A 144,179-nucleotide genomic window follows, 5' to 3' on the forward strand; every position below is an offset into this window, starting at 1 on the left:
AGGTAATTCGCAATATCAGCAAACCAATGTAAATCCTTATGAGAAACCTCAAACAGTTGTTCATCCGGGAAGGAATCACAAACTGGAAGTGAAGTTGAGGTATCCTTAATTAGAATTCTAGAAAGATGGTTAGCTACAACATTCTCTGACCCTTTCTTATCCCGAATTTCGTAATCAAACTCTTGAAGCAAGTGGATCCATCGAATCAAACGGGGTTTGGTTTCCTTTTTGGAAAGAAAATGGTTCAAAGCAGAATGATCAGAATAGACTACAACTTTGGAACCTAATAGATATGATCTAAATTTATCCAAAGCAAAGACAACTGCAAGTAACTCTTTTTCAGTAGTGGTATAATTCAACTGTGCATTTGAAAGAGTTTTGTTATCATAGTAGATAACATGAGGAAGCTTATCCACTCGTTGTCCCAAGATAGCACCCATAGCATAATCAGATGCATCACATATAATCTCAAATGGAAGAGCCCAATCAGAAGGATTCATGATAGGAGCTGATGAAAGAAGAGAGCGAAGCTTTTAGAAATCTTCAAGGCATGATTCATCAAAAACAAAAGGAGCATCCTTGCAAATAGATTACATAAAGGACGGGAAATTTTGCTGAAATCTTTAATGAAGCGTTGATAGAACCCGGCGTGCCCAAGAAATGATCGCACTCCCCTCATGGATGTAGGGGGAGGTAATTTGGAGATCAAATATACTTTAGCTCTATCAACTTCAATACCTCTCTTTGAAATGATATGTCCTAAAACAATATCCTCTTGAACCATAAAATGGCTCTTCTCCCGATTAAGAATAAGATTCATTTCCCTATAATGCTGAAGCACTACGGAAAGATTTTGAAGACAGTTTTTGAATGTAGACCCGAAAATAGAGAAGTCATCCATAAAGACCTCGAGAAAATTTTCAACCATATCTGAAAAGATAGACATCATACACCTCTGGAATGTTGCTGGAGCATTACATAATCCAAAAGGCATCCACCTACATGCAAACGTACCGAATGGACAAGTGAAGGTAGTTTTCTCTTGATCCGTATGATCGATGGCCACTTGATTATAACCGGTATAACTATCTAAAAAGCAATAATAGCTCTAGACAGCCAATCGCTCTAGAATCTGATCAATGAATGGAAGTGGAAAATGATCTTTTCTAGTAGCGGAGTTGAATTTTCGGTAATCAATACACACACGTCATCCAGTGGTGGTGCGCTGTGGAACTAATTCACCCTCGGAATTCTCAACTACTGTAATACCTGTGTTTTTAGGTACTACTTGAGTAAGACTCACCCACTTACTATCTGAGATGGGGTAGATTATTCCCGCATCTAGCAACTTCACAACTTCCTTCAACACTACCTCCTTCATATTAGGATTTAATCTTTATTAGAGTTCCCGAGATGTTCGAGAATCCTCCTCCAAATGAATCTGATGCATGCAAATTGTAGGACTAATTCCTTTCAAATCAGCCACACTCTACCCAATAGCCTCTTTATTTTGCTCAAGAACTTTCAAGAGACTACTTTCTTGGGAACTTGCAAGATTGGAAGCAATAATCACCTGGAGGGTGTCATTTAAACCGAAGAAAGCATACTTGAGCTTTTCCAGTAGTGGCTTAAGCTCAAGTTTAGGTGGAGACTCTAAAGAAGGAATAGGCAGAGTACTAGAAAGTGGTGGAAGCGGCTCTAACCTAGATTTCTATGGAGGAAAATCTGTGATAGGAGTGGAATCTAGCAAAGAATTCACCTCAGGTATTGAAGCATCGATATCAAAATCTTCATAATTGAAGTGATTCAGACATGCTTCTAAAGGATCCTTGGATAAAATAGTTAGGAGTGATTCCTCAACCAACTCATCAAAAACATCAAGGAAGAAGCATTCACTATCATTGTGGGGATGATGAATAGCATTGAAGATGTTTAGCTTGACTTTCATGTTTCCAAAAGATAGATCTGTGGCTCCAGTCCTACAGTTAATGCAAGCATTTGCTGTGGCTAGAAAAGGTCACCGAAGAATGACTGGAATACACTTTTTGGAATCGTGGACCGATTCTATATCAAGAACTAGAAAATTGACCGCAAAATAGAACTTGTCCACTTTTATAAGTACATCTTCAACAATACCTCGTGGTTGTCTGACAGAACGGTCAGCAAGTTGTAGAACAACCGACATAGGTTTTAATTCTCCCAAACCTAACTTCTCATACACCGAGTAAAGAATAAGATTAACACTTGCTCCAAGGTCAAGAAGTGCTCACTCTATCATATTGTTTCCAATGGTGCAAAAATTGTTGGAGCTCCAGGATCTTTAACCTTTAGAGGAGTGTTATACTTAAGAATAGCACTGACATGCTCGGTGAGACAAACTTTCTTAGGAACTTAGCTTTTGGATTTTCTCTTTAGAGTGCACAAGTCCTTTAGAAATTTGGAATAGGCTGGAATCTGCTTTATAGCATCAAGTAGAGGAAGATTGATTTTGAACTGTTTAAAGACCTCCATCATATCTTGAATTTTCTCCCCTTGTTTACCAAAGTGGGAGGGTTCCTTGAGACGTTCAGGATAAGGCGCTTTTGGCTCATAAACTGTCTCAGGGTTAGGAACAGATGAAGAAGTGACTCCATCTTCAACTCCTTTTGTGGATTGTGGAATAGCACGTGAGGAAATATCCTTGGGATGTGGATTTTGAATGATAGGAATAATGGGAATCCTAAGCCTTTCTTTTTCCTCCTGTCCTTTCTCAACTTGGTTATCAACCACTCTACCACTCCTTAATGTAGTAATAGCCTAAACTTGCTCATGATGAATACCTGAGGAATTGGTTTCATCAATCATGTAAGTCTGCCCTTTCGGGTTGACTATTGGCTGACTAGGTAGCTTTCCATCCTCTCTTCGAGATAGAGTACTCGCTATTTTCCCAACTTGTGCCTATAACTTTGCTATGGCTTGAGAATGAGAATTAAGAAGTTGGGTGTTGGCTTTAATTTCACCAAGAGCATTGAGTACTTGTTCCTCAAAAGCAGAATTTCTAGGAGGAGGTGGAAGATTAGGAGCTTGAGTAGATTGATTCCTAAATTGAGGTGGACAGTAAATACCAGATTGGTTGAAAGAATTATTTTGTGGCATAGGATTGGATGAATTTTGATACTGCCCCTGAGATTGGGAAACAGTATTCCCTTGATTTGGATTATGCCATGACAAATTGGGATGATCTCTCCAGCTAGGATTATATGCAGAAGAATAAGGATTATAAGATGGCCTAGAGAATACAGCATTCACTTGCTCCTGTGGGATCTCAGATGATTGTCCCAGCATAGGGCAAGCATCAACAAAATGGTTAGAATTAACAATGATAGAACAAACATCCTTTGGTAAGGCAGTTTGTGGATTAGCAACAAGAGCAAAGCCAGATGATAGAATTTGATCGAACCTACGATTCAAGGCTTCTATTTGAGTGGCTAACTCACTAGATTTATCTACCTCATAAAGTTTTTTAACCTTATGCATTCCAGGTGAATGCCTAGACCTAGAGGAAGAAGCATGTTGCACTGAGTTTTCACTTAGGGCCTCAAACAGTTCCCAAGAATCAGCCGGACTCTTACGCAGAAAAGCTCCATTGCTGGAAACATCAACCATGTTTCTATACGAGTCTGTAAGACTATCATAAAAGATCTGTATTAAGTGTCATTGAGCAATATCATGGTGTGGACACTTTCTTAGAAGATTATTATATCTCTCCCATGCATCATGAAGCTGTTCTCCCAGGATTTGGGAAAATGCCATGATTTCTCTTCTCATTTGTGTGGTTTTACCTACAGTGTAATATTTCTTCAAGAAATCCTGTTGCAACATGTCCCATGAAGATATGGAATTTGTTGGAAGGGACTGCAACCAAGTTTTTGCTTTATCTTTGAGGGAGAACTGGAAAAGACGCATTCTGAATGAATCATTGGATAGAGTGGTTGACTTGGTAGTTGAACACAATTCCAAAAACACATCCAAGTGCTTATAAGGATCCTCGGTTTCATACCCATGGAAGGTAGGAAGCATTTGGATCATAGCAGGCTTGATTTCAAAATGGGTTGCATCAGCATCCGAAAAAACAAAGCACGAAGGGGAAGTACATGTGGTAGGAATGAAATGATCCCTCAATTGTGATTGTTGTGGAGGAACAGGTGGAACCCGTTCTCCATTACCATTACCATTATTACCCGATGCGTTATGTTGCTCAGCCATGTTATTAGAGGAACTATAAATATTATTCAAATGTTTTTTAAGCTTTCTTAATTGACTTAAAGTTCTCTCTATTTCAGGATCATGCACTAAAAGTTTTGACCTAGTTTGGCGAGTGAACATGCACTGGTTCCACTAATCCTAACAATAACAAAAAGAAAATATTCCAAGTAACAGAAAAATAATAAGAACTCACAAAAGGTTTAATAAACCGAAGCTTTTCTCCCTTAAGCGTCTTCATCCTCACTGCTAATTTGTACCTGAAAAAGAAAAAGAATTAAGATGAGATATTGGAAAGTCCGTAGATTGGTAAACCAAAATAACTAATTAAAAACAAAAACAAAAACAATCTCCCCAGCAATGGCGCCAAAAATTGATGTGTCTCTCGCAATCGTACGATATCGTGTAAGATATAGCTCTATGCAAAAAGGATGTCGATCCCACAGGGAGAAGAGATTTGTAGTTTAGTTTTCAACTTTGTTCTATGGTTTACGAGTAACTCAACTGGGAAGTTTGTTGGTTGTCACGATTTAACAAACTTAAACTATAAAATAATCAACTAAAACAACTTAAACTAAATTAAACGATCAGAGAGGGAAGATCTTAGGGCTTTGACTTCACCACAATCATTATACTATGGTAAATTGAATCAACTCTGGCATTTTAACAAATTCTGTTTTCAAATGAACTGAACTCAATAACATTCGTTCAGTTCGGAGTTTAAAGAAAGATGTTTTACAAATTTAGCTAACTATAACCTATCTGCGGTTAGCGTGGAGTATTCACCTACCTACTCTACCTACTCTAACTACTGTGTGAATGAACCACCTTTCCTAATCATAGATTATGAAAACATTTGTTTGTAAAATTCATTGGAACACCATTATATGACCTCTATCCTTGTGTCCGGCAGGGCTCCGCCAGATATCGTATAACAAGGTAGGTTGAGAATAGAACATAAATTAGTATATCTAAGACAATGTAATAACAATTTATATTCTACTGAAGCATGAAAAACCACTTGAGTTGTCTCAAGTGCTCATAGTCATATAATCAAGAAAACATAATATATTGAAATAAACCCAGAGTCAAAACAATCAAATCATAATACGATGTTGGGTTACATCAGTGCCCTAAAAAAGGGATTAGCTACTCATGACAAGGTTGGATAGCATCTATGTTGAGTTCATCTCCATCGTCACGGACGGCACCTCTCTTCTCAGGATCTGCACTTTCAAGGTTGTAGAAACCCTAAAAGCCACCACACCTTCAGCCTTCTGAATAATACGTAAAAGAGATTGGAATTTCTGACCTCTTCTATCAAGGCTTACGCCTTCTTTTATAGAAGAAAATATGTATTTGGTAGGCTTTTAGGTCTTCTGGCCCAACTGGGATGAGATACGGTTGAAAAGATAGAAATCCCACAGCTTCTAATCTGACATGTCATACAATGCTCGAGCTTCAAGAACGGATGCTCAACCTTTAGGGATCATGCTCGAGTATCAGGAACCAATGCTCCAGCAATACTAGGTGGACGCTCGAGCTTCAGTGAATGGTGCTCGATCATCACATTAACACTTAGCCAATTTTTTTCAACTATTTTCCGAAGCATCTTTTCCTTTTAACATTGCTCGATCCAAGCTTCTTGGGCTCGATCACTAGGTACCATGCTCGAGCATCTGGGGCTCATTTCTCGAGCATCAAAGGATGATGTTAGATCCTCTATTGATAGTGCTCGAACATGGAAGTGATGCACGAGACCTGGGACCATAGCCTTCAATTCAAAATCAACTCATTAATTTCTGACGCCTCATATTCGAGCTTCAGGGTCAAGGTTCGAGCACCTTTGGTTACGGCTCGAGCACCCTTGCAGTAAGGCTCGAGCATCTTTGCAGTAAGGCTCGAGCATCAAGGTACTGATGCTCGAGTATTTGGCCTTGTTGACTTTTCTTCTTTTCTTTGTTGTAATGCTCAAACCTCAACACCTGGGCTCGAGCTCTAAAGCTTCAATTGCTTCAAACTACACCAATTTAACTCTCGGCTTGCTCTAAATAACCGGCAACGACTTGGCAAGCTTTGATATCAGCATAAAATCCCGGTTTTAATCATTTATCTAGGAAAGTACCTGAAACACACATTAAGCATAAATTAGACTAATAATAGATAGAAGTATCACTTTTAGGCCCTAACATATATGTACTTATATGCATATATTCAGCGTTCATTAAAGATTCAAAACATTCCTTAGTCTCATGCAAGCATCTAAAACATGTTAAATCCAAATGAAGCTTAAAATGGTACCCCAATGCATGAATTTTGCTTAAATTCTCATAAATCATCCAAAAACAGTTCAAAAGTTGGAACTTAAGAGTTTTATGAAATGTAAACATGCACGCATACGTAAAATGATAAAGTAGGCGCGCTACAATGGCATACGGCCTCATGGCATGTCATATGCAAAATATGACCCTTCAATGTATGAAATCCCTTATAATCCATAAACAAGCTATAAAGTTAAACTTAGCATACATGTCATATAAGTGTCTTTGGCCTTTGGCCTCATTACATATACATCCAAAGAGTGGCAAAAGGTGCACTTAAGTGCACATTACATAGCTTAGACAATAAATACAAGTTCTTATACAATACACCAAAAAGGATCATGATATGTTAACAAGTACATTTTCTATGTCACCAAAAGTACTCTAAGAATTCTAACAAGTCTAAGAGTGTTATGCATCCCATAATAAATCTTCTTCACCTGAAAAACACCTGGTAACTTTGGGGTGAGTAAACAAGTTTACTCGTAGGGAATGAGCCTGCATAAGTTTAACTTATTACAAAGTTTGCAATTCAATAGAATTTAGTCCATGCTATTAAAATGACATTGGAACTTTTAACATGGCACAATGAGATGCAATATCATGTGGTTATCAAGTTTGGAATTTAAATGCAAAATCAAACCAAAGTGGATACTTGGACATCACGCCGAATCAAACCGACACCATAGTTACTTTAGTGTCACTAGCCCATGGATAACCTCCCTACGTGCGCACTAGACTTGTAGAGGGACAATCCCCCGTACTAGAACTATGCCCTACCCTTAGTCATAACAACGACATCCCAAGTTTCCAAAATCAACAAATTGTGCAACAACATATATGTATTAACATAACATATATATACAATGTAAAGCCATCTACCATGCATAAACCAATTTTAGAAACACAATACATGCCCTAAGTTCACAACTACAATGGCATAAAGAATGTTGAATAATCATTATGCAACTTGTTACTCTTTATAACAATGTCCTCCAATATTAAGATTACAATTCCACAATTATAGTACAAGTCTAGAATCATGATTTAAACATGCAATTGACATAAAATACATACTCAAATCATTAATACAACAAGGATAGAAATTAATTAAACAAAACAATTAATTTCTCTAGATTTCATTTCTCATCCGAACATGCTCAATTTAATATATGTTCAAGAACCTATCATGATTATTACATATATCACTTCAAAACTTGATTTAAGTCATAAGAACATATAAGTGAAAATTAATTCAATTAATTAATTAATTCCTCTAGATTTAAAAGCTCATTTAAATTATACCAAATTAATACACAACAAAGATCAAGTCATGGGCATGCTATATATCAAGTCTAAAGTGAGTTATATATAAGACAAAAAATAATTACTTTGCATAATTACACTAAAATCCCAAAAGTCAATAATATTACCAAAAAATTACGCATCCATGCCCTTTACAAGAAAAGTAAACATCTAGCATGCCTTTCTACAAAAGTAAAAATGTATATATCATGGGAATTAAAAATCATAGATACATGCAAAGCCGGAATCAAATCCGAGCACAAAAAGTGAGGTTGTGCGCCAAAAGGGAAATCGGAAAAAGACAAAATAGGGAAAAAGAAGAAAAAAAAAAAAAAAAAAAAAAAAAGTACCGAAAAAGAAAAGACGAAAATGACCGAGTCCTTACATCCTCCCCATCTTAAAGGGATTTCATCCCCGAAATCAAGCCGTACCCGAAAGAGAGAATAAATGGGGATACCGGGAGCGAACCTCTTGCTCGAGCTCCTAGGTAGCCTCCTTAATGTCGTAGTGTCTCCACAAGACCTTGACCAATGGAATGGTCTTGGTCCACAAGACTTGCTCTCGTGAATCAAGAATCTGAATCGGACCTTCCTCGTAGGTCACATCCTCATCAACATCCACATCAGTCCACTACAGAACAGATGTCATGAACCTTATCCAGGTCTGGCAGTAACGCCAAATGATAAGCAACCACATCGACGAGCTCCAAAATCTCAAATGGTCCAATGAACCTAGGAGACAACTTGCCAGTTTGTCGAAATCTCAGAAGCCCCCTGCGCAGAGAAATCTTAAGAAAAACATAGTCCCTTACATCAAAAGACAAGGATTGTCTCCTCCTGTCAGCGTAACTCTTTTGTCTGCTTTGTACGGTAGCTAGCTGCTGCCGAATCAACTTGATTTTCTCTATAGTCTCAATAACAATGTCAGGACCCAGTGCAACAGTATCACCGACCTCGGTCCAACAAACTGGAGATCTGCAAGGTCTGCCATACAATGCCTCAAAAGGTGCCATGCCAATACTGGCCTGGTAATTGTTATTGTAGGCAAACTCAACCAAAGGTAAGAAATCCTTCCAACTACCCCCGAAATCCAAAATATAAGCCCGTAACATATCCTCCAATATCTGAATGGTGCGCTTCGACTGACCATCAGTCTGAGGATGGAATGCCATGCTAAAATGAAGCCCTGTATCAAGAGCCTCCTGAAAGCCCTGCCAAAAGTGAGATGTGAACCGCGGATCCCTATCCGAAACAATGGATATAGGAACCTCGTGAAGCCTGACGATCTGTCTCATATACAATCCACTTAGTCTCTCTGCACTATCTGTCACTGCCATGGGCAAGAAGTGAGCCATCTTAGTCAACCAGTCAATTATGACCCAAATGGCATCATTCCTGCTTGAGACCTCGGAAGTGCCATTACGAAATCCATAGTGATATACTCCTATTTCCACTTAGCTACTGGTAATAGTTATAACAATCATGTCGGTCGCTGATGCTCTGCCTTCACTTGCTGACAAGTAAGGCATCGAGCCACAAACTGTGAAACATCCCGTTTCATGCCCTGCCACCAAAACTGTCGTCGCAGATTGTGATACATCTTTGTACCACCAGGATGAACTGCGAGCCGAGAGTGGTGAAAATCCCAAAGAACGTCTTCACTACAAGACAAAGGAACAAACATCATCCCCTTGTACCTGAGACCACCGTCTAAATGTAAGGTCTAACCCTCTACATTCTCACCTCCTAAAATCTGAACATGGATGGCCTTCATCTCCCCATCCTCCAACTGTGCCTCAATAACTCTGCTAACAAGTACCGGTTGAACCACAAGGCAAAACAAAATAACTAGCGAAGCATCCTCCTAACACTATAAACCAAGATCTACAAGCTCTTCTAGCATCCTCCATCTATGAATGGAAATGCTAGCAAGAGTTCCCCGCGACTTCCTACTCAATGCATCAACCACTACATTGGCCTTACCCGGATGGTACTGTAACTTAAAGTCATAATCTTCCATAAACTCAACCCATCTGTGATGTCTCAAGTTCAAATTCTTCTGAGAGAAGAGATACTTAAGACTCTTGTGATCAGAGAAAACCTCAAACTTCTCCCCATACAACTAGTGTCTCCACCCTTTCAGGGCAAAAATAACTATTGCTAACTTCAAATCATATGTCGGATAGTTCAACTCGTGAGTCTTTAACTGTCGAGACCCATAAGCAACCACCCGTTTTATCTGCATCAAGACACAACCCAAACCTTCCCGCGAAGTATCACAAAAGATCACATAACCTAACCCACGTCCAGAAATGCTCAAAATTGGAGCTGATGTCAACCTGACCTTCAACTCCTGAGAAGCAAACTCACATGCCTCATTCCATACGAACTTGACCCCCTTACGGGTAAGTCAAGTCATAGGTGCCGCTAAACGAGAGAAATCCCAAACAAATCTCCGGTAGTAGCAAGTTAAGCGAAGAAAACTCCGAATCTCAAACACTGTCTTCAGACACTCCCAATCCATCATCGACTCAATCTTTGACAGATCCACTGCAACATCGCTCTTTGACACAACATGTCCAAGGAACTTCACTTTCGGTAACCAAAATTCGCATTTCTCGAACTTGTGTACAACCGATTATCCCTAAGGATCTGTAACACTATCCTCAAATGATACTCATGCTCTTCCACCGAAGCTGAGTTTACGAGAATGTCATCAACAAAGACCACAATGAACTGATCTAGATGGTCACTGAATACACGGTTCATCAAGTCCATAAAAGCTGTTGGAGCATTGATCAAACCAAATGGCATCACCAGAAACTCGTAATGGCCATACCGTGTGCAGAAAACGGTTTTTAATATATCCTCATCTTTAACCCTCAACTGGTAGTAACCCGATCTCAAATCAATCTTCAAAAAACAAGTGGCTCCCTTTAACTGATCAAACAAGTCATCAATCATAGGCAAAGGATACCTATTCTTAATCGTAACATGGTTCAGCTTGCGATAATCAATGCAAAGTCTTAAAGACCCATCTTTCTTCTTCGCAAAAAGAACCAGTGCTCCCTAGGGTGAAGCACTAAGATGAACAAAGCCCTTAGCTTTCAAATCATCCAATTGAGCTTTCAGCTCATCCAACTCTGCCGGTGCCATCCGATATGGTGCCATTGAGATCGGCGCAGTACAGGGAATGACATCGATGGCAAAGATAACTTCCCGAAGAGGAGGAAGCTCCGTTAACTCCTCTGGAAAAAATCCAAAAACTCCACTACAACTGTTGGATAAATGTGGCCCAAACTGCTATCCTCATCGGCTAATAGGCTAGCCAAGTAGGACCTGTGGTGACTCCAGTCACCGATACTGAAAATCATTGTCGAGTGGGAATCGCTCCGATCTCCCACAACGTGAAAACAATCTCTCGTGGGAGTGCAAAAAGACACTCGCCGCGGAAGCAATCGATTGTGGCATGAAAGAAAGACAACCAGTCCATCCCAAGAATGACGTCAAAGCCCGTCATGTTGAAAATGACGAAATCAAACTCTAAAGTCCACCCAACTATCTCGATAGCACAACCCCGACAAACATGGTCTAAAAATACTGGACCCCAACTGGTGTGTCAACACAAAAAGAAACCATCCCGCTATGTGACCTCCAGACCCAAAGAATGTGCAAATGAAGCAGATATAAATGAATGTGATGCACCCATGTCAACAAGAACTCTAGCCCAAGAACTGAAAACTGAAAAGATACCTCAAACTGTAGAAGTCCCTGCGGAGGTATTGTAGTAACCCGAGTTTTTATTCAACCCAGTGCGTGAGTTATGACCCAAAAGTTGACCCGATAACAGATCTAAAGTGCAGAAGTAAAAGATAAACTAATGGTCTCAAGAGACATAACACGTCCCTAAGACACCAATGTGACCCTCAATGAGGTCACTGAACCCAAAAAAAACAAATGCGGAAGCGACGTTTCAAAAAGGGGCAAGAATGAACCTTGGGGTAAAATGGTCATTTCCAAGGTGAAAGTGGGTGCTACTGAGCACACCATTGGAAAGACAATGAAAAATCAATCAAGATGGACTCAAGAATCGCATGATTCGGAGTCTGAACGAAGGAGAAACGGTAAGACGAAGAAAAACGAGCACTTAAGGCTAAAAAGGTAAATTGGTAATTTTCCAGGAATATCCGGGTGCAACCAAGCACACCATTAGATAGACGATGAAAAATTAGTCAAGTTCAAAAAAAAAAAAAATTCACTTGATTTGGAGTCCGGACGAAGGAGATATGGCTAACGGAAGAAGAAGGGACAAAAAGGTCAAAATGGTCAACCCAATGCCATCTAACCGGTTAGGAAGCCAAAAATGAAGACCACAACACTGCCCATGCTCATGTAACCGGTTACGAGGAAGCCACTACTCAATCACTTGTGCTATAACTCAGCATAAACCTGGTAGTAGGGTTTTTTTGGGGAAAAAATAAAATAAAATTTTTGAGGGCCAAGATGACATTTTTTGGAAAAATACAAAGAAGAAACCACTCTCAAAATTGAGTTTTCTACATGACAATGTGAGAGAAAATGAAAAAAAAAAAAAAAAAACTCGCTGTGAAATGCCCAAAATGCCCCTCTATGAAATCAGGTTATGAGGGTCCAGAAAACTGCTATATGAAAAACAGAAAGCTGAACTTTGTGGTGGGTTTCCGGTACCAAGACGACATTTTCTGGAAAAACACGAAAAAGAAACCCCCCCTAAAATCATGTTTTCTAAGTGACCATGTCAAGAACGGAATTTATTTCCAGAGGAAAACCCCAGAATGCCCTTAAACCGGATTATACAATAAAAATGCAAAATAAGTCCATAGGGAGGCTCAAATCACCAAGGATGGGGTTTTTCTTGAAAACGATCATGCATGCAAACGTAACTTACCTATTTGGACGTGCTATAATGGTCCATGGCTTAAAAATATAGCCGATGCAAAATCCGACCCCCCAATGGCTAAAAAGGCGAAAATGAACTTGAAATGGAAAACATGAAATCCAAAAATATAAAATGGAGTCAAATGACCGTTTGGCCCTTGGCCACACTTCATACACGATTAATGAGACCATATGAAAGAATAAAAATGGAATTCCCACACCCGATACAACCATGGTGAGACAATGACTTGGCATTTTTCAACATTTTCACAATATTCCATGAAGTCAAAAATTACATAAGATGCAAAATGATGATCATTGGCCACCGGCCTCATCTCATACATGTCAAATACATTGTAAAAGGTGTACTCATGTACACATTACATATATGGAATCAAATATACAGATTTTGACATAAAGGCTATAAGTGTCATTTCAAGCCAACTTTTACAAGAATTAAGACCTTCAAATCTACAATCATCCAAGCAATGATGAACATCACGAACCAAGTCTTCGTACCAAAACAAAACCCCCAGTAACTTCAGGGTGAGTTAACAAGTTTACTCGTAGAGAATGAGCATGCATAGACTCGATTTCTTTGCAGATTTTTACATTAACTTGAAACAATTCAAAAAGGGTATGCTACCTAATGTCTATGTCAAAGTGAGACTCAGGGATCATCTTAAGCTACTCATGTAATTGAAAGGGAATACACGACATGCAAGCATACCAGTTACAAGTTTACTAAACGAAGATGAAAACATGCGAGGTAAGTATACTAAACACACAAGACAGGTATACAAGACACGAATATACTAAATGGAATCTAGATACAAGAAGCAAGTGCATAGTTTCAAGTATGGTGAATGAGGTCTAGATACACGAAGTAAGCATAATGTCTGTACAATTTAAACAAGGTAGGAAACACTCTATATACACGATAAGGTTCTTAGATCTTCGAGAGATAATACTTGAAATCTAAGGGTTTAAAGATTTTGCACGTTGATATAACCCATTACATATGGTTCATGCCACCTAGAATCTAAGTCAAGTTACATGTATAGGATCGTTCCTAAGTCACATTAGCATAAAGTAACATGAAACAAGATAACTAAGAAAATTAACAAGATTGAAGCAATTCAATTAACACGACAAGGACAAGACGTGAAATCAAGGATAATGCATAATATCTATACAATTGAACAAGAATGGAATATTCCACACAACACGACAAGTTTAATACATGAAATCAAGAACAAGGCATAATATCTATGCAAGTAAACAAGATTGGAACATTCCAGTTAACACGATAAGGTTTATACATGAAATCAAGAATAAGGCATAATATCTCTGTAAGTAAACAAGATTGGAACATTCCAATTAACACGAAAAGGTCTTAAATCTTCAAGAAATATAACACTTGAAATTTAAGGAGTGAAATCACGGATGAAGCATAAAATCTATGCAATGAAATAAGATTGGCGCATTTCACATAACACGAAAAGTTTTAAATTTTCAAGGAATAGCAACTTGAAATTTAAAGAGTGAAATCAACCAATGTGGAAACTCGGATATCACCCGAATTAAAATCGTACTCTTGGGATCACTTTAGGGCTACTAACCCATGGGTACCTTCTCCTAGTGCACACTATAGTATAGGGAGCTCTCTGTCTCCCATACTAGAATCAAGTCCTAGCCATATCAATTCTTGATTGATATCACAAGTTCCAAAATCAACAAGTTGTGCAAGTCAAGATAGTATCAAGATACAAGAAATGCATTAACCACGTTTCATGTACAACCAAGATTTTGGAACACACAAGTCATGCCCTAAGTTTCAACTATAATGGCATGTGAAATGTCAAGAAATCATAGAGTACATCTATATAGACCACAAACTAGGATTTAAAACACAAAGAACCCATTGATGTGAATATACCACAAGTATAAGACTAATGATTCGATTATTTGTTTAACAACTCTTGAATAAGTAAATCATTCCAATGTAAGAGTGCAAGTTCATTAACTACATTAATGGAGCTAAGTTGCAACAAGTCATGATACACGATAAAAAGACAAAAGCCCCATGAAATACAAGTCCAATTCATTAGAACACCAAGTAGAAATTAATTAACCTAATTAATTAATTTCTCTAGAAATCAAGGTTGTCCAAAAATTCTCAAAATAATATATATGAATGTCCATTCCATGGTGATTGTAAATATCACAAAGTGAGCAAGATATCATCATGTATAATTTAATTAATTTAAAATTAATTAAATCTCTAGATTTCAAAGGTTATTCAAATGATCCCAAATTAATATATGTCAAGGATTAAGTCATAACCATGCCTATATCAAGTCAAAAATGGAAAACAAGCAAGGTATAATTAAGTAGAATTTAAATCAACTTTAAATCAATTTCTAGAACTTGAACAAAACATGTATACAAGTTGTATAAGCATCAATAACATGCAAGACAACAAGAATATAAACTATAACACCCCCTACCTCAATTTGAGATGATATCTCAAATCCCCATCGAAAGAAAAGTGCTCCGAATCCGACGATACTCCTAGGTTATGTCGGGGACAACGAGGGAAGCAACTTCAACCTTTGAGGTACCATGAAAATCCAAACTTGAACTTGAAACCCGAACTCAAAATTGTCAGAAATGGACTCTAATAAGGGGGAAAGGTAGAACACGATGAGGCCTACGATAAACGTTAAGGCGGAAGACTTTTCACCAAGGAAATCAAATGGAGGAAAAGAAGAAAAGGTGGCAGCCCAAGGAGCTCCCATGACTGCCGGCCAAAGAGGGAGGAATATGATGGAAAATCTAATTTTTGTCTTTAAGACATTCTATTTATAGTAAAACCCTAAAAAAACCCCGAAAGGGCCCTACCAGGTTTGAAAAAGTAGAATTTGAGCAAACGTGCTCAAACGGCAAAACTCCATGTACAAAAAAGAACCAAAATGAGAAAATATGAACAACGGAAGAAACGGCGTCAAAAACTGAGTTCCGAGCAGAAAGATATGCCCCGAACAAGTTCGCGGCAACTGGGGCCAAAAACCCTGAAACTAAAGAAAAACGATCAGAAGGAAATTCTAAGAGTACACGACTTAAGGAAATGTGAAAATGAATCCAGTACGAGGATCCAGACTCAAAACAAAAATTTTTTGCAATAACTTTGGTTAATTGCACAATGGCCCCTCCAAAAAGGGTTAACTGCACTAATAACCCAAAATGAAAATATCTTCCAAAAATATTTTCTTAAAAACCCCTAAAATAAAATATCTTCAAAAGATATTTATGAAAAACACCCCAAGAAAAGAAAAAGATCCTGAAGAACTGTGCATCCATGCCTCTATGGATACCGAGAGCAACCAGACAAATCGGGTGAACAACGATCTAACAGGGTTTTATTGACCATGAAAGTCTGGCGAAGGTACCATGCTTTAGTTACCATGAATTTATGCGAAAGTACACAGATGAGAGAAAGATGGTTGATGGTGATAATCTTGGCTTGGTGGAGAGTGGTGGTTGGCATTTCTGATGTCGGGTGTGGGGGTTAGTAGGTGGATCTCACCACCGCCGTTGATCACACGAAGCTTTGTTTCCGGCAGTGGCGTCACTGTGGGCGATGGCTGTCATGGTCACCATCAACCGGTGGTTGAAGAAGAAGAGAAAGAAGGATGGGTATTTTTGGAAGACTAAAAGGATAAAATGAGTATTGCAGTAATAATTTAGGGATGTTTATTGCACACAGGGATAATTTTGCACAATTTCAAAAGATTAGGGGTGTTTATTGCACATTTTTTCAAATAGAGTATAAAAGTGCTACTAAAAGTATACTTGAAGGGTGTTTTCTGCACTATATCCTTTTTTAGTATAATATTCTTATGCTAACACGACCTAATTACGACTCGCGAATACGAATTGCCACCCCAATGTGATGGTATTTGTAATACTCCCATGTAATTATTACATTTTAGGCCATACAAAAAAGTGAAACACGGAAAAATAATAAAGTTAGAGCGAGAAGGTTGTCACCGCAATTAACCGATGAGGAGAAAGTAACCAACCCTAGTTAGCAACGCACCACAACGAGCGTGCGGTAGCAACTGCCACTCCGTGGTTGCCGTAGCCTCCGGTTACCGCCACCGTATCTCCTCTTCGCCGTCGCAGGTAACCCTTTTCTTTCTGTTAATAACTAACAAGCTCACTCTTTTCTAATTTTAATTTTAATAATTTTTACTTCTTTCTTGGTTTGATTGATAAATAATTTTGTTCGATTAAATTAATTGCTTTCTGAATAATGAAGTTCCTGATTTGGTTGATTGATTGACAACGAGGCCTGTTTGGTTCCTGTAATGTAGGAATTTAAAGAAATCAATATTTATTATCTTAGTGCTTTCTTGCTCAACTGAACCCATTAGGCTAAATTGCGGTGAGCTTTTCATGTTTGCGAAACGAAGGCAACATAAAATCATATTTATTTACAACACTTCTATGCACAACGTGAGTGTTGAAGTAGATACAGTATGAACTTGTATGCTTTATTTCTTCAATTACTAGTTCTCACGTGAATATGGTATTTCTTTGTCTGATCGGTTCTCTGATTGCTACATATTTTTAATGAAATAGCTAGCAATTAGGTGGTATGAAGTATTGATATTTTGTAAGAATTAGATAAAATTTTGTTTCGTTATGCATCTGACTTCTCTTTGATATAGTTGTCTTATTCTTCTTCTTCTTCTTCTTTTTATTTATTTATTTTTACTTATATATGATATAGTATTGGATTAGTGAAAGTCCTAATATACAAGCACCTTACTATTGTGAAAATTGACATATAATTGTATATTACCAAACAATTTCTGGCATGAAAGACTTTTAAGGCTAAATTGTTGGCACCAGTACTACATTTTGCCTCTGTGGACTAACGAGAAAGGTGGGGCTTAATAGGAAGAGAATTGTACCATGAGAGAAGCAAGGAGGACACCTCCTTAAAATGTACAACATGGATTTTGGCAATGCAATGTGGTTGGACTGTCATGTTGATCCGAAAAGGTAAAAGACCCTTATTTTATTCCTTGTCAAGATTAGCCGGTCTTAGGATAGCGCGAACTTGCCTTTTAGAATCCAATAAGTACTCTATATGATATTTAAACAATAGTTATAAGAAGCCTTGCTACCACCCCCACCCCCCAACAGTTAGGGTGTAATTGTGATGAATTTTGTTCCGGGTCACAACGACGTGACCACCCGATGATTGAGCTTTGTATGGACCATTTTTTGCTTGCGGGTCATGGATCCTATTTAGTACTCTCTTGTAGCTCGGTATATAAGGGTGCTTAGGGTTTGCAATGGGAGGAGAGAAAACACTGAAAATTGTAGAATGAGAGTGAGAGCAAGAGCGAGAGCAAGGGTTTGGGGTTGGAACTTGTGATCTCCTGATTTTTGCAGTGGAATTTTTTTGCCGGATCTTCACTGTGGATGCATGCACAGCTTGTGTCGAATCACGCTAAATTTGTGTCTTGTGTGGTGCTTGTTTTTGTCGTGTTTCATAATTGTATGTTGGTTCGTGGCTGTTTGTTGCAACAATAGTTTTAACAGCCTTTTTGGTAAAATAAAAGTAGCCATATAAATTGTTTCTATCATTGAAGGAAAGGTCTGCTACCTTCCAAGTACCCCTTGAGGGTGGAGGGGGGATTGTAATATCCTGAGTATTAATGAATTTATTTATTTAGCAACATGGGCTAAGGTTCACTTAAATTGACATTGGCTTAGACCTAATGAGATGAGTACATTGAGAATGTAATAAATGTTATGGTGCATTTTGATGCTCTAATGGAATAATTTTAATAAAATCGATTGACGAAAGTAGACTTGTGAGTCCAACTCGTTATGTTCTTAGATAAAAGATATTAGTTGGGATTGGAATGTGACAATATATGAAATTACGATAGAAAGTGAAAATATTGGAAGAGGAAGAACTTGAGATAATAATGGATTTAAGGACTCAAAAGAAAAATTGGTTTTAGGTAGTGGAGAAAAGTAGAAATTAAAATAAGTTAAGGGGTAAAAAGAAAAATTAGAATATTATATATGAAATATTAAGTAGCACATGGGTACTATAATTCTCCACACGCACACGCACACACACACACACACATATATATTCTATATATATTCATGTGGTGCAAAGCCTTTTGGGTAAGCTTGTAACAATGAAAGAAAAAAGAAGAAGAGATGAATAAGCATGGTGACTAGTGTCAATAGAAAAAAAAAAAGGTGGCAAAACATACATGGCACATGGTAACATGATGAGTAGTCTTAGAGACAAATAAGGCTAAGTGTATATAATGTCTCCTACAAATTTTGGGAATGGGTATATATATAATACATATGTAATGGAAAGAAAAAAAATCGAGAACTTGGAATGGAGGAAGAATGAGCTTTTTTGGAGATAGCAAATATTAACCGTATAGAGGGGTTGGGTAATATTATGGAGGCTTTGAGAAGTAAGATGGTGGATTGTCAAGCGGAGATTTCGTGGAGGTAGAATCTTCAGCACTGGGCCTAAAGGAGGGGTAATGTAATGTTCTTTCATAGACTTGCTAATGCCCATCGAAGGGGTAATCATATTGGGAGGATTTGATTGGATGGGGAGTTGTGCAAGAATGAGGATGTTTGTTGAGGAATAACCTATTTTTATCAGAAGTTGTTTACTTAGACTTCTAGTTGGGGACCTTTGCTTGGGGGGATTCATTCGATTCGATTTATGGTGAGGATGTTGGGATAAAAAGCCCTTTTCTTGAAGAGGAAGTGCTAAAGGCACTGAAGAGCTGTAATGGGGACAAAGCCCTGGGTCCTGACTCTCCATAATATCCCTTTTAGAGAGGTGAGAGGTGGTTAAGGGGAAGGTGATGGGAACTTTTCATGCTTTTCATTCCCAGAGTTGCTTCGAGAAAAGTCGAATGTCACATTCATTGCCCTTCCCAAGAAAGGGGGCGCTGGATTTTAGACCTAATAATTTGGTGAGGTTTATTTACAAATTAATCGCTAAAGTTCTTGCGTTGAGATTAAGGGAGGTTTTGGATGGGTCATCTCGGATTCTCAAAGCGCTTTTGTGGGAGGTCATCAGATTCTTGATTTAGTCTTATTGCTGGCGAGTGTGTGGACTCTAGACTGTGTAGTGGGGTTCCTGGGGTTTTATGCAAGCTTTGAAAGGCTTATGATCATGTGGTTTTGGGGAGAGATGGAGGAGCTGAATTGAGTTTTGCATTTCAAGCATTCAATTCTCGATCCTCATGAATGGAGCCCCAACGGGTTTCTTTTGTAGTTCGAGGGGTTTGAGGTAGGGAGATTCGCTCTATCCTTCTTTTTCCTCATTGTGATGGAGGCTTTTAGCAGAATGTTGAGGGCGGCGGTGCATGTGGGTTTGTTGGGGGGCTTTCGGGTGGGGAGAGATGCTCCTAGTTACACTTTGTTTGGAATGTTGGATTTAATGGGATTTGGATTTGAAAACAGGATTTGCCTTGTTTGGAACCACGGAATTACAAAAGGGATTTGATAATTGTAGGATTTCAAATACCGTTTCAATTGCGTTTCAAATCCAGTCTAAAAAGCCAGGATTTGACGGGATATATATTCTTTAATTAAACATTTCCTTAATTAACCTTCCAACTTCTTCTCGTTATTAAACAAGTCTTCTTATTAAACCCTATCCTAAATATCTACTACCATATCTCAATCTCTAACGTTTTCCTTTCTATTCTTTTATTTAACTAAATCCTTCCTATTCTCTTATTTAACCGAATCCATTCTATTTCGTTCTCTATATAATAATACCGTTGTTTTTTATCTATATATATATATATTTTTCCTCTGAGTGTTGAGCATATATTTTTTTCTCTGAGTGTTGAGCATATCCTGGTTAGTCAAGTCTTCTGTGTATTTTGATTTTAATTTTTTTTATATTTATTTGTCTTCATCTGGAATTTTATTTAGATACGTATGGAGGAGAATTTTATAACCAAAAGTCATGGAATCCAATACTTTAGTATCCACCACCACTTTTTTATTTTTTGTACTTAAAAATTTATCCTCAAATCTCAGAGTTATGGAGAAAGATATCGATTTCTCAAAATTACCAAAAGTCTGTGTTTAACAGATTGATCCACCACCGCTTTTGTATTCTTGTATTTGAAAAATCTATAATACAGAATTGTATAACCAAAATCATGCTCCAATCCTCCATAATTCACGCCATTTTGTTTGAGTACTCTAATATCTTAAACTGCATTTAACAGATTGATCAACCACCACTTTTGTATTTTTGTACTTTGAAAAATTTACATTTGTATATTTGTACTTCAAAATTTTACATGAATGTAGCATAATTTTATAACCAAAAATCATGGAATCCAATACTTTAGTATCCACCACCACTTTTGTATTTTGTGTACTTAAAAATTTAAACGAAGAGTCATAGAGCATAATTTATATTTTTACAATTTACATTTTTGTATTCTTGTATTTTTGTTTTTTTTTTTTTTTATATATATAAAAATAATAAATAATTGTTTTTTTTTTTTTTCTTTTTTTTTACAATAAATTTCATGTTTCAGAGTTCTATCACGTAATCATTCCTGTTGTTTGTCTTATTGATGTAACTTTGGAGTATATTTTACAATAAATAAAATAAATAGTCTTATTTTCCAATTCAGATTCCTTTTCCAAATCCTAAAATAATCGATTCCAAACAAAGCGTTAGTTGAAGATTTCCCATTTGATGTTTGCTAATGAAACTTTGGTTCTTTGTGATGCGGACATGTCTCAAATGAGGTATTTGAGATGCGTTCTTATTTGGTTTCAAGTTGTCTCTGGATTGAAATTGAACGTTAGGAAAAGTGTTTTGGTTCTGGTTGGGGAGGTTCCTCGGATCTTCGTTCTCGCCGACACCTTGGGTTGTTGAATTTGCTCCTTCGTATTTTCTTATATGGGGTTACCTCTTGAGGCACTGTCGAAGAGAGTGGGAAATTGGGATACTGTGGTGGAGAGGTTTGAGAGAAGTTTGGCAGGTTAGAAGAAGCAGTATCTCTCAAAGGGTTGAAGATCACTTTGATGAAGAGCACTTTGTAGAGCTTTCCTACATATTTCTTCTCTCTTTTTCATATTCTCTCTTCTGTAGCTGAGAGGATTGAGAGGTTACAACGGAATTTTCGGTTTTGGGGGGGGGGGGGGGGGGGGGGGGTGTTAAAATATCATTTGGTTAATAGGGAGCGGGTGTGTAGTCCGATCCGGTAGGGTGGTTTAGGTATTAGAACACTCATGCCTTTCAATAAGGCCCTCTTGGGGAAGTGGTTATAGAGGTTTGGGGTGGAGAGGTATAGACTATGGAGGAGGGTGATTGTGAGTAGATTCGGGGAGGATAGAGGTGGTTGGTTTTCACTTGAGGTGAGAATTCCTAGTGTAGTTGGGGTTTGGATATATTCATCAGGAAGGGATGGGATGAATTTTCTAAACACATCAGATTTCAAGTCAGGGATGGTAGCAAGATTTTTTTTGGGAGGATATTTGGGTGGGGAGCGGTCTCTTGCACTCTCGTTTTCTAGACTCTTTAGGATTGCCATAGACAGACACGCTTTGGTTGTTGACTGCTATCGTCTTGATAGAGTGGAAGATTTCTTGGGATGTAAGTTTTTCGAGGCATTTTCAAGATTGTGAGGTTGAGGAAACCATTGGTCTTTTGGTTACTGTATCATTAGGAGATTGTGATCGGTGTCCTTGACTCTGTGGTGTGGGTTCCCTCTTTACTAGGGTCACTTGAGGACTGGTTACTCTATAGGTGTCTTACGGATTCTCCGGGGGATGCATTCTTGTGGAAGGCTATCTAGCATTCTAAGGTTCCCCTCAAGGTGGCTTTCTTTGCATGGACCTTTGTGTTGGGGAAGATCTTGACCCTTAAAAAGGAGGGGACATGTTTTGGTCAATTATTGTAGCATGTGCAAGAGAGATGAGGAAACGGTTAACTTGACCACCACCTTTTACATTGCCCTTGGGATTGCTGATTTTTTATGTTGGGTTTGTTTGGGGTTTGGTGGGTTATGCCCAGGTCTTTCAGAGTCTTGGTTGTGGCTTGGAGAGGTTGTATAGTGGGGCCCAAGCTTGTGATTTCTGGACACGCCTTTGCGCATCTCATGGTGTTTATGGCTCCAAAGAAATAGGAGATCCTTTGAAGGGAAGGAGACTCCTATTGGTGCTTTGAAGTTCTCCATTATTAGTACTCTTTTTTGTTGAGTTTCAGGGAGAAATTGTAAATCTGTGGATGAGATGGTTGACTTTTTGGACTCTTTGAGAGTTTAGAGGCCCTATTTTGGCTTGTGTAGCTTTTGAGGGATACGTTCCCCTTTTGAACGTTTCTCAATACAATCTTATTTATCAAAAAAAGAAAAAGAAAAAAGAAGAGCATGAAGGAGACACGACTAGAGAGAGAGAGAGAGAGGGAGAAAGAAAGAAGAAGAGAGAGAGAGAGAGAGAGAGAAACTTGGAGAAGAGCATTATTAAAATTAGAAAATTTTCCTAAATGTTTATTTTATTTTTAATTTTATAAGTAAATATTCATAAAAGGCACTCGAAAGGGGAGCGCTCTCAAGAGAACAAAAAGCCGCGTATAACAATATTACAACTTTAAGCTATTCACAAAATCCAAAAGACTATCTATAGATTTACAATTTCGCCCATTAACCCAAAAGAATAAAGACGACAATATATTGTATTTGAGAGACCGAATAGGAGACTCCTCCCCATCAAAGGATCTCCTATTTCTCTTGCGTCACAAGCCCCACCAAAGACAAAGGGGAGTGACCCTCTAAGCATCTCTGACTCGGCTCTCCACTATACACCCTTTCCAAGCCTCTAACAAATCAACTGTGGACTCAGGAAACACCCAAGCCACACCCAAGCCAAACCAAAGGCAACGAAGAACATAACCCAAATATCCTTCACCACAGGGCAATGAATCAGAAGGTGGTTCATAGATTCCCCCGACGACTTACACATGCAACACCAGTCCACCACAACCTGGCGTCTTCTTCTGAGGTTGTCGAGAGTGAGGATGCTTCCAAGGGTAGCAGACCATGCAAAGAAAGCCACCTTCAAGGGGGCTTTTGTCCTCTAAATAGCTCTCCAAGGGAAAGAAGGGCCAGAGATCTCCATAAGACTTTGGTAAAAATATGTAACCTCAAACACCCCTCTCAATAACCACACCATCTCATCCACAGCCACACCCTCCACTACCTGGTTGTAGATCAGAGTAAGGAAATCTGAGACCTCCAAAAGCTCCCAATCATGAAACTCTTTGCGAAACTGCACATCGCAATTCGCAATTCGCAATTCGCAAGTCACCCTTTCCATTATCAAGCTGATAACAATCATCAACTGTAACATGTTTATTCACAGCAGTCCTAAAAAGACAAGGAAATCTACGAGCCAACACAAAGTCCCCATACCATCGATCCCCCCAAAATCTGACGTTTCTCCCGCTCCTAACTTCGAACTGGATGCGGTTGGAAAACTCATCCCAACCCTTATGAATGAGTTTCCAAGATCCCATACCCATTGGAGCTCTCACTTCCCTAGAGAACCACCCTCTTATCTCCTTTCCCGAATTGATAAGAGATTACTCACCTCCATAATTTTGTCCTCTCGCCCCCAAATCTCCATAGCCATTAACCCAACAAGGCCTTATTAAACATATCTAGCCTTCGGATCCCCAAACCTCCCTTTGAAATAGGGGTACAAACTCTCTCCCAGTTCACTAAATGGTATTTGAACTCATCTCCCTAGCCTCCTCACAGAAAGTTTCTTTGAATTGCATCAAGCCTTCAGACCACTGTCACAGGCATCGGAAAAAGTAACAGAAAATAAGTAGGGAGTTTCGGAAGGGTGCTTTTCATAAGCATGGGCCTCCCCCCTTTCGACAAGTAGTGTTTCTTCCAACTCGCAAGCCTCCTTTCAAATCTCTCGACAACTTGGTCCCAGACTAAAATCCTCCTTGACGAGGCACCCAAGGGGAATTCATGTAAGAAATCGGGAAAGAACCAACCCCACACCCCAGAATTCCTTGGATGAAACCAAGCTCTTCTGTCCTCGCCATCAATATACTAAAAGTCTCCATAACAATGATGAACATAATGCGAGAGAGGATCCCCCTGGTGTAATCCACGAGAACTAGCGAAAAAGCCTGCTCCAGAACACCGCTTCTGGCTCTAGCCTCAATACACTCGCTATCAATCAATACTGAGACCAGAATTTGTCTCCCACCAACAAATGCATTCTGAGACTTTGAGATCACCCCATCCAAGACTTCCTTAACCGGATTGCTAAGACTTTCGCAAAGATCTTATAAACAACCCCCACTAAGCTAATGAGTTTGAAATCCTTGGCCTCCAATGCTCCACCCTTTTTAGGAACAAGGGTAATAAAAGATGCATTAAGGCTCTTTTCAAAAACTCCATCAGAAAAGAAAGACCTAAAGGCTGCCATCACTTCATTCTTCACCAGCTCCCAGTTCTGTTGAAAGAAAGCAAGGGTAAACCCATTTGGTCCTAGCGCTTTGTTCATGGCCTCCAACACCTCCTCCCTGAACAGCCTCTCAAGCCAAACTCTATCATCATTTGAAATTTTTGCAATTCGAGCCCATCCAACAATTGTCTCCAACTAGCAATCTCTGTGAAGAGCTGCTCACAAGACGACACGAACCTATTCCGGATGTCTTCTTCCCTGGTAACCATGTTCCCACCAAAGCGCATTCTTCCAATGTGATTTCCTCTTCTATGAGCATTAGCCAAGCAAGGGAAGAATTTTGTATTCCTATCCCCTTCTTTAAGCCAAAGCACCCTAGACTTCTGTCTCCAAGAAAATTCCTCCATCTGCACAATTTCTTCAAACTCGGTTTTACATTCTTCCCTCCTACTCACCTCCCTATCACTATCACTGAGACCCTGCTCCCCCTCCTCCTTATCCAACTCAGAAATCTAAAGGAGGAGCTTGTTCTTCCGCCATTCAAGATTACCAAACACGTCTTTGTTCCAGGTCTTGATTTCTTCCTTCAAACGCCCAAATTTGGATGCAAGTTGGAAACTCGGGATACTCCTAACCTCGTACCCATCCACCACTCCCGGATCCTGTCTTTGAAATCCCCTACTCTAAGCCACATATTTTCAAACCGTAACGGGTTTCTCCCTCTCCTCATCCCTTCACAATCAAGAATAATAGGAATATGATCTAAAACTGCACGCGCCAACGCCACCTGAGACACATCTGGGAACTTCTCCTCCAAATCACCAGAAATTAAAGATCTGTCCAACCTTGGCCATGTAGGGGACTCTCGCCCGCTAGACCATGTGAACTGGCTTCCCTCCATTGGGAGGTCGAGAAGAAGCTGAGAGTCACTGAAACCTGAAAATTCTGTCCTTGCTAGGGTCCAAATGCCCCCCGTGGAACTCTTACTAGGCATCCGGACAACATTTAAATCCCCCACCCCACATACACCCACCACGGAACTGCCCATCTGCTTCTAATGATCCCCGACTCCTCCCATAACCCTGTCCTCTCCACATCCCCTCCCAGCCCATACACTCAAGAAAGCATCCACTGCATACCATCTTCCTCCAGTGCAAAAAGCAGAGAAATGGTGAACCTTCCTTTCCACACATCCACCTTAGACACCCACCTTTTGTCCCAAAGAACCACAATACCCCCCGCTGTCCCCTTCGCATTAATCACCTCCCAATCCATTAAGCTACCACCCCCATCGACTTTTCATAACTCTAGCTGTGGAGTCGGCTAACTTAGATTCTTGTAAACACACCACCTGGGACCCCCATTTTCGAATCAAAGCCTTCACCACCTTCCTTTTGCTTGGGTCATTGAGGCCCCGAACATTCCAAGACAGTACTTTGAGCTTCATAGACACACAATTTCTTTCCCCCCTCCCCTCCTGCCCCCACTTCTCTTATCACTTCCTTCTCCACTCCTCCCTTCATAATTTACATAGGATATGAGATTTTTTAGCTCCCTCTCCCCGTTCTAGCAGGGACTTTTCTTTTGCTTCATCAAAGCCCAATCATCATCCACCTCTTGGAACATGTCATGAATATTATCAACCTCCCCAGTACACGACATTCCCAGAAGCTTGCTAGTGCCCTCTATGCATTCCATGAACCACCCCTCATTCCTGCCTTCCAGATTAGCATCCCTTTGCACTTCCCTGATTGCAGCCAATGGAGTGACAATTCCTATGGTACCACAATTTTCCTACACTGGAGGTGGAAAGATCCAAGGCATGAATGCAATCAACAACAGCCCAATTGTCACCTTTAGAGAGGTGTGACAGATCACCAAAACAGTGGTCATTGCCATCCCCATGGTCCAACAAATTTGGCATATCAGCTCCACCCTTGACCCCAGCACATTGAAGTTCAGTCACTCAATCAATCAACAAATGGGTCTCATGACCAACACACAGAAATACACTCCCATCATCCTTCTCGCTTGGGATGAGCTTCAACAGCCCACAATGGTCCGTGACAACACTTGGGTCATAACATGAAAGAGCCCCAGTAAAGTCTGAAGACTCGGACAGATCCTCACTTTCATCTTCACGCCTACCTTCTGTTTCAACTTCAGACACCGGTGAGAGCCTCTGTAATTCTGGACATACATCCCTGTCCACACTTCCACCAACCCTCCTCAACACCCCACGAGGAGGAGTAGAAGAAGTAGAGAGAGGAGGCTTTGAGTTCAGGGCAGAGCACATACCAGGATTGATAGGGAAGCTGTTGCTTTTCTTATTCTTTTAATCTGTTGCAACAATGTATATGTGGATGTTCTTCATTGTGCTACCTGTTTTTTCTTTTATCATTTTGGTAACTGAAGTTACTGAACGTGGCATTAACTTTTTGGTTTGGAAGCCATATTTTTCCTAATTGCTGTTTAAACATGTGGCATCAATTAAGTGAGGATGTTTTAATGAATGTTTAACATGTCGTGTAAATTGTACTTGTTCATATTTACATTGGAACTATGGCCTTTGGAACCCACATCAGTTGTATTTTATTCATAAAATCGTAATCATGTTGGAAATAGATAGCCCGTGGAGCTCCTGTAGATGCTTAGTTTACTAATGAAACCATTTCTCATGACTTCCTGTTTAATTCACTTCTTACTTTTATATCTTAAATAGAGGTTGGAAGTTATACTTGGTCTTTAGTTTGGTTGACCTCTTACTATTTAGAATTTAGGGAATAAGTGGCTCTCTTTAAAACCAGAGTTGCTGCTTACAGTTGCTGTGGAAGATGATATCTGGAATGGGTTCGTGTCTTTTTTCAAGCGCTCTTTGAGGAGACTGCTTCTTGGAGGCCTTTTCTTGATGGGCTTGAGTTTGCGGTTGTCTCGAATGGTGATAGATACTGGTTTGAGATGCCGTTTGGGGAGGAGGAGCTGTGATGGGGATAAAGCTTTGAGGAGCCGTGATGGGGATAAAGCTCCTAGACTGGATGGTTTTACTTTAGCTTTCTTTCAGCATAATTGGGTGGTGGTGAAGGTTGAGGTGATGGGGGCAATTGGCTCCTTTTTCTTGCATGGATTGTTTGAGAAGAGTCTCAATGCTTCCTTTATTACTCTTGTCCCAAAAAAGGGTGGAGCAATTGAGGCATAGGATTTCAGACCCATTAGCCTTGTTGGGGTTGTGTATAAGATTATTGCAAAAGTGCTAGCCATTCTATTGAGGAGAGTGCTTGATGGGGTAATCTCGGATTCTCATAATGCTTTTGTTGGAGAGCGTCAAATTCTGGATTTAGTGTTGATTGTTGGTGAGTGTATTGAGGCTAGGGTGAGAAGTGGAATTTTGGGGGTTGTGTGCAAATTGGATATTGAAAAGGCTTATGATCATGTCTGCTGGGATTTTTTGATGTATATGATGAAGAGAATGGGCTTTAGTCAAAAGTGGAGGGCGTGGATTTTTTTCTACATTTCAACAGCACGGTTCTCTGTTTTAGTGAATGGATCTTCAGCTGAATTATTTGCTAGTTCTCGAGGCTTGAGGTAGGGGGACCCTCTCTCCCCATTCTTGCTTATTATTGTTATGGAGGCTTTTAGTCGTTTGATGGGCAGGGCGGGGAAGCTTGGGTTTATTTAGGGATTCTCAGTGGGTAGAGTTCCCAATCAGTTTGCGGATGATACCATTGTCTTTTGTGATGCTAATCTTCGTTAGCTGAGGTTTTTAAGGTGCGTGTTGGCATGTTTCCAAGTTGTTTCTGGTTTGAAAATAAATATTGGAAAAAGTGAGATTGTCCCAGTTGGGGTGGTGGAAGATATTCAAGTTTTGGCTAATACGCTGGGATGTGGTGTTGGCTCTTTTCCGATCTCTTACTTGGGACTCCCTTTGGGAGCCTTGTCAAGGAAATTTTTTGTTTGGGATCCAATTGTTGAAAGATTTGAGAAGAGACTTGCAGGTTAGAAGAAACAATACTTGTCAAAAGTGGGGAGGGTTACTCTTATGAAAAGCACACTTTCAAGCCTCCCGACCTATTTTTTATTACTTTTTAAGATGCCTAAGACAATTGTTAGAAGAGTAGATGCTATTCAGAAGAAGTTTTTGTGGGGCGGTTTAGGCGATGAGTTCAAGTATCACTTGGTTGACTGGAATAAAGTGTGTTCCCTATTAAAATGGTTGTTTGGGCATTTGAAGGCTGGATGTGTTTAATAAGGTGCTATTGGGCAAGTGGTTGTGGAGATTTGGGAGAGAGAGGACCAAGCTTTGGAGGCGTGTCATCGCTTGTCGTTATGGGGAGGGTGATGGTGGGTGGCAGCCTAGGGAGGTTAGATTCCCAGCGGGTATGGGCTCTTGGAAACTTATCCGTAGAGGTTGGGATGAATTTTCTAAAAGGATTCGGTTCAAGGTTCAAAGTGGAAGAAATGTCAGGTTTTGGGAAGACATATGGTGTGGGGATTCGGCTTAGGCCCGTAGGTTCCTTAAATTTACCAAATTGTTGTGAATAGAGATGCTATAGTTGCTGATTATTATCGCCTTGATAATGGAAGGGTGACTTAGGATATGCGGTTCCGTAAACAGTTCCATGATTGGGAACATTGGAGGTTACAGATCTTCTGACTTTCATACATAGCCAAGTGGTGGTCGGGGTGGGCATGGATGAGATGGTGTGGGTGGGTTCCTCAAGAGGGGTGTTTGAGGTCAAGTCCTATTTTAGTATGGTGGAGCTTCCTGGCCCCACTTTTCCTTGGAAAGCTATTTGGAGGACAAAAGCACCACTCAAGGTAGCTTTTTTCTCGTGGACAACTGCTTTGGGAAGCATCCTCACTACTGATAATCTTAGAAGAAGTCAAGTTGTGGTTAACGGGTGTTACATGTGTAAGAAGACGGGGGAATCTGTCAACCATCTTCTTATTCATTGCTTGGTGGCAAGGGATGTGTTTTTGGTTGCGTTAGGTATTCCATGGGTGTTCTCAGAATCTATGGTCGACTTGCTTGAGTCTTGGAGAGGGTGTACAGTAGAGAGCCGAGTCAGAGATGCTTGGAGGGCTACGCCCCTGTGTATATGGTGGGGTTTGTGGCGAGAGAGAAATAGGAGATACTTTGAGGGTGTGGAGTCTCCTATTTGGGCTATTAAGTATAGTATACTTTCTTCTTTATTCTTTTGGGTAAATGGGCGGGATTGTATGTCAGTGGATTGTCTTTTGGATTTTGTTGATAGCTTAAAGCTATAGTGTCGTCATGGACGGTGCTTGTCTGTTTTGGGAGCGCTCCCCTTTTGAGCGTTTTTGTGAAATCTTTCTTATCTATCAAAAAAAAAAAAAAAAAAAAAAAAATAGTGGATATTTTCATGACTTTTTAGCTTGTCTATTTGTTCATATTTAATTTGGAAACAGATAGTGTTTGATCTTCTGAAAATGTTTAGTTCACTAATGATTTCTTTACTTACTGGAAACATTTCAATATGTTTATTGTTAGGAGTTATACTCGGTCGTTACGCTGGCTAAGCTCTGACTGTTTAGATTTCAGAGACTCAATGGCGGCTTAGAAATCAGAGACATTGCTAGACAAAATCGAATTTTGTACATGCCTTCAAATTTTTGTTTGGCAATATTGCGAAAACATTCTCAATTTCTTCTTACTTGCATATCATGCCCCATTATAATGAACCCAAGAAAAAAGGGTTAAACGCAAATGATAATTCCAGCTTTTGGTTTGCCTTCAACGGTTAGCCACTTTTGTGCCTGACCTGAATTTTGGTTTCACTAGGCACTTATACTCTATGAATCAATGTCTTCTTGGACTCTAGTGATCTTATTAATGTGCTGTCCTTGTTGGTTTAATGCTCAGATGTTTGATTGTCAGGAATGTATCGTAAGGTATACCTGACGCGGAGTGTCAATGCTAAAGAAAAGGTTAGGCACATGGTATGGACGAATGAAATGGACCGTTGTTTCTCTAAGATCCTTGCAGAGCATGTTTCAAAGGGAAATAAATTAGATAAAGTTATAAAGCCTGCAACATATGCAGCAGTAGTGGCAGAGTTAAATGAAAATTTTGGGCTCGACTTGACCAAAGACCATCTTAAGAATCGGCTGAAAACGTGGAGGAAACAGTATGGTGTACTGAAGGAGATCCTTGCTCAAAAAGGATTTAAGTGGGACAAGGCACGGAAGATCATTGTTGCAGATGATGCTGTGTGGAATGACTACATAAAGGTATATGTGCATGAATTTGACAAGTTCTACAATTTTTGTTACACTTCGCTTTCTTTATTTGATCTGATTGGGTATAACTGGAAAATATTATAATAATCAATGAATTTCATATTCTATTTATTTGTAAATTTCTTGAATAGATCTACATGCCAACTTAGGTTTCTTGTCTTATATGTATGCTTTCATATTAAAGCTTTTTCTCGATTATTTTTTCAAAATTGTTAATTTATTGCTATCTATTTGCGGGCTACTGTAGTCACTATTTTCACAATATTTCTCAAACAATCTGTTTTAATATTCTGTTGGCACTATATCATACTGGAATTTGCAGCTATGATGTTAAATTTTCAAATTGTTGTTACCATACTGAATTATAATTTGTTTATTGATATGTAAACCTATGCCCTACCAGGCACATCCTGAAGCTAAACATTTTCGTGCAAAGTTCATTGAAAATTATGAAGAGTTATGTATTATTGTTGGCAATGATCAATCAGCAGCAAGTTCTTCTGATAATGGTGCTGAAGTTGATGTTGACTTGCTGTCTGATAACGAGGGCATGGATACTGCTGTAATGTCTGTGGTTCAGAGTGATGATAAGAAGACAAAAATCTTGAGATGGACAGAAGAAATGGATCGCTGCCTGAGTAAGATTTTAGTTGAAGAAGTGCAAAAGGGGCATAAAGTGAACAATATTATACAGACCGAGGCATATATTACAGCTGTTAGTGCTTTAAATGAAATATTTGGGCCTGATGTAACCAAAGACCATATTAAGAATCGGCTTAAAACTTGGAAGAAACAGTATGGGGTTTTGAAGGAACTCCTTTCTCATAATGGATTCAGATGGGATGAAACAGAAAAGATGGTTATTGGCGATGATTCAGTCTGGAATGACTACATCAAGGTACTTAACATGATTGATTTCATTTTTGTTCTTTTTGCTAGGTAGCTTCTGGGACTTGAGATACCACATGAAAATGGAATTGACAAATTAAATTTTTTTTTTTTTCATACTAAATAAGCAGACAACATTAGATGCAAAGTATGCTACTATATAGTTGATATTTTCGAAGGAATAATTCCCAAGATTATCATTTTCATGTAGCCAACTAGGTGCCATGAGTTATGACTAAAATCCTCTAATCTTTATGAACTAACGATATTGATTGGATTCTATTTTGTATTTTTTTGCATGACAAGTTTCTTTTAAATTACAAGTTTTTTTATTTTTATTTTTTATTGTGCCTATTCAGCACATAGTCAAATTTGTGGTAACCAACTGTCTAAAGGGCAAACCCAGTGCACGAGGCTCCTGCCATTGTTGGGTCTGGGAAGGGTTAGATGTACGCAGCCTTAGCTCTGCATGCGGAAAGGCTGTTTCCATGTTTCAATCCCTTGACGTCCAACTGCCTATGAGATACAATCCTTGAAACCTTAAAAATAAAGGCAAAACGATCACTACTGCTGGAACTATTACCACTAAAAATATTAACTCTCAGTTACTACTTTCTAATGGATCACTGTTTTTGGAGGGAAACGGGTGGTGTCCACTATCATGGTCTCTTTTCTTCTTTCGGGGAACATTAGTACCTGTTTATCAATATGATCCTGAACAGAGTTACGAAAAACAACACAATTGTTAGTAGAAGAATGCTCGTCGGAGTCATGATATTTGCAGTATAGTTTTCCTTTGAGCTCTTCTGTCCTGGGGACGACATGACCGTTGACCATTCACTATTTCTTGAAGCTCAATCCTCAATTTCGGAATCAAAGTCAAGATTTGAAGGGATTTCAAGCGCTGAACTTTGTAAGAAGTTCAGGAATGGTAGGGCTTGGCTTGATAAGCCAAGGTCTGAAGGCACTTCACTTAAGAAGCGAAGGAATGTTTACGGCCGAGCAACTAAAAAGTTAGGGAATTTGGGGGAATTACCAAACAGAGGATACCGCCACTTGAGCTCTTTCTTTTTATGATTATTCTTGTCGAAGATTTGGACACTGCTCACTTTATTTGTTCTATGTGGAGTCTTGACTAGATCCGTTGTAAAAAAGTTGTCTTCTAGACACTATTCTTGCTTTGTACCGGAATAGTACTGTACTTTCGCCAATTGGATAGATTTTTATTAAAACAGTATGAGTAATATAAGATATTGCTTTTATTTTGAATCAGCATACTGGGGGGTGCCTTTAAATGTATGCAACTCTTGCTTCTTCTATCATGCTATTGTTTACTAAAAACAAGGTACAACACAAACCTTAACTCCTGCGCTTTATCATAACCAATAAGTAGCACTCAAAGAAAGAGCAAGGGGAAGATGGTGTACTTCTCACGTATTTTGCATATTGAAATGATATATATAGAGACCTTGCTATTTTCAAATCTGCAACAAGCAATATTAGCGGCGATACCATGCTAGTGGATTAGTAGGTGAGGGCATTGCTCGTATTTTTTGATCTCTTATGGCCTATACCCTTTTCTTTTGCGTTTAGATTCATAGGTATAGCTTATATAATTGTCTTCCTCATACATATTTTGCTAAACTACTTTGAAAAATCTATCCTACTTTGAGGAAAGACGGAACTACAGTGGTGAAGAAAGATTTGAGTTTCTCATATACCTTCTACTTCATTTACACCTTGATTTCATACTGCGAATCTAACCCAGTCTAGAGTTTAGTTTCTTTTTGGAACTATTATCATTAATTTCAACTTTTTCTTTCATATAAATTCTTGTGGTGGCAAAGGAATGGATCAACTAAGTGAGCCTCTTTGTCCCTACTCTAATGGAACAGGAACAAGACTGCCATAATGAGGGTAGGGTCTAAGTCACACAATCCTTCTTAACAGGTGTCACTCTCATGTTTCGAGCGCGCTCCTGCTCTTATGCTCCGCACACGCTCTCGCTCAAATTCTCACTGCTTATGACTTAATTTTGCCACTCTCACGCTCCCGTTCTCGAATTCGCTCCCGCTCCCGCTTTATGTGACTTAGGGTAGGGCAGGGTAGACCCATGCGATTGAAATTGTCAGCTAGATTTGAAACAGTTGGCGGTTAGTTTGTCCCTCCTCATTCTACTTCTGTTAGAGCTGCAAATGAAGGCATCTCCTGTTCATGAACACCTAGGCCTGGCTCGGTGACTTCTTCATTTAAACTCAGATCACTTAGTATACAAGCTGAGCTGATAGTTGACAGGAACTTGAAAATGCATAGAAGGGCTACTCCTACAAAGAAGAACAAACAGAGGGGGAAATGAACGAGAGGCAATGATGCAGGATAGTGGATATGAAGATGAAAGGAGGTATGAAGCTGTCAAATTACCAGTTTTTTTTTGGATAAGTACCAGTGGACTAGGTTTTCAATGGGGGAAGATTCTGGCTTGGTGGATAGAGAGGACATATTAATTTTTTTTGAATTTTGGGGGATGGGGTTCGAATCGAACTCCCTAAAATTTTGGGATATGGTATCGTCCTTTAAGAGCCATGAGGGTTTGATGGGAGATTAGGTGAAAAAGCTTTAAGTTTATGGGGTAGGGGGCTCCCCGGATGAAGGAAGGAACAATCTAGAAGGAAGGGTTTTAATTATAGATCGGATAATGAGGACTACGCATTCTTAGTAGCAATGAGGGGTATTAAGAGATGGATGGGTACAGATTTTCTTGATTCAGAAAATATTGGGAATGGTTCTATTCTATTGGAGTTGGGTTCACAGATAGAAGAGGACCTAGGAAGCACGGACACTCCAAAATGGACGAAGAATCCGTGTCCGATACGTGTTCGACACGGACACGGACACGCGTCGGACACGCCCCGACACGTGTCGGATACACCAAAAAATGTGTCTGGAATTTTTTATTTTTTATTAATTTTCGGACACGGCACGGACACTCCGCGGACGCGGACACGGACACGGCACGGACACTCCGCGTGTCTGGAATTTTTTTTTTTTAAATGCTGATGTGTTATGTTTTTTGTTTTGTACTACCCTTTTGGTATTGTAAATGGTAAAAGTCCTAGGTCAAATGATGGATGGCAATAGATGATAGTACATTGACTTGTTTTTGTATCTTTTTTGGGGACTAGCCTTTAGGTTTTTGTGAATGTTAAGTGCTAACAGTAAAGTCCTGAATGTTAAACAGTCATAAATGTTAATAGTCCTTTCTGTCTATGCTTTTGTATTTGGAGTAAAGTTGCAATGATGATTAAATGATAATAGTTATTATTCTAATGTCTTGTTTTTTTATTTGGTTTTATAACTCTACAACACTGTTCTTTTATAGTTTATTAGTTATGAGTTATGATTTGTGTTTTTTTTTTCATTGTGAGGTTGATGAAAAATAGTAACACAGTAATTTTTAAAGTACTACATCATATATACATATATATATATATATACTATTTGCCGTGTCCTCGCTGTGTTCGTGCCCTGATTTTTTTGGATTTGCCGTGTCGCCGTATCCGTGTCCGTGCTTCTTAGGCAGAGGTGAATGGTAAGGATGTGGTGGTCCCTGTGGAATGTTAAATCATGAGCTCTTTTTAGTCTAGGGTTTACATGTTAGAGGAGCTCCTCCTAAGAGGTGAAGTACAAGAATCTAATGAGGCATTGATGCAAATAATTGTGGCCCAGTGAATTTCTTGGGCTTTTGTAAGTGCTTCAAGAAGGATAGAGCTATGATGTTTGAATATATTGATATAGGTGGAGCTTAAAGGGGACACAAGGATTGACATTAAGTGTAGGTGGGTCAAGTAGGCTTCGTAATGGAGTGGATCCGTAGTGGATCCATGTAAATCCAAGTCATATCCATATTATAATATTAGGATCCATGTCTAGATCCACAATATCTGAGTAGGATCCTTTGGACAGAATTCATATCCTACCCCTATAATCCATGTGTATTCCAAACAAGCCATACTAAAATGAGCTTAGTTTGGATGAGATCAGGTAAAACCTGATCAATTTTATCCCCAGTCACACACACAATATCTCCGATCTGTAATGTAATTGTTTTGTTCTTTTTACATTGGGGTAGTCAAGATTTTATGTCTGAAGTTAGCCTATTAATTCTTCTACTTTAATCTTATCAACATCTTTTTTTATTTATTTAATTTAATTTTATATATTTATTTTTATTACAGTGACTTTAGGTTGAAATCTAATAGGCAAAGATCTCAAAACTTTTTTAGCCACTTTGTGCTCTAAAATTCTCTCACGTAGGTTAAAGTTACTCCTAACATTTTTTTTTTTTTTTTTGATAAGTTACTCTTAACAATTTCTTTGAGTCTCAAGAATTTTCAAGCATTTCATCTTCTTCCACCCTAATAGTTTTAGTAGTAAGCATTTCTAATTTTGAGAATTGACAGTTGAGGTCCTTTTGTATGTAACCTTTCAAATACCCCATGCTTCTTTCATGTAGCACTCATCGAAATTCTAGCTAATTTAGACGACGTAAGTGAATTAAAATTGGTATTAATACTTTTAGAGTTGGCGTTGCTTATCTCTTATTTGTTTTGGACCGTTATAGCTTAGGTTTAGCCAAAGTCTTGCTCTTTAAGTTCCGGCGTTTTCACAGTTGGATTCAGCCAGTTTTAAGTAATGGCCAAACTTTTTCATCAGTGGATCTTAAGAACACTCTCACCCTAGCCTGCTAGTATGTTTTTTTTGTATTAGAAAGCTTTCAAAAGAGAAACACATCCCAAAAGCTACACATAGGCCAAAGGCCGAGGAGGCCCTAAGGACACAAAGAACCTAAAAAATCAACTAATTCCTCTATAGATTTACAATATCTCCCAGAATTAGTTACATTAATAGGTTCTATTTACCTAACTCAACCCCCTCAAACAATCATTAAAGCACCCCCTATGTGATGTTCGTTATTTACAACTTCTCTAGTATATTTCTCATTTAGTAATTGTTCCATCGTTTTAATATATTTTTATCTTTTACTAATATTGTTTGATCCATATACTTAATACACATAACTTGATCCATGTATTTCCTCATCCTCTTTCTATTCTTTGCCAACTTGTAAATAGCTATTTCACCTTCTTTTGCTTCTAACTTTTCATATATGTTATTTAGTGCATCTTGTTTAGCTTTGGCTACCATCTTTTTAACTTCAATTCCCACCCCCCCTTTCTAAATCCTCTTGTGTTTTTTTTTTTTTTTTTAAGACTCTTGTTTTATTTTTTATTGCTTGTTGTATTTCATAATTCCACCACCATATTTCTTTTTTAATAAATTTCTTTCCTTTAGTTTCTCCTACATTCTTGATACAACCCGCCATGTTGGACCCCAAGTTATTTTTATTTTCCTTTCAATCCCATTGCATTTTCTTGTAAATTTTTTTCTCTAAAAGTCGTTCCTTTATTACCTTCCAACTCTTTCCACGTTATATTCTCCTTTCATTATGTTTGGACTTTTTTGATGCTTTGACTAAGAGATCTAATACTAAGAGTCTTGGTTTGTCAAACTTTATTTATTTATTTATTATTCTTAATAACTGTTATATAACTTTCACTGTTATCGAAGTTCACTATTAGTAAACTCTCACTTGTATAGAATTTCACTATTAGTAAACTGACACTGATATAGAATAACACTACTAGAAAACTTTTACTGTTATAGAATTTCACTCATAGGAGACAATACACAAGCATGAAACAAGTAGGTAGGGAAATTGAAAAAACAGATGACACTTAAATCAGGCGCACGCGCGCCCCTTGTTGAAGTCGAACTACTTGGGCTATGCCCAAGCACAAAGGGTGTGCCATGATGTGCCTCGCACCTTAGACGCGCCTTTAACAACTATGCGGAAGTGTGCTCTTCAAAAGGGTAAGCTTCCCACCCTTTGAGAGATGCTGCTGCTTACACCCTGCCAGCCTCCTCTCAACCCTCTCAACTACTGGGGCTCAAACACCTATGGAAAGTGATCAACACCACACCCAGAGTATCAGTCAAGAGAGAGAGATCCACCACCTCTCCCACTGGAACCAACACTCTGTTCCCGACATTAACTTTCAGACCAGAAACAACATGAAAGCAAACTATGACACATCGTAAATGCCTCATCGGAGCCTCATCCGCATCATAGATCACTAAGGTGTCATCAACAAACAGTACATGGGAAACCTCCAGCTAAATAGCCAGGTCTCTATCCACCCTAAAACATCTAATGAAGTCCAGTCCACAAAGCGTATAACTCAACATTCAGAACATACAATCATGCTTGATAAAATAAACATACTCATCATTATAAAATAGGATAAAGTGCAATAAACCCCCCTAATCATTATAAAATAGGATAAAGTGCAATAAACCCCCCTAATCATTACTCTCTCTCTCAAGAAACCCCCTCGAACTAAGTAGTGCCCCCTGAACTATTTAAAAAGTGCAATTTAAGGACAAAATCAAAATTTTCCATCACCGGAGGTCACCAAAGATATTAGATTACCAAATTACCCTTCAGTAAAATGACCTCATTTGATTGCAAAAAATCCCCTTGAACTATTGCCCTTTTGCAAAAAAACCCCCCCTAAACTACAAGCAACCCCTTTTAAACTAGGATATACCCATCACAAAAAATAATTTTACCCATTCTTATTAAATTGGTCATTTCTTATTAAATTATCTTTATTATCCTTTCCTTATCTAATTATTAATTATACCATTTATCTTATAAAAAAAATAAATAAATAAATTTACCTTAATTTTATTATTTATATCAATTTATCATAATAATGGGAAAAAATAAAATAAAATAAAATACATTGTTGTAACTTCCATCTAATTTAGCCATTTTCTAAAATGATTAATTCATTGTTAAAACTTTACTATTTAAAGTAAAATTTAGTATACTCAATTTAAACTTCTTTGCAGAGAAAAAAATTCTTTTTTTTAAATACAATATATTAATAAAAAAGTAAGAAATTACTTAAATTAAAAATACCTTGTTTTCATACCGTATATTCATGAAAAATAAAAAATTTCTACTTAAGCTTTTTATTAAAAAAAGTTAATTTCAACAATTAATGGTAAATTTATGCACATTTGATGGGAAATATGTCATTAAAATAGTATAATTTTGTTTGTATTTACCAACGGGCCAGTGGCCTAGCGGTATCACCTCTTACCTCCCAAAAGGAGGTCAGGGATTCAAGTCTCAAAAGAGACAAGTGTGTGTGAGTACCAACCAACTAGGAAAAAAAAATTTTGTTTGTATTTATTTTATGAAAAAAAATATTAAGTGTAATTCAATAAGGAAGGGCATTATGGTCATTTGACAAGAAATGTGATAATTCATGGGGCGTTATGACAAAATATAGCTCCGGGGGGTTATTTGTAAATTTGGACATAGTTCAGGGGGTTATTTGCACTTTACCCTTGTATATTCTAATGGTAAATGAGGGTAAAATTGTCAAGTTTAACCGGAAAAACCAAACGGAATAGTGACGCGAGTGTTTTTTGCAAAAAATCGAATAGTTTAAAGGGTTTACTGTAAAAATAGAAGTTCAGGGGGGTTTCTTGGGAAAGAGAGTAAAGATTGGGGGGGGGGGGGGGTTTATTGCACTTTACCCTTATAAATAAACAAAGCAATATAAAGTGCGATGAGTAAAGTTAGAATGCAAATCATATTTTATGTGGAAAGACCTACCCAATTGGTAGATAAAAAATCACGGAGGACCAAGTCCAACAAATCATTCCATTATGAAGAAAGAGATACAACCTTAGATCCGATCAACCCTATGAACTCTAGTTCAATCTCCAGACTCGGCAAAACACCAAATCGTCAATGCTTGTTTCAACCCAATTGTTTGCTACACAAACCAATTGCTTTACTCCAACACACTCCAAAAGATCTCTTCAGGTCACATTTCAGCCAATCTATCTTACAGCGATTCAGTACAATCAAACCTTGCTTCTTCATAGAACAATCTTTGACAAGTCGTCCAACCTGTACATCTTTTTTTTTGATAAATAAGATTTTATTAAAAAGCGCTCAAAAGGGAAGCGAATCCCAAAGAAACAAAAGGCCACAAAAAGCCTCAAGCCTTTAAAGAGGCCAAAAAAATAACAATCTATCAATAGAACGATAATATCTCCCTGAAACCGAACAAAAGAGAATAGAAATAATGGAGAATTTGAGCACAGACATAGGCCTCTCCTTTCCCTCGAAGTATCTCCGATTCCTCTCGAGCCAAATGCACCACCAAAGGTCCTCCCAAAATCTGATCCTCCTACCATCTCTGATCCGAAAACGAACATGTTTGCTAAAGGTGTCCCACCCCTTTCGGATGCAAGTCCAAACCCCCACCCCCCTAGGACCACGCACCTCAAGGGAACTCCACCGTCCACTGCTCTCCCCAAATTTGCTAGCAATAACTCTCCTCCAGAGTCAATGCCTCTCCACCCCAAATCTCCAAAGCCATTTCCCAAGAAGGGCCCTATTGAAAGGCAACAACCTTCTAATCCCTAGACCTCCATTCCGTAAAGGACAGCACACTTGCTCCCAGCGAACCAAATGATACTTGAACTCCCCCCCCCCCCCCCCCCCCCAAAAAAAAGAAAATTACGCTGCAAACTCTCAATTCTCTCAGCCACAGACGAAGGAATCTGAAAGAGATGAAATAAGTTGGGAGGCAAAAAAGGGTGCTCTTAATCAGAGTGACCCGTCCCCCCTTGGAGAGGTACTGTTTCTTCTAACCCGCTAGTCTCTTCTCAAATCTATCCACCACCGGATCCCAGGTCCTCACACATCTCGAAGAGGCTCCCAGAGGTAAACCTAAGTAAGAGATGGGGAAAGAACCAGTGCGACATCCAAGGATCTGAGCAAACATCTCTATATCAGGAACATCCCCAACCGACACTAAAACACTCTTTCCGACATTCACCTTAAGCCCAGAGACAACTTGGAACCAAACTAAAACGCATCTCAAATGTCTTTGCTTGGACGCATCGGCATCACAAAGAACTAAGGTATCATCTGCAAACATCAAGTGAGAGATCTCCAATTGACTAGCAACATCTCTGCCCACCCAAAAACCTCTTAGAAAGCCAAGCTCAACAGCCTTTTTCAGTGATCTGCTGAGAGCCTCCATCACAAAAAGGAAAAGGAAAGGGGAAAGTGGATCCCCCTGTCTCAAACCCCTTGAACTAGAGAAAAACCTCGTCGGAGCTCCATTCACAAGGATAGAGAAGCGAGCACTAGAGATACAAAAAAGAATCCATCTCCTCCACCGACTCTTGAACCCCATCCTCTCCATCAAGTAAATGAGAAAGCTCCAACTCACATGGTCGTACGCCTTCTCAATGTCCAGCTTGCATAAAACACCCGGAACCCCACTGCTCAACCTGGAGTCCACACATTCACTGGTTATAAGAACTGAATCCAAAATCTGACGACCTCCCACAAAAGCATTCTGAAAGTCTGAGATGACGCCATCCAGAACCTTCCTCAACCTTGAGGCCAAGACTTTAGCAATTAACTTGTACAAACATCCCACCAAGCAAAGAGGACGAAAATCCTTAACATCAAACGCTCCTCCCTTTTTCGGAATGATGGCAATGAAAGCAGCATTCAAACTCTTCTCAAAAGAGCCATGAGCATGGAAAGCGTGAAAAGAACCCATCACATCCTCTTTGACCACCTCCCAGCGCTCTCAAAGGAAACTCATTGAAAACCCATCAGGACCTGGGGCTTTATCCCCGTTACAACTTTTCAAATCTGACAAAACTTCCTCTTTAGAGAAAGGCACCTCCAAAATGGAACACTCCTCACTCGAAATAGAGTTAAAATGAAGCCCAGCCAGCAAGGGTCTCCAACCATCCGGTTCAGTGAACAACATAGAAAAGAAATCAGTAAAACCCTTACAAATCTCCTCCTCCTTACAAAAAACCTCCCCATCCACCCGAATCCTCCCAATATGGTTGCCCCTTCTATGAGCGTTGGCAAGTTTATGAAAAAATTTCGTATTATTGTCACCTTCCTTGAGCCACAAAGCTCTAGACTTTTGCCTCCACGAGATTTCTTCCAAGACAACAATATCTGCAAACTCCGCCTGACACTCCACTCTCCTAATTTTAAAGGAGCCCGCCAAAGTGCCCTGACCCTCCAAACAATTAATATCAGCAATCTCAGCAAAAACCCGATTCTTCCTCCACACAAGATTACCGAAAACCTCTTTGTTCCAAACCTTAAGATCATTCTTCAAGAACCGCAGCTTACCTGCGAGAGAGTGACTAGGGGTGCCTGCCACACAATACCCCATCCACCAAGAACGAACTTGCTCCAGAAACCCCTCAGCCCTCAGCCATATGTTCTCAAATCGAAAAGGGGATCTTCTATTACGCAGCCCACCACAATCCAACATCAACGGAACATGGTCAGATACAGGGCGAGCCAAAGTGGCCTGAACAACATCCGAAAGGTGCTCCTCCCAATCGCTTGACACAAGAAATCTATCAAGTCGAGAGATGGTAGGAGGAGAACGACCACTGGACCAAGTGAAAGGCCCACCCACCAAAGGCAGATCAATCAATCTAAAAACGTCAATGAACTCCGAAAAAGATTCCATATCAACCGTCCACCTACCTCCCGTCGATCGCTCAAAAGGAGAACGAACAACATTGAAATCCCCACCAATACACCAAGGCAGCGACCAACCCCTATGAACCTCTCCCAACTCATCCCAAAGCAAATGACGCTCGCTGTCCTCAGTAGGACCATAAATGCCAAAGAACACCCAACGGAAATTATCCTCCACCACAGAGAAAATGCAGGAAGCAGAGAAAAGCCCAACCTGAGAGTCCAACATAGATACCCACCGGTTAGCCACATCACAAGAACACCCCCCGCAGAGCCAATTGCATCCAAAGCAAACCGCTCCCCCCCCCCCCCCCCCCCCCCCCCTGTCCGCCCCTCCCTAGAACCCTTGCTCCCCCTTTCATAAGTGACAAGTGCCGTTGGGCTCAACCCTCCCCTCTCCTCCACCCCCACTGGAAAACTTCCTCTCCTCCCCTTACAACCCATTCTTTCCATCTGCTGAGAATTCAGAATCTCAAGAAACAAATTTGTCGCCTCCTCCATTCTGCCTTCAAAAGAGACTCCTAACAAAGAGCCAATCTCAACACCCTTCTCCCTCATCCAATCCTCCTCCACATCAGCCTTCCCTGCTTCAAAAACATTTCCAGCAACAATATCCTCTTCCGGTTAAACAACAGCCAAAGGAGCAAAAACATCAAAATCCGTCTCACTACCATTCCACTGAATCAACCCCAAATCCTCATTAACAGAAGAAACCGACCCACCATCAACATCCTCAAAAACCAACGAGGGAGGTGAGCAAGAAACCAGCGAGGTCCCACAATCCTCTGCAGACAAAGGCCAGTCGACCCACTTTGAAAGCCTTAAAAGGCTAAATGAGTCCGCAACTCACTCAATAACACAGTCGCAGAAGCATCATTTAGCCGAATTTTCACATCACGTCCCACACAAACTGTGACACTCTCTCCTTTCCAAACCACCGGCCGAGAAGATCCCAACCCCTCCACCTGAAAACCCCCAAGCAACTCCTTCTGCCCAATCTTCAATCCATCCTCCAAAACCGATGAAACAGAGGGCACCGGCCTCATCAAACTCTCCGAGCAAGTCCTCGACAATCCAGAAGAGGAAGACGGGTAGAATAGGAAGGAAACAAAGGCTAAGAGCTTTTCACAGAGTCCAACTTACTTGGGACAAAATCTAAACGAGAGATCCATTTTTGTTTCTCCTTGCGAGTCCACTTTCTTCGGAAGGTAGGGAGAAGGATCTTTTTCTTCAATCTCAGTCAGTGCCTTGGGACGGACCATCATTAGAAGAGAGTGGACCAAAACGGTTCGCCACAATCAGTCCAGAACAAAACGGCCTAGGGTCAACAGGCACAGAATTTGGCCCAGTCAAAAATTTGCAGCCCCCAACATCTGAATGACCTTCCGAGTAACAATTGACCTCAACATGGGTCTCCTTTCCTTTAATAGGCCCACACAACGATGATCTAAGCTCTTTAGAACAAGAAGGCCCAAAAACTGGCCCGCAAGGAACCTGATCCTGCTCAGCCAAATCACCAATCATTGGCCCAATAGCAAGCCCACCAACACATGATGACAACTTATCCGTTCTTGGCTTCACAAAGGAGTTTGAAAATGAACCAGCTGTAACCCATTTAGAACGGTTCTCACCTCTGCGCCAACCACGTGTAAGGGAATCTTTTCTCCCTCACCCACGCTCCATCTGCGCGTGAAAGCCACCTCCAAAAAGGTTCCTATCCCGTTTCTAACACTGGCGGCCAAAACCAGCCCTGTCACCCCTCTGAAAATTCGGGCCACCAACCGACAAAGAAGAAGACCTTTCTCGCCTTCTCTAAGTGAAAATCCGTCTAAAACACGCTGTGTTACGATCCCATAGATCATCCCTCCATTTCTTCCAACGTCGAAATTCAGCCATCCCCTTTCCACCCATTGAAGTCCATCTCAGCCACTTCACCTCCTTCAACAAGTGAGATCCATCACCCCCCTCCAGGCTATCAGTTGTCGGGACAAGTTGAGGGGGCGTTTCCTCCCAAATAGTCACCTTATAGCAAAAACAGTCGTCATGAACAAAGATGAACGGCGGGCAAGAACGACCGTCAGACACTGTGATCCGAACCTTCTCAACATCAAGAGACTCATCAGCATCCACCCAAATAAAACCTCCACACAAATCCCCAACCATCACAAAAAGAGCATGACTTCAAAGGTGCAAAGGGAGACCGTACAACGTCACCTTCTTCAACCCTTGCTCTTTCAAAATGTCGGAGCATCCCACCCTGAAATTCCATGAGTCCACAGAAAGCGTAGCCTTCCCCCAGTCACGACGCCCCCCCTTGAGCACTCTCTCTGCTTCCGCCAAAGATGGAAAACGGAAAAGGAGCAGAGAATTTGGCAAAGGCGACACAACCACCGCCGGAGAAACTTTCCACGCACGTGAGGCCCAATCTGCAATCTGAGCCCTAGAACCCACTTCTTTGTCGAATTTCCCAACCAAACATGACTTCAGATCCTCCCTTCTCTTGCCCACTGAGTCATCATCCAAGAAAAGCGACGACCCTCTGTACGTAGAAGCAGATCTCACAAAGCCACCTTGAAACAGACGTGGGAGACTCGCAATAGTATCAATAGTATCAATACCCAATAATCATCAAAATCACCATGACTAGTATGTTTGATGTATGATAACAATAAATCGATGCACTTTATCAAACTCACAAGATCAAATGTTATATGTGTGAAAATATGAAGTTTCACTTATGTGGTAAAAAACAAAAACAAACAAAATATATGTTTATGAATGGTATGAATTCATAAACTAAGCCCCCAATGCATATAATATATATATGCAGTGTATAATTGGTGTTTACACACACCAAGGGCCTTGTGGCCTAGTGGTATCTCCTTTACCTCCCAAAGTGGATGGTGAGAGTTAGAGTCCCCAAATGGGCAAAGTGGGTGTGTGTCTTTCTTGCTAATGAAACAAAAAAAAAAAATGGTGTTTACACACTTTCCACACGGTTTTTCACACACCATTTCACACACTTTTTAGGGTTTACAGAACCTCTGTATTTATAGGCATTCAGAGGCTCACTTTTCATATAGTGAATAAGAAAATAACTCACTAAGAATTCCCAAAATTGCCTTTTTCCGCGTTTGTAAATCGAAGTAATGCTATAGGTCCATCGATTGATAACCCTACTGGACCTGCCGATCAAAGTTGCACTATCTGCCGATCGATCCAGGCTTCCTTTTGTATAGATTGACAGAATACTTCTCCCACTAGATTGAAGTTTAACTTACCCATATTCAACCTAGGAGTGCATACATCAGTTTTAGCTGCATTAACTGACCTTTGAGAATTAAACATGCATATTCTAAGATATGTTTATGAATGATCAAGTTTATAAGACTTTGAACTCGATTAAATAGACAGGTATGCATAATACTTAGTTTCACTTCATTCAGACACTTCACAAATCATTCGAATATCACACTTGAACATAAATCTTCACTTCTAGACTCAAAACATCACTTCCAAATACATAGTGTTGAAAGGAATAAGCATAGTCTCCTACATTTGTGTGTTTTGGTCTACGAAATTTGCCAACACTTAAGACTATAGACTCATACTCCTAACAATTAGGCAAATGGCCGATTGTTGCTGATAATATGGTTCATAATGACTCGCGTTGGCCTCTCACTGATGCAGTTTTGTCCGCCATTATTTCAATCTATGCCTCATGTTACTATTTCTTCTTCTCCTGATGCACTTATATTGTCTCCATCTCCCCATTTCAGTTCCTCTCTGCTTGGTTGCTCTTAGATCTTCCTTAAAGTGCCTAGGTGTCATCTACTTTGGTTCCTCGGGCACTTTTCTTATGTCTCATTTAGCTCTAAATGTTCTGTCACCTCCCCTTTGTGACAGACTCTGCAAGTATGATCTTTTTTGACTTATGAAACTGATAATCATTTTTTCTTTCTGGCATTGCTTCAAGTTATGGCGTGCTATCTTGGACAAATCAAATTCTGATCATTCTTCTTCCTCTTTGCCTGATACATTATATTTTATTTTGCCTCCCCAAAATGGGAAGGGCATTGGATACGGAGAATCAGAAAGCTTGTAGAAGATGGTGTATTCCTGATTCAGTCTTACCTTCACCTTGAGATCTGGTTGTCCTACAGCAGGCTGCTTTGCTGGTTCTTTGTAATTCTTATAGTGGTTGCTGCATTGTTACTGTGTATCGGGTTTTGGCAGGGCATCTATTTTCTGACCCAATTCTTGGGGTTAAAGTTAGTCTTGGAGTCAGAAGTCCATCCTTTTTGCCATGTTTGTTATGTTGGATTGTTTGGCAGTCCTCTTTCCTTTAAGCCTGGGTTATGCCCCATGTATCTGTATAGTTTTTGCTCTTCTTTTTAGTAAATTCTCTTTCTGAATAAAAATTAAAAAATAAAAAAGATGTAGTTTTTACTTTAACTGATTCTTGTTAGAAAAGTAATTCTAAAGGCTCATGAAAAGCTTTGATATTTTTGTAGAGATGTATTGGTGGAAATTATTAGTTCATTCATCCTAAAAGCTGTTTCATTTTACTTATTCTTTAGTTGTAGTTTTCTAAATTAATGTTACATTTTCCAGACACATCCTGATGCTAAATTTTTACGGGCAAGATCTATTGAGAATTATGATGAATTGCGTCTAATCCTTGACAATGGTAATGCAAATGGGTGCTGGTCTGCATCTGGTGCCAAAGGTGATTTGAATCCCACTTTCAATAACGAAGAGCATGTAGAAACCCCATTACAGAACATCTTGGTTGATGAGGAAATGAGCAAGGATGATTCTGGTGACGACACTCAAGGGTCATCCCAGCAGACGAGAGCTAGGCGTTCTTCATCGTCACATTGCAAACAGCCTTTTAAGAAGAGACGTGACAGCTATGTAATGATAGAAATGATGAGTGCCATGGCTGCAAATGTTGGTAGGATTGCCGATGCTTTGGCAATAAACAACCAGTCAGTGTGCTTGGATGAAATATTTGAGATGGTACAGAACATCCCAGGTTTTGATGACGATCTTATCATCGAGGCATGTGAATTTCTTTCTTTTGATGAGAAGAGGGCGAAGATGTTCTTAAAATTGGATGAGAGGTTAAGAAAGCTGTGGTTGTTGAAACGTTTGCGTGGTCCTAGTGGTTAAAATATTGAAACCGCCCTCTGGAAGTTTGTACATGATTCTTTATGTGAATGGCTTGGACGTGCTGACATGGTAGGAAAAGAATGAACTTGTTTTTATTTTTTTATACTTCTTATCCCTGTTGGCTTCATTTGCCTATTAGTAAGTTTTTGTTGCCTTGGGCTTGTTCACTTAACGTACAATGTGGGCTGTCTGAAGTCTAGGAGGGCTGGGATTTTACCGAGCTTGGATAGAGTATAATATATCTTCATATAGGGCCAATCACACTTCGTCTGCAGGAATTTTTAATTTTTATTAGACATTTTTATATTTTGTGTCAATTCCTATTATTGTTGATATCGTGTCCACGAATGCAGCCAGCATCACTCTCACAAAGTCACCAATCTAATATACTTCCATTAGCGTGTACACTCATTTTGTGCCCAAGCTGTGTTTTGGTCTCTGGCTTGTCGGGCAAGGCTTCCCCATTGAGGCTGTAATTGAGCAGGAAGTTTGAGGCTAAATGGGACTGACATTAGCCGCATTCATTCCGTTCAAATCAGCCCTTGAAGTGAATGGCTGGATTCACCTTTTTACACAGTATTATTGTGGAGAGATTCTGCATTTCTAGTCAATTTGTACGATAGAATGGTACGCCTCCTGAAACTGATGCTCAGATTCTGCATTTCTAGTCAATTTGTACGATAGAATGGTATGCCTTCTGAAACTGATGCTCGGAATCATGAATGACCATGAAGGCTGTACGATTTGTTTGAGGTTTATGGCTGTCTTTATAGTGCAGCCTCCTATGAGGAGCTGCTAATGAAGTGATTAATGTAGCTTTTATTGGTGCCTGGAAATATGAAAAAACTTGAGGTGATGGATTTATGTCGATTGTTCGTCACAATTTAATGTGTTCATTAGTTTCGTATTGCTCTAATTTTGCTCAGAATTGCAGGGAAACAGTGCTCAATAAGAAGAGATTGCAGTCATTTAAAGAATCAAATCTGTGTAGCTGCAATTATTAAATTTATTTTATTTTTATTTTTTTCAGTTTTGAAGTGCACTGTAACCGGCTTATTCCATCTTGATGCTAGGTTTCTGGAAATTGTTGAGAAACTCGGTGCTGGAAATGGAAGGAGATGGAAAATTATCTTCAAGTGGTTTTGTACTTGGGTTTTGATATTTTGAAACTGATAGCTCTATGAGATTTAGCCAGTACTCATTTGAAATCACTTCTCATGTAGAAATATCATAAAAAATACTTCTCTAAATCTTAGGACATGCTTGGTTTGTAACTTTAAAAACATTCTCAAGAATTCAGAGAATAGAAAGCTGTTTTCAGAGAACTATAAAAGACAGTTATCTGAAAATAGGTATTTTTATAAATAAATTTTCAAAAAATAGTTTTTAGAAAATTAAATCAAGCAAAAAAAAATTTTTTGTATAGTTTTGTATTTTCAGTTTTCTGAAAATATAAAATTATTCTCAAAATTACAAACTAAGCGGACCTTTACATTTGGAATGCATTTGACATTGACATCTTCTATTTAGCTTGGGATTAAAATTCACAACCATCCCCCAATTTATTACTTTTGTTTGCTTCAGTGTTGGTGTCACTTGTCCAAGGATAGGACTTATATGTAAACATAATTGTTATTGGAAGGTAAATGCCATTTAATGGACAGGAAAAAAGTGAAAAATTCAAGTTATATATATATATAAGAAATGCACACACTCACATGCTACTTTGGAAACTTGAATTCTCGATCTTTTATTTTGATGGGCAAGAAGTATCACTGGGTTGTAGCTCTGTATAAGTTTTTTAGGTTTGAAATGAACATTTTATTGATATGATTGATGTTAATTTGGGTAGATGGTAGTTTGAATCACGTTGACAAGGCTCTTTTTCTCGGATCAAGTTGGATGTACTGCATGTAGAACACATTTTATCATCACCTTCCAAAGCAGAAGGTCGAAAGTATTTTCATCATGTGTGTTTTGCAGGTTTTGGTCTTTGAAACTTGGTAATGTTCAAACATAGGCTATATTCTTCATAGTAGTCTAGCATAGTCCAAGACTGATTGTGAGGCTCGATGGGCGGGAGCAGGCCTTTGAGAGGCAAGGCTCTGGTGTGAGTCACATGTGTTCACAATTCCTACATCGACTAGGTGTGGAAGGGTGGAGTGCTATATGTAGATTCGTCATCCCTTCATGATACCGCATGTTTTAACGCCGTGATGACCATGAACTATAAACAACCTAGCATAATAAGTGCATTAAAGAAAACTCCAAAGCCAATTTTCATCACAACATTTCTTTGGCCATTTGCTTCACGAGCATATGATTCTGGATTTCTGTACATCTTTAGTTCAAGAATTCACCAACAGGTTTTTCAAAAACATTTCAGCTCCCAAATCCAATCCTATAATGCAATGTTCTCTTAAGGGTGTTGATTTGAATCTCTTGACGTTCTTGTCGTTAGTGAGGGCCTCATTTTAACAATGTTTTCTCCGTCTACGCCCATTCTCTTAGCAGCGAGTCCTGCCTCCAGAAAGCGTTTCACTGCATCCTCCATGTACTCCTTCCCTTCCTTCACAGTCATCTCTTTCCCGATATTTTTCGGATAACTCGTTAGGATATCATCGCCCTTTAGTGCTGCTGCAAGCTGCAGCATCTCCTGTTGGAATTCACTAAGCTTCGCGTCTTCTTTAGCTCCGCCCTGCCTGATCTGCACCGGAGTCGGGAGTTGCTCTATTGAAATAGCAATGAAAAGCACAAGTAGTGATGAGACTGGATTAGTGAGTGTCAAAAATTTTAAGTATAAAAATTATTAGTAGAAGATATTACAAGAAGAGCAATATTTGCCTCGGCACCATTAATGTGACACAACAAACACATATGCCTTGGGAACATGTCAATTTTGAATTTTAAATTTTAAAATAAACACGTGTCATTCTGTCATTGTGTTACATCAGTAACGTGGAGGCAAGTATTATTCATACAGAAATTGAATTTTAAATTTTAAATCAAACACGTGTCATTTTGTCATTATGCTACATCAATAGTGTGGAGGCAAGTATTATTTATACAGAGTTACAAATATGACAAAACTACTCTATACCTAAGGACTTAGATTCAAGTCGTACACAACTTTTGTATACTTGTGAAGCATTGATTTATTTTGTTTTTATAAGAATTTGGATGATAAGATTAAAGCTGTGTTTCGAGCATCAAATTGGTGCACTGGAATTGAAATTGTAGAAAATTTAGTTTAAAGTTTGATGTGAAGTTCTGATTCGAAATTTCCAAACGCAACATAAATGAAGTTGAGATGAAAAACCTGGACAATCGGTTCTAGGTTCTGTTCGGGTTTGGAGGATGCCATCGAAGGTGGCAGCCCATTCATCCCTCTTTGTAAGAAAGGGTGAGGACAAGTTGAAGATCTTCCTAACTGTTGCTGGAATGGACGAATGCTCGTATTCTGATGTTGTAAATGGCAATCCGTTAGGCCCATGAACAACTGCATCACAATCATAACCATCACAAGCTTAATTTACATATATCAAACTAATTCCCTGGGATGAGAACTCGTACATTAAATTCTATTATTAAGAGTCACATAAATTTAACACGGCACTGATTCAGTGGTCCCAAATATAGTAAAAATGTATTTATTGACTGAACCCTTCACCTAACGCTATGTGTCATTATTTGATTGGTCAATAATATCATCTCATACAATCACCATTGTATTACAAAACTAAAATAAAAAAGACATTATGCTAGTCACATCTTTTCAATGCTACTTAAAAAAAAAAAAGCAGTGTGAAAACGTAGTAGCTAACGTGTGGTGGTCACAAAAATATCTGTGTTCTGTCAGTAGGTTTGTTCAAGGGGTGTAATCATGCAGTGTGTGGGCATTTGAACTGGTCCCGACCAGTTCATATTCTGTGAGTAGGTTTGTTCAAGGGGGAGTAATCATGTAGTGTGTGGGTATTTGAACGAGCTTTCGGTTTTGACTTCTTTTTATTTATTTATTTATTATTTTCTTAGTTGGTATACTCATACACTCATGGTTGAAACTCAATCCTCTAACCTTTCGTTAGAAAATAGAGACCTGGTACCACTAGGCCACTGACCTGTTAGTGGTCACTTTAATACTATTCAAATCGCAACAAATAACATACGTTATTAAATATACTTTGTACTTTTACTTCACTACTATAATGTTTAAAGCCAAAAAAGAAAAAAAAGAAGCAGAGGCGATTGCTAAACAAGCCCTAGGGTTGAAGTCAATTAGCATTTCCTTCATAGTGAAGAAGAAGTTTCAAAGTCCAAACAAACTCAGGTGTGATGTGAGTGATTTGTCATTATCAAAGAGATAGAATATAAGAAGTTTCATCACTAATTTATAATAGAGTTTTATATGCAACATTTCAAGTTAATAGTTAGGATAAATATAAAAGGAGGATTATTTTGCACTCTACTTACTTCTCATGAAAAAGAAAATGTCATATTATTATCCTTCAAAACAACGTCCACACAAAATTTAAGAGGAGTGAAATAACATAAAAGTGGAGCGTAAATATTTCCTTCTTTATATACAAAGTAATAATATTTAAGTCGAATAATATTCGAGCATTACTCCACCCTTGGATGCAGGACGGACTCGTATGGATCCCAATACATTGCATTATGCACATGCATCGGCATGCTATTCCGTTAAGCATTTCTACTCAAGTATCATTTTCCTTATATAAATTGTAACTTAAAATCAATTCAAATTCAAAAAAGTAATGCAAAATTCAATACAAAACGACACAAAAGTAGAGGGTAAATATTACCTCTAGTGTGATACTTACACCAAAGAATTAGACACAATTTTTTTAACCGAATATTCTTAATTGATTATTTATGTAAGATATAAAAAAATAGAGGGTCTCACTTCTTATATTTTGCATTCACGACCAATTATAAGTATTCGGCCAAAGAATACTCTTCAATCCCTTGAAAAATTCAATTCAAAATAGTAATGCATGGGATTAAGAGGACAGATTACATACCGGTACCCTTGTCAATCCAAGGTGAGACCATTAGAGTAGGAACCCTAACCCCTAACCGGTCGAACCCAAACAAAAATGGCTCCGGACCCACGATTCCATCGGGGCTGGGGACCCCATTCATCGGTGTGGGGACATGATCATAGAACCCGCCGTGCTCATCATAGGTGATCACTAGCAGAGTCTGGTTCCACTGCGGGCTTGATCTCAGCGTCTCGTACACCTCCTTCACAAACATCTGACCCTGATACACGTCGTGCGACGGATGATCATCGTTTGCTGGCTCCAGCTTAGAGTCCATGTACCGCTGCTCCACCACAACATAACCGGGCAACTTCCCATTCTTCGCGTCACTCTTGAAAGACAGGTCGTACGGATGAAATCTACCTATAAAAATATTATGATTATGCTTGAATACCCATAACTAATTGATTTTCTAGGATTTTATACTCTAACTAATTGATTTTATAAGATTTGATATCATATTCAATTAAAATCAGGACCCAAAAATTTTGTTGATGGGGGACATCATTGATTGTAAACGAATTTATAAATAATTTTAAAAAATCAAATAAAAATCATAAAAATCAAATTTTTTAATGAGAGAAAAAGAGAGCTGGATTACTTTATATCTTTTAAATTCAAAAAAAATCAGTGGGGTAAGAATATATAATGAAGTATTTTAAAAAATTGATTGAGGCATTTCTTAAATTTTAACAAAATATATAAGTAGTAATACCTTTTGTTTGGACTTTCCGGAAAAAAAAATAAAAAAATTATATTATTGAAGAAAGTAAGCAGAGTATAATTGCGTATATTAATGTCTATTTATGAGTAATGCTAAATGTGAATCTCGTCTTTTAAGTCTTAATTGATTTTATAAGCTAAAAATTAAAAAATACTTATCCAAGTAAATGGACTTGAATTTTGAACGTTGAATATTTTATACAAATTGTGAAACGACACTTTTAAGAGCTAATTAAAAGTGTATATACTCCTATCTATGAAATTAAACATAGCTATTAACATTTGACAAAAAATATTAATAATAATAATAATAATAAATAAGATTTATTAACAAGTTTCCTTTCAGCTGTGTTCACGAAAAAAAAGAAGAGGTATATCATTTCCCATACCTATATACTTGATCTTCCTCAAGCTCCTGTAAAACAGCGTGGCCGGAATGTTTTGAAAGTATATCCCGAAGGATATTCCGGCGTCATCGAGGTCATCGAAAATGGTCCTCTGCGGGTACCCTTTAGCGAGCAATGCCGCCACGTTGCCGGTGGCGCCATGGGAGGTAGCGGAGTGGACGTATAGGCGGTTGGGCTGCGTGGAGGCCGGAACAGAGGCAAACCACCGGTCGAAGACGGCGAATTCGGAAACCAGAGACTTGTAGACGGCAACCATGTCCGGGTCAAACCCGTTCATGACGGTTTCGGGCATGTTTGGGTCCATGGACCCAGCTTGCTGCGCAAAGCCGTTCATGGGCGGTGGGTTGAGAGAGGTGGTGTTGGATCCAAATATCTGTTCCCGGATGGCTTGAAAGGAGTGACCCGGGTCCGGGTCGACGAGGTGGGATTGGTTAGTGAAGAAAATGCGGGTTGAGTTCGGGTTGGTGGTGGAGATTGGGTTGGATTCGGAGCCATCGACGCCGTTGATATTGGGGTTGAGCTTCTTCATCCAACCCAGCATGTGATCGAATGAACGGTTCTCCATCACAAGCACAACCACTGTTTTGATAGGACTAGCACTAACACTTGTTGTAGAGTTTGAGATTTCTGAGAAGAGTATGAGAAGAAAATAGAATACAGTAGTGATGGCCATTGAAAAGCTAGTACTACTTCCCCTGTATTTGAATGACATTTTAGAGAGAGAGAGTGACATTTTAGAGAGAGAAAATTTGGTTGTCTTGGGGCATGGTGGTAACAGAGTCCGTGAAGGGCATTTTATTTATGGGACTATATGGAGGGTAGTTGGGTAATAAAGGGCCACGCACCACATGTTATAGGGTTTTGGCCTCTTCTTATTGACAAATTTATTATCCCACTCGTTATGTGAATTTTAATTGATATTTGTAATTGATACTGATATTTGTCATTAATATATGAAAAAAATAAAAAATTGATATTTGTAAATATTTGTAATTAAGGAAAAAAAATTGATATTTGCAATTAATGTATGCCTTTCAAAATTTGGAATCTAGATTTCTAAATATTTATAGATATACATGTTAGAATTTTAAAATGAAAATTGTTTCAATCATGTAACGACCTTAGTTTTTAGGTCAGCGTGTCCTGTGATGAAACGAACGTAGATCCTATAACGAATCCAGAATGCGGAAGTAAGAAACAAGACAACATTCTCCCAAGGCACAACATACCTCTAAAACACTTTGAGGACCTTCCATGAGGTCGTAAAACTCAATAAGGACTGACGCGAAAGCAAAAAATCGGAAAAAAATAACAATTTAGCCCCCAGGGGCAAAATAGTCATTTTACATGAAAATGACATCCCTAGAATGCATATCATTTCCGAAACACATCCGCGACTTCCCATGAAGTCACAGAACTCAAAAAAAGTAGCGGAAGTGGAAAGTAAAAAAAACTGAGCAAAAATAGCCCCAAGGGCAAAATAGTCATTTATGAAATTATGGATTCGGGTGCCACCGAACACACCACTGGAAATACAACGAAAAATAATCAAGATGGACTCAAGAATCGCATGATTTGGAGTCCGGACGAAGGAGAAACGGCATGACGAAGAAAAACGAGCACTTATAGATAAAAGGGTAAACTGGTAATTATCCAGGAAGATCCGGGAGCAACCGAGCACACCGTTGGAAAGACAGCGAAAAATTAATCAAGTTAAAAAAAAATTTCACTCGATACATGTTAAAGGATATAGCACGGTCATCACCGATATCTATTCAAAAACTTAATTAGATTATTGGAACAATAAAGTAGAATTTAATTAAATCATGCTAATTTAAATCCCAATGTTCTAAAGCAATTTCAAATGATCCCAAATTAATATATGCTAGTAAACAAGTCCTAGTTATTACAAATATCAAGTTAAAAACTTAATTAAGCCAATGGAACCATTAAATAGATTTTAATTAATTCTTTTAATTAAAATCTCTAGATTTTTAAACTCACCCAAATGCTTTCAAATTAAAATATGTTATAAAACATGTCAAGACTTGATTTAATAACCTAATATAAGTGATTTCTATGCAAGCTACAATCATGATAAATAAACTTTTATACAAGAAAAATAAAAATAAATGAAAGGTTTCAAAAACTAATCAAATATTCCTGATATAATATATGTGAAAGTATATGGCATGCACATCAATAATATTAAGTCAAAATTCTAAAAAAATATTAAATAAAAACTTCAATTCTTGTTCAAAAGCTCTCAATTTAATATATGTCAATGAACATATCAAAGTGTAATATAATATCATGCCACATGTTTAAACCAAGCTCTAACCAACCGGAAGAATTAAATCTTATACAAGAAAATAAATAAATGAAGTTTCTAGATTTAATACATAGACATATAAATGAGTTGTATAAACATCAATAGCATGCAATACATCAAGAATATAAACTATAGTAACCCCTACCTCAATTTGAGATGAAATCTCAAATCCCCACCGAAAGAAAAATGCTCTGAATCCGACAATACTCCTAGGTTATGTTGGGGACAACGAGGGGAGCAACTTTAATCTTTGAGATATCATGAAAATCCAAACTTGAACTTGAAACCCGAACTCAAAAATGGTCAGAAATGGATTCTAATAGGGGGAAAGGTAAAGCACGACAAGGCCTACGATAAACGTTAAGGCAGAAGATTTTTTACAAAGGAAATCAAGTGGAGGAGAAGAAAAAAGGGTGGCAACCCCTTGGGTAGCCATGGTTGCTAGCCATGAAATGGAGAAGAAGGCTGGAAAATCTGATTTTAAAACTTAGGGCAACCTATTTATAGAAATCTCAAAAAGTACCCCGAAAAGGCCCCGCCGGGTTTAGAAAAGTGGAATTTGAGTAGGGGTGGCAATTCGTGCTGGCGTGTCGTGTTCGTGTCGATACGATTATGACATGGACACGATTAGGGGTAACACAAACACGACACGATTATTAATCGTGTCTAAGACCCTTGACACGAACACGACACGATTATTATACGTGTGACACGACACGATACGCATAACCTGTTTAATAAATGGGTTAAGACTTGACACGACACGAAAAGACACATTTAAGTCATTTTTGACACGAATACGATATATTTATTCTACACGTTTTGCTAAATGGGTTATTTTTTACACAAACACGACACGTTTATTTGACACGTTTAATTAATCGGGTTAATCGTGTCATAATCGTGTTTATAGGGTCAAACACAAACACGACACGTTTAGTTAGCGAGTCAATCCGTGTTGACACGATTATGACACGAACACGATTAACCCAAACCCAAACCCGCTTATCTCGTGTCGTGTTCGTATCGTGTTAGCGTGTCGTGTCAAATATTGCTACCCCTAAATTTGAGCAGACGCACTCAAACGGCAAAACTCCATGAATGAAAAAGAATTGAAATGAGAAAATATGAACAATAGAAGAAACGGCGTTGAAAAGCAAGTCCCGAGCAGAGAGATATGCCCCAAATAAGTTCGGCGGCAACTGGGGCCAGAAATCCCTAAAACTGGAGAAAACGAGCAGGAGGAAATTCTAAGAGTACACGACTCAAAGAAATGTGAAAATGAATCCTGTACTAGGATCTAGGCTCAAAACGGGGTATTTTGCAATAACTTTCGTTAATTGCACAATGGCTCCTCCAAAAAGGGTTAATTGTACTAATGACCCAAAATGAAAATATCTTCCAAAAATATTTTCTTAAAAACCCCTGAAATAAAATATATTCAAAATATATTTAAGAAAAACACCCCATGAAAAGAAAAAGATTCTGAAGAACTGTGCATCCATGCCCCTATGAACACCGGGAGCAACCAGAGTACTTTTCTACAAAAGTAAAGATACGTATTCCGTGAAAACCACTTAGAATGAAGACACGTGAAGCCAAAAACCAACTCCGAGCATGAAAAGTAAGGTTGTGCTAAAAAGTGACCAATGGGAAAAAAGACAAAATAGGGAAAAAGACGAAAAGTGAATAGTGTTGAAAAAGTGAAAATGTATAAATGATTCGGTCCTTAAAGGAAGTTGTCAATCCAAACGAAAGAGTCTCGGAAACTATTTCCAAGCACTCGAGACGACACCAAGTGACGAGAAACAAAATTCGGAAAAAAATTAAACGGAAAAAATTTATCCGTAAAATTTGAGAGAAGGAAAGGGAGGAAAATGACCGGATGATTACACATTAGTAATCAACAGATGCCTTTTGACTGAATAGGTGTGATCAGTTGTTGGTTGTGGGATGAAAAGATGTAACTCAAAACCAACAAATATAACTTATTCAATGTGAACCATTACAACCTATTACAGTGGGTGTGTCCAGTGATGAAGAGACACATATAAATGGTTGTGTCCAGTGATGAAGACACACATATAAATGGTTGTGTTCGTGATAAAGAGACGAACTCAATTTGAAAAGACTTTTCTATTTTTATAAATACCCCTTTTGGCTGCCATTTGCAAATCGTTCCATTCATTTTCTTCTCTCTCCTCTAGACTTGAACCCAACTCAAGTTGGTTCAAACCATCGGTTAAGTGGTCCAAGCCACTTAGATCCTAATCCAATTTCATTGAGCTATATTAAGATTAGTCCAAACCATTTGGTTCGAATTGCACCTAATTCAGCATTTACATAATATATATGCATTTTTGAGTCAGAGAGAGTATTATAAAGAGAAGGTTCGATGTATCCACGAGTTTGTAGTGCTGCTACTGGTGGAAGTAGACCGTTATATCCTGGGAAATAAACGCCACAGAGTCTATCAACACCATGTGGGGCGTAAATTGTCTTAAGGACATAATATCTAATACTAATCTCAGTCTAGATTCTTTATTTATTATTATTATTTTATTACATTATTCTACATGTTTAATTAAATATCAAATTGCATATTTAATTAATTATTTTTAGCATATTATTAATTATCATGACATATTAGTATAAGATTCTTTACATCTTAAATATAATATAAAGCATTTAATTTTCAAACAACAACTAGATTTTTTACATGTTAAATCTTAACCAAGGTAGGATATGAATAAGATGTGGACTACATTTTTGGTTATTTACGTCTATTAAGTAAGACTAGTATAAAATTTTATTTCTACACTAAAATAATCCTTGTTATATAATATATACTACTACTCCACTACTTTAGAAATTTAGTCATGCTCTTGTTGTATTAGAAAAATATTATTGTAAGCTTCATTAATTCAGTTATGCTTTTGTTGTATAAGAAAAATTAAGCTTCATTTGTGATTGTGTATGCTAACAATTTTCTTTAAAGAAAATATTTGGACACTTTGAAATATGTTCATATTATTTTAAAATAGTTGAAAACGATTTGTAAATGTGTAATATAAGACTTGCATTAGGAATGTTACAAAATTGTGTGGAAAGTGTTGGCGAAGTGTAAGTGTTAAAATTAAATTTATTTTAAATTATGGCTATGTGCAAGGAGTATTTGCGATAACACTGATGCGATACCTTTATAGAAGTATTTGTACTTTGTTAAAGAATTTCTAATCTAATGGTATAACTTCTTTTTTTACAAATAGAAAAGTTGAAAGTTCAAGTCCTAAATATATGAATAATAAATGTGTGTTTACTTTAACTTTTAAAATAATTTTAAATAAATAAAATAAAATAAAAAGTAAAATATGAACTTCTTAGCTTTTGCGGGGTATAACTAATGTGAAATGCCATTTTTATGTCAGTTCTTTGTAAAGGTAAATGTGTTTAAATTAGGTTGGTTCTTTAGTTCGATATACAATTAGGGGTGACAATTTTTATTAACGGTCGCGTTCGTGCCTTATCAAGATATGCGTATTCTATTATATAGGTAGACAAAAACAAGATATGATTATTACTTTTATTAAATTTTTTTTGATACGAATACAACACAATTATTAAATGAGTAGCACGACACAACAGTGGCAAATTTAGGGGTAGGCTTTGGTGGGCTCAAGTCCAAAAAAAATAATAATAATAAATAAATTATTAGTATTAGCCCACCCAAAGAAATATTAGTCCACTCCATTGACAATTCCTGGATTCCCCTTTGCACACGTAACTCGTGTAATAAATGGATCAAGACTAAAAATGAGACGAAAAGACACGTTTAAGTCATTTTTTAATAGAAACACGACACGTTTAGCTAAATGGATCATTTCTACCATGAACATGATACATTTATTTAAATGGGTTGACAGGTCAACACAAACACGACACATTTAATTATAACATGAAGAACCTCAAAAAAGAAAAAACATTCGACTATGTTATATTAAGAGAAATAATTCATACGAGCCTCTCGTATGAAGAACCCCGTTTGTTTTAAACACTACAATTAGGGTTCCCCCAATTGTTTCACTAATTAATCACCATAGGGTACCTGTGCTCATAGGAAAATGCAATATCACGTGGTACTGTACCCTTGGGTACTCCGAGTTGTTGGATCATTCATCAGGTGGGTCATCCAACGATTAAGAGGACCTGGGAATACGGTACCCCCGCAGTGTTATAGAACTTCTCGTGGTCATGACCTTTAATCTACCGTGATCAAAAGATTAAGTTAATCACACCTAATTATATAATCAAGCTATGATACATCTTCCAAATTCAGAATAGGATAAAATGCAAGAAACCCCCCTGGACTATGGAGAAACCTACAACTAACCCCCTGAACTTTCAAAAATATAAGAAACCCCCTGAAATATGCAAAATTGTTGCAGATGATCCCATCTATCCAAGTTCCGGTGATATATGACCGTTAAAATTGGTTTGTTAAATTTAAAAGACCATATTGCCCATAGAAGCATGAAAGGACAATAATGCCTTTAATTTCCAATTTCTTAAAATGGAACACCAACACAAACATGCCTTTATCAGAATTTTCCCAAATTGACAACTCTGTAACTGCTAAGGTTTGTCTTCGTTTTCAATCAACCATCGCACTTTCGTGCCAATTAACTGTGCATCTTGGTAAGGGTTTCGTCAATGGAGAGAGATGACTGGGGCGCCAAAATTGGACTAAGAACAAATCAATATCCCATATTTCAAATTGGAATCTAATTCTTTCTTAATCAGTTTTCATACATATAGAAGGTCTGATTTTTCTTAATCAGTATCCCGTACCTGTCTAATTTAGACAGTTCTTTCTTAATTTTTTGTTAGTGCCAGAATTGAGATGAATTTGGGAGGAAAAAAAAGGGAAAAAAAAAACAGAAAGAGAGAAAGGGAAAGGGGATTAGAGAGATGGATAAATTTCTTGGATAGGAGGAAGATTTTTGGTAGATAGGCAAGAAGCTTAAGCATCAACAACCATATTGACAAGAGTTTAAACGACTTCACCGGCGAATTTTCAAGGACCCAAATTAACATGTTGTTCCGGCGAGCTCTAAGCTTCGACGTCGATGAAAACCGGCGAGAGCTCTAGGCTTTGACTTACATGAAATTCGATGTGAGCCAGGACTGACCCAGTAGCGAGCTTCGTTCATTTAGTTTCGGTGAGTCTCGACTGACCTAGTGCTGGGTTCTTGAATGGCCAGATCCAGCAGGGGCAACAGTAACTGAGTTTCTTTCTCTGCACTCTCACATATCTGCAATCGTTTTTCACCCATCTCATCTTCCTCCTCATAACTCTCACCACTCTCTTCAACACTGTCACTTCCGAGTCACCAACCTCCTCAACCTCCAATCCCGATTCAAATCCGGGATCATCTACCTCAATGTCCAACTCCTTAACTGCTTCATCACCTCTTCCAACCGCTCCCGTAACCTCAAGGATGATTCGCTTCAGATGGACGCCGGAGGTTTCTTTTGATTGGCCGAGTCCATGGCCGAATTCATTGACTCCAAAACCAAGCTCACCATCAGTGTCTGTAATTTGGGGAAAGAGAGGGGAACGAGAGATGACGTGGAGGGGGTTCAAGGTTTGATTTAATGATGAAGGTTGCTGTTGGTGAGATAATGAATTTGGGTGGTAGCATGGCTAGGCATAGATGAGTAGAGATAGAGTGTTTTTGGGTCTGCAAAATTGCAAATAGGAAGAAGGTCTGCAGTTGGTTTGATATTGTTTGCCAAACTGCGTTGTTTTATTGGAATGACAGCTTTGTCTTTTTTCTTTTTCGGTGACCTGAGTGGGCAAATTGCAACAAATTCAAAGTTGCCGCCCCCCTGGGGGGGGGGGGGGGGGTGTTTCTTTTAGTTCAAGGAGGTTAGTTGCAAAACCCACATAATTTTCAGGAGTTTTTTTTTTTTTTTTTTTTTTTTTTTTTTTTTTTTTTTTTTTTTTGCATTTTACCCTTCAGAATATGCAAAATAGGGAATATTTGAGTGGATGTAGACTCTAACACATATTGTCATATTGATGACATGTGATAGGGTGATGTCATGATATGGTAAGGGCCTAGGGCCCAAATCCCTACACACACACACACACACTCAGTATTTCGAATCCAGCGAACAAATCATTTTTCTATAGAGTATACTTTCATTTTTCTATAGAGTATACTTGCATTTGTTAGACCTACTAAATTTGATTAATTAATGCATGCCAAATATAAAAAAGTGGGACCATTTACTTTCTTATCTAATGCATTAATGACTAATCATATATAATAGACCTAACAATTTTACCTAACTTATCGGTGCAAGTATCATTATTCTTTTCTATATAATTTATTTGACACAATCGCATATCTGACTGCTCAGTCACAACGAAAATCAATAAAAGAGTTAAAATGCATTGCAAATTAAATTGTGTTTTAACCTTAAAGTTCAAATAAACATTGAAAGTTCCTTTTTATCAGCTAATCTACAAAAAAAAAAAATATATATATATATATATATATATAAAAGGAGGTGAAGAACCTTACGCATTTAAAAGATGTGCCCTAATGCATTCAATTTGCACTTCCCAAGTTATTTATTGCTGTTATGCACACTGTTGTACCTTTAATTTAATGGATTTGGATCCCTTTGAACTTCAATATATATATATCTATATACAACTTCAACTTATTTTATCCAAATGAATCATTAAAGTTTATTCAATAATAATAATAATAATAATAAAGGGGGTACCAAACCACTAGAATTGCACGGACTCGTGACTCGTCGTGTAAGGCATGGTGACTTTGACAGACAAACATCACAAGTACTCAAACTCTTTCTGATTGTGACAAATATAAATGTTTACATTTTAGATGAAAATGCATGACGATTGAGTCGAGACTTGTAAGCTATACCTTAGCGAGATAGTTGAGTACAAGCCTTAACCTTGTTTTTGAGTAAAATAATTCCGAGTTACAGTGGTTTGGACCACAAAAGTCAACAAAAAAAAAAAAAGAAAAAAAAAAGGCCCGCTCATGACAGGCCCGCAATCGCCATATGGGTCGCCCATTCTCCAATCCAAAAATTGTGGCCCACAAATGGCAACCCGCAATGGACTAATTGGGTCGCCATTTATGGTCCAAATCACCGAAATATAAGGTGCTGGATACCCATTGTGGGCCACAATTTTTGATGTATCCTGTTGTGGGTTGCCATATTTGGACCACAACCCATGCTTGGCAGGTCCACAATCAACGTATATGCTCTTTTTTATTTTATTTTATTTTGGCAATATATACACAATATGCAAAAATGACAAATTGGAAGTGAACTCAAAAATTTTGTTTTTTTAAATTTTATGAATAAAAGAATTATTTGATTTATGAAGGATATTTTGGTATTTTGAAATAAGAGTTCGGAGGGTATTTTGAACATAAAAAATAGTTATTTATGCATATGTAATTATTTTACCTAACTCGACCAAATTAAAAAATTAACTTTAAAAATAGACCGGTTTGTTATTTAAAGCTCCTAAATCTACTTAACTGTAGTTTTTTCCTTCCCTAATCCAAAAATTGTGGTCCACAAATGACAATCCACAATGAAGTATTTGGTTCTAAAAAATATTATGAAAGCATTGTATGGTAATTTGGCACATCAATATTTCTTTATTATTTATTTATTTTTAGAGTCATTTGGCACATCAGTTAACATTAGTTTTCATAAAAAAATGTTTTTCTCTCCGATTAAAATTGTATGTGCATGTAAAAATTGGAATATAAAAAAGATATAATATTCTTGATATTACAAAAAATTCTTAAATGAGACATTTCCCATATGCTGGTTGAAGAAGTCGAGGCAAACCGTATGAAGATTGGGAAGTGGACGCAAACCACTAGTCTAAAAAGAACTTCCTTCTCTTTCCTTCTGATTTTCAATAATGAATCAAGCAATCCTTAAAATCCCCCTTCCACGTTATCTCACCTTTTTGTTTTAGATAAATATGCAGCAGACCATTTTTAAGTACAACTAATACTTCCCATAAGGAGACAAGATGTGCAACACTTCCATGGGGTTCAATTAAATGTAATTCGACTCTCACACAACCAAACTTTCAATTTCTCAATTAGGGGTTGAGCATGAGTTGAAAAATCAGAATTTGGAGGACACTTGAGAATAGTTCTGCCTCAAAATTGCAAATGATTTAAAAATATTTTCAAGTAGTAATATCTCATTAACAACAATAAGACTTTTAAAAATATACAAATTTGAATTCAACACATGAAGCGAAACCCTTGAAACACAAGTTGCAAAGATCAAAATCCAAGTTGCAACTACCATCGGTAGATAGACAATGTTTGTGATCAAAAGCAAATCCAATCATATTTCCAGGCAGGGAATACGGTACCTCCTCGGTGTTGTAAAACTTCTCGTGGTCATGACCTTTGATCTACCGTGATCAAAGATCAAGCTAATCACACCTAATTATATAATCAAGCTATGATACATCTTCAAAATTCAGAATATGCAAAATAGGGGATATATGAGTGGATGTGGATTCCAACACATAATGTCAGATTGATGACCTGTGATAGGGTGATGTCATGATGTGGTAGGGGCTTAGGGCCCAGACCCAGTATTTCTAATCCAGCATACAAATCATTTTTCTATAGAGTATACTTTCATTTTTCTATGCCTACTAAATTTGATTGATCAATGCATGCCAAATATAAAAAAGTGGGACCATTTACTTTTTTATCTAATGCATTAATGACTAATTATATATAATAGACCTAACAATTCTGTCTAACTCATCGGTGCAAGTATCATTATTCTTTTCTATATAATTTACTTGACACAATTGCATAACTGATTGCTCAGTCACAATGGAAATCAATAAAAGAGTTAAAATGCACTGCAAATTAAATTGTGTTTTAACCTTAAAAGTTCAAATAAACATTGAAAGTTACTTTTTATCAGCTAATCTAAAAAAAAAAAAAAGAGGTGGGGGGGAGGGGTAAAGGATTAATGCATTCAATTTGCACTTTCCAAGTTATTTATTGCAGTTATGCACACTGTTGTACTTTTTACTCATTATTAACTCACTCACTTAAATTTGCATCTCCAAATAGTTTAATTTCAGTAGACAGATTCACATGATTTAATGAATTTGGACTTAAATTTTCACCCGTGTACACACTGTTGTACCTTTAATTTAATATCCCTTTGAACTTCAATATATGTATATATATATATACAACTTCAATAAATTTTTTTTTTTTGTAAACTTTCAAACCAACTTATTTTATCCAAATGAATCATTAAAGTTTATTCAATAATAATAAAGGTGGTACTCAATAATAATAAAGGTAGTACCAAACCACTAGAATTGCACGGACTCGTGACTCGTCGTGTAAGGCATGGTGACTTTGACAGATAAACATCACAAATACTCAAACTCTTTCTGATTGTGACAAATATCAATGTTCACATTTTAGATGAAAATGCACGACGATTGAGTCGACACTTGTAAGCGATACCTTGGCGAGATAGTTGAGTACAAGTCTTGTATTCAATTTATTTATTTAAAAAATGTATCAAGAAAAATTTTTGTTTCAATTATTTATTTGATATATGTGATTTTACGGTAATTGCAGATATTCAAATAAAACAGTTTCACTTTCAAAGCAATGATCTATCTCACTCCCACTAAAATTTTCTATATTTAGCTATGAAAATTTAGAATTATTAATGGAGTACTAAAGGGTAATAGTGACGGTGGTGGTGACAATGATGATGATGGTGGAAGGTAATGGAGGTGACGGTTATTGAAGGTGGTGGTGGTGGTGGTGTCGTAGTGGCAACGGTGGAAGTGGTGCCCTCTATTATTATAATAAAAAATAAATGAATAAAAAAAAATATTTGCCAATATTTATGTAACACCAAATTTTAGAGCAACTCTAATTGCATATATGAAATTTGAGTATCCAAATTTGTCACGTAACTAATTTTAAAGAGAAACATCAGCATTTTTAAGAACTGTGTCGGCGTTTTGAACTCTCTAAATTTTAGTTATAGCAGGTGCTCCAATGGTGCATTTTCGCGCTCCAAAAATATTAATATTTTAATATTTTTTAAACTTTTAATAATTTATTTTTAACTTATTCCTAATCCCTATTATCATTTGATATATTTATTTATAAAGGTGAAAAGAGGTAGATTTTTTTTTTAAAAATAAAAAATTCATTAATTAAAAAAAAATTCATTTTGTTAGGAAAAATAAAATAAAATAAAATTTTGGACCAATATAGTGTTTGAATCAGCTAAACAATGCCAAAAATAGCTATAAAAATTGTGGCCCCCAAATGGCAACCCGCAATGGACTAATTGGGTCGCCATTTATGGCCAAAATCACCAAAATACACGGCGCTGGATACCCATTGTGGGCCACAATTTTTGTTGTATCACCATGTGGGTTGCCATTTTTGGACCACAACCCGTGCATGGGCACTATGGCAGGTCCGCAATCACCATATATGCTGTTTTTTATTTTGGTAATATATACATCATATGCAAAAATGGCAAATTCAAAGTGAACTCAAAAATCTTGTTTTTTTAAATTTTATGAATCAAAGAATTATTTGATTTATGAAGGATATTTTGATATTTTGAAATAAGAGTATGGAAGATATTTTGAACATAAATAATAGTTATTTATGCATATGTAATTATTTTACCTAACTTGACCAAATTATAATATTAACTTTTGTTATTTAAGACTCCTAAATCTACTTAAATGTAGTTTTCCTTCCCTAATCCAAAAATTGTGGTCCACAATGGAGTATTTGGTTCTAAAAAATATTATGAAAGCATTCTAAGGTAATTTGGCACATCAATATTTCTTTATTAGTTATTTATTTTTAGAGTCATTTGGCACATGTTAACATTAGTTTTCATATATCATCAATTTCTAACAAGTTTCTCTGTAATATTTTTTTTAATGTTCCCTCCTATGTTAAATTGTGTGGCTGTTTTTCAGATTTGGATCCCCTTCAATATTTTCAAGACTCCATCCAACGATCCAAAGCAAGCCACATCTTTTGCTCTCGTTCTGTTTCTCACAAAAATTTTAAAAAAGAAAAATGTTTTTTTCTCCGATTAAAATTGTATATGCATGTAAAAATTGGAATATAAAAAAGATATAATATTCTTGATATTACAAAAAGTTTAAATGAGACATTTCCCATATGATGGTTGAAGAAGTTGAGGCAAACCACTAGTCATGAAGATTGGGAAGTGGACGCAAACCACTAGTCTAAAATCCACCACTTTTAGACGGTTATGAGTTGGATGATAATTAAAGAAACCTTTTTTAGCAATTTTAAAAGGTAGAAAATAGTAGGATAAATAAAATAAATAATAAAACTAAAAAAAGAAACTAGTATTTAGAGAACTATATATAAAGTAATACTTTTTAAAATCAGTGTTTAAAGAATTGTCAATTAAAAGAACTTTCCTTCTTCTTTTTCCTTCTGATTTTCAATAAGGAGACAAGATGTGCAACACTTCTATGAGGGTTCAATTAAATGAAATTCAACTTTCACACAACCAAACTTTCAATTTCTGAATTAGGGTTGAGCATGAGTTGAAAAATCAGAATTTGGAGGACACTTGAGAGTAGTTCTGCCTCAAAATTGCAAAAATATTTAAAAATATTTTCAAGTAGTAATATCTCATTAACAACAATAAGAATTCAACTTTTAAAAAAATATACAAATATGAATTCAACACATGAAGCAAAACCCTTGAAACACAAGTTGCAAAGATCAAAATCCAAGTTGCAACTACTATCAGAAGATAGACAATGTGTTTGTGATCAAAAGCAAATCCAATCATATTTCCAGGCAGGGATCATAACTGCAACATGATCTCAAATAACAGCTCCCAAAGACGAAACCAGCAAAAGACTTTTGGCTGCAGGAAAAAGAGCAACAGCACCTCCATCTGGACTCGAGAATTTCCGGTAAACAGCCTTGAGCTTACTATCTGCAGCACCTGAGTGAAAGCAAACCAACAGCTTTGCACAATCCCTGTTGTTACATTACATGCCAAACAAACACACCCCAGTTTAGTTAGTACATAATTATTAATCAATATTAATCAAAAAGCCATAAAATTATATCATAGCAACAATGTGTGTAATAAATACTATACTAATACTGATTGTGTGTTATAAATACTATACATCAACTGGTCTTCAGAGTAGCCTGTATGGTGCTTCAGAGTTTCAGTCCAAAGAGGGCTCTTGTTGAGGGTGCATCGTGCTGCGTAGACAGCCGAGGCAGCAAGCATTGATGGGGAGTACATTATGCTGGTTGTGTAGTGCATAAGTCCAAGTTCAGCTAGGAAGAACACCATTTTTTCCATCTTGTCCTGATGGGGTGAATCAGAAGAAGCTTTTATGTACCGAACAACGAACACATATGGCGTAGGAACTGTTAAATACCATTCCAACTTTCCCAAAATTGCTTTCTCCATTAAAAGTATCTGTTCTCTAACATAAGCATTATCTGATATTGCAACAAAGTCATTAACCTGCGAAGACCCCCAAAACACACAGTTTGTTTAAATTTAGCTGCAATTAAGACTAGTTTTCGTCGACATGTATAAAATAAATATAGATAGAAGAGAGAAGAAGACCTCAGGTGCCCAAATTTCTTCATACTTGCATGCAATGAGCATTGAGCTGATGCCAACCAACTGAAGTTCCCTTCTTGAAACACTATCCATGGAAAGGTATCGGTCCACTATGTTTATGGTGAGGTAGAGGGTTTCGGGCATTAGTTCAAACTTTCTATGGACTTCTATCAACCAGTCCACCAAAATTGTTCTCATTTTGGAATTAATGTCAGGCTGTGAAACCATGTAGTCATGAACTCGATTCTCAACCTGCACAGGCACAATTTCCATTAACTACAAACACACACAGAGAGGGAGACTTGTAGAGCTAGCAATACAATGCAATAATACCTCTGTGAGCTTGTAGAACTTGTAGATGTCCTCAACATACTCCACAACTGCCAATTCATCATCAGCATCTACTGCATCAATGTCTGAAATGGGATCCTTTGGTTTGTTGGTAAGTCCACAAGCAGCCTGAAGTTGATCAAATCAAGCAACAATTGGATTTTTTTCAAGATAACAACTAAAAATTGGATTTATTTTTGAAATTTTTTTTTGTTCTTTTGGTTGGTCACGAAGAATTAACCCATCCGTTAGCCACTTTGGACTCTCCGATGGTTATCAAATAGCCCACGAAGCTACTAAAAAAATGGAATTGATTAAATAAGAACCTTGCTTCGAGCAGTGAGAATTGATGTGAGGGTGTTGACCGGCTTCCTCAAGAACCCTGCTCTTGATTTTCTTCCACTATTCTGCTTTTCCTCTTTAGACATGACATGATGATGATCATTGTGGCTTTTTAACCCAATTACTGTACTGGGTTTCAGCTTGTCAGTTTCTTTATTCTTTCCATTAACAGCAATGCCAATTTCTGTAAGTGGTTTCTGCAAATCAACAGAAATCAGTGTATTAGTACTTGAAAAGAGTCAATGAAATACTAGTATTCATTCACAAGGGACTGTGTTGACCTTCTCAGCTGCTGCTACTTGTGTTGACTTTGTGTTGGGACGAGAAATTGGGGCTTGGGGCTTCCCTTCTACAGCTGGAGCAGTGACAAGATTCCCTATGTCTCTCAGAACTCGGCGATTTCTACCTTCTGCTGCCGCTGCTTGTCCATTCTTCAGCTTTCCTCCCCCTAATTAATTATAAGGGATCAGAATTTTGATTTCTTTCTTTCTTTCTTTTATAAATTCCATAAAAATCAAATTTTTTCTTCATCTTTCATAATATCCAAACAAATTATTAACAATTTAGGTTTCATCGAATTAAGTGTCCCCATAGACAAGAAGTGACTAATCCCTCAAAATAATATAAATTATATGGATCACCAAATAATCAATTAAAGTCAAAATTCACCAAATATTAGCAATCATCATACATGGATACAAATGAGAAAGAAATTGGGCATTTCTACAGTAATGAGAAAGAAATTACTCATCATAACACTGCTCTCTGCATTTGCCATCTTAGAGACAATCAATCAGCACAACCCACAAGAAACCAAAAAAATACATACATACATACATACACACACACACATATATATATATGGTGTGCGTGTGTTTGGATCAACTTTCTGAGAAACCCAGAAAGTTTCATGTCCAGAGGACCCAACAGAACCATTACCAAGAGACAATCAATTAGCACAACCCACAAGAAACCAAAACATTTCTATTCTATATATATATATATATATATATATATATATATATATATATTTGTGTGTGTTTGGATCAACTTTTTGAGAAACCCAGAAATTTTCATGTCCAGAGAACACAAAAGAACCACTACCAAGAGACAACCCAGAAGAAACCAAATCAAAACAACAAAACCCAAGTCCAGAGAACCCTATAAAAATCACTACTAAAATCAATAAACAAAACCCAAATCCAGAGAACCCTGTCCGAATTCACTACTAAGATCAATCAACAAAACCCACACAAAAAAAAAGCGACTTTTTTTCCGGAATGAAAATTAAATTAATGAATGTCAAGAAAGAACAGAAATTAATATAATACCTTTGGGTTGTTGAGTAAGAACAGCTTTGGAAGCCATCTCTGACGAGTGTTTCTGTTCTTGATTATTGCCAAAGACCCCTCCAAGACTCGCCAACAGAGACGACAAAAACAATTGGAGACGGTTGTTAAGCGTCTCGCCGCCTACTTCTATGTTTCCTTCGGTCGCCACCTCTTGAGACCCACTAAGTCCAACCAATGCTTAATTGATCTCTCTCTTCGAATTCGTCTTCTTCTTCTTCTTCTTCTTCTTCTGCTTTCTTTTTCTATTTCTTTCCGAGTTACCATACAATATTTGCTTTAATCTATGAAGCAGCGCTTCTCCTTTTCAACGTCTCTTTTTCTCCCTTTCAAACTTAGACCGTTGGATCACCATCATCTGCAGCGCTTCTCCTTTTCAATGTAGATTGTACTTTTTCTAGCCGTTAGTGGTGAACCAAATCCTCCAAAAGTTACCGTTCAAAATTTCTTTTAATTTTTTAATTCATCCAACCTTTTTTTATACTTTACTGGTTGACAGCGAATGAATCAATGCCACGTTTCAAAATAAAGGTTGGGCCTCAATGAATGTCTACTTTACTGGTTGGGCCTAAAATATTTTGGGTTAGAAACTCAGAATGTTTTGACAAAGTTTAAATTCAAAACAAGTTCATGTGGGGGGCGTTGACTACAATTAAATTCATAATGGACTAAAGGAATGCAAAGTGATCTAGTTAAATTGATTTTTTTGTTTTCTTGGTAAAAAATTCCCATCCTCATTTGTTTCAAAAGGAGACATGAATCGAGACTTTTAACTGGTAAGTCAATTTAAACAACCTTGTTTCGACCCTTCTGAAACGTGTGACAAGTTTGAAAAGAGAGTTTAAAATTTGCAGTTATGAACTCGCCTCAATTAATAACTTAAATGTAAATAATTATTCTTTTATTTGTTATAATTTTTCTTTATTTCTTCCAAAAAAAAAAAACCTGAATTATTTGCCAATTGCAACAAACCCCCTTGAGCTATGAATTTGTTGCATTTAAGGACAATCCGCAACTAACCTGGTTGAAAAAATCAAAAGACGCATTTACCATTATTTAAAACTACGCAGTTTTGAGAGTAATACACTTAAGTTGATGATGTGGCAGCTAACAATCCCAACAACCAATCAAAATGAGACAACTCATCTTACTCAACCTTATCCCAAGCTTATAACTAGACCTGTCAACGGATTGGATTCGGACCAGATCATGGTCGATCTGATTCGAATCCGATAAGTAAACTGAGTGATCCGATCTGATAATCCGACGAATTCTTCTCTAGTTGATCCATGTCCAATACTCATTTTATTGGATGTTCGATCCGATAAATTAGATCCGATTAGAAACTTTACTTTTTGCATTTATACAAACACAAATCACGCAAATTGATTCAATATTCAAAGAAATTAGTGATCGGTTGGTCAATCATACATCAACCTTCGCAATAGCACGAATCATTGTAAAATAGGGCTATTGGTCGGGTAAGTCGAACCACTGAGACTGCGCTAGTCTATGGCAACCTAGGTGTCTAGAATTGTTCTCAGAATGATAATGGGTTTATAGAGGGTTTTTGGTTGTTTGTCACTTAAACTTAGAACTTAGAATGCATAAAATAGTAGTGCTAGTAAATGAGAGTTAGAGATAATAAAAGGGGAAACTAGAGAAGTGAATCCACCTACGCCCTAAGTACATGCTAAATCAAGACTAAATTGGGGATAAACACTATATAAGCAATGATCGAGAATTATGTAGCAACACATAGTTGCTTCATAACCAATAAAGAGTTCATGAGATTAAAACAAGAATGGTCTATCAAAAGACAACACATTTGGACTACCTAGATTAGGGTGTAGTATCAAATACATTAACTTAAGCAAAAGACCATCAAGCATTCAATCAAATGATGAAGCACATGAAAGTAAGAATCAAGCATAGTCCATCAAAGGAGGTACCTAAGCAATGGAATATCAAGTTTCAAAATTAACATGCCTTGAAAACCATTCATAGTTAATATCTTCATTGTCACTATGAAAATAAAAGCAATAAGACTAATGTAAGAATCATCAAGACAAGCTAAATAACTCACATCAATCATTTAAACATGAATGTTCATTACAAGAAGTAATAAGTTCCTAAACTATGAAAAGACCAAAGTTTATACATTATAATCCCCAAAATAGAACCTAATCTAGAACATGAACAAAAGGGGAGGCTTCATCACCTCCCTAGATGAGGTTTAGTTACCCATGAGTGAGCTAGGAGAAGGAAGAAGCTTGCCCTTTTCCTCCATTTTCGAGCTCCCTTCCTTTTGCTCCAAGAACCCTCTTCTTCTTGCTCTCTTCTCTCTCCTCTATCTTCTAAAAATCCCAGCCCCCTAATGTGTGGCCCTTGGGTAGCTTTTTATGCTCTAACAACACCCTCTCTCCTCCAAGGAATACCTCCAACCACTTCATAAAGAAGGAAGATGGCATTGAGGAAACCAATGTGCAAGTGGGCTGAAATGAACCATTTCCGAAGGGCATTCTGCCTGATTTTCGAGCACACGCTTGGTGATCTCGAGCACTCTAACTTAGTGCAATGTGCAACATGCTCCTCTTGCTCAGCGCTGACCTATTTTGGGAAAACTGCTATAACTTTGTACCCCAAACTCCGAATGATGATCTGTTTAAAGATTAGGAGAGCTGATTCAGTGCTTTAAAAACTTCATGTTTTGATGAAGACCCAATTCTCAAGTCTGGTTGGTCGAAAATGGGGAGAAAGGCAGTACATCAGTGCTGCCAGGCAGTTCTGCGCACCTCTGTTATGAAGTTCATAACTCTCTGCTCCGAACTCCGAATGATGAACCACTTGAAGATTTGGAAAGCTGATTCAGAGATCTAAATCTTTCATGTTATGATGGAAGTCTAGTTCTTGAGTTTGCTAGGTCGAAAATGGCGACAAAAGTCAGGATCACTGCTGCCAGAAATTCAGAAATGGCATCCTTTTTGTTCAAAATTCCACAAGGCCTCATTTTTGCTTCCTTTTTGCACTTCAACCTGAAAATGCATAAGAACATGCAAATGGAGTTAATCTACATAAAATAATTAATAACTGGACTTTGTTAATGTAATTTAGGGCGCTTGAATATACAATATTCGGCGCTTATCACACCTCCAAACTTACATTTTGCTAGTCCCTTAGCAAAACTACAATGAAAAACATACTGAAAAGACAACCATGGGCATGCTACTACAAAAATATCATCCATGGTAAAATGAGATAGATACATAGCTCAAATACAACTTGAAACAGACAAAAACTAGAAATGGGGTCATTGGAAAAACTACCTTGCATATATGAAGCATTGATACAAAAAATGGGAAAAACCATTTCAACATGCATGCATCAACATCATAGTCCATATAAATAATTCAATTGTTATCTCTTAAATGGAAATAACTCAAACTCCAGTGAAAGTGAATTGGATTCTCAACATGCGGCTTTTACTTTCTTGTCCAATTCCAAGGCACAAGTTTTCAAATCAATGAATTCCCTTTTACATGAAGTCCCTAAGGCATGATTTTATTTTCAAGACAACTTTTGTTGCTTGTTAACAATTTATTTCAACACATAAGCGAAACATAGAATGGTTGTGCAATGCTAAAGTCCCTTAAGCTTTCTAACCAACCTATGTAGCAAGCGTTAGGCCAACAACTCCCAAACCAGACGGCTTTAGGGTGTTAAGTGTAGAGACACTCCAAAGGACTTAATAGCTCAAGTTGGAAAGGCTACGAACTTCAGCTAACCATGTTTATTACAATTTTTTTTGAATGACCGTGCAATGTTCAAGTCCTTTAAGCTTTCTAACCAACCCTTGTAGCAAGCGTTAGGCCAACAACTCCCAAACCAGACGGCTTTAGGGTGTTAAGTGTAGAGACACTCCAAAGGGCTTAATAGCTCGAGTTGGAAAGGCTACGAACGTCAACTGGTCATTTTTCATTTTTTTTTTTTAATGACTTAAATCATGCCAAAGATATTCATCTATCAGGTCCATCAAATCAGATTAACTAGGCCAAGGTCAAGGTTAATCAGCTGCATGCCTCACAGTTAAGTTTCCAATGTGCATCTGTGCATTGTGAAGCTTATAAGAGTCCAGCAAGAATCTAATTGAAACATTTATACAGACTAGTTTGAATCTACATGATCATTTAAACTCAAATTTTTCTTTATTTTCAAAAATTTCAATTGCTTCTATACACAAGGTATTAAACATATGTTTCATCTCCGACAAGTGTCAAGTTATACTATCATTGCTTAGCAAAAATTATGGAACCAAAAATATGCCAAGAATGCTTTGATGCACCCCCAAACTTAAACTACACAGTGTCCTCTATGTGGGACATGGATGCAAGTTAGAGACAAAAAGGACAAAGAGTATAAAAGGAACAACAATACCCAGGGGAAGGGAACGGCATTTTGAGACAAAAACCCCCAAACTTGAATTGGACTGCGTAACCTGGAGAGCAACATGAAGAACAAAAAGAAACAACCACAAACAGCATTAATAGCACAAGCATAAATACAGAAAAAGAATGTAGCGAAAGTTAACAGAACATAAAGAATTTGCATTGCAAAAAGAGTTTACATGATGACAAAAAGAGCTGTACAGGGATCATGTCGACCAGAGCAACCTATACATAGCAAATTCTTACAGTTTAAAAGGAAAACAAAAGATACAAGAGAAATAGTTACAGATGAAACACAAAGAGAAGGTCCACACTCGCAACAAGCTACTGTCCAGAAGGTAAACGGGCGAGGATGGAATGGAGGAGAGATTGAGTCTTACGCCGTTCAGCGGAAGCCAAACGACGGTCCTCAACAGCGACACGGCGGTCTTCAGCAGCAAGACGACGATCTTCTTCAGCACGTGAAGAAGTCTCACACAGAGTCTGAGTGCACGCGGACAAAGAATTCTCAAAACGATCTAGTCGCTCATGAATACCGGAAATGGAAGCCCGGATGAAAGCCTGGTCCTGGTAAGAGTCGACCGGAGGCTCTACCCTTGCAGTGGCTGCGGCGGTGGAAACCGCCTCAGAAGGGGGAGGAGGTGGAGCGTGGATGAACAGGGGGGCAGGAGGCGGAGGGGTACTAGAATGGCTCAGAACATTAATCCACCGGCGCTGGGTAAAAATTTTAATTTTGTCGCCTTTTGGTTCATGGGGAGGAACAACGAAACCCTTGTGCTGAAGGAGCCGAGTGATGAAAAACGGCAAAGGCAATTTCCGATTTTCAACTCGCGGAGCCCGTGTATTATGAGCATCATGCCAAAACTTCATAAATGTGGACCAAATGAGCTCTGGGATGGAGAACCATTGGCCTTGGTCCATGGCATATAAGGCTTGCGGAAGGAGGCCCCGACGCTCGGTGCTATGCACCAAAGGGCAGACATTGTGCTTGAAGACCGTGTCAATGAACCATAGGCGTTCCAGAAGATTGGTTTTGCAGATAAAAGACCGGGGCCGAGTAGGATCGTCAATAGGGCAAATGGCAGCGGCAATCTGCGCCACAGTTAATGTATCCGGCTCCTCATATAAAGGGAGATTCTCACGATTGACAATGTCATCGGGGCACTTAATGGGGCAACCAGAAACCTGAATGATGTCGGTCATAGTGAAAGCATAGGCGGTGCCATCAATGGATGTAGTGAGAGAAATGGGTGGTTCTTCAGGGCATTGGAGATTCTGGTAGAAGAGGCGCACTACACGGGGGTAGGCAACCCTGGCAAGGGGTGCGCAAATGTGTTGCAGACGCCGGTTAGTCAATTCGGCTACAGCCCACGAAGTTGTGGGTAGAATGTCAAAGGCATCCGTGAGCGGAAATGAGAGTTCGTAGTTGAGTTGTTTGCGATCCCAAGGATCACGTGGTCGCTCACGAGTGACAGCACGGGCACCTGAAGAGGGTCGAGGAGGGCGAGAAGGACCGGCACGAGACATTTAGAGAGGTGGACTTGGTTGAGGAATTTCAGCGAACACCTGGCGTGCACCACAAAAAGGAGAAGGTGAAAATGAGTGGGGAGGAGGAGGAAACCCAAATTTTTTGACAAAGAAACAAGCCCTATTATCAACAAATCAACAACAAAGCACCAACATAACCAAACTCCAACATTACAAGCCCATCCTCCTTGTAAAACACCATGAATGAACAAAGGAAAAGAAAAACAAATGAAGAGGATACAAACCTGAATTTCAGGGTATCCGAGAGCAAGAAGGAAGGCAGGAAGATGGAGGTGAGAGGATGGGGTGGTTGAGGTGAGTGAGAAGTGGTGTGGGTGTTGGGTTGAGGGGGGGTGCTTGTGAGAGAGAGAGAAGGAGGTTGGGTGCCGGGAGGGGGAAGGTGGTGGGGTGGTGTTTGGTGTGTGGTTGGGGGGAGTGGGTTTTAAAAGAGGAAGGCTTGGTTCGAGCACTCGAAGTTGGACTTCGAGTGCTCTAGAATGGGGCAGAGAGTGGGGAGCCGAGGGGTGAGAGGGCTCAATCAGGTGCGAGCACTTGAAGCTTGGGTTCGAGTGCTCGAAAGTTTGGCAGAGAGGGTTGGGTGTGTATTGGTGTGGGTTTTGTAGTTGGTGTGGGTTGCATGGTGGGGTGGTGAAGTGTGGAGGAAGGAAGGTGGTGGTTTTGGGTGCAGACAAGGCTGCATGGTGTGTGGGTGTGTTTTGTGTGGTGTGTGCATTGAGGAGGTGGGTTGGTGTGGGTTGGGGTTGAGAGGAGGTTGGCTGCTGGAGGAAGAAAGGTGGTGGGGAGCATGCATGGCTTGCATGCTTGGGTGGGGAGGGGTGGGTTGTTTGGTGGAGAGTGGAGAGTGGAGAAGTGGTTGGGGGGGGGGTTGGTTGAGGGGCATGCATGGGGTGGCTGAGAGAGGTGGTGCCGAGAGGTAAGTTGGTTAGGCTTAGGTGGGTTGTGGGTGGCATGCATGCATGTGTTGTGCATGCATGATGTCGAGAGGAGATGAGGAAGGTTGTGTGAGTTGGTAGAGGTTGGGAGGTGGGTTAGTTGGTGGAGGTTTTGGTGCATGGGGGTGGCTGGGATGGTTGTGGTGGGTTGTGAATGCCGAGAGGGTGGTGAGCTTGGGGGTGGGATGGTGAGGGAGTTTGGTTTGGCATGCATGCATGGAGGTTGCATGCATGCATGGATGTCATGGGGTGTGCATGGGATGGTTGTGGTGGGTTGTGAATGCCGAGAGGGTGGTGAGCTTGGGGGTGGGATGGTGAGGGAGTTTGGTTTGGCATGCATGCATGGAGGTTGCATGCATGCATGGATGTCATGGGGTGTGCATGGGATGGTTGGGCATGCATGCATGTGATAGTTGGTGGAGGTTTTGGTGCATGGGGGTGGCTGGGATGGTTGTCATGGTTGAGGCTGGGTTGGTGAGGAGGTGGAAGTTGTTTTGCATGGGTTGGGGTGGGGTGGTTGTGATGCAGACAAGGCTGCATGGTTTGTGTGAGGTTGGTGAGGTGGTGAGTGTTGGGTGTGTTGGCGAGAGAGTGATGGTGATGGAGATGGGTTGAGTTGGTTGAGGGGCATGCATGCATGCAGGAGGGTTGAGGTTGGTGATTCGAAAGCTCTACATGGATTGAGGTGCCTGTGTTGGGTTGAGGTGCTTCGAGCACTCGCAAGGGGGTGGTCGAGTGCTCTGCATGGAGACAGTAGGCGCGGGTGGTTTGTATGGGGAGTTCGAGCACTCGGAAGAGGGAGCTCGAGTGCTCGAAATGAGAGCAGTGAGCTGGGTGTGTTGGGGCATGAAATTCGAGCACTCAAACTAGAATATAGAGTGCTCGAAAATGGCTCAGTATGCTAGGGTGAGCTCGACTGGGAGGACTGAAGCAAGGAGTGAAGGGAACAACATGCAAGACAGTGAGCACCATGGAAGTTGAAATTGTTGCAAAGGAATATGGAATGTGAGCAACATGGAAATGGAAGCTGTTCAAAATGGAGTCCATGCATGGAAATTCCATGCATTTGCATTTGCAATCTCATTCCATGGGAGACAGTGAGCACTATTACATGCATTTTCATGCATGTTGATGTATTTGCAACATCATTCCAGGAATTTTGCAAGGTGGCGACTTGGAAATGCAATGGAATGGAAGAATTTCTGAAAATTTTCAAATTGTCTCATAATGCTTGAATGAACTGAAGAAAATTTTCAAATTGCATCATCTTTGGAAAATTTCCAGACTTGGAATGAATTTGAAAATTTTGGAAATGGTGAATATCTCTTCAATGCAACATCACACAATTCATTTTTTTTTTTTTTTTTCAAACTTTGCAATATCTAATGCATGGAAAAAAATGCCAACTTTCAGAACATCACACAAAGCATGGGTGGATGTAAGAAAATTTTCAAACCTTGGCAACATCACACAATGCATGAATGAAATTTCTGGAGAAAATTTTTAAACTTGCAAATTCATTCCATTCCAATGCATGGGAAATTTTGAAAGTTTTGTTTTGAAACCTTGCAATTTTTCAACTGTTTAAACATCTCAAATGCATGAAGAATTTTGAGAAAATTTTCAAACTTTTTAGTAAAAATGAGAAAATATGCACATGAATCGCATTTGAAAAATCTAATGAAATTGCTAGAAAGCGATGGAGAATTCCGGGAATGAAAATTAGAGTTGAGAAGGTCTAAGAAAAATCAAATTTTGGGCTTTTCTAAACCGTTTCCCAGAATATATATATATATATATATATATATATATATATATATATATATTTTTTTTTTAAGGCACGAGCAATTTCAAAGAGAAGGAAGCTTGGAACATCGAAAGAATTTATTCCCTTGCTTTGCTAAATTTAATGTCGATAGCTAGACCAAGCTAGAGCAGGCACTAATCCTCATAAATTGGATCCGTCAAGGGGACTTCCTCAACTTTTCGGGTTAGAATTGTGCCGTCAATGCAAGGCTTAAGCCTTTGGCCATTTACCTTAAAGAGTGATCCACTTGCAGGATCATGAAGTTCGATTGCTCCATGAGGAAAGACGGTAGTGACAATGTATGGACCATCCCATCTTGACCGGAGTTTACTGGGAAAGAGTTTCAAGCGGGAATTGAAAAGCCAGACCTTTTGTCCCGGGGCAAAAGACTTTTTGACGATGTGTTTGTCATGAAAAGCTTTAGTTTTTGCCTTGTAAATTTTTGCGTTTTCATACGCGTCATTACGCAATTCCTCAAGTTCATTTAATTGCAATGCAAGATTAGAGCCGGCTTGTTTGAGATCAAAATTGAACCTTTTTATGGCCCAATAAGCACGGTGCTCTAATTCTACCGGGAGATGACATGCTTTGCCAAAGACAAGTCGATATGGTGACATGCCAATGGGTGTCTTATAAGCTGTCCGGTAAGCCCAAAGTGCATCGTTTAGCCTTAATGACCAATCTTTGCGGTCCGGTCTAACCGTTTTTTCTAAAATGTGCTTAATCTCCCGGTTAGAAATCTCTACTTGACCACTCGTTTGAGGGTGGTAAGGTGTAGCAACCTTATGAATGACTGAATACTTAGCAAGGACGGATTTGAGATAACGATTTCGGAAATGAGATCCGCCATCACTAATGATTGCTCGGGGCGTACCAAAACGACTAAAGATGTGAGATTGAATGAAATGGATCACGACTTTATGATCATCGGTTTTGGTAGCCGCGGCTTCAACCCATTTAGACACATAATCCACCGCTACAAGGATGTACTCATAGCCATAGGAAGATGGAAATGGTCCCATGAAGTCAATCCCCCACACATCAAAAATTTCAACAATTAAAATGTTGGTGAGGGGCATCATGTCTCTTCGGGACATGGATCCAAGTTTTTGACATCGTTCACACGATTTGCAAAAATTGTATGCATCCCGGAACAAGGTAGGCTAAAAGAATCCGCTTTGAAGGATTTTGTTAGCGGTCTTTTTGGCACTGAAATGGCCTCCACAAGCAAGAGTATGACAAAAATTTAAAATGCTTGTGGCCTCGGTTTCAGGAATACATCGCCGGATGATTTGGTCCGGGCAATACTTGAATAGTTCTGGATCTTCCCAAAAGAAATGCTTGACTTGGGAGAAAAACCGGTCCCTCTCTTGTTTGGACCAATGAGCTGGAATTTTGCCAACCGCAAGATAATTTACAGTATCCGCAAACCATGGAAGAGTAGAATGTGAAACTTGAAGAAGTTGCTCATCCGGAAAGGAATCATGGATGGCTACAAATTCTGAAGATTTCTCAGTAAGTAAGCGAGAGAGATGATCGGCGACAACATTGTCGGTCCCTTTTTTGTCCCGGATGTCAATGTCAAACTCTTGAAGTAAGAGGATCCATCGAATTAGGCGGGGTTTTGTCTCTTTTTTCGCTAACAAATGCCTAAGAGCGGCATGATCTGAAAAGACGATGACCTTGGAGCCAAGAAGATAAGAGCGAAATTTATCCAAGGCGTACACCACAGCTAGCAATTCTTTTTCAGTGGTGGTGTAGTTCAATTGGGCATCGCAGAGAGTTTTGCTAGCATAATAAATGACATGCGGAAGTTTATCCACACGTTGGCCCAAAACCGCCCCTAATGCATAGTCGGATGCATCACACATGATCTCAAAGGGAAGAGACCAATTAGGGGGTTTCATGATCGGGGCAGAGGAGAGGAGAATGCGAAGTTTGATGAAAGCTTCTATGCAAGCGTCATCAAAATTGAACGGAACATCCTTGGCTAAGAGATTACACAAGGGCCGTGAGATTTTGCTAAAATCTTTGATGAAGCGACGATAGAATCCGGTATGGCCAAGAAAAGAACGGATTTGACGGACGGAATTCGGAGGAGGAAGATTAGAGATTAACTCAACTTTTGCCTTGTCTACCTCGATTCCCCGCTTAGAAATGACATGTCCTAAAACAATGCCTTCTTGGACCATAAAATGGCTTTTCTCCCAACTTAGAATGAGATTCGTCTCTTTGCATCTTTGGAGCACAAGAGATAAATTTTTGAGACACGAGTCAAAGGAGGAGCCAAATACGGAAAAATCATCCATGAAAACTTCCAAGAACCTTTCAACCATATCGGAGAATATGGACATCATGCACCTTTGGAACGTTGCCGGTGCATTGCATAGACCAAAAGGCATGCGTTGATAGGCAAAAGTACCAAAGGGACATGTGAATGTTGTTTTCTCTTGATCTTGAGGGGTGATGGCCACTTGGTTATAGCCGGAATAACCATCAAGAAAACAATAGAAGCTTTGGCCGGCTAACCTTTCTAGGATTTGATCAATAAATGGGAGTGGGAAATGATCCTTCCTAGTTGATGAGTTAAGTTTACGATAGTCAATGCACACACGCCACCCGGTGGTGGTTCGTTGTGGCACGAGCTCGCCCGCTGAATTTTCAACAACGGTGAGCCCGAATTTCTTGGGGACAACTTGTGTGGGGCTCACCCACTTGCTATCAGAGATAGGATAGATGATTCCCGCATCTAACAATTTGATCACCTCTTTCATGACCACTTCCTTCATGTTTGGATTTAACCTGCGCTGGACCTCTCTAGTAGGCTTTGCGTCATCCTCCATATGAATGCGGTGCATACAAATGGAGGGGTCAATTCCTTTCAAATCTGCCACTGTCCAACCAATAGCTTCTTTATGCTCTTGGAGCACCGCTAAAAGGTTGGTCTCTTGGTCTTTTCGAAGGTCCGAGGCAATAATGACCGGAAGGGTTTGCTTTGGACCAAGGAACACATACTTGAGATGGGCCGGGAGCGGCTTAAGCTCAAGTTGTGGCGGAGATAACAATGATGGGACCGGAGGAGTGGTGGAAAGTTGGGGAAGTGGTTCTTTTGGGATTTTCCAAGGAGGTACATCCATGATAGCATTAATATCAAGCAAGGAATTGACTTCTTGAATGGCTTGATCAATATCAAAGTTTGAGAAGTCAAAATGGGACATGCAAGTTTCAAGGGGATCTTTACTTAGGATGAAGGGGAGAGATTCTTCGACCACTTCATCGATGACATCCACAAGAAAACAATCATCCTCATTGGAGGGATGTTGAGTTGCATGAAAGATGTGGAGTTTGACTTGCATGTTTCCAAAAGCAATGTCCATCACCCCGGTTCGACAATTAATTGATGCATTAGCCGTGGCTAAAAATGGCCTACCAAGGATCACGGGAATGTGCTTTTTTGGGTCATGGACCGGTTCCGTATCAAGAACCACAAAATCTACCGGGAAGTAGAATTTGTCCACTTTGATGATAACGTCCTCGAGAATACCTCGTGGATGCTTGACCGATCTATCGGCAAGTTGCAAAACCACGGAAGTCGGCTTAAGATCTCCCAAACCAAGTTGTAGGTAGACCGAGTATGGAATTAAATTCACACTAGCTCCTAAGTCAAGGAGGGCCCTCTCGATTTTGCTGTCACCAATGACGCACGAGATTGTGGGGGCACCCGGATCCTTATACTTCGGGGGAGTGCTGTGCTGAATTATAGCACTAACATTTTCAGTCAACCTCACTTTTTTTGGCAAATGATTTCTAGAAGTGCGCTTTTGAGTGCACAAATCTTTGAGAAATTTTGCATAGGGAGGGATTTGCTTGATAGCATCCAAGAGGGGCAAGTTAATCTTCACTTGCTTGAAAACTTCCCACATGTCTTGAATTTTACAATTTTTGTTCCCAAAATGTGTCGACTCTTGAAGACGTTGAGGAAAAGGAGCTTTTGGCTCATAAGAAGTTTCCACATTTGGGGAGACATGTGTGGGATTTCCGTGAATGGTATTTGGACAAGAATTTGGATTAGAAGAGCTTGAATTTGGATTTTTCAAAGGAGAAACTTCCTCACTTTTGTCTCTATCAACCTTGTTGTCAACCACTCTACCACTCCGAAGGGTGGTGATAGCTTGAACTTGTTCATGAGTCGGCCCACTCGGAGGAGGGGTTTCGTCAATCACATGCATTCCTCTAGGATTTTCAAAAGGTTGAGAGGGAAGCTTGCCCTTGTCCTTTTGAAGCAATTGATTCACCGAGTTAGCTATTTGGCCCACTTGATTTTCGAGATTAGCAATGGATTGAGTATGAGAGTGAACCATTTGGAGAGTAGGCTGCAAGGATGTCAAGAGTTGCTTGTTGGCATCCATTATTTACTTATTTAATGATTCCATCATTTGCTTGTTTGCAGCTACTATCTCGTCAGTTGGACACACAGGAGGTTGATTGGAGACATTTGGATTGTAAGGAGGACGGTAGCTTGAAGAGGCTTGGAAAGGTCTACCTTGATATTGAGAAGAGGGCTGATTTTGCCGCCCTTGGTTTTGGAATTGGGAATTCTGTGGGGCTTGTTGCCGCCACGAGAAATTCGGATGATCTCGCCAACCCGGATTGTAGGTGTTGGAATATGGATTGTTCCCGGGCCGCGAGAACATGGCATTAGCTTGCTCTTGGTTGGGACTAGGAAATTGCTCCGGTGTGGGGCAATCTTCCGAGAGATGGAATGGGCTAGTACATGAAGCACAAACTGAACTTGCCGAATTTTGAGACAATGAAGGAGGAAGATGTGGTGCCATCAATTGGTAGAATTTATGAGCGATGGCATCCACTTGAGATGATTCCTCCCTTATTGACTTTGGTTGACAAGGGTTGGTGTTGTTTGGAGTGGTTGCGGTCGGAGCCCTACGAGAATTGTGTTGAAGTGAATTTTCACTCAAATTCTCAAGTAAGGTCCAAGCCTCATCCGCATTCTTGGACATGAACATCCCACCACAAGAAGAATCAACCATGAATCTATGGGTTTCGGTCAAGCCAGCATAGAAAGCTTGCACTAATTGCCATTTTGGGATCAAATGATGAGGACACTTCCGAAGAAGATCTTGTAACCTTTCCCAAGTCTCGTGGAGTTGTTCTCCATCAACTTGAGAAAAGCTTAGAATGGAACGCCTCATTTGGTTGGTTTTACTCACCGGATAATACTTCTTAAGAAATTCTTGTTGCAATTGAGCCCAAGAAGTAATAGAGTTGGGAGCGAGGGAGTTCAACCAATATTTTGCCCTATCCTTTAGGGAGAATGGGAAAAGATGGAGATGAAGTGCATTGTCCGGAAAACCTCTCAACCGGATGGTCGAACATATTTCAAGGAACTCATCAAGATGCTTATATGGATCTTCATTATCAAAGCTATGAAATGATGGAAGCATTTGGATGGTGCTTGATTTGATCTCATATTGAGCTGCATCGATGTTTGGCATCACTATACAAGAAGGAGAAGCATAGGTGGTAGGAATGAAATGATCTCTAAGAGTCATTGGTTCTACATTAGGAATTTCAGCCCTTTCATTCCCCGGATTTCCTACGTTATCCCCCATTATATTGAATTCAGTTTCAAGGTCCCTTGTAAGAGTGGGTTCCCTAAGGTTCCGTCTAAGAGTTCTTTCAAGTGAATTTATATCAATAGGCGAGTCAAGTGTGGGAAGAGAGAGTGACCTACGGCCAAACATCAACAATTCACAACAACATCATCGCAACAAATCTTTATCATCAACTACACATACGATGTTCCCTTTCTCCTCAATTATCAACAAGATAGGAAATAAATGGCCACGACAAGGACCGATGCTTTGCAATATAGTAAAACAAAAATAGCCTCGACAAGGGCTTCACAAATAAATTAACTACTTCTAAGCTTAACACATGCACAATATCCACAATTCAAAACTAGAAGTCACGAGACTTACCTGGGGTCCTCTAGACTCACAATTTGCTAGCATTCCCACGGCGAGCTTCGAGTCCCTAGGATCTCACTTACAACTTAAAGATGATTAAAACACACAAGGAATATTCACAAAACACGATATTAACAATCAAACTAAAATTAACCCTAGAACTTTGGTCGCTAAACCGTATGCAAGTCCCCGGCAACGGCATCAAAAATTGATCGGTTGGTCAATCATACATCAACCTTCGCAATAGCACGAATCATTGTAAAATAGGGCTATTGGTCGGGTAAGTCGAACCACTGGGACTGCGCTAGTCTATGGCAACCTAGGTGTCTAGAATTGTTCTCAGAATGATAATGGGTTTATAGAGGGTTTTGGTTGTTTGTCACTTAAACTTAGAACTTAGAATGCATAAAATCGTAGTGCTAGTAAATGAGAGTTAGAGATAATAAAAGGGGAAACTAGAGAAGTGAATCCACCTACGCCCTAAGTACATGCTAAATCAAGACTAAATTGGGGATAAACACTATATAAGCAATGATCGAGAATTATGTAGCAACATATAGTTGCTTCATAACCAATAAAGAGTTCATGAGATTAAAACAAGAATGGTCTATCAAAAGACAACACATTTGGACTACCTAGACTAGGGTGTAGTATCAAATACATTAACTTAAGCAAAAGACCATCAAGCATTCAATCAAATGATGAAGCACATGAAAGTAAGAATCAGCATAGTCCATCAAAGGAGGTACCTAAGCAATGGAATATCAAGTTTCAAAATTAACATGCCTTGAAAACCATTCATAGTTAATATCTTCATTGTCACTATGAAAATAAAAGCAATAAGACTAATGTAAGAATCATCAAGACAAGCTAAATAACTCACATCAATCATTTAAACATGAATGTTCATTACAAGAAGTAATAAGCTCCTAAACTATGAAAAGACCAAAGTTTATACATTATAATCCCCAAAATAAAACCTAATCTAGAACATGAACAAAAGGGGAGGCTTCATCACCTCCCTAGATGAGGTTTAGTTACCCATGAGTGAGCTAGGAGAAGGAAGAAGCTTGCCCTTTTCCTCCATTTTCGAGCTCCCTTCCTTTTGCTCCAAGAACCCTCTTCTTCTTGTTCTCTTCTCTCTCCTCTATCTTCTAAAAATCCCAGCCCCCTAATGTGTGGCCCTTGGGTAGCTTTTTATGCTCCAACAATACCCTCTCTCCTCCAAGGAACACCTCTAACCACTTCATAAAGAAGGAAGATGGCATTGAGGAAACCAATATGCAAGTGGGCTGAAATGAGCCATTTCCGAAGGGCATTCTGCCTGATTTTCGAGCACATGCTTGGTGATCTCGAGCACTCTAACTTAGTGCAATGTGCAACATGCTCCTCTTGCTCAGCGCTGACCTATTTTGGGAAAACTGCTATAACTTTGTGCCCCAAACTCCGAATGATGATCTGTTTGAAGATTCGGAGAGCTGATTCAGTGCTTTAAAAACTTCATGTTTTGATGAAGACCCAATTCTCAAGTCTGGTTGGTCGAAAATGGGGAGAAAGGCAGTACATCAGTGCTGCCAGGCAGTTCTGCGTACCTCTGTTATGAAGATCATAACTCTCTGCTCCAAACTCCGAATGATGAACCACTTGAAGATTTGGAAAGATGATTCAGAGATCTAAATCTTTCATGTTATGATGGAAGTCTAGTTCTTGAGTTTGCTAGGTCGAAAATGGCGACAAAAGTCAGGATCACTGCTGCCAGAAATTCAGAAATGGCATCCTTTTTGTTCAAAATTCCACAAGGCCTCATTTTTGCTTCCTTTTTGCACTTCAACCTGAAAATGCATAAGAACATGCAAATGGAGTTAATCTACATAAAATAATTAATAACTGGACTTTGTTAATGTAATTTAGGGCGCTTGAATATACAATATTCGGCGCTTATCAATTAGATACCAAATCTAGAATAAATGATTTTTGCTATTGAAAATATGGTTCATATCTTCCATGTAAAGGTGAAACCGTGAAACAAAAGGGATCAAAATTCGGGTAGAAAAGATAGATTGAAACGGGTTTTGTAAACAAGAATTAGAATCTCCATAAACGGGAAAAAGAGAGAGATCGAAGGAGAAAATAAGAAAATTCTAAAACAACTTTTACTTTTGAAAGATGAAAAATTAGGGTTTGTAATAAAGTAAAAAAAACGAAACAATAGACTTACACATTTGTTTTCTATTCCCCATTGTGCTTGTAATAAAGGGAGAAGAAAGAATCAGAACTTCCTCCTTCCCCATCGTGCACCAATAGATGACTTTTCTTCACATGCGTTTCCATATGGAATTGGAAGCTCGATATAGACTTACAGCGCCGCCTATGGAGTTATTGCATCTTCAATGGATTGATATTAGGGGAGTGATCCTATGCGGAAGAAGACACATATTGTAAATATAACAATTAAAAAAGGGTTTTTCATTACATAATTTACATTCACACAAATCTAATATTTGAAATATATATATATATATATAATATGTATAATATAAAATGTAAATATAATTATATATTATTTTAGTCGGATCGTATTGTTAACAGATTGGATCAACCCAAATTCATATCTGATTTGTTAACTTAACGGATTAACGGATTCGGATCATTATTGGGTTATTGGATTTTTCACTTAATCCATATCCGACTAATCGGACTGGATTCGAATCGGAGTAGGATCGAGATCCGATCCATTGATTGGTCTACTTATAACACACTTGTGCCAAAACCCAAACAAAGCCCAACGTATATGTAAAATGGTTTTACTAAAAATCTAACCAGACTTTTGCAGAACCCAAACAAAGCCCAAGTCTCTGTAAAATATTTTACTAAAACCCTAATGAATATAGTCTAGCTATATATATATATATATAGTTAGAAATCCCTACTCATCTTCTTCAAACCCAAGTTATTTTGATTTTTTTTTATTTTAAAAAAAATCATGTTTACCATGCCTATTTGAAGAATTTCCAGAGGAAGCAATTGCTAGAGAAGAATCAGCGTTCAAAGCGAACCAAATCATCACATCACAATTTCTAATTTTCTCAATCAATCATCATGATATTCCAATCAAATCTTACTGTAGTCACCAAAAATTTTACCTCATAAGTCACTGCCATAAAAGTACCTAATATGTGAGAATATCGTTGTTATAGGGGTGAAGCAGGGGAGAAATTCAAAAATAGTCATGGACATATTTTGGCTCAGAATTGTTATTACATGTTTCAGTCGCCCAATCTTCATTCACGGTGTACTTTGGACCCTAAAGCCCAACCTTTCTTCAGAGGGAGTGATATGGTCAAATTTGGTCTCTCTCTCTGAAAAAAAAAATACATGTTTTAGATCTTGAAGCATTTCATCTCCGGCAAACACTTCCTTTGAAAAATCTTTATACACATAGGGAGGGAGAGAGGAGATGAGACGTCCCACGTGAAGAAAAGAAAATTTTTATTTTTAACAAAAATCAGAGTACACTATTTTTGAAGAAGATGAACTGTGATTTATAACATTAGGCATAAAGCTATGTTTTGGTGTTTAAGAGATGTTTGGGTGTAATAGTCGCTATTGACACAAAAGATTTCATCCAATAACAATCTAATGGTTTTGATGATTACAAACTATTAATGGTGTTTATGGACTAATGTTTATATTGAGTGTTACAGATTATTCACATTCAAATATTGACCTCAATAAAGTAATAAAGATCATTCTAAGTATTCATAATTCAAGATCACATTAATAGAAAGCAATGGATATAAAGAGATGTGAAGTTGCAAGGAACCAAATGCAAGTCCATCCAAAGATAGCTTGGACTATAACGAGCAAACAAGCAAATCAAAGAAAGGAAGAAAGCAAGATTACCTCCAATCCTAAATGATCATGGACAAAGCTTGAAGAAAGGGGTAGATAGTTTGGTGAGTGTTTATTCTTTAATGTTAAAGTATTTATGAATCCATTTGAAGCTCATTTCTAATATGACCATGCATATCATTACATTATTCATGAGTTTCTATAACCATTAGCAATAGACTTTGAACTGCATTACATATATACTTGACATATAAAGTCTTTGTTAAAGAACGAGTAGTTCAAGCTTTTATAAGCTTTGAAAGAACTCAACACTTGAGCTAGAAATATTAAGACCATACACATCAATCATATGATTTATATTGGTCTCTAGAAATTAAAGTTTTAAGGCATTGAACTTAATCTATCATCTATAAAACATTGTTACCATGACTTGGTTAAAGACTTTAGGACCTTTGTATGTCTCATGAAAAACTGATTTTTTAGCTAAGTATAAAAAAAAAATGATTTTTTGAAATAAAGATATTTTCAAAATATTTTTTCTCAATATTTACTCATTACATATTAAATAGCCAAATGTGATTTTATGAGATTTTATTATCAATTTCATATTGGTCTACATGAAGAATTATTTTTCACCAAAAGGAATCCTACTTTGTACTAAAACTGAATTTTTACATTTTCATTTAGTGGAAATTCAATTTTTTAATCCAAATTGGGGGTACTTCCTTATTTATATTGTAAACTTAAAGTAAATGAACAAATAAGATAAGGTGTGCAGAAAGGAATGCATAAGTAACCTATCAGATGGCACCATGTAGTCGATCAGATGACTAAAACAGAGAAAATTCATTTATTCATTTAGTCATCTAAATGTTCAGATCATGTCATGTAATCGATCAGATCATGCCATCTAAACGGTCAAATTACTTTATGTAATCGATCAAATGAACAAAATAGAGAACATATCTTTTATTGTAGTTCATTATCTAAAAGTTCAAATCATGTCGTGTAAACGATCAGATGAGATTGGATATGATGTAATCGATTAGATATAATGTCCTAGATTTTCTCAGATTTTTTGGTATTTTATTATATTTATTTTTTCATGCATCGTTTTACGCGCCATGTGGGACCCAATGATTTGATTGTATCTATTTAATTATTTAAGCATTGATGTGTTATATATATATATATATATATATATATATATATATAGTTGGTGGAAGAGATGTTTTGTGGCACAAGTATGATTGTTTAAAGGAGGGAGGTTAGTTTGGTATTTTAGTAGGTCAAAGGTTGACCATGACTTTGGATGACCTTAAGGTCACATTTTGGACCACACACATTTCTCTCTCTCTCTCAGCCACCCATCACACACATCTCTCTCTCTTTCTTGACCACCCATCCCTCTCTTCTTCTTTCTTTTGTTTTTCTTCTTTCTTTCTCTACATCTCTAACTTTTTTCTAGAATTTCTCTATGCATGGATAGGAATTGATCAAGGCCATAGTTAGAGAAGTTATAGAGCTTGGAAAGGGGAATGTTTTGACACCGGTCTTGCAACATTTTGGTGGGATTTTGGGTTTTGATCTTAAGCTTGAAATCATCTTTTGAGGTAATGAAGTCTAAATTTCAATTTCTTTGATTTTTGTGAGTTTATACATGTATATTGTTCAAAAGCATGATTATGTGTTAGATGCTGCCTCTTACTTGTTGATTTTCTTAAGATGGTTGTTGTCTTACATGAATCATGCTGATTTGATTTATTTAAGTTAAATCATGCTAATTTGATGTTGATGTGAATTGATTTCCTTCAGAAATGCGAATAATTTGATTCAGGTATAGCATGCTATTATGAGCATTGGTTGGGTTCATAGGTTAAAAGGATTTGATGAAATGGTTTTAAAAAGGTTTTAAAGGGTTGATTTCAAATTGAAAAGATTTTTTAGAAAAGTTTTGTGAAAATCGGGCGCCTTGGAGTTGCCATGTGGTCCGGGGGTTAACCAATCTAGAAGGGAGCACGAGACGAAGTTTGGACGTGTATAATTGAGCTACCTAGGCCCCAAATGATGCTAGGGAGACACCCTAGGTTAGGGATAGCTAGCAAATTCCCTTCGTGATGCCTAGGAGTTGCCTAAGGTTGTGTTAACATTTTTGGTGTGGGTTGTGTTGTAGCGAAAATGGTTTCAGAAATGGGGAGAGTGTGTTTCATTGCATCTCATTTCATCATTTGTAAAGCATGAAGTTTAAACTTATGTTGTATAAATGTATCTTTTCCCATTGTATAATTCCTTCTTTTGTTATCCCTTGCTTTGGGTGTGTTGGTCTCACCTTATGTTTTAAGGTTTTCCTATTTAAATGTCAAAATCATGTGGTTTCTAGTCTGTCAAGGGCTTATACCTTCACCATTGAAGTTCTCTATGGCTCACATCATTCTTCACAGGTAATATAGTCTTTTGCCATCTTTTGGTACAGGATCTCATTGAGAATTGATGTTATATTTCATTTATATAGTTTTAAGGGCTCATTTTCGGGTCTAACCAAGATCTAGAAGTTGAATATTTGCTACAAGTTTATTCAAGGGCACTATGGTGACTTCATAGTTGTAATACACCTTTTTACATTTACCCAGCACTCAACATTGTATTAGACAGCTGTAATTTGAGCTACATTGTTAATATCACAGACAAAGTTTCATTTTTCTGGTGTAATATTCATGTGGTTGTCACAAGGACATTTTAGTCATTTTTCCTATTGTTCAAGTGTGATACACAAGCTGATGGTCCTAGTGAGAGAAACAAAATACTCAAATGGATTACTCAGTGATGAAGGCTGATATACACATTATGCAAGGCTGTAAAGTTGTTGCACTACAAGACAAAGTGTACAAATTGTAAAAAAGGTATTTCTGTCTTTTCTCATGAACATTCTCTAGCAAATTATTGGAGAACTGTACCAAAATTATTTTCCTATTTAGGGTAGGACTTCAAATGATTGTAGCCTGTAAATATGCTGTAATAAGATCTGTGCCTTTGTTGAGCCAAAATTGTGAGCATCCTGAATAAGCACCCTTGAGCATCTTGAGGGCTTTGTAGCAATATTTACTCGAGCCATCTTTTGACATGAAGTTTTTATATGTTATTGAAGTCTGAATACATCAAGAAATACATGCCTCGTGAATACTAATTTGAAGATGAAGAATCAAAACACTGTTGAAGAGTTTTTTATGTTGTTTGCTGGTTTAAGGAAGTGTGTTCGATCTAAAGCATTCTCAGGGTTTCTTAAAGGTTGAGGCAAGTTTATTTTACTATTTGACAACTACAAAATCATTGCTTATGCAGATATTCTTGCTGTAGTTAGTTTTGATGTCTCAAACCTCCATTTAGGCCTTATCTGCTAGTTTATTCAACTATTATGAGTATCTATATGTTATATGTTGTTATGAGTTGGATTCTTATCATCTGAGCATATCTATATTGTTGATTTAGGGCTATGAAAGTTAAGATATATTCTGAGAAATGGTGAAAGATACATTAGACCTTGTGAACCTCAACTTTAAGGGTTTTCAAGTTGTGTTGAAGACTGAAATTGTTGTACCTTGCTATACTTGTTAATCTATTGATTATAGCATATGTATACAATTGATATATGATTATTAAAACCCTAAAAAGGACTATATTATTGCTGAATTACCATTTTACCCTCGAGACTTGTTGAGTTGTAGAATAAAGCGAATTGAAGATGTTTGAGGTTTTTGAGCTGCACAACCAATATTATCTTTTATATATGCTTGAATATTGTTGATATTCATCTTTTATGTTGTATTAAGTGAGCTGCGAGAGCTTATAGGGTCCAAACAGGGTTGCTTAGGATGGGGGGAGTGCTTCTGAGCATGTATTGATCTTGTGTGTGTGTAGAGGCTGTGAAAACTAAGGTTTCAACTTGTACATGGGTGTGTGCAGAGTGTGAGTTAGCTAAGTGTGTAACTACTTACATACAATTAGTGGAGCTTTTTTTGATGTGGCCAATAACAAGGTTTTTTCCTATTGAGAGGGTTTTCCTTGTAAATATTGTGCGTTCTTGGTTTATTATTTTAAAGCTTTTCAACCTACTTCATTGTATCTATTGTATTTGACAAGCTAAGGCAAAGGAGTTTGCAAAAGGACCAATTCACCCCCCCCTCTTGGTTCCTCAATTGGTATCAGAGCTTTGGTCTACTTGTTAAAGGTTTTAATCAACCTGCAGAAGATCTTGTGAAATGGAAGAAGGTCAAGTTATAAACAATGCACCTAGTTTTGATGGATCAAACTATGATTAATGAAAAACTGGGATGGAAGCCTTTCTCATGTCTCAGTCCTATGATGTATGGCATGCAACCAACTATGGTTTTGTGTTCAAATCCCTCTGTTGTTTTAGCAAATGATGGAAGAACTAGGCATGATCTATTCTATGCTCATAAGTAACAAGAGTTCACAAGGATAAAAAAGTACAAAACAACAAAGGAAATGTGGGACTCTCTTAAAGCAGCACATGGAGGAAATAATGCCATCAAGGAAAACAAGATACAGTTATTGAAGGTTTAATATAAAAGCTATAAAATGAAAGAAAGGGAAGGTATCTCAGAGTATCTATTCAGGATCAATGATATTGTTAACAACATGAAAACTCTTGGTGAAGATATGAAAGATTCAGATGTCTGCAAGAAGATCCTGAGATCTTTAACTTCAAGGTTCAATGCTAAAGTCGCCATCCTTAAAGACAAAGACTTGCCTCAAATGAAGATTGATGATCTTCAAGACTTTCTCACTGCTTATGAAATGAGAATTAAAGCTCCTTTTCAATATAGAAAAGAAGTTGCTCTACAGGCCAAAGAGGTTGTTGAAGAAGATGAACAGAAGTCAGAAGATGATCTTAAAGAAGATGAAGTGGCTTACCTAGCTAAAAAATTCAATAAATTTAGAATCAAGAAGAAGACACAAGCATAAAACTGAACCTGTTATGGTTGTGGTAAAACAAGTCATTGTATTACAAATTGTCAAAACCCCAATGTTTAAGCTCAGAAGAAGACAGAGAATTTCAACAACAGAAGTAGATTTAGAAGAAAGGCCCTTGCTTCAGATTGGGACACAAGTCTTGAAGATGAAAAACCTAAAGAAAGACAAGAGGGTGAACGTTTGTTTATGGCACTTTTTGAAGATTCTTAAGCTCAATATGAAGAAAACAAAGACAATGATATTGAGGTGGAAGAAATTCTTGAAGAGTGTAAAAGGTTGGCTATGAAGTGTGATCAATAGAAAATTCAAATTAAGAAACTTAGCTCAGATCTACAGAGGTCTAGAAAGTTATTGGCGTGTCGTCGGACCAAAGCCTAAAAATATGCTAAAAATGTGAGTGTGCAATATGGCCAAGTTTTAAATTTATAAAAGCCACTACTACCTTTAACTAAAAATATAGCTAGGGTGAGTAGGGATCGTCCCAAGGGATTGTGGGCGTGTTTGCAATGGAAACAATATATAGGGTTAGTAGGTCGAGTGATCAAAAGATGGTTTGTTTGGTTGATTAAACTACAATGCAATTGAAATTAAAGCAAGTAAAAGGTAACAATTTAGAAAGTAAGGAAAAAGATATAGAGGAGAGGACTTGGGGTATTAGAGCTCACCACTAAGCTTGACTTCACTAGACACTAGTAATTGTATATCAACGGGAAAATTGAATTATAACTTGTGCGTGTGTGTGACATTGATTGAAACTAGGCATGGATGGCAAATAAATATAGATTGTCTAGCCAATTCAAATGGAAAGCACAACCTATCAAATGAGACCAAAATCCATTCAATGAAACCACAATTTATGCATACACAACTATCTAGAAGCATACACCCTTTGCATTCATAAGTATGGAACACCAAGGAACAAGAATAGATTGTCCACCTGTCTATGAATTTAAAGCAACTACACTACATCTACACTAAAGACATAGAAATTAAACTAAACAAGCTAAATGTGTGGCACAATCCATCAAGAAACAAGTGTGAACCACCAAATAAATTACAAGAGTGTTTAATTAAGCACTATGTTTTGACCATCTCTAGATTAACTTCATCCATAAAAATAGACATGCATAAATTCCACTAAATCTAGAGAAAAGCACATGAATCATCCATTCTAGCATACATAGACATATGGTTAGAAATAGATAATTAATTGAAAGCATTAATCTATACACATCAAGTAGAAACCATAAGATATATATATAAATCCAAGATCAAAACATTTATTACAAGCAAATCCCCAAAAAAATACAAAGCACTAGGTCTAGGAAGCAAACTTAGGGGCTACTCTAGCCCCAAGTAAATGTCTAGCCACTCATTGAAGTAGTCATCCAACCCTCAAGGGCTATCTCCATGGTAGGAATGACCTTCTTCTTGATGGAAACCCTAGAAGAATGGAAGAACTCCCAAAGATGTGTAAAGCTCTCTAGTCTCTAGCCTCCTCTCCAAGATATGAGATGTGTAAGCTCTCTTGTCCTTATATAGGTAGCTCAAGTGTCACACCCAATGGTCTGGACTCGTGCACTAGGGCCCTTACAATGATTGCACCACGAGCCATCTTTAAATGAGATGGACTTTGTTTTATTTTGGACTTGAGGAAGTTTGATCGATCGAACTGTGTTGAGATCGATCAAACATTGGTGAGATCTATCGAATGCTGTAGAAATCGATCATCCTTGGCGGAGCCTTTTTGAATAAAGACAAATCTCTGAGATATTTTGGGATATTTTGGGAAAAAGACAAGAGTGGTAGGTGGGGTGGTAGGTGTGGATAAGATCGAATAATTTCGATTAATCTGAGAAAGGTTGGATCGATCGAAGATGGTGAGATCTTTTAGATAAGGACAATTACTTGGATCCATCTTGATGAGGCCAGATCGATCTTGCTCTGATCGATCGAAGGAATATTGAGATCGATCGAACTTGCTATTTTTCCACACTTTGTTTCCACTTTGCTCCTTTCTTCCATTCAGCTTGAGATAGCTTCTTTAATGCTCTTATTTAGCTGAATTAACTTATTTTTGAGATAAGCTCCTAAAAAGGGTAATAACATAAAATTAGTCTAAGACGAGAAAATAAGATAGATAAAAGTCCTAAAATACTTAAGCTTAAGGGGTTTAAATGCGCACTTTTCAACGCTTATCACACCCCCAAACTTAAATATTGCTTGTCCCTAGCAATAAACTAGAAAGTAAAAGAATACCTAAGCTTAAGGGGTTTAAATGTGCACTTTTGAGCGCTGATCACACCCCTAAACTTAAATATTGCTAGTCCCTAGCAATAACTACAAAGTAAAAGAATGAAATGAACGACTATACAACTATGGACTAGAAAACAATAAATGGATAATGCCACTTTCGTAGGGAACACGATTGCATTTAGCATAAACCCTTAAGTTACCCCTAGTGGACGAGTGAAGTCTCGTGAGGGTTTCCAGAAATGATATCCACAAACATTAAGCTCATTCTCACAAAAGATGCACCAATATTGCAAACAAGTATTGGGAGAAAACTACCTCAAGTATGCAATTTTTCTACCATTTCCAAGCAATCTCCCAAAATCTCAACATCAAGCAAGCAAGTATGGTCCTCCACATAACAAGAAAATGATCATGCAAATCAAAACAACTCTAGAATCCTTTTTGAGTGGACCAGCATCAAATATGTTGCTATCTTAGTCAACTAAAGAAATGATTACATCTTTACCCACAAACTAGCACACAAATCTAGTACCAATCATCAAGACAAAGAGTGGACCTTTTATTAAAGCTTTATTGATCTAGGTGCGCTTATTCTTTTCACTCGATTTTTTTCCCCTAATTCTAAGGATCAAAGATGGAAGCATACTGCAATGTGTTGATCTATTAAGCTTTCTAGCAATCCATGAGGTCGAGCGTTAGGTCAATGACTCCCAAACTGGACGGCTTTAGGGCACTAGGTGTTCAAACACCCCTAATGACTTACAAGCTCAAATCAACTAGGCTACAAATCAAAACAACCTCCATCTAATCATTTCCCACTTCTCACCTTTTGGGAGAAGTCCTCACTTTTTTATTACTTTTGCAACTTTCTTCTTCTTCTATTTTTTTTATTTTTTATTTTTTGATTAATCAAAATTATTAACTTAAAGTTTGGGTCCTCCACCTTTCGGCGCGAGAAATTCAGTGTTTGATGAAAGCTAGAATCCCGGCTACTCAATGAAAAGGGTTTGTTATCCACCTTTATCAAAATGAAAGCTTTCAATGCACTACTAGACCAATTGGGATATAACCAATTCAATAATCAATAAAGCATGTACCCCACAAATGAATGCTAGTGTGCGCTTGTGCTAATGTAGAATCTTAGAGTGAATCTCAAAACAATCACAAAATCAGGATGATGTGGACCACAAGTGCAAGCAAGATATTAATCTTTTGAAAATTCCTAAATGGCATCCATAAGGCATACAAGGAGTGTTGGACTCTCAACTCAAGTAATTTTTAAATTTTAAGCAATATAGTGCTCAAAAGATCAAAATCATAGCTAGCATGGATTTCTAATCTCAATCATTCATTTAAAGTTCAACTTTAAGTAGAATGCAACAAAACACCTTACCCCTAAACTTAAACTGCACATTGTCCTCAATGTGCAATGAGAACAATGGAAAAGATGGAAAGAGTATACTGTGGTAGCGAAAACATGAAGTCCGGCAATGATCCAATATGAAAAGGGTCTCCCCCAAATTTGGAATCAACAACCTATTTGAATAACCACACTAGTAAACTCACATCAAATGTCAAATGGGATAAGATTAATCAACTTATGCATTCTAAGGCAATAGAGTATAAGATGGTAGAGATAATAGAGTAAGCCCTACACCAAACATGAAATCATGATACCTTTTATTTTTTTTTATTTTTTTATTTTTCAAGTAGGATGTATAATGAAACAAATATACAAGAAAAATGTGGACAACGATTGCTATGTTTAACGTCTCTAGCTAGATGAAATGCTGCTTTGAAAGATCGAAAAAAAAAATTATTTATTTATTTTATTTTTTTAACAATCATGAAGCATCAAATCGATCGAACTCAGATCGATCAAATCTCGATTGATTGAACAGGTAAAATCCTGCAGACAAGTTCACTCAATACACAAAGAGATGAAATATGTAGAGATCCAAAAATTTTCTAAGTATAGAACTAAAAGTACAAAAAAAATTTCCCCAATTGCAGAGAGAGAAACTTTACACTCCCAATAATTTTTCAACCTCTTTTCCCTCTCAATTCCCTGTATTTATAGACGGTTACAACCACTCCTGGGCTGGACCTAACTTTTTCTCTTTTGTTTGGGCTCAACTTCTTTCATCATAACATGGGCTTCCGTAATGACCTCTTGGATCTGGGCCCGCTCGATGTGGACTTGTTCCATCCTGGTTACCCATACCCAACCCGTTCTTAGCAATACGAATCATACCAAGCTCGGATCATTTTTGGTGTCTTTATCTGCCCCCAATAATCTCTCCCTTCATTAATTAGGGTGAGATTATTGAAAAGACACAATCTTGGTTTGACGGCTCGGAGCGATGACACGAGGAATCGAACGGTTGGCACAAAGACCCAGACTTCGAGATCTGCTGCGCCACTTTTGCCTTAACCTTTTGAATTATGTGTCGCCTCCATTTCTTCTCTTTAAAAACCCTGATCCTCTCAACCTTTATGTTCCTTTAACATATCCTACTTTTATTCTCCGTTGTTGTCTTCCTGAGTTTCGTCTATCAGTTTCCTGCTCTTTCCGGCAATATTTCTTCAGTTTCTCCGGCGAGTTTTTCCTTCGCGATTTTGGCTACTGTACTGTTGCTGAGTACTTCACAAACTCTCAAGGTCATTTTTTTTTTTTTTTTTTTTTTTTTTTGCTACCCTTTTTGAAAAAGAAACCTTCACTATCATATATTCCTCCCCTTCTCAATGGCTCCCTCAAATCTGAACGCCATTAATTTCAAGAATAGCATTCCCAATGATGTTTCTCTCAGGATTTACCCTACAAACTTAGATAGGAGCTCTGGTGAGGGTCTCCTTCCTGGCGAGGTTTTATTCTCTACCGTCCATTTAAACGTCATTAGGTTCCCCTTACACCCATTCTTTTGCTACATTTTCAGCATATTGGGGCTCTACCCTCTGCAGGTTAACCCTAACTTCCTTAGGGTAATTTCAGTCCTTCTGCTCTTGAACCATGACAGGGGTCTCAACCTTGACATCATCGACCTTCTCCTCTGTTACCGAATTAACAAAATCAAACAAAGTGATTTGTACTATCACTTCTTTCCTATTGACAAGCGGTTGATCTGCATAGATAAGAACTCGTTTGAAAAATGTTGGAGACAAAACTTGATTGGGGTTAGTGGGAATTGGCAGACTCCGTTCGGCCAATCTTTCTCTATCTCTTCCTCCTTTGGAGTTTGCTCTGTCTCTGGCTACAAAAAACTGAAAACACATCCCACTGAATGCCATTGTGAAAGTTGCCTTCCCCGTTTTTGTACTTTTCTTTGTAGATGCTTTCAAATTCCTCATGATGAACTGGTTTATAGCGTTTGCAGGGCCAGGCTAGACATTTTACAAAAAAATGTGTTGAACAACGTCCCTTCAGCTATAGACCTACTTACTCCTGACAATCTCTCTGACATCTCTCTCTTAGGGTCTACAATGGAGAGCATTCAGATTCTATCTTTCAGCAGGAGGAGGCTTTCTGCTCCCATTCCTTCTGCTGCTCCTGTTACCATATCTTCCTCTACACCTACTACCACATCATCCACCTCTGCTATCTCAGCCCCAGAACAGGTTGTGATTGCTTCAGTTGTGACTCAAGTCACAAATCGTTCTGTTGTTAGGCCTTCTGAGCTCTCCCATACTGAGAACCTTGCTGTGGATCATTCTGTTGAAGCCCATCCTGCTGCTCCCATCAATGTGCCTTCAAACGTTCTGTCTGACACTTCTTTAGAGAGTACTTGGGATGCTGGGGGTTCTCAGAACAATGGAGGGCCAGTTAGTGCTGGTATGTCAGAGAAAAGTTTAGAAAAGAGGCCAATGCTTAAGGGCAGTCATGACCAGAGTGACGTCCCACCAGCCCGGAGGACCAGACTGGCTTTTTTCAGGATTACTGAACCCATGCCCCCAACTCAGTTTTTCATTCCAGAGGGTGAATCTGCTAGAACCTTTGGTCCAACATCATTCGTTCTTCAATGGCGACCTTTGCTCAGCCGTGAAGATGGCTCGACCATTGGCCCTACAAATTCTATGTACAAGGACCCCCTCACTTCCTTTGCTTTCTATAAGGGTTTCTGGAATCCCAAGGATCTTGAAATTCAGAACAAGTTGTCCTTTGGTGAGATGTTCCAATGGTTCCCAGTAGCTGCCATGGAGGTAACTTTTCTTTTTATTGAGATATGTCTCTTTTCTAGTTTAACTTTTTAGTGGCTGGACTGACCAGAATCTCCCTTCCTCTGTGCAGACTCTATTCGGGATGTTTACCTTTCAGAAGACCATTGAGGTTCTGAACAAAAGCTCAAATCTCTCTCTGCAGGCCTTAAAAGATCTGTTGAAGCGAAAAGCCGCCTTGAGGTTAAAGTTGCTGAGCTTGAGTCTAAGCTGAGTGAGTCAGAGAAAGGGGCTGCCGCCTTACAAATAGAGAAAGATGATCTGACAAATGAGCGGGACGCCCTGAGAGCTGAACGGGAGACCCTTAAGGCTGAACGGGACTCTCTTTAGGATGAAGTTGATGTTTTGAAGATTGAGAAGAGCATTGCACTAACTGAAAGAGATTCACTGAAGGCTGAGAAGGGAGACCTTCAGCGGTTACTCATTGCTGACCGGTTGTCTTATGCCAACTCAAAGGAAAAGCTCTTAAGTGAACGTTCTTCTTTGCTGAATATGATTGGCAAAGTTGAAGGGCATATGAGAGCTCTCCTTGCCCGCTTCACCCGAACCAGTGCCCTCCGGTACGCTGAAGGGTATAAAGATGGCTTTATTGACCGTTCTCCCCCTGAAGGTGAATCTAGTTCTTGTGCTGGTCCGGATGAGTTGGATACCTCTTTGGATATCCACCCACCAAGCAACTACCAGAATCCACCCTGCGACCCTGCTGAGAATATCTTTATCGAGTGCAGAGAGGTTGTAGCCTCAGGAGTTGTTCCACCCTTCCATCCTTTGAACATTCCTCCAATTACTACTATTGTGCCCTCCATTTCAGTTGCCTCTAACAGACTCATGCTGGCTGAGGGGGTGATTCACCTTGACTCTCCCTCCAAGAATGATGGTGCAGCTGAGAATGGAAAAGACCATAATGGGCCAGAGGGTAATGATAGGGAGAACAACGAGTCACAGCCTAGAGAAGACTATGAGAATTAGCATTCTGGAATCGTTTGCATCAGTTTTTATTTTTTATTTTTAAGAATGTACCTTCATGTATCCTCAGAATCATCAAGCCATATACCTCAGGATTATTTTGTAATGAAAGAATAGGGAATGACAATACTTACTTTCAACAAAACTTTCATTCTTCAAGTTTTCAATTTTCAACCTTTTAAACTTCATTTTTCATAAGTGTTCGGCATTCGGCTTGTAGCACTTGCTGCTACTGACATTTGTTAAGTGTCTGGCGTTCTGCTTGAATGCCTCTTGCCACTCAGCATTGATTCATTTTTGAGTAAGCATTTGGCATTTTGCTTGTAATACCAGCTGCCACTAATTTTGTTTAGTGTCTGGCGTTTAGCTTGGTTGCCACTTGCCACTTGGCTTTATTTTATTTTGAGCAAGTATTTGGCGTTCGGCTTATAGTGCTAGCTGCCACTGGCTTTGTTGAATGCCTGGTGCTCAGTTAGAACGCCACTTGCCACTCGGCATTTAGTTTATTTTAAGCAAGTGTTTGGCATTCGGCTCATAGTGCCAGCTGCCACTGACTTTGCTGAATGCCTGGCGCTCGGCTAGAATGCCACTTGCCACTCGGCATTTAGTTTATTTTGAGCAAGTGTTTGGCGTTCGGCTCACAGTGCCAGCTGCCACTGACTTTGCTAAGTGGGAAGGATGTCAATTAATTTTTGAGCAAAGTAAACATCTTTCATAAAACTTGAAAATTTCGTACACTTGCAAGTATGCAATTCAAAATGAGCATATTGTTTGAAATTAAACTCTATTTCTACTGGTAGTACCTTTTCAGAGACGTAACATTCCATGGCTTACTGACCAACCTTCCTGCCATGGTCTCCAGGACATATGCCCCCTTTCCTAAGACTTCTGCAATTCTGTATTGACCTTCCTATGGGGAAAACATCTTTTTGACTATCCCCACCTTCGTTTTCAGAACCAGATCACCAAAGGCGAAGTCTCTGTGCTTCACCCTCTTGTTATGGCTATTTACAAGCGTCTGTTGATAAGAAGCAAGCCTTATTGCAGCTGCATCCCTTTTCTCATCCAGCAGATCAAGATTAAAGCTTAGCATTCTATCATTCTGCTCTTGATTCCACGCCAAGCTTCTAACGGTTGGAACCAAGTGTTCGACTGGTATCACTGCCTCGGTGCCGTACACCATAGCGAATGGGCTCTCCCTGGTCAGCCATCTTAGGGTTGTTCTGTAAGCCTATAAGACGTTCGGAAGCTTCTCTAACCATTTTTCTTTTTCATTTTCCAGCTTCTTCTTGATGTAGGCAAATATTGTCCTGTTCGTGATCTTAGCTTGACCATTAGCCTGGGGATGACTGACTGCTGCTAACTTCTGATTAATTCCATATTCTTCCAGCAGCTCATTCACTTGCTTACTATCGAGATTGGTTCCATTGTCCATAACAATTGACCTTGGTACACCAAAATGACAGATAAAATTATTCTAGATGAAGCGTCTTACTTGAGTTTGGGTGACACTAGGGTATGGCTCTGCCTCCACCCATTTGGTGAAGTAATCAGTTGCTAGTAGAACGTACTTGTTCTGTAATCTTGCGGTCGACAGAGGGCCAACCACATCCATCCCCCACTGCACGAAAGGCCATGGCGTGGCTATTACGTGTAAGTCTTCAGGTGGTTGGTGTATCAATGGCCCAAACCTTTGGCATTTATCGCATCTTCTAGAGAATTCTTCTGCATCTCCTGCCATGTTTGGCCAAAAGTACCCTTGTGTCATTGTTTTGTGTGCCAAAGATCTTCCTCCTGAATGATTTCCGCACACACCTTTATGAATGGTTTGTATGATCTGTCTAGCCTCTGTTAGGGTAACACACTTCAAGTATGGACCCGAAAAGGACCGTCTGTACAACTGATCACGCAGAATAGCATACTTCGCGGCGTTGGACCTGATTTTTCTTGCTTCATCTTTTTGTTCGGGTAGCACACCCTCACGTATGAAAGCCATGATCGGATCAATCTAGCTTGGATCATATGGTATAACATTAACTTGCTGAGCGCTTAGATTAGACAGCTGTCAAAAATGGATGGCTGGATCAACACGTCAACCGGGATGACCCTAGCCAGAGTTTCTCCAGAACTGGATACACTACAGGCCAAACGATCGGCATCTTCATTATACTCCCTCATCAATTGAATGAACTGGATCTGATCAAAGTCTTTTGTCTCACGCAGAATCATGGTTCGGTATGTTTTCATGGTCTTATCTTTGGTTCCATATTCCCGAGTGACTTGCTGAACGATTAGCTGTGAATCACTATAAGTAATTAGATTCTTGATCTTCAGCTCTTTAGCCAACTTCAGCCCAGCTAATAATGCCTCGTATTCAGCCTCGTTGTTGGTTGCGTTGAACTCAAGTCTGATCGCTTCGCTCAACGTGGTGCCCTCTGGTGTTTGTAATTAGATTCTAATCCCTGCCCCCATTTGATTTGAAGAGCCATCTACAAAGAGCTTCCATAAGGAATAACTATAATCTTCCACCAAGTCTTCAGCATCACATTCAAGTAGGAAATCAGCCACCGTTTGACCTTTGATTGCCGTTCTGGGTTCATATGTAATATCATACGAGCTCAACTCAATGGCCCATTTTGTCATTCTTCCTGATAGGTCTGACTTGTGCAAGATCATCCTTATAGGAAAGGTTGTTAAGATGACAATCGGATGGGATTCGAAATAATGTTTGAGCTTCCTTTTTGCGTTGACTAATGACAAGATCATCTGTTCGGCCTTTGAGTACCTTCTTTCCAGCTTGGCCATTGTTTTGCTGACATAAAACACTGGGAATTGCTTTCCATCTTTGCAACGGATCAGAACAGCACTAGTCGCGATGCTAGATACCCCAAGATACAGAAAGAGCTTCTCATTTAGCTCGAAAACAGATAGAACTGCAGGGTTGCGCATGTAATCTTTCAGGCTGGTTAGTGCCTGTCGTTGCTCATCCTCCCTGCCTTGCCTTCCATGGCCTCGAATTGTATCAAAGAATGGTTTACAATGGTCCGAGAGCTTAGAAATGAATCAGCTCAGTGCAGCTATTCGACCTGTGAGTGCCTGCACTTCCTTAATTGTCTTTAGTTTTGCATTTCTAATCAAAGCTTCTGCCTGGGCTGGGCTAGCCTCAATTCCTCTATGATTGACCACATGTCCCAAGAATTGACCAGAGCTCACGCCGAATGAACATTTGGCCGGATTAAGCTTCATCCCATACTTCCTCAACACATCGAACACATCCTGTAGGTGCGCTAAGTGATCATCCTTCTTCTTACTCTTGACCACCATATCATCAATGTAAGCCTCTACAGTTCTTCCCATTTGGCTTTTGAAAATCTTGCTGATCAGCCTCTGATAAGTAGCTCCAGCATTCTTTAATCCGAATGGCATGACTTTGTAGCAATAGGTCCCTCGTTCAGTAATAAAAGAGGTTTTCTCTTCATCAATTGGATCTATGGGGATTTGATTATAACCGGAATAAGCATCCAGGAAGGTTAGTCGCTCATACCCAGTGGTGGCATCCACCATTTAATCAATCTGTGGAAATGAGAAACTATCCTTTGGGCAAGCTTTGTTCAGATTAGTGAAGTCAATACACACTCTCCATTTCCTATTCTTTTTCTATACAACAATGACATTGGAGAGCCAGGCCGGGTACTGAACCTCTCTAATGAATCCTGCCTCAAGCAACCGATCAATCTCCTCAGCTATGATTCGATTGCGTTCTGGAGCAAATCTTCTCTGCTTCCGCTTCTGCTTCACGGGTTTTGCGCGTGGATCCACATTAAGGGAATGACAGGACACAGAAGGACTGATCCCTGGCATATCTGAATGGCTCCATGTGAATACATTTGCATTCCAAGTTAAGAAGCCAATTAATCTTAGTTTTTCTTCCTCAGTAAGTTTGGATCCCACCTTCGTTGTTCGGTCCGGCTTCTTATGGTCGATCTGCACATCAAGAAGAGGTTCTGCGGTCAGAACTGGCGGCTCTTCCTCCCCACTTTTGCTGGGTGGAGGTTCCTGTAATTGCTATCTTGGACTGGCAGAACGGATGGGATTTTTCCCCTTTCTAGCAGATTTCAAATTCACTGAATAACATTCTTTAGCTACAACCTGGCCCCCATGAATGTCAATCACCTTGGTCCCATCTAGACCCAAGCATCACATCACTTGATGTAGGGTTGAAGGGACACCCTGAACTCTGTGAATCCACCCTCTTCCCATCAAGAGGTTGTAGGATGGATGAATTTTCACGATCACAAAAGTCTCAGTTAAAACTCTCTAAGCAACTTGTACTGTCAATTCCCCCATTCCAATAGGCTCCATCCGCTTCCTATTAAATCCTAGCAATGGATTTCCTGTCGGTTTTAGTTTATCGGGTTCGATCTCAAGCTAATCGAATGTCACTCTGGGCATGACGTTTGCACTGCTTCCTGGATCAATCAGAACTCTTTGTACCAGGCATTCTGTAACTATTAGACTGACTACTAGTGGGTCTTCATGAGGAACCTGAACGCGTAGTAGGTCTGTTCTTATTAACTAGGCCTGGCATAATCGTGTTTTGAGCAACTCGTCTGACTCCGTTGTTTGTTCATTTAGCCATGAATTGCATTTATAATCCGAACGGGCTGAGTGCTGTGGTGGTTCGGCCTCTGACTTCTTTTGATCTGTTTAGCCGGTCGGTTTTGCTCTTGGGCTGGACCTTGTACATATCCTGCAAATTCCCCCTTTGTGATCAGCATCTTTACTTGTCTCCTTAGGTTCGTGCATTCATTAGTCTGATGTCCAAAATTATTATGGAAAGCACAATGTTTAGTTTGATCCCTCTATTCAAGAGGTTGTCTAATTGGTAAGGGAGGGCAAAACTTATCTTCGTTCTCTTGATACAGCCTTGCCAAGGTAACTCTGGAGTAACTAACTCCTCCTCCCAGGACCTTTTCTCTACCTTCCAGGAGGTCTGACGTTGCGGCTGAGCTTGTTTTTGCCGGATCTTGGCTCTGGATTTCTCTTCTGTCGAAATAATTGACGTCTTCCTTGAATTAGTTGCCTCTTCTTCTTCAAGACGAATAAAATCGTCAGCTCTCTCATTCAGCTCGTCCATGGTCTTTAGCGTATTGACCACCAAGCTTGTGTGGAACGGTTTCCCCCGGTTCATTGCAAGTTTAAATGTTTGGACCGCTGTGAATGGATGACACTCCATTACCATGCTCTTAACAAGGTTGAACCGGGTAAGGAAAGCTTGGAGTCATTCATCTTCGTGCTGCCTCATTGTAAAAAAGCTTGATACATCCTTAGCCGGATGTTTATTCCCATAGTACTGGCTTATGAACTTATCACACAAGTCCTGGAAACTAGTGATTGAGCCCTGAGCCAGATTCTTGAACCAATTGAGGGCTGGTCCAGCCAAACTTGTAGGGAAACACTTGCACATCAAAGGATCATTGTTAGTATTCACAGCCATTTTCAACTAAATGTGGTAGATGTGGTCAACCGGGTCGGTTGTTCCATCAAATAGAATAAAGATCGGCATGGAAAAATTCTTCAGATTCGGTGCGTTCAAAATTTCATCAGTGAACGGAGATGCAACCGTCCTTGCTGATGAGCGCAATGCTTCGTTCTCCCTTAAAAATCGTGATGGAACTCCCTAATCAACAGATCTCCTTTCTGAACTGCGGTAATCAAATGTTGCCATCGAAGGTTGATAGGGTGGATCAAATGATCTGTCTTCTGCAAACTCACTTTGCCACGGTGATGCAACCCTATGATCGCATGCCGGCGCTTCCTCTCTCATGATCAGTTCACGATGTGGCTCCAAATGAACAGATCCTTCTCGATCCTCTACTTGATGAACATTTGGAGGTAGATCGCCTACTATAACTTCATCACGACATGGATCGATGCGATTAACACCTTTTGGATCACCTTGACGAACAGCATGGGATGGTAAGACTCCATCTCCTTCCGGAGGTGGCCTTTGAATTGTAGGAGCCTCACGACACTCCATTCCAGCGCGCAACTCTGCATTTTCTTTTCTCAAGGCTTTGATCATGTTCATCAACTCATCGAGCTTCGTCTACTGGCCATTCTCCAAAGGATATGAGCTCTCCTCTCCGATCATCATTCCTGATCTGAGCAAAGTCATTAACCACATATTTCTTGATCAGATTGGAGCTCTGCTAACGCACACGCACCAGATCTGGACTCAAACTTGTTGAATTCTATTCGCTACTAGCTGGATTCAGTAATCTCAACAAATCACAACTGCGCAGCTCGCCGGATCAAGTACAGATCAGATACGTAGATCGGATGCCAACCTCTCAAAATCAACTGGAACCAAGATACGTCAAGACAGATCGCATTTTCATCAACCTTGATTCAGCTTTCAGGGATTAATCGTCTTTTTCGCAAAGTGCTTTGAATCGAATCAATCTGGATCAACACCAATCAATCCTCTCTGTTCTTCCTACAGACGACACCAATTGAAAGTACAAAGAATTTTTCCCCAACTGTTGAGAGAGAAACTTTACACTCCCAATAATTTTTTAACCTCTTTTCCCTCTCAATTCCCTCTATTTATAGACGGTTAGAACCACTCCTGGGCTGGACTTAACTTCTTCTCTTTTGTTTGGGCTCAACTTCTTTCATCATAACATGGACTTCCGTAATGACCTCTTGGATCTGGGCCCGCTCGGTGTGGACTTGTTCCATCCTGGCTACCCATACGCGACCCGTTCTTAGCAATACGAATCATACCAAGCCCAGATCATTTTTGGTGTTTTCAAGAACTGAGATCGATCGAAGGGAAAGTTCGATCGATCTTGGAAAACTCAGATCGATCGGAAGTGAAGTTTGCTTGATACATAGAGAGCTGAAATATGCAGAGAATTCTCGCTCGATGAAACTGAGAGATGATTGGATGCAGAGATGATGTTCGATCGATCGAGCCTATTCCGAGATCGATCGAACAGCCAAAAATAAGCAAGAATTTGAATATCTCATTGAAAACTTTTAGTGCATCACTATATCTCTTCCTAGATCGAATCTACCAAAAGGGCAGCGTCCATATGCCTTTGAAAAACCTGTCCCTCAATGTAGCGTTTCAACCTTTGCCCATTTACCTTGAATGTGTTGCCATTCTTTAAACTTTGGATTTCAACCGCCCCATACGGCGCAACAGAGATGATCTCATACGGACCTTCCCATTTGGTTCACAACTTTCTGGGAAAGAGTTTTAACCTAGAGTTGAAAAGCCAAGCTTTTTGACATGGCTCAAAAGATTTCTTCACAATGTGTTTGTCATGAAAAGTTTTAGTTCTCTCTTTGTAGAGTTTGGCATTATCATAGGCATTGTGTCTCAACTCTTCCAACTCATTCAATTGGAGTAATCGGTTCTCTCTGGCTTTGTTAAGGTCAAGATTGAGCATTTTAATTGCCCACATAGCTTTGTGTTCTAGTTCAACCAAGAGATGGCAAGGCTTTTCATACACAAGTCTATAAGGAGACATGCCAATGGGGGTCTTATATGCCGTTCGGTAAGCCCACAAAGCGTCATTCAACTTACGTAACCAATCCTTTCGGGTTGTGTTAACCATTTTTTCAAGAATATGTTTAATTTCCCGGTTTGACACTTTTACTTGTCCACTTGTTTGAGGATGGTAGGCAGTGGCGACTTTATGAGTGACGGAGTATTTCAGAAATAATTTCCTTAAGAATTGATTACAAAAATGCTTTCCTCCATCACTAATCATTACTCTTGGTATACCAAAATGAGAAAAGATATTGGATTTAATAAATTGGACAACCACAGAGTGGTCATTGGTTTTGGTAACACAGGCCTCCACCCACTTAGAAACATAGTCAACGGCAAGCAAAATGTATTGATATCCATAAGACATAGGGAAAGGACCCATAAAATCAATGCCCTAAATATCAAAGATTTCAACAACAAGAATATTTGTCAAGGGCATCATATCTCTTCTCGACATTGAACCCATTTTTTGATATCTTTCTCACTATTTGCAAAAATTGTAGGCATCTCTATGGATGGTGGGCCAAAATAAACCACTTTGAAGCACCTTTAAAACAGTGTTCTTCACACTAAAATGCCCACCACATGCAAGGGTATGGCAGAACACAAGCACACTTGGAATTTCACTCTCTGGAATGCATCTTCTCACAATTTGATCTGGACAATATCAAAAAAAGATAGGATCTTCCTAATAGTAATTCCGGATGTTAGCAAAGAAATGCGTCATTGCTTGCTTTGACAAATTGGTCAGAAGTTTGCTAATTGCCACAAAATTCACAATGTCGGCAAACCAAGGCATTTGTCCATTAGAAACTTGGAATAGTTGTTCATCCGGAAATGAATCATGAATTGGCAGGCTCGAGGAAGATTCTACCACTAATCTTGAAAGATGATCGGCAACCACATTTTCGGTGCCTTTCTTATCTTTGATTTCAAAATTAAATTCCTGAAGAAACAAAATCCATCTTATCAAAGGAGGCTTTGTTTCTTTCTTAGTCAAAAGGTGTCTCAAAGCAGCATGATCGGAATAGACAATGACTTTTGACCCTAAGAGATAAGACCAAAATTTATCAAGAGCATACGCTACGACAAGTAATTCTTTCTGAGTAGTGGAGTATTTCAATTGAGCTCCCGAGAGGGTCTTGCTTGCATAGTATATGGCGCATGGAAGTTTTCCTACCCTTTGCCCCATAACTACTCCCATGGCATAGTCAGAGGCATCACATATGATTTCAAATGGTAAGGACCAATTGGGAGGTTGCATAATGGGAGCAGATGACAATAATTCGTGCAACTTATGAAAAGCATCAAGGCATGCTTGATCAAAGACAAATGGAGTTTCTTTGGAAAGAAGATTGCACAAGGGTCTAGCAATTTTGCTAAAGTTTTTGATAAAACGGCGATAGAAGCCAGCATGACCTAAAAAAGAGCGAACCTCTCGTACCGTAGAAGGTGGAGGCAATTCAGAAATAAGCTCAACTTTTGCTTTATCAACCTTAATTCCCCTTTTTGAGATGACATGACCCTAAACAATACCTTCTTGAACCATGAAATGGCTCTTTTCCCAACTAAGAACAAGGTTTGTTTCACGACATCTTTTAAGCACCAAATTTAGATTTTTGAGGCATGCATCAAATGAAGACCCAAAGACAGAAAAATCATCCATAAAGACCTCTAGATTCTTTTCCACTATGTCCGAGAAAATTTACATCATACACCTTTGGAATGTTACAGGGGCATTGCACAAACCAAAAGGCATCCGTCTATAAGCAAATGTGCCAAAGGGACAAACAAAGGTGGTTTTTTCTTTGCACAAACCAAAAGGCATCCGTCTATAAGCAAATATGCCAAAGGGACAAACAAAGGTGGTTTTTTCTTGGTCTAAGGGGTCAAGGGCTATTTGATTGTAACCCGAATAGCCATCAAGAAAGTAATAATATTGTTGCCCGGCTAATCTCTCTAGAATTTGATTAATGAATGGCAAAGGGAAGTGATATTTTCTAATGGTGGCATTTAATTTGCGGTAATCAATGCATATATGCCATGAATTGGCAGTACGCTTAGAAATTGCCTCTCCTTTTAAATTTTCAACCACCGTAATCTCTGATTTCTTGGGAACTACTTGAGTTAGACTCACCCATTTGCTATTAGACATTAGATAAATGATACTGGCATCTGAGAGCTTAACAACTTCTTTCTTAACCACTTCTTTCATGTTTGGGTTTGATCTTCTTTGGGCATCTCTAAAAGGTTTTACATCCTCTTCCATAAGAATGTGATGCGTACAAATGGAAGGGTCAATTCCCTTTAAATCCACCATACTCCATCCAATAGCTTCCTTATTTTCTTTAAGCACATCTAAAAGAGAATTCTCTTGATCTTTTTCCAGATTTGAAGAGTTGATGACTGGAAGAGTCTCTTTCGGGCTTAGAAAGGCATACTTAAGATCGGGAGGGAGAGTTTTAAGCTCAAGAGTGGATGGAGATACCAAAGATGGGACCGGTGGAGTGCTAGAGAGTGGAGGAAGAGGTTCTTTTGGGGCTTTCCAAGGTAAAAAAATCTAAACTTGCAACAGATTCCATTTAATCATTAACCTCACTCATTGATCCTTCATTATCAAACCCACAACTTTCATACATTTCAAGGAGACAAGATGCAAGAGGATCCTCGGCTAAAAGAGATGAAAGATTGTCCTTGGTTGGTTTTTTTATAACCATGGAAGGAATGGACTCCTCCAAAATCTCATCTAAGACATCTATGAGGCAACACTCATCTTTATCAATGGGATGTCGACTTGCATTGAATACATTAAGTTTAACCATCATGTTACTAAAAGAAAGGTCCATAATCCCGGATCTACAATTGATAGTTGTATTTGCGGTAGCAAGAAATGGCCTTCCCAAGATGATTGGGATGTGATTAGTAGGATTAGTAACCAGTTCGGTATCAAGGACCACAAAATCAACCGGGAAATAAAACTTGTCAACCTTGATGAGAATGTCCTCAACCATGCCCCTAGGAGTTTTAATGGATCTATCGGCTAATTGAAGCACCATCGAGGTTGGCTTCAACTCATTCAAACCTAGTTGGACATACACGGAGTAAAGAATCAAATTGACACTTGCCCCTAAGTCAAGAAGAGCTCTACGAACTTCATGGGTTCCAATTACACATGAGATGGTTAGAGCACCGGGATCTTTGAACTTAGGTGGAGTGTTATGTTGAATGATAGAGCTCACTTGCTCCATTAGAAACACTTTTTTAGGGCTTTATCCCTTGCTATTCCTCTTTTGTGTGCAAAGATCTTTCAAGAATTTTGCATAAGGCAGAATTTGCCTAATTGCATCCAAGAGAAGAAGATTTATGTTGACTTGTTTGAAGACTTCCATCATGTCATGGATTTTTCCTTCTTGCCTCCCAAAAGGCAAAGTTTCTCTCAATGCATATGAAAATAGAGCTTTTGGCTCATAAGACCTTACAACCTGGGGAGATGATGAAGAGGGTTGTGAGTTCTTGATGGTGACATTTTCATCCAAGGAAGTAGGAATAGAATTGGGTACAGGACGGGTGTCAACTTTTGGTTGCACTAATTCACTAACTTCACTTGGTTGTTCAACTCTATTATTAACTTGCCTACCACTCCTTTAAGTGGTAATTGCTTGCACTTGCTCTTGGGAAAAACACCCCAATGTTGAGTTTGTTTCCATAAAATGTTGGGTTTTTAGGTTCCTTTCGGGTTGGCTAGGAAATTTACCCATTTCTCTCGCATTCAATGCATTAGCTATCATCCCTATTTGGGATTCAAGCTTTGATATCGATTGAGAATAAGAATGCAACAAATTTGTGTTCATTTCTAAACTACCCAAAGCTACTAAGACCTTATCTTCAAATGTGGAGTTGCTAGAAAGTTCATGAGGATGATTAAAGCTACTTTGAGAATTATAAGCTTGAGGATGAGAGAAATGATTCATTCTTTAATGATAAGAAAAAGAAGATGAAACCAACCCTTTTGAACCTCTATTTCTTTGATAAGGAGAATATATCGGTTTTGAAAATTTTTAGCTTGAAAAAGATTTGAATGTTCATTCCACACCAGTATATAAGCATTTTGAAGAGGATGAGCAAATGCGGCATTGACTTGTTCATAGTGCTCATCAAGCACATGTCCATGAGGAAAATTGGAAGTAGTATGCAATATACTTGAACAAGTCATGCATGACTCACAAGAATGATGAATATGATGATTAAGAAGAGGAGATGACTGATTTACCAGTTTTTGACTCAATAAAAATTGATCAAGTTTTAGAGTGAGAGTTTTAACCTCGGCAACAATCTCCATTGGACTCTCAATTTGACATACTTTCACATTTCTCTTTTTGTTATTAGAATCATGACTCAACCGAGAAGTGTGAGACTTATGCAATGAATTTTCACTCATTTTCTCAAAAAGGTGCCAAATGACGACGATCGTTCCTTATACGCCAAAATTGAAGTAGTGAAGTGCGGTTCAAGAAAAGCCTTTTGGGTCAAATTTAAATTTATAAAAAAAAACACTACCAACACTACTACTAAAGTAGCAAGGGTGAATAGGGATCGTCCCAAGGGATTATGGGGATTGAGCAATGTCAGAGTTGATTGTGAAATCACAATTAGGGCTAGTAGGTCAAGTGATCAAACAATTGGTTGGTTGGTTAATTAAAGAGCAACTAAATTAAACTAAGTAATAGCAAAAGAGTGCAATTAAGAGTAAGTAAGAGAAAGAAGAGTCTTGGGGTTTAGAGATAACCAACAAGCAATGCATTTCTATATCATTGACAAGTGATTAATGAGGGCAATTAGGGTGTTGCAATTTTGGTGTGTGTGTATTTGGTTGATTCAACAAGCAAGGATGACTAGTTAAGCTTGTATTTTCTAAACATCATGTGAAAGGTACAATATATCTAAGCGATGTAGCATATATTGTCTAAACAACATGTGAAAGGCACAATAAATCAAAACAAGTCATTAATCCTTTTATTAAACTCACAATCCAAATACAACACAAGGATAGAGACATATGCTAATTGCATTCAAAAGCTTAGATCATCAAACAACAAGCGTAGATTGTCCTCCCATTTAACACTACACTATAACTACACTACATCTACATTACTAGCATGAAAATAAACTAAGGGCAACCCATCAAGAGATAAGCATGAACCATCAAGAGAATCACAAAAGCATTCTTTTAAGCATAATATTTTGACAATCTCTAAATCTATAGCATCAATACACATAGACATGCATCAATAACGCAAAATCTAGAGATAAGCACATGAACATCTATTCTAGCATACATAGACATATAGATAGAATGAAATGACCAATTGGAAGCATTAAACCACATAAATCATTGAATAAACAAGATCTATATATATCAAAGTGTCAAAACATCAACTACAACACTAATCCCTCAATAATACACAAGATTAAGATATAGAAAGCATGCTTGGGGCTAACTCTAGCCCCAAGAGGATGTCTAGCCACTCATGGTGATGATGCTCCAACCCTCAAGGGCTAACTCCATGGAAGAGGCTTGCTCCTTGTTGATGAAGGTCTCCAATGGTGTCTCTAGCTTCCTTTTTCTCTCAACTTCCTCTCCAAGAGATGATATCAAAAAATAATGTTGGCTCTTCTTTGAAAAAGCAATCCTTATCCTTATATAGGTAGGTTAAAATGACACCCAAAATGAGCTAGGGTCGTGCACACAATATTCCCTAATGATTAGATAAAGGACAACTTTCAATGGGATGGAATTTTAGCTTTTTCACACTAGAGGAAGTTCGATCGATCGAACTTAGGCTGGATCGATCCAACTGGCTGAGCTTTTTGGAAAAAGACAAATCTGAGATATTTATGGGAGATATTTACGGGAAAAGGACAAAAGTGGTTCGTGGGTGGTACAGCCGTGGATAGGATCAATCATTTGGATAAGGACAAAGGTGTTCGATCGATCAAAGAACGATGTTGGATCGATCGAACTTTTGGACTTAAGTGCTTTGGGACAAGGCTTGGATCTATCTTGAAGTGCTGAGATCGATCAATGTTCGATCGATCGAACCTTAGACTTGGATCAATCGAACTTGCTGCTTTGCTTCATTTTGCTTCTTTCTTCCTCCACTTTGCTCCTTTCTTTGTTCAATCCCAGAATTGCTTCAATTAAGCTCTTATTTGGCTGAGTTAGCTTATTTTTGGGATAGGTGCCTGAAAATGGAAATAATACGAAATCAATCTAAAATGGCAAAGTAAGATAGATAAAGGTACTAGAATGCCTAAGCTTAAGCGGTTTAAATACGCACTTTTCAGTGCTCATCACACCCCCAAACTTAAATATTGCTAGTCCCTAGCAATGAACTAGAAAGTAAAGGAATGAACAACTATACAACTATGACTAGAAAGCAATAAATGGATAACGCCACTTTCGTAGGGAACACGATTGCACTTAGCACATGCAACAAGCCTTTTAAACCCCTAGGTTACCCCTAGTGGATGAGTGAAGTCTCGTGAGGGTTTCCAGAAATGGTACCCATAAATATTAAGCTCATTTTTGTCAAAAGAGGTACCAATATTGCAAACAAGCATTGGGAGAAAACTAACTCAAGTATGCAATTTTTCAACCCTTTCCAAGCAATCTCTCAAATTTCAATATCAAGCAAGCAAGTATGGTCCTCCACACATTAAGAAAGTGATCATGCAAATCAAAACAACTCTAGAATTCTTTTGAGTGGACCGGCATCAATGTGTTGCTATCTTAGCCAACTAAAGAATAAATCGCATCCTTACCCTCAAACTAGCATACAAATCTAGTACCGATCATCCAGACAAAAAGTGGACCTTTTATTAAAGCTTTATTGTTCTAGGTGCGCTTATTCTTTTCACTCGATTTTTTTATATATTTTTTTTATAGGATCAAAGATGGAAGTATAGTGCAATGTGTTGATCTATTAAGCTTTCTAGCGAATTATGAGGTCTAGCGTTTGGTCAATGACTCCCAAACCAGACGGCTTTAGGGCACTAGGTGTTCAAACACCCCTACGGACTTACAAGCTCAAATCAACTAGGCTACAAATCAAGACAACAATCATCTAATCATTTCCTACTTCTCACCTTTTTGGGAGAAGTCCTCACTTCTTCTTCTTCTTCTTCTTTTTTTTTTTTTTTTTTTTTTTTTTTAAACAAGTTTAATTATTAAACTAGAGTTTGGGCCCTCCACCTTTCGGCGCGAGATGTTCAGTGCTTGATGAGGCTAGAATCCCGGCTACTTAGTGAAAAGGGGTTGTTATCCACCTTTATCAAGAATGAAAGCTTTCAATGCACTACTAGCTCAATTGGGATATAACCAATTCAATAATCAATAAAGCATATACCCCACAAATGAATGCTAGTGTGCACCTGTGCTAGTGTAGAAGACTAGAGTGAATCTCAAAATAATCACAAAATCAGGATGATGTGGACCACAAATGCAAGCAAGATATCAATCTTTTGAAAAATTTACTCCTAAATGGCATTCATAAGACATACAAGGAGTATTGGACTCTCAAGTCAAGCAATTTTTAAATTTTAAGCAATATAGTCCTCAAAAGATCAAAATCGTAGCTAGGTATGGACCAATCATAGAAATATCCCTCAAATACACGAGCCATGCTAAAAGTTTGAATTTAAAACTATCATTATAGAGCACCATTCCCCCCAAACTTAAATTGCACAATGTCCTCAATGTGCAAAGAGAACAAAGGAAAGAGTATACCAGTGCAACTAAGCAAGAATGATCGGGACTGAAGTATCCGAAATGGGCAGTATGGCCCCCCTAAACTTGGGATGAACTGTGGTCCTGAAAATTGGCACTTGGATAAACTTATCAGATAACAAAATGGAATAATCAGTGTACAGTGAACATACAAGTGCAAATGGGATAAATAGAAAATGAAATGAGAGAGGTATAAGGGTGGTCCTGAAAATTGGGTAGCACTCTCTCACTAAAGTCACTATGATGCATCTGATGGAGTCAAACATACATATATGAGAATATAATCATATGACAACCATAGCAAACACAAATATATAAAATAAATAAAGTGTAGGTACAACAAAAATATCAAAGCCGATAGATCGGCTGTAAAAATAATACAGTGACAATAATAAAGTATCAAAAGGAGAGAGGGATCATAAGATAGAAAAGAGTGGGATCTCAGGAAGATGAGGTGGGACGGGCAGGTCTGGCTTAGCGGATGTCTCTAAATAAATCTCTGAACATGGTCGCGACATCCGTGCGGAAGGTAACGAACTCTGCTTTGTGGGCCGTGAGGTCAGCTCTGATGGAAACAACAGCGTCCTCGAGCATCTACAAATGCACTCCGAAGCCGGGGGTCAAGTCTGGTATGGATGAGTCAGAAGACAGCTCCTGCTCGTGAATAGGTGACCCAGCTGGAGAATGCTGAGCTGCATCATCCGCTGAGTGCTCCAAGTCAATGTCTATATCAATGTCATCATGCTCAGCAGCTGGATCGACTGGTGCATCATCCGCTGCGGGGACTGCTGTTGCTGGCTCTGCTGGTGGCGGGGCTGCTTGTGCTGCTACCTCCTCCTCTAACTCCAGCTCTGCAGCCGCCAGTACGGCATAGGTCTGCAGGCGAGTGATAATAGCTCTGTAGCTCTTGTCCCAGTCCTTCTTGAGGAAGTGACAGGAACCATTCTCTGGGTCCTCCTGTAGATGGATGGGATAGCGCTGATCAATGAGAATCTGGGTGATGAGGTGGCTGAATGGAAGAGGCTTGGCCCTTCCGGGCGCCTCTTTACTGACATACTCATCATAGAGCTTCCTCATCACGCTCCAGATAAGTGCAAGAATAGACGCCTAGTGGTCGGTATAAAAGGCATATAGGGCTGCTAGATAGTCGCCCTGCCTCTGAATCTTGTGGCCTGCCATGTATATATTTCGGTAGAGCACCGAATCTGTAAACCTCAGGTTATCCGGCAAGAATGTCCGGGTGGCGAAGGTCTCACCACCGGCATAGTGACCTGTGAGAAAAATCACCATATCGGTGTAAGAAGGCCTGTGGAACCTGGGATAAGTCTCCTGAAGCTTTGGCGGGCACCGATGTGGTCAGCGAGTCGAACGGGCCAGAGTATCTACTGTAATGGTGATCTCATGGCCATCGATAGAGGTGATAAGCTCGGCTATAGTGAGCGGTGACGGTCGGAGGTTCTGGTAGAACAACCGTACCAGTCGCGGGTAGATCGGCTCTGTGACTGGGGCAAGAATAGCTGAGAGATCCCGCTGAATGATGTCCTGGTAGGCAGATCGAGTCAGCACCGATCTGGAGAAGAATGCAGTGTCGAATGCTGACTCGTGGTCGATAGTTTTGTGTGCATATCTCGACACGAGTCTGTCACGCTGTAGAGGAGCTGGCTGGGCTTGTGGAGGCGGCTGAGCTGGCTGCTCAACGCCTCTATACGGTGGAGATGGTGACGGAGTGAATGCTAGACGAGCTGGTGACTGGGGTGGAGTAGGGTGTAATGGCTCCTCTGTATGGGAGGGTTGCGCAGTCTCCTCTATCCGCTGTCGGACTCTCCTCTGTGTGTGCTCGGGACTAGGATCCCGGACATGAGATGGACCGTCCCTGTTATCAAGTCTATAGCTGGAGCCGTGATGATGTCTGCATGCTACTATCTTGACGCGACCCATAGTCTGCAAATATAAATTCAAGAGTTAGTGCAAGCATAAATAGAGTATAAAGCACAATATAGAAACATGTATGTCAAATAAGATAGACAAAATAAGATATGGCATGAATCTATGCGAGTGACAGAATATGAAACATGCTCAACAATGTAAGTATGAAATGCATCCAATGTGGAATATCATAGGCATTGGGCATATATAAGATAGCATGAACATAAGATAGGATGAATGAAGTGTGTGTGTGAGATCTGTGAAATTCGATCGATCAGAAAAAGAAATGAGATCGATCACAAAAGTTGGATCGATCGAAAGTTAGGTTGGATCGATCGAAAATTAGGTTAGATCAATCGAAAATTAGGTGAGATCAACCACCAAATTTGGATCGATCGGAAGTTAGTTGGATCGATCTCAAATATTTGATCGATCACAAATTTGTTTGATCGATCGAACAGTGCGATGAAGAAACCTTACAGTCACAGATCTGTGAGTTTTGAAGCATGGGGCCTACACGAATGAGTTCGTGGGCCGTACAACACATCAAATCAACAACTCCCATCACCCAAATATGGCCCATACTCCCAAATCAAATAAAAATATCAAAAATATATACAACAATATACATATACATATATACATATTTTAAGCGTCGAGAATAGAGGTTCAATCACATATAAAGCATGAATCAAACATATAAACTATGTATGCACGAGATTGAAGCTTGAAATCAACTAGTGAGGTCTCGGATCTTACCCAAATCGAAGGGAGATGTGGATGCAAAGAGGGAGGGATGAAACCAAGATGAGAGAGAGAGAGAGAAGCTTAGTTCTCGCCGGAGATCTCGCCTGAGATGGAAGATATGAGTAGGTGCAGCGACGGCGACGAGAGAGAAAATGGGGGGTTTTGAGGTTGAGGGTGAGTTAGATCGATCATGAGAACCCTCGATTTTTAAAAACATTCCCCGATTTGTTCGATCGATTAAACTCAACTGAGATCGATCGAACTTTCTCTCTCAAAGTTTTTTTTTTTTTTTTGAATAAACAATGAATTGGAAAATTAAAATTAAAATTGAAAAATAGAAAATCTTTTTGGTATTTTTGAAAAATAAAATAATAAAAATATTTTTAGATTTTTGAAATTTGAAAAGTCAAACTAAATTTAAAATAATGAAATGAAGATTTGTGATTGATCGAAACAAGAGTTCGATCGATCAGACAGAGAGCAAAAATATGCAGGTCTTTGGTTCAAAAATTTGGCTAAGTGTTGGAACATGAGATCGATCGAACTGGGAAGTTAGATCGATCGAAGAACTTCTTGATCAATCTTGGAATGTTTCAAACGATCAGACAGAGAGCTGAAATATGCAGGTTTTTGCAAGCTCAAAATTTTTCTAAGTGTTGAGTCCTGAGATCGATCGAACTTCGAAGTTGGATTGATCGAAGGTCTCTTAATCGATCTTGGAGTTGGTTCGAACGATGGGGCAGAGAGCTAATTTTGGATGCAGGTGGATGCAGGTTGAAAATTTTTCTAAGTGTTGAGTGCAATCCACAATTCGATCGATCGAACTCCAATGTGAAATCGATTGAACTTTGCCAAATGCTCAATTATGACATAAAAGCCTATGCAATCCTCACTAAAGTTCCTTGAAATGCATATGAACCAAAAACAAGTATCTAAACTTCGCAAGAAATGAAATGAAAGATAGGATTGGGGGAGGAATAGGGTTTTGACACCCTACGAATACTTTTGCTAGTCTTTAACGTCTCTAGCAAGACATTGGGCTCTTTTAGCCCGGATCAAAGATCTTATAATGCATCTCCTCCTTGTTGGGGTGATGGACGCTTTTAACTCTACCAAACAAATGGTCCTTTGAAGAACTTGTTAGATCAAGCTCAAAAGAGGCTTTTGATCCTTTGTCTATGCCATCAAAACTTTTGGGCTTCCATACCCTTTCAAAGCAAGAATTTGAAACAACACTTTGAGAATGCAAGGTTAAAGATGAAGCTTTAGAAACCCTTGCGTCACATAAAAACTCATTTCCTTCACTATTGAATTCATGACATTTTTCCACAACATTGACCTCTCCTTCATATTTGTCAAATGAATTGGGTGTGGGATTAAAGATATTCAACTTCACCTTCATGTGGCCAAATGAAATCTTCATTATCCCCGTCCTACAATTGATGTTGGCATTTGCGGTTGCCAAGAAAGGACGGCCAAGGATAACGGGTATTTGGCTCTTAGGATTGGAAACCGGTTCCGTGTCTATGACAACGAAATCAACGGGAAAGAAGAATTTATCAATCTTAATCAAAACATCTTCAATGACACCTCTAGGCTTTTTAATGGATTAGTCGGCAAGTTGCAAAACTACTGACGTCAGTTTCAATTCACCTAAGCCTAGTTTGACATAAACCGAGTAAGGAAGAAGGTTAACACTTGCTCCTAAGTTAAGAAACGCCCGATTAATGATATGTTCACCAATGATGCATGATGTAGTGGGTGAACCGGGGTCCTTAAACTTTAGAAGAGTGTTATGTTACAAAATTGAGCTTACTTGCTCGGTCAAAACCACTTTTTTTGGTGCTTGACTTTTGTTCTTTCGCTTTTGGGTGCAAAGATCTTTTAAAAACTTGGCATAAGCCGGAATTTGCTTGATTGCATCCAAAAGTGGGAGATTGACTTTTACTTGCCTAAACATTTTCAAAATCTCATTGGTCTTGACTTTTTGCTTTTCTTTCGAAATAGACCCTTTCAAGGCGTCCAGAAATGGAGTTCTTGGCTCGAAAACATTTTGAGAATTTTCTTTTAAAGCCTTTTCAACACAAGAAGTTTTCAAATTAGGTTTGAATTCGCTTTTCAACAAATTTTCTCAACATCATTTTTCAAAACTTTCTTTAATGGATCATTTTCAAGATCGTTTTTCAAATCACATTTTTCAGCTTTCTTATTTATAAGATCATGCACATGCAATGAAGGAGGAATAAAATGTGAAATGAGACGGGTGACAACTTGTGGTTACACCGGTTCACTCTCTTCATTGGTCATTTCTACTTGATTATCTATAACTCTACCACTCCGCAAGGTGGTCACCGCATTAACATGTTCTATGGTACACCCCTCCGATGAGGATTGGGTTTCCACAATACATTGTTGCTTAGGCGGGGCATTAATAGGCATCTTTCCCTTCTCTCTAGCATTAAGAGTGCTAGCTATTTGCCCTACTTAGGTTTCTAGCTTTGCAATAGATTGAGAGTGAGAATGAAGCAATTGTGTGTTAGCCTCTAGAGTGCTCAAAGCATTTAAAACTTTCTCTTCAAAAGCGGGACTTCGAGAATTACCTTGGGAATATGATTGGTTGGGAAAATGAGAATTAGAGAATTGATTCCCTTATGATTGGTATGGCCTATAACCTTGGGATCCTTGGTTTTGCATTGGAGGTAGAATATACTTCCCTTGAAAACCGCCTTGGGGAGGGTTTGAGCCTTCCCCTTGGTTTTTCCATGAGAAGTTCGGATGATTTCTCCAACTTGGATTGTAATGAGTACCATAAGGATTGTTCCCTTGGTTCACAAAAGCCGCATTGACTTACTCATTAGGTTCATTTTGCACTTGTCCATGAGGACAATGAGAAGTAGAATGAAGAACACTAGAACAAGTCATACATGTTTCATTTAATGCACGACAAGAATAGTTGGGGAAGGAAGTTACTTGGTTCGCCGAGTTTTGGTTAATAAAAAATTAATCAAACCTTTGAGATAAAGACTTCATTTCGGCGGCTATTTCATTTGAATGTTCAGCTTGATGTAAGCCAACACTCTTCCTACCTTGTGTATTTCTACCATTCTTTGATGACAATATTCTATGCAAAGAATTTTCACTCATGCTTTCATAGAGACGCCATACGTCATCCTCATGCCTATCAATGTAAAAGCCACCCATGGAAGCATCAACCATACCCTTATAGTTGTCTGATAAGCTCTCAAAGAAATATTGAACTAATTGCCATTTGGGTATGTCATGGTGTGGACACTTCCTTAGCAATTCATTGAAGCGTTCCCATGCCTCATGGAATGTCTCCCCATCCCCATGTGTAAATTCTCGAATTGAGGTCCTCATAGCGTTGGTCTTAGAAACCGGATAGTACTTTTTCAAAAACTCTTGTTGCATTTCTGCCCAAGAAGTGATTTTAAAAGGCCTAAGATTGTTAAACCAATACTTTGCTTTATCCTTAAGGGTAAATGGAAAAAGTTTAAGCCTTAAGACCTCTTCCGGCATGTCCATGTATTTCACAGTAGAACAAACTTCAAGAAACTCATCCAAATGCTTATAGGGTTCTTCACTTGGAAGTCCATGAAAGTTAGGAAGCATTTGAATGGTTTGTGCTTTAATTTCATAATGGTGTGCTCGAAATGGTGGCAATTGAATACATGTGGGTGCATTATATTCATTTGGCATATAATGGTCTCTCAAAGTAAGTGGTGGGTTAGCAACTTGAGGTGCAATATGAACACCTTGATTTTGAATTCCTCGATTGACAATGGGAGGTTGTGGACCATACATTGGCCTTGGCATTCAAAATGGAACTTGGCCTTGTTGTTGTGGAGGTGGGTGAATGTATGGCCTAGGCATGCCTAATGGTACTTGAATGTTCTCATTGTGCACATTTGGATGAAGGATGCCTTGTTGGTCTATGTGACCAAGGTCCTCAACATGATCATCATTATGGTCATCCATTGATAGGTGGGTTCTATTTGAACTTCCCCTTCCCCTAGGATTTATAACGATAGATTCAAGATGCAAATCAAGAGGGGCAAGAGTTGGTCTTAATGAATGACACCCATGCATGCACAATACAAAACACAACAAACACAAAGAATGACAAACACTATGCCTTCACAACAATAGAATGAAACTCCCCCCACAAACACTTAACCTATATTCCTATGCTTTAACAAAGATGATGCAAAGAACAATAAAATAGCCTCCACGCGGGCCGACGATTTAACTAAAGAATTGAGTAAAGAAAGTCTCACAAAGGTCCTTTAGCACTTCAACTCCAAATTTTAAAGCTTTGCTTAGCAATTTTTTTTTTTTTTTAAAGTTTTTAGCATTTTTCCTTTCTTTGCTTGCTTGAATTAAATGCTTAATGGCTCTTTTGCTTGCTTCCTCTCCAACAATGCACCTAGTTAAGTAAGAACAACACAATAAGTAACCAAAAAGAAAAATAAAAATAAAGTAAAAACACGATCAAAAGAGTACTAATCCTAATCAATTCCACAAATCCGACATTGCCAAATCTAATCAACTAATCCCCGGCAACGGCGCCAAAATTTTGACGACAGTCGTTCCTTATACGCCAAAATTGATGTAGTGAATGTGCGGTTCAAGAAAAGCCTTTTGGGTCAAATTTAAATTTATAAAAAAAACACTACCAACACTACTACTAAAGTAGCAAAGGTGAGTAGGGATCGTCCCAAGGGATTATGGGGATTGAGCAATGTCGGAGTTGATTGTGAAATCACAATTAGGGCTAGTAGGTCAAGTGATCAAACAATTGGTTGGTTGGTTGATTAAAGAGCAACTAAATTAAACTAAGTAATAGCAAAATAGTGCAATTAAGAGTAAGTAAAAGAGAGAAGAGTCTTGGGGTTTAGAGATCACCACCAAGCAATTCATTTCTATATCATTGACAAGTGATTAATGAGGGCAATTAGGGTGTTGCAATATTGGTGTGTGTGTATTTAGTTGATTCAACAAGCAAGGATGACTAGTTAAGCATGTATTGTCTAAACATCATGTGAAAGGTACAATATATCTAAGCTATGAAGCAAATATTGTCTAAACAACATGTGAAAGGCACAATAAATCAAAACAAGTCATTAATCCTTTCATTAAACTCATAATCCAAATACAACACAAGGATAGAGACATATGCTAATTGCATTCAAAAGCTTGGATCATCAAACAACAAGCGTAGATTGTCCTCCCATTTAACACTACATTACATCTACACTACTAGCATGAAAATAAACTAGGGAAGAGGCATAACCCATCAAGAGATAAGCATGAACCATCAAGAGAATCACAAAAGCATTCTTTTAAGCACAATGTTTTGACAATCTCTAAATCTATAGCATCAATACACATAGACATGCATCAATAACACAAAATCTAGAGATAAGCACATGAACATCTATTCTAGCATACATAGACATATAGATAGAATAAAATGACCAATTGGAAGCATTAAACCACATAAATTATTGAATAAACAAGATCTATATATATCAAAGTGTCAAAACATCAACTACAACACTAATCCCTCAATAATACACAAGATTAAGATATAGAAAGCATGCTTGGGGCTAACTCTAGCCCCAAGAGAATGTCTAGACACTCATGGTGATGATGTTCCAACCCTCAAGGGCTAACTCCATGGAAGAGGTTTGCTCCTTGTTGATGAAGGTCTCCAATGGTGTCTCTAGCCTCTTCTTTCTCTCAACTTCCTCTCCAAGAGATGATATCAAAAAATAATGTTGGCTCCCCTTTGAAAAAGCAATCCTTATCCTTATATAGGTAGGTTAAAATGACACCCAAAATGAGCTAGGGTCGTGCACACAATAGTCCCTAATGATTGGATAAAGGACAATTTTCAATGGGATGGAATTTTAACTTTTTCGCACTGGAGGAAGTTCGATCGATCGAAAGGAAGTGAGATCGATCGATAGTAAGTGAGATCGATCGAACTTAGGCTGGATCGATCCAACTGGCTGAGCTTTTTGGAAAAAGACAAATCCGAGATATTTATGGGAAAAGAACAAAAGTGGTTGGTGGGTGGTACAGCCGTGGATAGGATCAATCATTTAGATAAGGACAAAGGTGTTCGATCGATCGAAGAATGATGTTAGATCAATCAAACTTTTGGACTTAAGTGCTTTGGGTCAAGGCTTGGATCTATCTTGAAGTGCTGAGATCGATCAATGTTCGATCGATCGAACCTTAGACTTGGATCGATCGAACTTGCTGCTTTGCTTCATTTTGCTTCTTTCTTCTTCCACTTTGCTCATTTCTTTGTTCAATCCCAGAATTGCTTCAATTAAGCTCTTATTTGGCTGAGTTAGCTTATTTTTGGGATAGGTGCCTGAAAATGGAAATAATACGAAATCAATCTAAAACGGCAAAGTAAGATAGATAAAGGTACTAGAATGCATAAGCTTAAGGGGTTTAAATACGCACTTTTCAGTGCTCATCACCAAACATCATCTTCATGTTTTCCGAAATATGAACCTCCACATGATGTATCAACAATGTCCTTATGAATATCGGATAGACTTTCATAAAAATATTGAACAACTTGCCATTTAGGAATTCCATGGTGTGGATATTTCCTTAGCAAGTCATTCAATCTTTCCCAAGCCTCATGTAAAAGTTCTCATTCCCCTTGAGAAAATTCACAAATAGAAGTTCGCATAACATTGGTCAAACTCATAGGGTAAAATTTCTTTAAAAATTCATTTTGTATTTGTACCTAAGAAGTTATTGAATTTGCCCCTAAGTTGTTGAACCAATGTTTAGCCTTATTTTTTAGAGTGAAAGGGAAGAGAAGTAACCTACAAACTTCCTCCAGGACATTCATGTATTTCACGGTGAAACATATCTCAAGAAATTCATCAAGATGTTTGTAAGGTTCCTCATCATTTAAGCTATAGAAAATTAGACACATTTGAATTGTCTCGGGCTTAATTTCTTAATGATTTGCCCCAAAATTAGGAAGCAAGATGCAAGATGGTGAATGATATTCATAAAGATTGTAATAATCATGAAGGATCATTGGAGGAATTGGTTGAAAAGTGGGTGTTCCATGAAATTCGGGTCTAAAAAACCAAGATGACCCTCTAGATTTTCCATTAGAATGATGAAGGGTTGATTATGACCGCACAAAGATCAAGTAACACAACAATGAAATTAACTAAGCAAACACTTCGCCCTGCAACAAACAATCAACAAACATTCTTCACATACATTGATCCCATACTCCCATGCTTGAACAATATGCAAAGAAAATTTAATTGCCTCCACGCGGGCTCACGATCTATCTATGAAATGAAAAACTTGCCACAACGCGGGCCGACGATTTAACTAGAGATTGAGTTAGAAAGATTTCACAAAGGGTCCTTAAGCAACTTCAATTCATTTTCAATTTTCAAGCCTTGCTATGCTTTACAAATTTTAGATTTTATCCCTTTATGCTTTTGCTTAGCTTCACTTGGCTTCCTTGCTTTCAATTCTCCTTTGCTCAACTTCCTTACTCAATTCACCTAACCAATCAAGAACAAGCACAATAAGTAACAAAAATAAAGTAAAGTAAAGACACAATCAAAAGAGTACTAATTCATATTTGTTTCCAAAACACGGTGTTGCCAACTCAATCCCCAGCAATGGCGCCAAAAACTTGGTGTGTCATCGGACCAAAGCCTAAAAATGTGTAAAAAATATGAGTGTGCAATGTGGCCAAGTTGTAAATTTATAAAAACCATTACTACCTCTAACTAAAAATATAGTTAGGGTGAGTAGGGATCATCCCAAAAGATTGTGGGCGTGTTTACAATGGAAACAATATATAGGGTTAGTAGGTCGAGTGATCAAAAGATGGTTTGTTTGGTTGATTAAACCACAATTCAATTGAAATTAAAGCAAGTAAAAGGTAACAATTTAGAAAGTAGGGAAAAAGATATAGAGGAGAGGACTTGGGGTATTAGAGCTCACCACTAAGCTTGACTTCACTAGACATTAGCAATTGTATATCAATTGGGAAATTGAATTCTAACTTGTGTGTGTGTGTGACATTAATTGAAACTAGGCATGGATGGCAAATAAGTATAGATTGTCTAGCTAATTTAAATGGAAAGCATAACCTATCAAATGAGACTAAAATACATTCAATGAAATCACAATTTATGCACACACAACTATCTAGAAGCATACACCATTTGCATTCATAAGTATGGAACACTAAGGAACAAGAATAGATTGTCCACCTATCTATGAATCTAAAGCAACTACACTACATCTATACTAAAGACATGAAAATTAAACTAAGTAAGCTAAAGGTGTGGCACAATCCATCAAGAAACAAGTGTGAACCATCAAATAAATTATAAGAGTGTTCAATTAAGCACTATGTTTTGACCATTTCTAGATTAACTTCATCCATACACATAGACATGCATAAATTTCACCAAATCTAGAGAAAAACACATGAATCATCCATTCTAGCATACATAGACATATGGTTAGAAATAAATAATCAATTGAAAGCATTAATCCATACACATCAAGTAGAAACCACAAGATATATATATATAAATCCAAGATCAAAACATTTATTACAAGCAAATCCCTAAAAATTTACAAAGCACTAGGTCTAGGAAGCAAACTTAGGGGCTACTCTAGCCCCAAGTAGATGTCTAGCCACTCATTGAAGTAGTCATCCAACCCTCAAAGGCTATCTCCATGGTAGGAATGACCTCCTTCTTGATGGAAACCCTAGAAGAATGGAAGAACTCCCAAAGATGTGTAAAGCTCTCTAGTCTCTCGCCACCTCTCCAAGATATGAGATGTGTAAGTTATGATGAGATATGATGTACAAATGGCTCAAAATCCTTATATATGTAGCTCAGGTGTCACACCCAATGGTCTGGACTCGTGCACTAGGGCCCTTGCAATGATTGCACCACGAGCCATCTTTTAATGTGCTGGACTTTGTTTTATTTCAGACTTGAGGAGGTTCGATCGATCGAATTGTGTTGAGATCGATCAAACATTGGTGAGATCCTTCGAATGCTGTAGAGAATGATCATCTTTAGCAGCGCCTTTTTAAATAAAGACAAATCTCTGAGATATTTTGGAATATTTTGAGAAAAAGACGAGTGGTAGGTGGGATAGTAGGTGTGGATAAGATCAAATAATTTCGATCGATCTGAGAAAGGTTGGATTGATCGAAGATGGTGCGATCTTTTGGATAAGGACAATTGCTTGGATCCATCTTGATGAGGCCAGATCGATCTTGCTCTGATCAATCGAAGGAATGTTGAGATCGATTGAACTTGCTGTTTTTCACACTTTGTTTCCACTTTGCTTCTTTCTTCCATTCAGCTTGAGATAGCTTCTTTAATGCTCTTACTTAGCTAAATTAACTTATTTTTGGGATAAGCACCTAAAAAGGGCAATAACATGAAATTAGTCTAAGACGGGAAAATAAGATAGATAAAGGTCCTAGAATACCTAAGCTTAAGGGGTTTAAATGCACACTTTTCAGCGCTCATCAGTTATTGATCATGAATATCAAGTTAAAGATGTTAATTCTATGCTCTATATCCTTGACTGTGTTCTGTGCTGTAAAGCTTAAATCCCACAAGGATGTATGGACTACTAAAAGATGCAAAGAAGAACTCTCGCAAGACCTTAAAAAAAGATCTTTGAAGATATCTGAAATTTGGAAGAATTCAACCAAGCAAGTTGGAAAAATAGGAATTGGCTATATATGCGATACTACAGCCAAGGCAAACTCAATTCACCCAATGTTTGTTAAAGCTTCCACAGGTGAAGTATATACTAAGTTTCATAATGTGAAGTTCTCAAAACCTAAGTATGAGATACTTGATAGAACCTACACGACACTTAGACTTAACATATATGATTTTTCCACTACAACTATGAAAAACACTAGGATCACTCTTGTGTATATGAAGAAGTTAGACATTTCAAAAGCTCATAGTCATAGACAAGAAATCCTTTGTTAAGACCAAGATGAGATGGATGCCAAAGAAACTTAACTCTATAAGTTTGTTGGTTTACATAGCTTTTAAAGCTTGTAACATCAATGACAAATAGTATGTTGACAATGGATGCTCAAGACACATGACAAGTGAGAGCTCAAAGTTTCTTTCTCTAAAGAATCTTGATGGTGGAAATATGGTGTTTGGAGATAATCAAAAGGCTAAGATAGTTGGCATTGGTACTGTGTACAAATCTGAAGAATTACCTGAGATAAATGAAGTTTTATATGTTAAAGTGCTCAAACACAATCTTCTAAGTGTGAGCCAACTCTGTGATACAGGCAAAAAGGTATGCTTTAACAAAAATAAATACAATGTGGTTGATCTTTCCTTAGACAAAGTTCTCTTTTCAACCTCAAGATCCTCAGGAAATGTATACACAATCACTGAAGAAACTCAAAAAACTTTGTGCAACTGTCAGCTATGGATGAAACAATTTTGTGGCACAAAAGGCTTGGACATGTTCACTCAAGAAATATTTCAAAAATTCTTAAGTTCAAAGCTATAAAAGGCCTACCTGAGGTGAAGCTCAAGGAAGATCGCATTTGTAGATCTTATCAACTAAGAAAGCAAAGTAGGGTTTCATTTCCCTACAAGGATGTTAACACCTCAAAGGCTCTTAATTTAATTCATATGGATCTCTGTGGTCCCGCTAGAACTAAAAGCATTGGTGGAAGTAAGTACTTCATACTTCTCATTAATGACTTTAGTAGAATGGTTTGGGTTTACTTTTTGAAAGAGAAATTTGAGGCCATCACTCAGTTCATTAAGTTTGTAAACCTTGTTGAAAATGAAAGAGGATGCATTGTGAAGAAGCTCAGATCAAATTTTGGAACTAAATTCATAATGAGGGAATTTAAAAATTATTGTGATGATAAAGGTATCAAGAATGAGTTCTCAGTTGTGGCCACACCTCAATAAAATGGGGTTGTTGAAAGGATAAATAGAACTGTGCAAGAGATAGGAAGAACTATGTTACTTGAAAAAGGGCTTGTAAAAGGTTTTTAGGGATAAGCTGTAAACACAGTTGTCTACATCATCAATAGAGTGCTTCTGAGGCCTAACTTCAAGGTGTTTGAAAGTAAATGTTACATTCTAACTCACACTAATAGCCTTGGGAAGTTTGATTCAAAGGCCAATGAAGGTATCTTCTTGGGATACTTAACAAAGAGCAAGGCCTATAGGTGTTACAATATAAGAACCTCTAAAATGGTTGAGTCAATTCATGTGAAGTTTGATAGGAATCCTCAATATTTAGTCTCTAAAGATGAAAGTTTACCAACAATGTCAAATGAAGCAAGCTCATCTCAAACAAAACCTATAGTTCATAAAGAAACTACATTTCATTTTCTACAGAAGCAAGCTCAACCTAAAAATATCATTGGAAGTCCTAAGGAATACATTCAAACTTAGGCTAAGAAAAGACTTGAACAAGAAGATGATGAAGAATACAGTCACTTTGCCATGTTCTCTTCAATTGAACCAAAAACCTACAATAAAGCCAAAAATGATGAAGATTGGTTAGTTGCAATAAAGGAAGAAATTGATTAAATTCAGAGGAATGACACTTGGACTCTTGTTCCTAGACCTGCAAACAAGAACGTCATTGGTTCAAAGTGGATTTTCAGAATCAAGATGAATGAAAAGGCTATATGATTAGAAACAAGGTAAGATTAGCGTGCAAAGGATATGCTCAAGACGCTAGAATTGATATAATGAAACCTTTGCTCCAGTAGTAAAAATGGAATCCATAAGGATGCTATTATCCTTTACTTATAATAGACAAGTCAAAGTGTATCAAATGGATATAAAGTCAGTTTTTCTCAATGAAGAAGTCAATATTGAACAACCTAAAGGTTTTGAAGATTCAAAGTCACCAACTCATGTTTACAAGCTTAATAAGGCCTTATATGGTCTTAAACAAGCCCCTAGAGCATGGTATGAAAAGCTTCACAATTTTCGCAGAGACCAAGGGTTTCAAAGAGGCAGAGTGTACAACACACTGCATGTAAGGTCTTCTCAAAATAATTTTCTTATACTTCAAATATATGTTGATGATATCATGGTTTATGGCTCAAGTGTATCATTGACCTCTGAATTTGCAGAACTTAAGAATACTAGATTTGAAATGTCTTTGTTTGGCCTCTAAGATACTTTCTAGGCCTTCAAATCTATCAATCTTCAGATGGTATTTTCATTTCTCAAGAGAAGTATGCTACTGAGCTACCTAAAAAGTTCCACATAGCTGAGAGCAAGGTTATCTCTACACCACTGTGCCCTACTACCAAGTTATCTCTTGCGTGTACCACAAAACCTATTCCCTCAACATTTTACAGGTCTATTATTGGAAGCTTAATGTATCTTATAGCTTCAAGGCCTGATATAATTTACTCAGTAGGGTTAGTAGCAAGATTTCAAAGCAATCCCGGAGTATTTCATCTTCAAGCCGCTAAAAGGATCCTTAGATATATCAAAGTAACACTTTTCTATGGTCTTTATTATCTTTACTCTCATACATTACTTATTACATCTTCTTAAGATGCTGATTGGGGAGGTTCCTTACCAAACAGAAAAAGTACTTCAGGCTACTATTACCGTCTTGGTACAAATATGGTGTCTTGGTTAAGTAAAAGTAGGATACAGTCTCCTTATTTACCTCAAAAGCAGAATATATAACTGACTCACAGGCTGGATCTCAGCTACTATAGATAAAGACCACACTTTCAGACCTAGGGATACATTTCTCAAGTCCTCCAAAGCTCTACTATAACAATCAAAGTGCCATAGCCATCAACAAAAATCCAAATTATTGATATCATGACAAAACCATTGCTTCCACAAAGATTCTCAACCTTCAGAAATCTTCACAAGGTTGTCTCTGACCCTTCTAGTTCTTTGTTAGTCCGACCGCCTTTTGACTTTCAATGTCAAAAAAGGGAAGAAAATGGACCTGATCCAAGGATTTACAAATCCTTTGGAATGGTATTTTTTAGGCTTTCATACGTACATTACTCTTATTATATGTACTGTCGTGGTTTTCAAGCAATATGTAGTTTTTGACATTCAAAGGCAAAAGGGGGAGATTGTTGGTCTCAACTTATGTTTTAGGGTTCGCCTATTTGAATGTCAAAATCATGTGGTTTCTACTCTGTCAAGGGCTTATACCTTCACCATTGAAGTTCTCTGTGGCTCACATCATTCTTCAGGGGTAATATCATCTTTTGCCATCTTTTGGTACAGGATCTCATTGAGAATTGATGCTACATTGCATTTATACAGCTTTAAGGGCTCATTTTCTGGTCTAACCAAGGTCCAGAAGTTGAATATTCGCTATAAGTTTATTTAAGGGCACTATGGTCACTTCATAGTTGTAATACACATTTTTGCATTTGCCCAGCACTCAACATTGCATTGGACAACTATAATTTGAGCTACATCGTTAATATCACAAACACAATTTCATGTTTTTGGTGTAATATTCATATAGCTGTCACAAGGGCATTTTAGTCCTTCTGCCTATTGTTCAAGTGTGATACATGAGCTATGTGGTCCTAGTGAGAGAAACAAAATGATCAAATGGATTACTTAGTGATAAAAGCTGATATACAAATTGTGCAAGGCTGTAAAGTTGATACACTACAAGACAAAGTGTACAAACTGCAAAAGGGGTATTTTTGTCCTTTCTTATAAACATTCTCTGGCAAATGATTGGAGAATTGTACCAAATGTAGAGTAGAACTTCAAATGATTGTAGCCTATAAATATGTTGTGATAAGATCTGTGCCTTTGTTAAGCCAAAACTGTGAGCATCCTGAGTGAGCACCTTCATGAGCACCCTTGAGCATCATGAAGGCTTTGCAGCAATATTTACTCTAGCCATCTTTTGACATGAATTTTCTATATGTTATTGAAGTTTGAATACATCAAGAAATCCATTTTTTGTGAGTACCAATTTGAAGATGAAGAATCGAACCACTGTTGAAGGGTTTTTGATGTTGTTTACTGGTTTAAGGCTGTGTGTTTGATCTGAAGCATTCTTAAGGTTTCTCTAAGGTTGAGGCAAGTTTGTTTCACTATTTGAAAACTACAGAATCATTACATAGAAACATGTTAAGGATATGTGGCTATATGTTGGTTCGTGTGATGATAGAAATGATGCATTTCTCACATACTATATTTGTTTGTCATGCTAGTGTCATTAGTGATGTATAGTATGCCTTTGATTATTTGATCCCTATTTGGTAAAGGGCTATTTAGTTGTCTTATGTGGGATATTTATCATTTTTGTAAGGTATTAGTTGAGTTATGTGACATGACATTTTGGGTATATGCTATGTGAGTGTCGAGTACATACATAGGTACATTGTGTTGCGTACATGGTGTACATTTATTTTGGGATTGTGATATGGTCAGTATATATATAGTTGTTTTATGATGAGGGACGTCGACATGGTCCTATGTTGTCATTTTTTTATCGGTATTCCATTAACGAGTTTTATCCTGACATGGGTTCACGACATTATTTTATGGATTGTTACCTGGGAGCATGTGACTCAAAAATAACTATACTGCATGGGTTGTTACCTGCGAGCATGTGACTCAAAAATAACTGTATTACATGGGTTGTTACCTGCGAGCATGTGACTCAAAAATAACTGTATTACATGGGTTGTTACCTCCGAGCATGTGGCTCGAAAATAACTATATTACATGGGTTGTTACCTACGAGCATGTGACTCGAAAATAACTATATTGCATGGGTTGTTACCTGTGGGAATGTGACTTGAAAATAACTACACATTCATGGTGTTCATACCATATTGTCGTTTATACACTGATGCTTAGGGTTTTGTGACCTTGGTTGTCGGGATTTGTAATACCCCTAAATTTTTAAGGTTTTTATTTATTTATTTTGTTTCATTTTATTTATCTACGTGGCAATTTGAATTGTTTGTTCATTTATTTTAGGAAGCAATTTGAATTGTTTGTGCATTTATTTTAGGATTTTATTTTTGTCATTTAAATGCTAATTATTTTATTTTATTATTTTTACTTGGCTATTTGAATTGTTTGTCAAGAGTTTGTTTATTTGTTATTTAAATGGCAATTATTTAGTAGGATTTTTTTAGGTAGTTGTAAATGTTTCTATTGGTGCTATTTTATTTATTTATTTTTTATTTGGTTGTATATATATATATATATGTACATATTTAGTATATGATAAAGGATCATAACAGTAGTACTAAAGCAATCATGGTTATTATTATTTAAATGTTATATAGTATTCATTTAGTATTATTATTTAAATGTTATATAGTTGTCATAATAGTAGTACTAAAGTTATATTTAATAGTTTATAGTATTAAACTTTTAGCCTTTACGTGTCATGCCAATGTGGGTTAGTGGGTAAGAATTTAGTGGGCTATGAGGTGGTCATATAGTTGAATTAGGTTACATTATTTTTAAATATATATAGGTTAAGTCTGTGTGGCGGGTTGAAGGCAACGAAACAGAAAAAGGGAAAAAAAAACAGAAAGGGGTGGCGAGAACCAGAGAGAAGAGAGGGAAAAGAAGAGAGGAAATTGGGAGAAAGAAAGAGAAGAGGAGGAACTTGTGAGGCCGAAAGCCACCGGTGTCAAGAATTACATCGGAGAAGAACGGTGTAGAGTTTCGACCCGAAACTCTAAGGCAAGTCTTTGTTCCACTCGTCCTCTTTGATACCGTATTCGATTCATCTGTAGAATGACTTTAGGGAGTTAATTACAGATTAAATTAAATATTTTCTGTTGAAAATGGATTGATAATAATAATAATAATAATAATAATAAAGTTATGTATATATAGATTTTCATAAATTGAGTGGAAGTTTATTGAATTTAACCACATCTTTTATTGTGTAAATTGCTACTTAGATATTGTCCTTAGGAACCAATTTAATTGAAGAAGCCAATTGGATTGATATTAATTTTGGGTTACAAAATTCATGTAGCAGCAAAGGTGGGTTTGGCAAATTAAAGGCTTTCATGGTGTTATATATCTATAACACGTGTATATGGGTTTTGCAAATCTGTAAAGATAATATAGAATATATAAATGTATGGCTATTGTATGGTTTATATATATAACATAGAAGTGGGTTCTTAAGGTCTTTTGCAAATGGCAGTAACATCATAGGTGTGGGTTGGTTAGTGTTGGTGAAATCAAATGCTCTCATTGTCTCTCTCTCTCTCTATATATATATTAGCTGGGTGATGTTTTATTTAGAGCATGTGCGTGTTTTTGTTTATCTACTATGTTAAATTGGAAGCTATATAAGGTCTGTTTGTGTGATTTTATATAAGCTATATAAGGTGTGTTAGTATTATTTTATATAAGTTATACAAGGTTTGTGAGTATTGTTTTACTTAAGTAATACATGGGTTGTTAGTACTATGTATAAAAATAACATGTGGGTATTTAATTAACATGCTACTATTTAATTTAGAACAGCTATAGCTTGGACTTAGATTCACTTTTACGTGGACTATTATAGCTTATGGGTTTAGTAATATTTTAATGATAATAAGTTAATATAATGGGAACTTATTTGAATTACAAGTTATTAATTTAATGTTTAAAAAGGGCCTACCTTGTCATAATAATTATCGTAGAGGATATTATTATGTTACTTGTTCATGTATAGGTAAATGGTTTTTACTTGCATTATAAGTTAATTGCATGGTATGTATGTTATTAATTTAATGTTTAAAAAGGGCCTACCTTGTCATAATAATTATCGTAGAAGATATTATTATGTTACTTGTTCATGTATTGGTAAATGGTTTTTACTTGCATTATAAGTTAATCGCATGGTATGTATAAAAGATTATGCCGTCATATAAAATACTCAGGTAAATTCTTATAATAATGTATGTTAATTTGAACTATATATACTTGTTTAGAAGTATATGATGGAGGACCATTGTCAGGATACGGTCGTAGCAGCACCATTGTTAGGATATGGCTTGCTGATACATACGGGCTAACTAATAAATCTAGACCCATACGTTTTGGTCATACTATTGTCAGGATATAGGAGTGACCTTAAATTGTGTCATTGTTAGAATATGGCTACAGTTACCTACATAAATACATTTTATTGGGTACTATGATATGAGCTTGAGATCTCGTGATCGATGGGTAGGATTGGCATATATTGCCAGATGAGATGGGTAGGTAGATCTGGGGATGTGTGTGCCCTGGTAGAAGAGGTACTTGTGACCACCTTGTGTGCACTTGCATAAGACCTACTATCCGGTTGAGGCTGTCTTATGATCTAGTGAGAGTCTATAGTGTGTATACTTACGTACATTGACTTACATAGCTATTGCATGAGTCGAACTAGGATGGATTGTTATCGGGTCTCTGTTTAGGATATAGTAGAAAGGGCTTGTTCGTGGGTTTTGACCTACCTTTGTTGTTATCTTTTCAGGTCCTCGTCAGTTCCAGGCGTAGAGTCAGTTCATGCAGAGCAGAGGTCGGTCTTCTTCACTCTTCCGGTGTCATCAACCTAGGACTCTACATTATGTTTTATTTATTTATAAGATAGACATTCACTATTTATTTAGCAGTTTGGGATTTTTATTAGGGGTCCACATGGGATGGATTCCTGAGTTGTTATCTGGAGATTTATTTTTAGTATGGGAATTTATTGGAGATTATTGTATTAGAGGATAGGTTATTTAATTATTAATTTAGATTTCCCTTTCAGCGTTATTTAATTATTTTATTATTATTCCTCTTGTATTCTGTGTTTGCTTATTATTGATTGGCTGATATCCCTTGATTTTATGCACAGACCTAATCAACCTGTGTTTCGAAATTATGGGGTATCACAGTTTCTTCCCCCTTAACAATGGAATTCCGTCATCAGAATCACCTTTTACCTTATTTTAGCAATTCTAAAAATTTTGAACGGATAACATCATCCCGTTCCCAAGTGGACTCGGCCTCATTATGATGGCTCCACTGAACACGCACAAGGGGAATAGTCTTGTTGCGAAGCACTTGATCACGTCGATCAAGAATATGACACGGTGGCTCAACATATGTCGCATCCGGTTACAACTCAATCTCGCCAACATCTATATGCTGATAGCAATCCTCATCTCGCAAAAAATTTCATAACATGGACACATAGAAGACATTATGGACCCGATGTAAATGATTCGGAAGTGCTAACCGAAAAGCTACAAGTCCAACTCGATCCGTAATCATAAAAGGACCAACAAAATGTAGTGACAACTTCCCCTTTTCCCCAAAGCGCATTACTCCCTTCATGGGAGACACTTTGAGCAACACCTGATCCCCTACCTTAAACTCTAAATTGCGAGTACGATGATCTGCATAACTTTTATGTCTACTCTAGGCAGTGCGCAAGCGGTCACGAATAAGAGCAATCTTCTCAGAGGTATCCTTGATAAATTCAAGACCCATAAACCTGCTCTCACTGACCTCTAACCAATAAATAGGAGATCGACATAGTCGGCCGTATAACACCTCAAACGGTGCCATACCAATAGTCTTCTGAAAACTATTATTGTAGGCAAACTCTGCAAGTGGCAAATAATCCTCCCAGTTGCCCTTAAAATCAAGGACACAGGCATAAAGCATATCCTCCATGATCTGATTAACCCTTTCAGTATGCCCATCAGTCTGAGGATGATAAGTAGTGCTAAGATGTAATTCGGTACCCAAAGCCTGTTGAAAACTCTCCCAAAATCCCGATACAAAGCTCAAATCCCTGTTTGATATAATAGACATCGGTATACCAAACAACTTCACAATCTCTGCAATATAAAGCCTTACCAACTCTTTTAAAGTGAAATCAGTGCGAATAAGAAAGAAAAGAGTTGATTTGTTCAACCTACCAACAATGACCCAAATAGAATTGTGGTTCCTGTTGGAATTGGGTAATCCTTCCATAAGATCTATAGAGATACTCTCCCATTTCCACTCTGGTATAGGAAGTGGCTGCAAGGAACCTAGCAGTCTCTGATGATCAATCTTGACCATCAGATAAGTACTACACTTGGAGACAAAGATGGCTATCTCTCTTTTCATACTTACCCACCAAAATTGTTGTTTCATATCTTGATACATCTTATCTCTACCTAGATGGATAGAGAACTCAGATTTGTGAACCTATGTCATCACATCTTTTCTCAAATCATCAGCAGAAGGTACTACTAGGCATCCTTTGTACCTCAAGCCTCTATCTGCCCCAACAGAGTAAAATGGAACATCACCAAAAGCTAACTCCATAACTCTATCGATGCACTACTGATCCATAAGTTGTGCTTTTAATACTTTATGGATGATAGCAGGTGTAATTACTATACATGCCACAAAAGCATCAGACAACTCATCTGCAGTCTTCAAAGCATTCCATTTTGTAGCGAACATCGCAGAAAGACTAGCATAAGGTCAGCGATTGAGTGCATCTGCCACTACATTCGCTCTCCCTGGGTGATACTATATAGAGAAGTGGTAATCTTTCACAAACTCTAACCACCTATGCTGTCTTATATTCAGCTTCTTCTGTGTGAAGAGATACTGGAAACTCTTGTGGTCACTGAATAGTTTGAAGGACTCCCCCAACAGAAAATGCCTCAAAATACGTAAGGTAAAGACCACAGCCGCTAACTCCAAATCGTGCATCGGATAGTTAAGTTCATGAGGATTAAGCTTATGAGACACATAAGAAACCGGTCACTCCTTCTACATTAAAACACATCCTAGACCTACAAAGAAGCATTTGTGTTGACAAGATACTCTATCCCGCCCTGAGGAGTAGCTAGAACAGGTGCAAAGGTCAACTTGCTCTTTAATATGTCAAACGCAGTCTGACAATGCTCATCCCACATAAACGGTATCCCCTTCTTAGTCAGATGGGTGAGTGGTCCCGCTATTTTCAAAAAACCCTAGATGAATCTGCGATAATATCCTGTCAATCCCAGAAAGCTGTGATCTCAGTGGGTGAAGTAGGCTATCCCTACTCTAAAACAACTAAGACCTTGGCTGGATGTACCGATATCCCCTTTTCTGACACCACGTGGACCAGAAACATCACTTTTTGCTGCCAAAAGTCACACTTTTCAAACTTGGCATACAACTAGTGCTTACAAAGTGTCTGCAACACGATGTGAAGATGCCTAGCATGGTCTTCCTCAGACTTAGAATAAACCAGAATATCATCGATGAAAACAATGACGAACTGATCTAAGTAAGCCCTGAAAACCAAGTTTATCAAGTTCATAAAGATAGTTGGCACATTAGTCAATCCAAAAGGCATGACCCGAAATTCATTAAATCCATATCTAGTTAAAAATGCTGTCTTAGGAACATCCTGCTCCCTAACTCGAAGCCAATGATAGCTAAATCGTAAATCAATCTTGGAGAATTATGTAGCTCCTTTCAATTGATCAAATAAATCATCGATCTTAGGCAAAGGATACTTGTTACAAATAGTAACCTTATTCAACTCCCTGTAATCTATACATAGGTGAAGTGAGCCATCCTTCTTCTTCACAAACAACACTGGTGCTCCCCAAGGTGAGGTACCTCTACGAATGAAACCTGGCTGAAAAGTTGCTGTATTTAATCCTTCAGCTCTCGTATTTCCGTCGGTGCCATCCTGTATGGTGCCCTGGCAATAGGTGTAGTGCCTGAAGCTAGGTCAATCACGAAGTCTATCTCTTGACTCGGTGCCACCCTTGGAATCTCTTGAAATACATTCGGGAACTCCTGTACAATCGGTATACTATCCAGTGCTACAGTAATCTCATCCTCAGACTCCTCATCAATAAACTATAAATGAGTGCTCGATCCCCCATTAGAACGTAGCATAACAATTATATACATATCCTGACCCAGTATAGTAGACACAATAAACTTATCATGACAATTAACCGAAGCATGGTAATGAGATAACCAATCCATCCCAAGTATCACATCAAAAGAATGCTTGTCCAAGACCAATAGGTTAGCTAGAAATCTAAGTCTACCAATATATAGTATCACAGGCCCATCACTCTCATGCAAATAGAAGTAACACCTATAGGTGTACCAATACTACCTGGTCGATCACATAACTGTGTAGTCATCCCAGATAATGCAACAAATGAACTAGACATAAATAAATGCATATCACCCGTATCAAACAAAACACGTCCATATCTACCGTGTTTAAGAAACATACCCTTAATAGCCTGAGGAGCATGAAAGTCCCGTGGCTTGTGGTTATACACCCTACCATAATACAACTATTGCAGTGCCTGTCCCTGTGGCGGCGGTGGTAAAGCCGGGAACACCTGTCCCTGATAAGCCATATTCATGCATTTTGGGGCCTTAGAAAAATTTCTGCCTTTGAAAAATTTTCAAAATTTAGGATTTTGTGCCCAGGCAGCGCCTAGTTCGATCGATCGACGCTTATTCCGATCGATCAAAAATGGTCTCAATCGATCGAAAATAATTTCGATTGATAGGAATTGCGTCGAAAATTTTTAATCCCAGGGCAATAATGTTCGTGTTTTCGACCGATCATGCCCAACTCGATCGATCGAGCACTGTTCATAAAAAAATAATAATAAAAATAAATAAATAAATTATTTTGCATCCCTTATTTCCTTGCATGTTTATTTATTTTATTTTTGTGTGTGTGTACATACTTATTATGTCAAAAAAATAAAAAATAAAATAAATTTTTTTTTTTATTTTTCATTATTTTGTTCTTACATCATTTCTTACTTTTTGTTTTCCATTTCTTGCATTGTATATATTCTTTCATTGCATTTTACCTTATTTATTTTTATTTTTCATTTTGTTTATACATCTTTGCATTTTATTTCTTACATTTTGTCTATACTTGCTTTCATAAAATGAAAAATACAAAAATTTGTTTCACCATTGTGCCCTTATGTGTAATCCTGCATACTTTATGATTTATCTTGGGCTTAATCTCATATCTCTATTTCATCTTGTGCTATATTGCCTTAGAATGCTTGATTTACTTATCTTATCCCATTTGATATTTGATGTGAGTTTGCTAGTGTGATTATTCAAGAAGGTTGTTGATTCCAAGTTTGGGGGTGCACTTTTTCCCAATGGATCATTACCGAGCTTCATGTCTTTGCCACCACGGCATATTCTTTCCATCTTTTCCATTGTGCTCATTGCACATTGATGACAATATGCGGTTTAAGTTTGGGGGTAAGGTGACTTTGTTGCATTCTACTTAAGTTTCAGACTTAATTGTATAATTGAGATTCAAAATCGATATTGGTGATGACTTTGATCTTTTGATGACCATGATACTTAGAATTTAAAAATTGCTTGACTTGAGAGTCCAATACTCCTTGTATGCTTTGTGTATGGCAGTTAGGAGTAAATTTTTCGAACGATTGATATCATGCTTGCATTTGTGGTCCACATCATTTTGATCTTGTGATTATTTTGAGATTCACTCTAAGATTCTACACTAGCACAGGCGCACACTGGCATTCATTTATGGGATACATGCTTTGTTGACTAGTGATTTGGTTATATCCTAATTGAGCTAGTAGTGCATTGAAAGCTTTCATTTTAACAAAAGTGGATAACAAACCCTTTTCAGTCAGTAGCCGGGATTCTAGCCTCATCAAGCACTGAATTTCTCACGCCGAAAGGAGGAGGGCCCAAACGCTAGGTTAATAATTGAAAAAAAAAAAAAAAAAGTTGCAAAAGCAAATAAAAAGTAAGAACTTTTCCCAAAAGGTGAGAAGCGGAAAATGATTAGATGGAGGTTGTTTTGATTTGTAACCTAGTTGATTTGAGCTTGTAAGTCCTTATGGGTGTTTAAACACCTAATGCCCTAAAGTCGTCCAGTTTGGGAGCCATAGACTTAACACTCGACCTCATGGATCGCTAGAAAGCTTTATTAGATCACTACATTGCACCATACTTCCATCTTTGATCCTTTAGGTTAGTAAAATAAATAAATAAAATTCGAGTGAAAAGAATAAGCGCACCTAGATGAATAAAGCTTTAATAAAAGTTCAATTATTTGTCTTAATGATCGGTACTAGATTTGTGTGCTAGTTTAAGGCCGGATGTGATCATTTCTTTAGTTGGCTTAGCTAGCAACATATTTGATGCCGGTTCACTTAAAAAAGATTCTAAAGTTGTTTTGATTTGCATGATCATTGTGTTGATGTGTGGAGGACCATATTTGCTTGCTTGCTATTGAGATTTTGGGAGATTGCTTAGATATGGTTGAAAATTTGCATACTTGAGGTAGTTCTCTCCCAATGCTTGTTTTGTATATTGGTACCTCTTAACTGACAAAGAGCTCAATGTTTGTGGGTATTATTTCTGGAAACCCTCACGAGACTTCACTCGTTCACTAGGGGTAATCTAGGGATTTAAAAGACT

At 38.4% G+C, this 144,179-nt stretch overlaps 5 protein-coding genes across 6 annotated transcripts; 2 read left to right on the top strand and 3 right to left on the bottom strand.

Annotated features, from left to right (window-relative positions):
- The first annotated feature begins 16,812 nt into the window (after positions 1–16,812).
- Positions 16,813–48,624, top strand: LOC132268219 (L10-interacting MYB domain-containing protein-like). Of its 2 annotated transcripts, none has more exons than XM_059769023.1 (4): positions 16,813–16,972; positions 31,200–31,567; positions 31,980–32,474; positions 47,760–48,624. In XM_059769023.1, the coding sequence occupies exons 2-4, from the start codon at positions 31,217–31,219 to the stop codon at positions 48,318–48,320; spliced, it is 1,407 nt and encodes a 468-aa protein (XP_059625006.1). In that variant the 5' UTR covers positions 16,813–16,972; positions 31,200–31,216; the 3' UTR covers positions 48,321–48,624. The 2 variants fall into 2 exon arrangements, with proteins under 2 accessions (XP_059625006.1, XP_059625005.1); XM_059769022.1 differs by having other exon boundaries at positions 31,215–31,567.
- On the top strand, positions 30,005–30,583 carry LOC132270534 (uncharacterized). Its single transcript, XM_059771710.1, has one exon. The coding sequence runs from the start codon at positions 30,005–30,007 to the stop codon at positions 30,581–30,583; it is 579 nt and encodes a 192-aa protein (XP_059627693.1).
- Positions 48,625–50,577: 1,953 nt separating the features above from the next.
- Positions 50,578–55,300, bottom strand: LOC132268218 (non-specific phospholipase C2). Its single transcript, XM_059769021.1, has 4 exons — positions 54,496–55,300; positions 53,363–53,746; positions 51,640–51,819; positions 50,578–51,050 (listed from the first exon to the last, which is right to left on the bottom strand). The coding sequence occupies exons 1-4, from the start codon at positions 55,244–55,246 to the stop codon at positions 50,740–50,742; spliced, it is 1,626 nt and encodes a 541-aa protein (XP_059625004.1). The 5' UTR covers positions 55,247–55,300; the 3' UTR covers positions 50,578–50,739.
- Positions 55,301–68,592: 13,292 nt separating this feature from the next.
- Positions 68,593–71,943, bottom strand: LOC132268220 (G2/mitotic-specific cyclin S13-7). The gene is made up of 7 exons (XM_059769024.1): positions 71,593–71,943; positions 70,543–70,709; positions 70,246–70,458; positions 69,923–70,048; positions 69,593–69,841; positions 69,138–69,487; positions 68,593–68,982 (listed from the first exon to the last, which is right to left on the bottom strand). The coding sequence occupies exons 1-7, from the start codon at positions 71,627–71,629 to the stop codon at positions 68,823–68,825; spliced, it is 1,302 nt and encodes a 433-aa protein (XP_059625007.1). The 5' UTR covers positions 71,630–71,943; the 3' UTR covers positions 68,593–68,822.
- Positions 71,944–80,866: 8,923 nt separating this feature from the next.
- Positions 80,867–84,265, bottom strand: LOC132268322 (uncharacterized; the record flags this gene model as incomplete). Its single annotated transcript, XM_059769178.1, has 3 exons — positions 83,288–84,265; positions 81,606–81,742; positions 80,867–80,993 (listed from the first exon to the last, which is right to left on the bottom strand). Coding segments are annotated over exons 1-3 (1,242 nt in total), but the record flags the coding sequence as incomplete, so codon positions are not given.
- Positions 84,266–144,179: the final 59,914 nt, after the last annotated feature.

Source organism: Cornus florida, unplaced genomic scaffold, assembly GCF_030987335.1.
Source record: "Cornus florida cultivar Cherokee Brave unplaced genomic scaffold, ASM3098733v1 CherokeeBrave_3.0.0_Hap2_Chr08, whole genome shotgun sequence".
Classification (NCBI taxonomy): domain Eukaryota; kingdom Viridiplantae; phylum Streptophyta; class Magnoliopsida; order Cornales; family Cornaceae; genus Cornus; species Cornus florida.

Coding starts and splice junctions, on each gene's coding strand:
- LOC132270534 (XM_059771710.1), top strand. CDS start 30,005: ATGGATGAGATGGTGTGGGTGGGTTCCTCAAGAGGGGTGTTTGAGGTC.
- LOC132268218 (XM_059769021.1), bottom strand. CDS start 55,246: ATGTCACTCTCTCTCTCTAAAATGTCATTCAAATACAGGGGAAGTAGT. Junction 51,820..53,362: donor TTGGATTGACAAGGGTACCG/GTATGTAATCTG, acceptor ATTGTGATGCAG/TTGTTCATGGGCCTAACGGA. Junction 51,051..51,639: donor ACCTAGAACCGATTGTCCAG/GTTTTTCATCTC, acceptor CTATTTCAATAG/AGCAACTCCCGACTCCGGTG.
- LOC132268219 (XM_059769023.1), top strand. CDS start 31,217: ATGTATCGTAAGGTATACCTGACGCGGAGTGTCAATGCTAAAGAAAAG. Junction 31,568..31,979: donor TGTGGAATGACTACATAAAG/GTATATGTGCAT, acceptor ATGCCCTACCAG/GCACATCCTGAAGCTAAACA. Junction 32,475..47,759: donor TCTGGAATGACTACATCAAG/GTACTTAACATG, acceptor TACATTTTCCAG/ACACATCCTGATGCTAAATT.
- LOC132268220 (XM_059769024.1), bottom strand. CDS start 71,629: ATGGCTTCCAAAGCTGTTCTTACTCAACAACCCAAAG. Junction 70,710..71,592: donor TCTTACTCAACAACCCAAAG/GTATTATATTAA, acceptor ATAATTAATTAG/GGGGAGGAAAGCTGAAGAAT. Junction 70,459..70,542: donor AAGTAGCAGCAGCTGAGAAG/GTCAACACAGTC, acceptor GTTGATTTGCAG/AAACCACTTACAGAAATTGG.